Source organism: Salvelinus fontinalis, chromosome 20 (genome assembly GCF_029448725.1).
Source record: "Salvelinus fontinalis isolate EN_2023a chromosome 20, ASM2944872v1, whole genome shotgun sequence".
In the NCBI taxonomy this organism is placed as follows: domain Eukaryota; kingdom Metazoa; phylum Chordata; class Actinopteri; order Salmoniformes; family Salmonidae; genus Salvelinus; species Salvelinus fontinalis.
This window is the reverse complement of record NC_074684.1, coordinates 35,096,316-35,240,494: the sequence shown is the minus strand read 5'-3', so window position 1 is coordinate 35,240,494 and position 144,179 is coordinate 35,096,316. Positions and strand designations below refer to the sequence as shown.

At 45.4% G+C, this 144,179-nt stretch overlaps 4 protein-coding genes across 23 annotated transcripts in view; 1 reads left to right on the top strand and 3 right to left on the bottom strand.

Moving 5' to 3' along the window:
- LOC129817780 (signal-induced proliferation-associated 1-like protein 1) overlaps positions 1-10,526 on the bottom strand; it is a 286,608-nt gene extending 276,082 nt beyond the window's left edge. For all 3 annotated transcript variants that reach the window (XM_055873334.1, XM_055873338.1, XM_055873335.1), the window contains exon 1: positions 10,250-10,526. The gene's annotated coding sequence lies outside the window, so the exon portion shown is untranslated. The remainder of the gene's footprint in view (positions 1-10,249) is intronic.
- Positions 10,527-26,903: 16,377 nt separating this feature from the next.
- LOC129817779 (ras-related protein Rab-15-like) lies at positions 26,904-59,755 on the bottom strand. 13 transcript variants are annotated; one of them, XR_008753770.1, is made up of 8 exons: positions 59,273-59,755; positions 38,468-38,528; positions 37,033-37,093; positions 35,853-35,930; positions 35,549-35,704; positions 29,494-31,311; positions 29,406-29,461; positions 26,904-28,709 (listed from the first exon to the last, which is right to left on the bottom strand). XR_008753770.1 is itself a non-coding variant. In XM_055873332.1 (6 exons), the coding sequence occupies exons 1-6, from the start codon at positions 59,394-59,396 to the stop codon at positions 31,153-31,155; spliced, it is 639 nt and encodes a 212-aa protein (XP_055729307.1). In that variant the 5' UTR covers positions 59,397-59,755; the 3' UTR covers positions 26,904-31,152. The 13 variants fall into 13 exon arrangements, 2 of the variants coding, with proteins under 2 accessions (XP_055729307.1, XP_055729308.1); XR_008753760.1 differs by having other exon boundaries at positions 26,904-28,057; positions 28,122-31,311; XR_008753765.1 differs by having other exon boundaries at positions 26,904-28,437; positions 28,470-31,311.
- Positions 59,756-67,175: 7,420 nt separating this feature from the next.
- Positions 67,176-118,260, top strand: LOC129817778 (protein farnesyltransferase subunit beta-like). 2 transcript variants are annotated; one of them, XM_055873329.1, is made up of 13 exons: positions 67,176-67,410; positions 68,655-68,719; positions 69,620-69,649; positions 73,641-73,713; positions 73,872-73,963; positions 77,791-77,937; positions 82,956-83,039; positions 87,023-87,109; positions 95,406-95,535; positions 98,244-98,376; positions 106,371-106,482; positions 115,565-115,679; positions 116,452-118,260. In XM_055873329.1, the coding sequence occupies exons 1-13, from the start codon at positions 67,312-67,314 to the stop codon at positions 116,587-116,589; spliced, it is 1,305 nt and encodes a 434-aa protein (XP_055729304.1). In that variant the 5' UTR covers positions 67,176-67,311; the 3' UTR covers positions 116,590-118,260. The 2 variants fall into 2 exon arrangements, with proteins under 2 accessions (XP_055729304.1, XP_055729305.1); XM_055873330.1 differs by lacking the exon at positions 69,620-69,649 and having other exon boundaries at positions 67,177-67,410.
- A 2,253-nt stretch (positions 118,261-120,513) lies between these two features.
- Positions 120,514-143,497, bottom strand: LOC129817777 (protein max-like). 5 transcript variants are annotated; one of them, XM_055873324.1, is made up of 6 exons: positions 143,260-143,496; positions 142,766-142,792; positions 130,375-130,494; positions 128,564-128,635; positions 123,826-123,964; positions 120,514-122,017 (listed from the first exon to the last, which is right to left on the bottom strand). In XM_055873324.1, the coding sequence occupies exons 1-6, from the start codon at positions 143,293-143,295 to the stop codon at positions 121,827-121,829; spliced, it is 585 nt and encodes a 194-aa protein (XP_055729299.1). In that variant the 5' UTR covers positions 143,296-143,496; the 3' UTR covers positions 120,514-121,826. The 5 variants fall into 5 exon arrangements, with proteins under 5 accessions (XP_055729299.1, XP_055729300.1, XP_055729301.1 ...); XM_055873325.1 differs by having other exon boundaries at positions 130,387-130,494; XM_055873326.1 differs by lacking the exon at positions 142,766-142,792 and having other exon boundaries at positions 143,260-143,497.
- Positions 143,498-144,179: the final 682 nt, after the last annotated feature.

Genomic DNA, 144,179 nt, shown 5'->3' with positions numbered 1-144,179 from the left:
AAATGTGATATAGTGAAGCATCTGAGTGAGTTGGGTGTGCAATTACGCAGGTACTTTCTCGAAACAGACGACACAAACAACTGGATTTGTTATCCCTTTCATGCTCTGCCTCCAGTCCACTTAACGATATCTGAACAAGAGAGCCTCATCGAAATTGCAACAAGCGGTTCTGTGAATATTGAATTTAATCAGAAGCCACTGCCAGATTTCTGGATTGGGCTGTGCTCAGAGTATCCTGCCTTGGCTAATTGCGCTGTTAAGACACTGATGCCCTTTTCAACCACGTACCTATGTGAAACTCTCAACTCCCACTCCTCTAATATATATATAAATAATCCTCAACTCCCACTCTTCTATATTCTCCTCATCATCTCTTCCCTATGGTGAGTATCACAAGTATTCACCTCCCTTATATAATAAATAAATAAACATTTGCATTACAAAGTGGGGAAACTAAATAACTGAAATATAATTGCTGCTTAAGTATTCACCCTCCTTGTTCAGACAAGCATAAATTAGGTCAGGAGTAAAATTTGGTTGAACAAATGACATAATATGTTACATGGACTAGAGGTGGGAATGTATATTAGAAATGGACATTAGTATTCAATTACATGGGACACTTTTTTGTAAAGATTTTTTTTTTTTTTTTTTTTTAATGTTAGAGGTTCCATGTGTAGCAAGTGAAGTAAGAGATTTATAAAATCAATGCAAAATGGAATTAAAATGACAGAATTAAGTTGGCTAAATGAGAAGGAGTATACTATAATGATCAACCAATAGGAAGGCTGTTGTTTCATTTGAATGGAGTTGTTGTAGACAAGTTGCCTACAGGGAGCATAGCAAAATAGCCTCAATTAGCCTTGCTACTTTAGCTAGCTAGCTGGCTTATTAAGACGGCTAACGTAGCTAGCTAGCTTCTTTACAACGATTTGATGCAGTCAAGACAGGCACTAGCAGATGTTATGATAACCTATGGCAGCAAACAGTTTGTCTAACTAGCGCGAGTTGGTTTGGCTACTTTCGCTCTCCCTCCCTCTCTCGTCCCACACGCACACCGGCCCCTGCTCCTCTCTCGCATCACACACGCACACCGGCCCCTGCTCCTCTCTCGCATCACACACACACACCGGCCCCTGCTCCTCTCTCGCCCCACACACACACCGGCCCCTGCTCCCCTCTCGCCCCACACACACCGGCCCCTGCTCCTCTCTCGCTCTCCCTCCCTCCTTGCACCACACACACTGGCCCCTGCTCCTCTCTCGCTCTCCCTCCCTCCTTGCCCCACACACACACCGGCCCCTGCTCCCCTCTCGCCCCACACACACCGGCCCCTGCTCCTCTCTCGCTCTCCCTCCCTCCTTGCCCCACCACACACACCGGCCCCTGCTCCTCTCTCGCTCTCCCTCCCTCCTTGCCCCACACACACCGGCCCCTGCTTCTCTCTCGCTCTCCCTCCCTCCTTGCCCCACCACACACACCGGCCCCTGCTAATCTCTCGCTCTCCCTCCCTCCTTGCCCCACCACACACACCGGCCCCTGCTCCTCTCTCGCTCTCCCTCCCTCCCTCCTTGCCCCACCACACACACCGGCCCCTGCTCCTCTCTCGCTCTCCCTCCCTCCTTGCCCCACACACACCGGCCCCTGCTTCTCTCTCGCTCTCTCTCCCTCCCTCCCTCCTTGCCCCACACACACCGGCCCCTGCTCCTCTCTCGCTCTCCCTCCCTCCTTGCCCCACCACACACACCGGCCCCTGCTCCTCTCTCGCTCTCCCTCCCTCCCTCCTTGCCCCACCACACACACCGGCCCCTGCTCCTCTCTCGCTCTCCCTCCCTCCTTGCCCCACCACACACACCGGCCCCTGCTCCTCTCTCGCTCTCCCTCCCTCCTTGCCCCACCACACACACCGGCCCCTGCTAATCTCTCGCTCTCCCTCCCTCCTTGCCCCACCACACACACCGGCCCCTGCTCCTCTCTCGCTCTCCCTCCCTCCCTCCTTGCCCCACCACACACACCGGCCCCTGCTCCTCTCTCGCTCTCCCTCCCTCCCTCCTTGCCCCACCACACACACCGGCCCCTGCTCCTCTCTCGCTCTCCCTCCCTCCTTGCCCCACCACACACACCGGCCCCTGCTCCTCTCTCGCTCTCCCTCCCTCCTTGCCCCACCACACACACCGGCCCCTGCTCCTCTCCCGCCCCTCCCCCACCCTTCTGCTGGAACAGAGAAATGCAGTACACAGGTTCGGGTGAGTCTCCATTGACGTATTAAAAAATATTTAAATTGTAAAACAAATATTACTACTCCTTTAAACCACACTTATTTCAACTATCTGAAAAACATGGACTTACTTTGTGTGAATAATAGGGATTGACATGATTTTTGAATGACAAAAATGTCCCACATAGATACAACGTAAGGTCCCTGAGTGAAGTACTGAATTTAAAGCACCGATTCAACTACAAAGACCAGGAAACTTTTTGAAAGTCTCATAAAGAAGGGCAGTGATTGGTAGATGGGTAACAATAACAAATCAGACATTGAATATATCTTTAAGCATGGTCAAGTTAATAACGATGCTGTGGGTGATGTATTAAACCACCCAGACACATCAAAGATACAGTCGTCCTTCTGAACTGAGCTGCAGGACTGGAAGGAAACTGTTCAGGGAGTTCACCATGAGGTCATTGGTGATTTTAAAACAGTTACAGAAAACTGAGGCTGGATCAACAACATTGTAGCTACTCCACAATAACGACCTAAATGACAGAGTGAAAATAATATAAAATATTCCTAAAAATAAATCCTGTTTGCAACAAGGCACTGAAGTTAACCTGCAAGAAAACACAGCAAATAAATACACTTTTTGCCCTGAATGCATAGCCTTATGTTTGGGGCAAATCGAACACATTACTGAGTAACTACCTCCTTATTTTTAAGCATGGTGAATCACTGCATCACTATATGGGTGGTTATGCTTGACATCAGCAAAAGACTGGGGATTGTCAGTGTAAAAAGAAATGGGACGGAGCTAAGCACAGGCAAAATGCTAGAGGAAAATCTGGTCAGTCTGCTTTCCACCAGACACTGGGAGAGGAATTCACCTTCCAGCAGAACAAACGCCTACAACACACCGCCAAATCTACACTGCAGTTGCTTACCAAGAAGACAGCGAATGTTTTAACTATTTCACAATCCAGCTGTGCAAAGCTCTTAGAGACTCGCTGACAAAAAGTTGTTTCTAACATCAAATATAATTGTATTTGTCACGTTTCATAAAACAACAGGTGTAGACCAATAGTGAAAGGCTTACTTACCGGTCCTTTTTCCTTTGTCGGTGATCAGTCCCACCACCGACATGTCATCGCCAAACTGGATGATGGTGTTGGGAGTGGTGCGTGCCAACACAGCCGTGGGTGAACAGAGACTAACCACACATCCCTGAGGGGCCCCTACGTTGAGTGTCAGTGTGACAGAGGTGTTGTTGCCTACCGTCATCACCTGGGGGCAACCCGTCAGGAAGTCCAGCATCCAGTTGCAGAGGGAGGGGTTTAGTCTCAGGGTTCTGAGCTTAGAGGGGACTATGGTGTTGAATGCTGAGCTATAGTGAAAGAACAGCATTCTTACATAGGTATTCCTTTTGTCCATGTGGGTGAGGGCAGTGTGCAGTGCAAGAGAGATTGTGTTTAATGTGTATCTGTTGGGACAGTTGAAGTTGGTCCAGGGTGTCTAGGATGATGAGCCATGACCAGCATGGCTCATCATCCTAAAGCATTCAAAGCATTTCATGGCTATAAATGTGAGTGCATGGGGCAATAGTCATTTAGGCAGGTTACCTTGGTGTTCTTGAGCACAGTGACTAAGGTGGTCTGCTTGAAACAAGTTGGGACTACAGAGCTGGTCAGCGATAGGTAGAAAATGTCAGTAAAGGCGCATGCTCCGAATACGTGTCCTGGTATTCCGTCTGGCCCCGCGGCCTTGCGAATGTTAACCCGTTTAAAAAGTCTTACTCACATCGGCTACAGAGAGCGAGATCACCGTCATCTGGAAGAGCTGGTGCTGTCATGCATGGTTCAGCGTTGCTTGCCTCGAAGCAAGCATAGAAGGCATTTAGCATTGCTGGGCAACTCGCGGCTGGGTTTCCTTTTGTAATCTGTGATAGTTTGCAAGCCCTGCCACATCCGTCGAGCATCAGTGCCAGGTTTTGGTACCATTCCCCAGATCTGTGCCTCGACACAATCCTGTCTCGGAGCTCTATGGACAATTTCTTTGACCTCTGGGCTTGGTTTTTGGTCTAACATGCACTGTCAACTGCGGGACCTTATATAGACAGGTGTATGCGCCTTTCCAAATCATGTCCAAACAATTGAATTTACTACAGGTGGATTCCAATCAAGTTGTAGAAACATCTCAAGGATGATCAATGGAAACAGGATGCATCTGAGCTTAGTTTTGAGTCTCATAGCAAAGGGTCTGAAGCCTTATTTCCAGGTAGCCTAGTGGTTAGAGCATTGGACTAGTAACCAAAAGGCTGCAAGATCGAATCCCTGAGCTGACAAGGTAAAAACAAAATGTGTCGTTCTGCCCCTGAACAAGGCAGTTAACCCACTGTTCCTAGGCCGTCATTGAAAATAAGAATTTGTTCTTAACTGACTTGCCTAGTTAATAAAGGTAAAATTAATAAAAAATGTAAAAAGCGATGTGTTTTTTTATACATTCGCAAAAATTTGTAAAAACCTATTTTATCTTTGTCATTGAGGTATTGTGTGTAGATTGATGAGGGTAAACATTATTTTATACATTTTAAAATAAGGCTATAATGTAACAAAATGTGGAAAAAGTCAAGGGAAGGGGTCTGAATACTTTCTGAAGGCACTGTATGTTAAGTCACTGTGGGGACTTATAAGCATCCAGATTGGGCAGCTCTAGCCTTTAGCTCAGCATGAATGTTGTCTGTAATCCATGGTTTCTGGTTGGGGTATGTACGTATGGTCACTGTGGGGACAAAGTCGTCCATGGTTTCTGGTTGGGGAATGTACGTATGGTCACTGTGGGGACGAAGACGTCCATGGTTTCTGGTTGGGGAATGTACGTATGGTCACTGTGGGGACGAAGTCGTCCCTGGTTTCTGGTTGGGGAATGTACGTATGGTCACTGTGGGGACGAAGTCGTCCATGGTTTCTGGTTGGGGAATGTACGTATGGTCACTGTGGGGACAAAGTCGTCCATGGTTTCTGGTTCGGGTATGTACGTATGGTCACTGTGGAGATGAAGTCGTCCATGGTTTCTGGTTGGGGTATGTACGTATGGTCACTGTGGGGACGAAGTCGTCCATGGTTTCTGGTTGGGGTATGTACGTATGGTCACTGTGGGGACGAAGTCGTCCATGATTTCTGGTTGGGGAATGTACGTATGGTCACTGTGGGGACGAAGTCGTCCATGGTTTCTGGTTGGGGTATGTACGTATGGTCACTGTGGGGATGAAGTCGTCCATGGTTTCTGGTTGGGGTATGTACGTATGGTCACTGTGGGGACGAAGTCGTCCATGGTTTCTGGTTGGGGTATGTACGTATGGTCACTGTGGGGACGAAGTCGTCCATGGTTTCTGGTTGGGGTATGTACGTATGGTCACTGTGGGGACGAAGTCGTCCATGGTTTCTGGTTGGGGTATGTACGTATGGTCACTGTGGGGACGAAGTCGTCCATGGTTTCTGGTTGGGGTATGTACGTATGGTCACTGTGGGGACAAAGTCGTCGATGCACCTCTTAATGAAGTCGGTGACTGATGTGGTAAACTCAATGTGATGAATCCCAGAACATATTCCAGTCTGTACTAGCGAAACAGTCCTGTTGCTTAGCATCCGCTTTATCAGACCACTTCTGTATTGAGTGTGTCACTGGTACTTCCTGTTTGAGTGTTTGCTTGTAAGCAGGAAGCAGAATAATAGAGTTATGGTCTGATTTGCCAAAAATATATTGATTTACTCAGTGGGGAAATGGAAGTAAGCATTTTGTTTGAAGGTGTATACCATGTGTATCCCATACATACCACTAATACTTATCTAAATCAAGGTATAGTAGTGTTTTGTCAATTATTATTTTCTTGAAATAAAATAAAAAAATGACAGTATTTTGTGTAGACTGTGGGCAAAAAAAAATACAATTCAACCCATTTTAATCCCACTTTGTAACACAATGTGAAGAAATCTAATGGGGTACTTATGATACTCCATGCATCTCTCTTCTCATTCCTTGACCCCTTTCCTCACCCCCTTCCCTCTCTTCTCCTCGTGTTATGCTGCCGTGTCATCCACATTTACCCTCTAGCCATAAAATCCCCTGTCCTGACGGAGTACTGAGGTTAAGGAATGGGATTTCTCCTGCAAATGCTTATAGTTTCTGGGTGGGTCGTCTGAGTGGTTACAGAGGAGATCCTCTTTGTACAGGATCATTTAATAGGCCCTCTAATCCAGTTTTCAATCTTTTGAGAGAAAAAAAAAACAGATTATCTTGCTCCTTTTTTGAATCAATGATCTCTGTCAAGTAACCGCAATTGAGGGAAGAGTACATTACTGTAGGAGAGATCCTAATAATCAGAAAATGTGTTAACTGCCCCTGCTCTGTTCTTTGTAAATTGGTTTTGTGGTCTCATTATGTTAAAGTTATAGTTTATTTTTTTTGTGGGGGGGGGGGGGGGGGGGGGGGGGGGGGGGGGGGGGGTCAGCCATGTAGACAATTATGATTATAGGTTATCGATTGTGTTTCTCAGTGGTATGGAATGTGTACTGTATGTGGATGGTGATGTATAAGGCCTTGTTTAAATCTCCCATCCCACAGTGGCAGGTCTGAACCCTACCATAACAAACCCGGACATGCAGTCCGAGCCGGCACTAAGCAGAATGTTGTTGTCGCTGATGCACACCCCAAATATGCACCTTGTGTATTCTAGTATTCTAACTCTCAACAGTAAGTTGAGACCCCAACTGAATTCCTTTAGATGTAAACACACATAGCTTTGAGAAAATGATTCATACCCCTTGACATTTTGTTGTGTTACAGCCTGAATTCACTATGAATTAAATATATATTTTAAATCTCACTCATCGACACACAATACATCATAATGTCAGTGAAAACGTGTTTTGAGACATTTTTGCTAATTTATTGAAAAAAAATGAAATACAGAAATATCTCAGTTACATAAGTATTCACATCCCGAGCCAATACAAGTTAGAATCACCTTTGGCAACGATTACAGCTGTGAGCCTTTGTGGGTAAGTCGCTAAGAGCTTAGCACAGTTGGATGTACAACATTTGTACATTATTATTATTTTTAATTGTTATTCAAGCTATGTTTGTTGATCATTGCTAGACAATCACCTTCAAGTATGGCCATAGATTTTCAAGCAGATTGAAGTAAAACGGAGAAACATTCACTGTCTTCTTGGTTAAGCAACTCCAGCGTATATTTGGCCTGGTGTTTAAGGTTGTAGTCCTGCTGAAAGGTAAATTCATCTCCCAGTGTTTGGTAGAAAGCAGACTGAACCAGGTTATCCTCTAGGATTTGTCCTGTGCTTAGCTCCATTCTATTTATTTAATCCTGAAAAACTCCTGTTGATTACAAGCATACCCATAACATGATCCACCCACCACTATGCTTGAAAATATGGAGAGTGGTACTCAGTAATGTGTTGTATAAAACACTCTGTATTCAGGACAAAAAGTGAATTGCTTTGCCACATTTTTTTGCAGTATTACTTTAGTGCCTTGTTGCAAACAGAACACATTTTGAATATTTTTTATAAATGTACATGCTTCCTTCTTTTCAGTTTGTCATGTAGGTTAGTATTGTGGAGTAACTACAATGCTGTTGATTCTTCCTCAGTTCCATCACAGCCATTAAACTCAGAAACTGCTTTAAAGTCACACTTGGTCTCATGGTGAAATCCCTGAGTGGTTTCCTTCCTCTCCAGCAGATGAGTTAGGAAGGACACCTGTATCTTTGTAGTGACTGGGTGTATTGATTAGGCTTGGCCAGTATACCGTATATATTGCATACTTGGGTATTTGGAAAAAGCCACAGGATGGTTCTTCAATACCGTTTTTTTTAAATGTGGAAAAAGGGGTGTGAATACTTTGAAGGCATTGTATCATTATTCTTTTTGTAATTTTACGTGGGCCGCCAGTTGCCCATCCCTGTAATAGGTTTGCCATTTGGGACAAAGCCCAGATCTCAGGCAGTCTTGGCATTATGAGACTGACGACAGCAGAGAAGATGAGATGTTCACTTGCAAATGTGTTAGGATTTTGACGCAAACAGGCAGCATGACAGACTGCATCTAAAAGCTACCTATCTGCTGCCCGAAATTAATCTGTAATGCTATGTTGTTTTTCAAGCCTCTCTGAAAACCAGACATGTAGAACCAATCACTGCTGAACCAACCACACAACTCAACCACTAGTCTGACAAATGAATACAGATGGGCTCCTGTTGACATATCCATTTAGAGGCCGTTACGACCGTGTGTGTCCATCCCCTGAGGAGAGAGGCTGCACGCCACAGGTGGACGACCCACCAGTAACACACAGGGACGGCAAAGCACTGGCAGGGGGGGGGGGGGGGGGCCTAACAAATTACCGTTTTGGTCCGTTGTGGTGATTACGTCATCCCCCAAACCATCACAACCAGGTGTAAGCATGACACACGCACTTCCAAAAACACCATGTGAGCAAGCAGTGCCTTGTGGAATGTAATTCCTACAAATAACAAGTCTATTTTGTGATTTTGAGCAACAGTATCCACTACTGTAATACAAGTCTCATCTGTCTGTTGCTTATTCACTCCTACATTCCAATGATTTTAGAACAACCTACTCCCCCCCCCCCCCCCCCCCCCCCCCCCCCCCTCAAAGACCAGCCCCTCAAAAATCACCCACACACCCTTCTGCTGCCTTGGCTTGTCTTCTCAACAATGCATGAGAACACCACCCACGCACCCTGCAGACGAGAAACAGTAATGCAAAACTGGTCAACCATCATATCCATCAAAGTTCCTCCTTCAATGAAGAATGTCTTAAAATAAAAATGTTAAAAAAGGGGGGGGGGGGTTTGACACACAGATGTGACAACAAATAAGGAGGTTAAATAAGTGATGTTAAATGGAGAGATCAAGTAGTTTGTGATGTGGATGTTTCCATAGAGAGCCTACTAAATTACTACTAGTATTATTAGTTTTCCAATTATATGGGTTATTTCCCTATACAAATCTTCTTATTCCATACCTACCTACAGTGTGGGCTTTAGGGGTGCCTGGGGGTGATGACCAGTGATGACCAGGTAAGGTGGCCAGGTAAGGCGACCTGGTGAAGCTATGTAACCCGAGAAGGGGCCCTGTGGCAATGTTCCATTACCCAACAATTACCATTAGGCATCAAACAAATGGTTATGATGTTTATCTAATCTCTGGATCCTGTTATTGTCAACGACCATTGTTGTCCACATTTCTGACTGACAACAAAATGACTGGGGCTAAACTTTCCTGCGAGCGTGATATAACTTGGGCTAAAGGGTTCTGAAATGTGCTATATGAATTTTCTGGGAAGATTTTCAAGTCAATTAATATACAAAGACGTCATACCTATTATTTCAATATCACTAACGTTATTATAAGATTGGCATAAAAAAAAATAACCTGCTAGTTATTATGAGCAATCAAATTGTGCAAAACAATATCGAGTTGCCCCCACATCCCATGATTCCCAAACCAAGGGGGCAGCTGGTTCAAGTCAGCCAGCAGCAACGCGTGGTCATTTTGTTGTGAAGGAGAGAGAGATGCCAAGGGAAAACAATTGTCGCGAAAATCTGATTATTCAACTTGAGGCGATGTGCGGAGGTCTGCTTCAGGAGAGACGTCAAAAGTATAGCTGCATCAGTGTGTCTCCGATAGATTTCATGTTATGCATGGCTAGCAAATGAATGAATACAACACAACGTGCATCTTTCGTCGTAACTAAACTTTTCACTCCCAATTTTCAGCTGCTCCTCAATATAACGTTTGTTGTATCTATCTTTAACTCATTTCAATTGAACAGTAATTGTATGTACATTTATATTAGCTAACTGTATAGCCCATACCACAAATATACATCCGTCGGTTTTCTGAAAATAACGGAATATTTTCTCCACCTCGCCACAGCACAGTGTGCATCATGGCATGCTATGCTATTAATCTAACCGAAGCAGAAAACTCACCTTTCCTCTCTCCACCTCCGCCGTTCTCTGAGAGACACAGATTCCAGGAAAACCTCTATCACAATGTTTGGCCACAAAGTGAGCGTCGAGTCTCTAGATTTTCACCACGACAACGTCAAAATAGTATTGTCTTTTCTTATCCGTTGTTCCCCTTACTCCAGTTTCTCCTTCCTTTTGAGATCGTTCAAAACTTCGAAGTTCATACACAAAGTTGCTTGACAGCCTCCGTCGCGCTGCAGCTGCTGGAGAGATGAGGTCACTGCAAGTCAACTCTTTAACGCTGCAGCAACTCTCGCGATAAGCAGGAAGGAAAATAACGCAGATCGGAAAAGGATGGAGAGAAAGACCGTTCCGTTGCTCTGGCAACAGCAGCCAGCTAAACTGCTATGTAACGCAGTAGGCAATGAATCCCACCAATTCATTGTCAACTGGTGTGGCATTTCAGGGGTTTTTTTTCTGTCGTTTTAGCGTTTCTTCTTAGTTCAAATCAAAGACATGTCTGGAACATTCTGGGGCAGAATTACAAACGGCTGATCTGTCATGGTCAACATCACCCCATTGCTTTCACTTTCCACTGGGGTGATACCAACCATCTCATCTCAGCAGTTGCACTGGTAGGCCTAATGTTGCCGCTAGCTTAATTAGCAGGCAAACAGACTTTGATACACAATCTTACCATCAGGTAAAATACTTCCGACATGGTAAATGTTGCATTCTGTTGTACTACTTTCAGCACCAGTATGTCTTCGTCTGTGAATTTGTCTAAAGTTATCAAACGTATCGGTGGCACATTTTGCAAATGATTGGTCCATCTACCCAGGCTTGTTCTTCCACTTACAGATTTACATATTTTGTTGTTATAAATTTGGATTAAAATGTATTGAATTGTCTTTTTCTTCAACAAATACTCTGTAATGACAACGTGGAAAAACAATTTTACAATTAAAGATGAATGAAAAATAAAACACTAATGTATCTTGATTTGGTAAGTGTTCAACCCCTGAGTCAATACATGTTAGAATCACCTTTGGCAGCGATTACAGCTGTGAGTCTTTTGAGTAAGTCTCAAAGAGTGATTACAGCTGTAAGTCTTTTGGGTAAGTCTCAAAGAGTGATTACAGCTGTAAGTCTTTTGGGTAAGTCTCAAAGAGTGATTACAGCTGTAAGTCTTTTGGGTAAGTCTCAAAGAGTGATTACAGCTGTAAGTCTTTTGGGTAAGTCTCAAAGAGTGATTACAGCTGTAAGTCTTTTGGGTAAGTCTCTAAGAGTGATTACAGCTGTAAGTCTTTTGGGTAAGTCTCTAAGAGTGATTACAGCTGTAAGTCTTTTGGGTAAGTCTCAAAGAGTGATTACAGCTGTAAGTATTTTGGGTAAGTCTCAAAGAGTGATTACAGCTGTAAGTCTTTTGGGTAAGTCTCTAAGAGTGATTACAGCTGTAAGTCTTTTGGGTAAGTCTCTAAGAGTGATTACAGCTGTAAGTCTTTTGGGTAAGTCTCTAAGAGTGATTACAGCTGTAAGTCTTTTGGGTAAGTCTCTAAGAGTGATTACAGCTGTAAGTCTTTTGGGTAAGTCTCTAAGAGTGATTACAGCTGTAAGTCTTTTGGGTAAGTCTCTAAGAGTGATTACAGCTGTAATTCTTTTGGGTAAGTCTAAGAGTGATTACAGCTGTAAGTCTTTTGGGTAAGTCTCTAAGAGTGATTACAGCTGTAAGTCTTTTGGGTAAGTCTCTAAGAGTGATTACAGCTGTAAGTCTTTTGGGTAAGTCTCTAAGAGTGATTACAGCTGTAAGTCTTTTGGGTAAGTCTCTAAGAGTGATTACAGCTGTAAGTCTTTTGGGTAAGTCTCTAAGAGTGATTACAGCTGTAAGTCTTTTGAGTAAGTCTCTAAGAGTGATTACAGCTGTAAGTCTTTTGGGTAAGTCTCTAAGAGTGATTACAGCTGTAAGTCTTCTGGGTAAGTCTCTAAGAGTGAATTATCTGTAAGTCTTTTGGGTAAGTCTCTAAGAGTGATTACAGCTGTAAGTCTTCTGGGTAAGTCTCTAAGAGTGATTACAGCTGTAAGTCTTTTGGGTAAGTCTCTAAGAGTGATTACAGCTGTAAGTCTTTTGGGTAAGTCTCTAAGAGTGATTACAGCTGTAAGTCTTTTGGGTAAGTCTCTAAGAGTGATTACAGCTGTAAGTCTTTTGGGTAAGTCTCTAAGAGTGATTACAGCTGTAAGTCTTTTGGGTAAGTCTCTAAGAGTGATTACAGCTGTAATTCTTTTGGGTAAGTCTAAGAGTGATTACAGCTGTAAGTCTTCTGGGTAAGTCTCTAAGAGTGAATTATCTGTAAGTCTTTTGAGTAAGTCTCTAAGAGTGATTACAGCTGTAAGTCTTTTGGGTAAGTCTCTAAGAGTGATTACAGCTGTAAGTCTTTTGGGTAAGTCTCTAAGAGTGATTACAGCTGTAAGTCTTTTGGGTAAGTCTCTAAGAGTGATTACAGCTGTAAGTCTTCTGGGTAAGTCTCTAAGAGTGAATTATCTGTAAGTCTTTTGGGTAAGTCTCTAAGAGTGATTACAGCTGTAAGTCTTCTGGGTAAGTCTCTAAGAGTGATTACAGCTGTGAGTCTTTTGGGTAAGTCTCTAAGAGTGATTACAGCTGTAAGTCTTTTGGGTAAGTCTCTAAGAGTGATTACAGCTGTAAGTCTTTTGGGTAAGTCTCTAAGAGTGATTACAGCTGTAAGTCTTTTGGGTAAGTCTCTAAGAGTGATTACAGCTGTAAGTCTTTTGGGTAAGTCTCTAAGAGTGATTACAGCTGTAAGTCTTTTGGGTAAGTCTCTAAGAGTGATTACAGCTGTAAGTCTTTTGGGTAAGTCTCTAAGAGTGATTACAGCTGTAAGTCTTTTGGGTAAGTCTCTAAGAGTGATTACAGCTGTAAGTCTTCTGGGTAAGTCTCTAAGAGTGAATTATCTGTAAGTCTTTTGGGTAAGTCTCTAAGAGTGATTACAGCTGTGAGTCTTTTGGGTAAGTCTCTAAGAGTGATTACAGCTGTAAGTCTTTTGGGTAAGTCTCTAAGAGTGATTACAGCTGTAAGTCTTTTGGGTAAGTCTCTAAGAGTGATTACAGCTGTAAGTCTTTTGGGTAAGTCTCTAAGAGTGATTACAGCTGTAAGTCTTTTGGGTAAGTCTCTAAGAGTGATTACAGCTGTAAGTCTTTTGGGTAAGTCTCTAAGAGTGATTACAGCTGTAAGTCTTCTGGGTAAGTCTCTAAGAGTGAATTATCTGTAAGTCTTTTGGGTAAGTCTCTAAGAGTGATTACAGCTGTGAGTCTTTTGGGTAAGTCTCTAAGAGTGATTACAGCTGTAAGTCTTTTGGGTAAGTCTCTAAGAGTGATTACAGCTGTAAGTCTTCTGGGTAAGTCTCTAAGAGTGATTACAGCTGTGAGTCTTTTGGGTAAGTCTCTAAGAGTGATTACAGCTGTAAGTCTTTTGGGTAAGTCTCTAAGAGTGATTACAGCTGTAAGTCTTTTGGGTAAGTCTCTAAGAGTGATTACAGCTGTAAGTCTTTTGGGTAAGTCTCTAAGAGTGATTACAGCTGTAAGTCTTTTGGGTAAGTCTCTAAGAGTGATTACAGCTGTAAGTCTTTTGGGTAAGTCTCTAAGAGTTTTGCACACCTGGATGTATTTGTTATTTGTTGAACTTTTCAAGCTCTGCCAAATTGGTTGTTGATCATTACTAAACAGCCATTTTCAAGTCTTGCCATAGATTTTCAAGACGATTTATAGTCAAAACTGTAAGTAGGCCACTCAGGAACATTCAATGTCATCTTGGTTAGCAACTCCAGTGTACAGAACCCCTCTGAACCAGCAGTCAGTGTAGGAAAAAAGCCAATGCTATATTGTAATCTATCTTCCAGTGTCAACAGTGTTGTGATAAGACGTAGGCTAGACCTACAAAACAAAATTAATGTGATGGACTTGTTATGTAAATATGCAATGACATATGCCTTGAATCAATGGCTTGTTTCTACACTGTACACAACTCCGACATGAAACAAGCAAGGCAACATGCAAGGTCAGGCCCAGAACAAAGGACTAGTTTGTGTAAAAATTACTTTGGGCCTAAAGTGTCTATGGTAGATTATGTCACAGCCAAGTCAGGTCTCTCTCTCTTTCTCTTGTTTTTCTATCTCATTCGCTCTCTATCTCTCTCATTCTCTAATTCTCATTCTCTCTCTCACACACACACACTCTATCTCACTCACTCTAGTTGATCATTGCTGACTTCACAGATAAAGCAGAGACTGTATGGGCAGGCCTATCTCTCCTCCACTGAGCTGCGGAACAGTCCAGAATTACATAACAATCTGATAGAAACAAAGGGAGACAGACTATGTTCATTAAAACCACATCATTCCAGTATTATTACCATGAATATTGATAACACCCACTTCAATCTGTCATGGGTTGATTGCGTATGTGGGGTTCTCACAAGGATACTAAAACAAGGACAATTTGGACAAGTGGGGACATTTCACCCACAAGGAAAAAGGCTATTTTAGGCTCAGGGGTTAGGAGTTGGGGTTAGGGTTAGGGTTAGGTAGGGTTAGGTGAAGGGGGTAGGCTCAGGGGTTAGGAGTTGGGGTTAGGGTTAGGTAGGGTTAGGTGAAGGGGGTAGGCTCAGTGTCACGATCGTGTGGCGAATTGACGGACCAAAATGCAGCAGTTGGAAAATAAGCCATCTTCTTTTATTTTAAAAAGATGACAAACAATAAACACGAAACACTTTAACAAAATGACCGTGAAGCTACAAACGTTGTGCACATACATACAGGCTACAAACGTTCTACATAGACAATTACTCACCACCAATGAGAGCCCATGGCTACCCTAAATAAGGCTCCCAATCAGAGACAACCGAAATCAGCTGTCTCTAATTGGGAACTCATTCAGGTAACCATAGACTCTCCTAGACAACTAAACATACATAGACAACGCTAGACATCTACACTCAACACAAACCCATATACTACACCCCATAACCCCTTTACCATATAAACACCCAAAACTAACAAAACATAAACATTCCCCATGTCACACCCTGACCTAACTAAAATAATAAAGAAAACAAAGAATACTAAGGCCAGGGCGTGACACTCAGGGGTTAGGAGTTGGGGTTAGGAGTTAGGGTTAGGCTCAGGGGTTAGGAGTTGGGGTTAAGGTTAGGGTTAGGTGAAGGGTTAGGTGAAGGGTTAGGTAGGGTTAAGGTTAGGGTTAGGTATCGGGTAAACTGCTTGGGATTAAGTTATCTTGGAGCATAAGAATTATGAAACAATAAATATTATGAGACCTTTATGAATTTCTCCCTAGCAGCCGGGTGGCTTACTAATACCTACCCTTACAATGCTATCTATACCATCACCGTGGGGACACACATGGATAGTTCATTACACTGAATCTTGTGATAAATCCATTACACTACAATAATCCATGTTATTTTACTTCCTCAGTGTGGTTGGTTACTGAACGTTTGAGGGGTTTGACCATGTTACAAGATGGACAAACCATGAGAACAAAAATGTTTTTTTTCTTTCTAGCAGTAGAAGTAGTCTATTCTGCACAATCTGTATTTTCAGACATATTATTAGGTTCTAGTCTGGTTTTACAACAGAGTACTGTGAAGACTGTCAGAAAGTATACCGGTGTAATGGGGCTCTGAGTGGAGCCACACGGTTGCCCCCCTTCTAGAGAAGGATCAAACTCATATATGAGTACACTGTTTTTACTTATTTTCTTATTATTTAACCTTTATGATCACTGAGAGGAGTTAGAGAATGACCCTATAGAAAATGACCAAATGATGAGAGGAGTTAGAGAATGACCCTATAGAAAATGACCAAATGATGAGAGGAGTTAGAGAATGACCCTATAGAAAATGACCAAATGATGAGAGGAGTTAGAGAATGACCCTATAGAAAATGACCAAATGATGAGAGGAGTTAGAGAATGACCCTATAGAAAATGACCAAATGATGAGAGGAGTTAGAGAATGACCCTATAGAAAATGACCAAATGATGAGAGGAGTTAGAGAATGACCCTATAGAAAATGACCAAATGATGAGAGGAGTTAGAGAATGACCCTATAGAAAATGACCAAATGATGAGAGGAGTTAGAGAATGACCCTATAGAAAATGACCAAATGATGAGAGGAGTTAGAGAAGGCATCGATGGAGCGTTGATTAGTGGCTCTTCCACGAAGACGTAAGGACAGGGACACAAATCAACTAACAAACACTGGAAAATGCTATTCCTTGTATGTATTTTGTATTTATTGAAAGAACAGTGGGAAAGTGTAGAGGGGGTATTAGCATGTAGAGGGGGCAGTAGCATGTGGAGGGGGTATTAGCACGTAGAGGAGCACAGACAGGAAAGTGTAGAGGGAGTAGTAGCATGTAGAGGGGCACAGACAGTAAAGTGTAGAGGGGGTATTAGCATGTAGAGGGGCACAGACAGGAAAGTGTAGAGGGAGTAGTAGCATGTAGAGGAGCACAGACAGGAAAGTGTAGAGGGGGTATTAGCATGTAGAGGGGCACAGACAGGAAAGTGTAGAGGGGGTATTAGCATGTAGAGGGGCACAGACAGGAAAGTGGCAGCTCGTAACTGTGGCACCAGGAGGCCATGTGGTATATGTGGTCCAGAGTTATGACAAGTATAGTGTTTAAGTCAGGGTATTACAACATGATATAGCAAACAAGCGGAAATTGGTTCACCCACGCAATCCAAACTCAGAGCACATGATTCAATCTGAACGAGGCCCGTGGCCCAGTAGAATAATGTATTACATCTATTGGTTGTTGCAATCACAGGAGGTTGGTGACACCTGAATTGGGGAGGACAGGCTTGTGGTAATGGCTGGCGAGGAATAATTGGAAAGGTATCAAATACATGAAAACACATGGGTTCCATTCCATTCACTGCCTTCCAGCCATTATTGTGAGCCGTCCTCCCCTCAGCAGCCTCCACTGGTTGCAATACCCCAGCACATATTTGAATCGATAACCTTAGGCGTATCATTGGCTGAATTTGCTTGGGCCTCTTGGTGCTAGACCAATAAACACCAGTCATAGAGAAGGCCCAATCAGCTCTATTGAAACATGCCTTAAACTGTTACCCTGGCCTTTGTTATATTGATTTTCTTTATTAGTTTAGTTAGGTCAGGGTGTGACATGGGGGATGTTTGTGTGTTTTGTCTAGTTTAGGGTGTGTGTATTGTTTAGGGGGTTTTGTAGAATGTATGGGGTTGTGTTCAGTGTAGGTGTTTAGGAAAGTCTATGGTTGCCTGATTTGGTTCTCAATCAGAGACAGCTGTTTATTGTTGTCTCTGATTAGGAGCCATATTTAAGGCAGCCATAGGCTTTAGGTGTTTGTGGGTAATTGTCTATGTCTATGTTGCATGTGTGCACTTAGTTTGTTTTAGCTTCACGGTTGTTATTTTGGTCGTTTAGTAAGTGTTTGTTTTTCTTAATTAAAAAAATATGTATTTTTTCCACGCTGCGCCTTGGTCCACTCATTCGTCTTATAACGATCGTGACATACTCCATCAAAGTGCACAATCAAATATTGGAAAGCAAAGGGAGAATGGAGGGTAAATAATCTATTATTTACTAGGTGTATTTTAGGGCTGTAGCTCCACGTAAGGTACTAGTTGTATCACAGATCTATTGCAATACAAATCATAGATGAGGAAAATATTGTTGAGTTGAGTCAGAATGAGTTCATTCTAAGTAACCTTGTTTTATGGGGTTGGAACATTTGTGTGTCTGTTAAAAAAAATATATATATATTTTATACCGCTATAATGCTCTCTCAATTCAATTTAAGGGCTTTACTGGCATTGGAAACATACGTTAAATTTGCCAAAGCAAGTTAAATAGATAATAAACAAAAAAATATATACAGTAAACATTACACTCACAAAAGTTGTAAATTACTACTTTTTTGAAATCCCCAAAGCATGAGAAGACTTTGCCTTTGTTTTGGTTTGTTTGTTTGTCAATTAGGGTGTGCAGGGTGAATACATGGTCTGTTGTATGGTAATTTGGTAAAAAGCCAATTTGACATTTGCTCAGTACATTGTTTTCACTGAGGAAATGTACGAGTCTGCTGTTAATGATAATGCAGAGGATTTTCCCAAGGTTGCTGTTGACTCATATCCCACGGTAGTTATTGGGGTCAAATTTGTCTCCACTTTTGTGGATTGGGGTGATCAGTCCTTGGTTACAAATATTGGGGAAGTTGCCAGAGCTGAGGATGATGTTAAAGAGTTTAAATATTGGCAATTGGAATTTGTGGTCTGTATATTTTATCATTTCATTTAGGATACCATCAACCACACAGGCCTTTTTGGGTTGGAGGGTTTGTATTTTGTCTTGTAGTTCATTCAAGGTAATTGGAGAATCCAGTGGGTTCTGATAGTCTTTAATAGTTGATTCTAGTATTTGTATTTGATGATGTAGATGTTTTTGCTGTTTGTTCTTTGTTATAGAGCCAAAAAGATTGGAGAAGTGGTTTACCCATACATCTCCATTTTGGATAGATAACTCTTCGTGTTGTTGTTGCTTTAGAGTTTTCAAATTTTCTCAGAAGTGGTTAGAGTCTATGGATTCTTCAATTACATTGAGCTGATTTCTGACGTGCTGTTCCTTCTTTTTCCGTAATGCATTTCTGTATTGTTTTCGTGATATACCATGGTAAGGCGTAGTCTCAGGTTTTCTGGGTCTCTATGGTTTTTAGTTGGACAGGTTTCTCAATTTCTTTCTTAGGTTTTTGCATTCTTCAGCAACAATTGTTGTTAATTTTCTTAGGTTTTCTGCTTGAAATTGATTTGATAGGGAATTTGAGAGGTCAAATATACTGTTTAAGTTTTCTACTTCCAAATGTACACTATTACAGTGAAACCTTTTGTCAAGGAAATTGTCTAGAAGGGATTGAATTTGTTGTTGCCTAATTGTTTTTTGGTAGATTTCCACACTATTGTCCTTCCATCTATAGCATTTCTTAATATTATTCCGTTCATTTGGCTTTGATGCCTCATGCTTGAGTATTGCTCTGTTCCAGTAGACTGTGATTTTGCTGTGTTCTGTTAGGGGTGTCAGTGGGCTGACTGTGAACGCTCTAAGAGGCTCTTGGTTGAGGTCAGTGATAAAGTAGTCTACATTACTACTGCCAAGAGATGAGCTATAGGTGTACTGTACCTACCATAGGAGTCCCCTCGAAGCCTACCATTGACTATGTACATACACAGCGTCCGACAGAGCTGTAGGAGTTCTGACCCGTTTTTGTTGGTGGTGTTGTCATAGTTGTGTCTAGGGGGCATATGGGGGAGGGAATGCTGTCACCTCCAGGTAGGTGTTTTTCCCCCTGTGTGCTGAGGGTGTCGGGTTCTTATCCAGTTCTGGCATTTAGGTCACCACAGACTAGTACATGTTCCTGGGCCTGGAAATTGTTGATCTCCCCCTCTATGATGGAGAAGCTGTCATTGTTAAAGTATGGGGATTATATTGGGGGATATATGTAGCACATATGAGGACATTTGTCTCTGAGATAATTCCCTTCTTTATTTCTAGCCAGATGTAAAATGTTCCTGTTTTGATTAATTTAATAGAGTGGGTTAGGTCTGCTCTATATCAAATTAGCATACCCCCTGAGTCTCTTCCCTGTTTCACACCTGGTAGTGTGGTGGATGGGACTACCAGCTCTCTGTAACCTAGAGGGCAACAACCAGTGGGTCCTTCTCCTCTATACCAGGTTTTTTGTAGGATGACAATGTCTGTATTTCTGATTTCTTTGATGAAGTCTGGGTTCCTTCTCTTTAGGCCAAAGGCAAGATGACCTCCAGGTTGAGATAGTAGAAGCTTTGTGTTCCATAGTGTCTGGTGTTGTTTCTGTTGTTGGTTTAGGCCTCGGACCGTCACAGTGAGCAGAGCATGTTGAGCATCTCTCTCTCTCTGTTATTCTCACTCATTTAGTCTCTCAACCACACAAGAAGCAGTTGAGTTAAATAGTGGATCATCGTTTCAGCAGTCTTTCCCATACATTTCATATAAGCAGCTTTTACCCATTAATATTTAGCCACGTTCTTGACACTAATCTAGACTTTGGCTGAATGAAGAATGCGTTTGTTTTAACAATTGGCAGCTTGTCTAGTTTACAGTTCTGCCTCTCTCACTTCCAATTATGCACCCACCTGTGTGTGTGTGTGTGTGTGTGTGTGTGTGTGTGTGTGTGTGTGTGTGTGTGTGTGTGTGTGTGTGTGTGTGTGTGTGTGTGTGTGTGTGTGTGTGTGTGTGTGTGTGTGTGTGTGTGCATTCATGCGTGCCTGTGTTTGTATGCATAGGTATGTATGGAGGGACTGGAGGAACATAAAAAATAAGATATATTTTAACATATATAAGTAGAAGAGAAAGACTGCAGCTTCAAAACTCTGCCCTGTTTATCATTCAGCAGTGAGGGAGATCTGCCCTGTTTATCATTCAGCAGTGAGGGAGATCTGCCCTGTTTATCATTCAGCAGTGAGGGAGATCTGCCCTGTTTATCATTCAGCAGTGAGGGAGATCTGTCCTGTTTATCATTCAGCAGTGAGGGAGATCTGTCCTGTTTATTAATCAGCAGTGAGGGAGATCTGTCCTGTTTATCATTCAGCAGTGAGGGAGATCTGTCCTGTTTATCATTCAGCAGTGAGGGAGATCTGTCCTGTTTATTAATCAGCAGTGAGGGAGATCTGTCCTGTTTATCATTCAGCAGTGAGGGAGATCTGTCCTGTTTATCATTCAGCAGTGAGGGAGATCTGTCCTGTTTATCATTCAGCAGTGAGGGAGATCTGTCCTGTTTATCATTCAGCAGTGAGGGAGATCTGCCCTGTTTATCATTCAGCAGTGAGGGAGATCTGTCCTGTTTATCATTCAGCAGTGAGGGAGATCTGCCCTGTTTATCATTCAGCAGTGAGGGAGATCTGCCCTGTTTATCATTCAGCAGTGAGGGAGATCTGTCCTGTTTATCATTCAGCAGTGAGGGAGATCTGTCCTGTTTATCATTCAGCAGTGTACACCTCTCCTCCTCTCAAGGAGTGGAAGGAGAAGAGTGACTCACACTGGAGTGAACGCACCGCGGAGAAGAGAAGAGGTGGGAGGATGACATCACTACAGTCATAACACTGAAGAGTTGCCTTAAAGCTGCTGATGAACCCAGATACACACACACACACACACACACACACACACACACACACACACACACACACACACACACACACACACACACACACACACACACACACACACACACACACACACACACACACACACACACACACACACACACACACACACACAGACACGCGCACACAGACACACAGACACACACACAGAGAGAAACAGACAGACACACACACACATAAACAGACACACACACACACACACATTCTCCCTCCCCATCTCCACCCACCACCAATGTCAAACTCCTCCTCGACATGCACACTGAGCCCTCCTCTCCTCCCTTCATCCTCCCTCTTCCCATAACAACACTGAACATCGCCCTCCTCTCCTCCCTTCACCCTCCCTCTTCCCATAACAACACTGAACATCGCCCTCCTCTCCTCCCTTCACCCTCCCTCTTCCCATAACAACACTGAACATCGCCCTCCTCTCCTCCCTTCATCCTCCCTCTTCCCATAACAACACGGAACATCGCCCTCCCCTCCTCCCTTCACCCTCCCTCTTCCCATAACAACACTGAACATCGCCCTCCTCTCCTCCCTTCACCCTCCCTCTTCCCATAACAACACTGAACATCGCCCTCCTCTCCTCCCTTCATCCTCCCTCTTCCCATAACAACACGGAACATCGCCCTCCCCTCCTCCCTTCACCCTCCCTCTTCCCATAACAACACTGAACATCGCCCTCCTCTCCTCCCTTCACCCTCCCTCTTCCCATAACAACACTGAACATCGCCCTCCTCTCCTCCCTTCACCCTCCCTCTTCCCATAACAACACTGAACATCGCCCTCCTCTCCTCCCTTCACCCTCCCTCTTCCCATAACAACGCGGAACATCGTTTTCTTGATGTTCTGTTCTGAGGAAATGTTTCAGATGTTTTCTTTTTGGTTTGTCACCAAACTAGAAGAGGGTTAGTGTTAGGGGGAGGAGGAGGGAGAGTGTTGGCCAGGCTACCTAGAGGAGAGGGGAGAGTGGTGGCCAGGCTAACTAGAGTAGAGTTAGTGTTAGGGGGAGGAGGGGGGAGAGTGGTGGCCAGTCTATCTAGATGAGAGGGGAGAGTGGTGGCCAGGCTAACTAGAGCAGGGGGGAGAATGGTGGCCAGGCTAACTAGAGGAGAGGGGAGAGTGGTGGCTAGGCTAACTAGAGGTGATGGGAGAGTGGTGGCCAGGCTAACTAGAGGAGAGGGAGAGTGGTTGCCAGGCTAACTGGAGGAGAGGGGAGAGTGGTGGCCAAGCTAACTAGAGGAGAGGGGAGAGTGGTGGCCAGGCTAACTAGAGAGGGGAGAGTGGTGGCCAGGCTAACTAGAGGAGGGTTAGTGTTAGGGGGAGGAGGAGGGAGAGTGGTGGCCAGGCTAACTAGAGGAGGGTTAGTGTTAGGGGGAGGAGGGGGGAGAGTGGTGGCCAGGCTAACTAGAGGAGGAGGGAGAGTGGTGGCCAGGCTAACTAAAAGAGGGGGGAGAGTGGTGGCCAGGGCAACTAGAGGAGAGGGGAGAGTGGTGGCTAGGCTAACTAGAGGAGGGTTAGTGTTAGGGGGAGGAGGAGGGAGAGTGGTGGCCAGGCTAACTAGAGGAGGAGGGAGAGTGGTGGCCAGGCTAACTAAAAGAGGAGGGAGAGTGGTGGCCAGTCTATCTAGATGAGAGGGGAGAGTGGTGGCCAGGCTAACTAGAGCAGGGGGGAGAATGGTGGCCAGGCTAACTAGAGGAGAGGGGAGAGTGGTGGCTAGGCTAACTAGAGGTGATGGGAGAGGGGTGGCCAGGCTAACTAGAGGAGAGGGAGAGTGGTTGCCAGGCTAACTAGAGGAGAGGGGAGAGTGGTGGCTAGGCTAACTAGAGGAGGGTTAGTGTTAGGGGGAGGAGGAGGGAGAGTGGTGGCCAGGCTAACTAGAGGAGAGGGGAGAGTGGTGGCTAGGCTAACTAGAGGTGATGGGAGAGGGGTGGCCAGGCTAACTAGAGGAGAGGGAGAGTGGTTGCCAGGCTAACTAGAGGAGAGGGGAGAGTGGTGGCTAGGCTAACTAGAGGAGGGTTAGTGTTAGGGGGAGGAGGAGGGAGAGTGGTGGCCAGGCTAACTAGAGGAGGAGGGAGAGTGGTGGCCAGGCTAACTAGAGGAGAGGGGAGAGTGGTGGCTAGGCTAACTAGAGGTGACGGGGAGAGTGGTTGCCAGGCTAACTAGAGGAGAGGGAGAGTGGTTGCCAGGCCAACTGGAGGAGGAGAGTGGTTGCCAGGCTAACTGGAGGAGGAGGAGAGTGGTGGCCAATGGGTGGCCAGGACACGGTCACACTCTAACAAGATTTTGGGATGGGGGCTAAGGTGTAGAAATGGAGGGGCGGAGGGGATTTCAAACTGTGGTCCTGTGCTGTGACAACTACAGTGGGTGTGTGTGTGTGTGTGCGTGTCTGAGTGCGTGTGTGTCTGAGTGCGTGTGTGTCTGAGTGCGTGTGTGTCTGAGTGCGTGTGTGTCTGAGTGCGTGTGTCTGAGTGCGTGTCTGAGTGCGTGTCTGAGTGCGTGTGTGTGCGTGTGTGTGCGTGTGTCTGAGTGTGTGTCTGAGTGTGTGTTTGTGTGTGCTGTCTTCCCTAAAGACACAGCTTGGTCCCAGCTCCTGGCCCTGGGATGCCATGATAGCACAGAGGGACTACGGGAGTGTGATTAATCTGTAGCCCTCCACCCTATACACACACTTTCACAAACACACTCTCTCACACACACACTCTCTCACACACACACTCTCTCCTACTGTTTCTAATGCGATTGAATGGAGCCTGATGAAAGGTAGTAGGATTAGTTCTGGAAGCATCTGTGAGATGGTGTAGGTTAAGATGCAGACAGTGTTTCTTTCATAACATCCGGCATGTGTCCCAAATGGCAACATATTCCCTATATTCTGCACTACTTTTGACCAGGGGCCAACAGGGAATGGGTTGCCATTTGGGACACAGCCCCAATCCCATGTATCTTCCTCTAATCTCTATAAATAACCACTAGAGCCTCTGGACCTCCAGGCCACCTCCACTGCATGTTTTCATAGTTCCCCTCTAATCAGGGACTGATTTAGACCTGGGACATTAGGTGAGTGATTCCCCTCTAATCAGGGACTGGTTTAGACCTGGGTCACCAGGTGGGTGATTCCCCTCTAATCAGGGACTGATTTAGACCTGGGACACCAGGTGGGTGATTCCCTCTCTAATCAGGGACTGATTTAGACCTGGGACACCAGGTGGGGGATTCCCCTCTAATCAGGGACTGATTTAGACCTGGGACATTAGGTGGGGGATTCCCCTCTAATCAGGGACTGGTTTAGACCTGGGACATTAGGTGAGTGATTCCCCTCTAATCAGGGACTGGTTTAGACCTGGGACATTAGGTGAGTGATTCCCCTCTAATCAGGGACTGATTTAGACCTGGGACATTAGGTGGGGGATTCCCCTCTAATCAGGGACTGGTTTAGACCTGGGACATCAGGTGGGTGCAATTAAGGATCAGGTAGAACAGAGAACCAGCAGGCTACAGACCTGGTAGGGTCAGAGTTGAATACCCCTGCACTAGAGGATGAGAATCCCCTCTCTCTCAAGCATTTATGTTTCCCTCTGTCTTCACACTAAGCAGAATTGGACCTACTTGAGACATGGTAGATACTCTCCTCATGGCACCAACTGTGTGTGTGTGTGTGTGTGTGTGTGTCTGTATGAAAGGAGGAGTGGTGTGTGTTTCAGAGAAAGAGAGCGAGAGACAGAGACAGAGGCAGAGGATGAGATGAGATGAGATAGAGAGAGAGAGAGAGAAAGTGAAGGATGGGGAGAGGGATATTTCAGGTCGGGGAGGGTCTTCTCTCTCACAGCACTGCTATAGCAGCCCCCCCCCCCCCCCCCCCCCCCCCCCCTCATTCTCTCACCCAGAGGCGGCAGCTCGAGGTTCTGTGTGATGGGCTCTGAACACTGCTTTCTCTGACATGCCACGAATTAGACTAGACTAGCTGACTAGTTCCCACCAAGTTATAGAGAGTACGGAGACAGAGACAGAGACAGAGACAGAGACAGACACAGAGAGAGAGAGAGAGAGAGAGAGAGACAGAGAGAGAGAGAGAGAGAGAGAGAGAGCGCGAGCATCCCAATAATATCTCCTTTCTTCTAAAGTGTGCACTCATTCACTACTTCCCACAAATCTAAAAGCATTGCGTTGCTGGATACATGGACTAGTTTTCACCATATTTCTCAGACCATTTACTTCCTTTCAAATCAGTGAGCGGATTGACCTAGTGGCACACGTTGGAGAGAAGAGACGATGGAGACATAACCAGAGAGAACGGGAGTCACACAGATACAGAGATATATCCAGAGCTGCCATTTCAGTCAGGCAGACGTCACAGCAATACCTCTGACACATCATCATCATGCAGATTCACATTTTAGTTGACGCTCTAATCCAGAGTGATTTACAGTAGAGTGCATTCATTTTCCCATATTTGCCGCCCGTGGGAAAACTAACCCACAACCCTGGAGTTGTAAGCTCCATGCTCTACCAACTGAGCCACACGGGACACCATAGGGTGCCACTCGCCCTCGCTGTCACCTCTGGCTAAGCAATCGTTGCTGGCTTGTGTTAGCCGTGATCCTGAGTATTGCCAGGATTAATGAACACAGATTTGGAGTTGAAGGATAAGATCCTCCGAGAACTACAACATTTATACCCATACAGTTATTTCAACAATCAAGTTCTTCCAAGTGTCACGTTCTGTCCGTAGTTCTTTTGTATTTTCTTTGTTTTTAGTATGGTCAGGGCGTGAGTTGGGTGGGTTATCTATGTTTTGTGTTTCTATGTTGGGGTTTGTCGTTTGGCCTGATATGGTTCTCAATCAGAGGCAGGTGTTTGTCATTGTCTCTGATTGGGAACCATATTTAGGTAGCCTGTTTTTGTATTGTGGTTTGTGGGTGATTGTTCCTGTTTGTGTGTTCCTGTGTTCTGTGTTCACATTTTCGGGACTGTAGCGTCTTCGGTTGTTTTTGTCAGTTTATTGTTTTGTTCGTTCTTGAAAGTATTCGATTAAATATGAATACACACCACGCTGCATCTTGGTCCTCTTCTTCTCCTCGAGACGACGAACGTTACACCAAGTTCTTTTACGTGGGGAATATGGATGCAAAAAGATCATGTGAGGTAAAAACATGAGTTATCCGACTATTCCACCTACTGGTAAAAAAACAACAACAACATAATACATTATATTCCAGACTACTTTCTGAGACACAGGAGCTGATGTGCTACTGGTCTTTCCATTTACACCCAGGTCTAAATTAGTCCCTGAAACAGGCATATATATATTTTTAAAGGCATTCATGAAAGCCTGCGGACACTATTGCCTGGAATTCAATCCAGTTCATGCTTTATTCATTCCTATTGCTCCATGACACAGGGGTGGCCAATCGTACCCTTTTTTATTTATTTAATCAAGTTACCACAACAGCATGATGAGTCATACATCTGCCAGTATTTATTCAATAAACATCTGAAAGTATTACAACGTTGCTCGTTATATATTTCCACAAAATGCAATTCAAGTAGTCATTATCAAACAGCACAGATATACATTTCATCATCTCATATCATAGTCCTGTATTTCACCCTTAGAGATCATAGTCCTGTATTTCACCATTATCTAGAGATCCTAGTCCTGTATTTCACCCTTGTCTAGAGACCCTAGTCCTGTATTTCACCCTTATCTAGAGATCATAGTCCTGTATTTCACCCTTGTCTAGAGATCATAGTCCTGTATTTCACCCTTAAAGATCATAGTCCTGTATTTCACCCTTAAAGATCATAGTCCTGTATTTCACCCTTGGAGATCATAGTCCTGTATTTCACCTGTATCTAGAGATCATAGTCCTGTATTTCACCCTTAAAGATCATAGTCCTGTATTTCACCCTTAGAGATCATAGTCCTGTATTTCACCCTTAGAGATCATAGTCCTGTATTTCACCCTTATCTAGAGATCATAGTCCTGTATTTCACCCTCAGAGATCATAGTCCTGTATTTCACCCTTATCTAGAGATCATAGTCCTGTATTTCACCCTTATAGATCATAGTCCTGTATTTCACCCTTAGAGATCCTAGTCCTGTATTTCACCTGTATCTAGAGATCCTAGTCCTGTATTTCACCCTTATCTGGAGATCATAGTCCTGTATTTCACCCTTATCTAGAGATCATAGTCCTGTATTTCACCCTTATCTAGAGATCATAGTCCTGTATTTCACCCTTGTCTAGAGATCATAGTCCTGTATTTCACCTGTATCTAGAGATCATCGTCCTGTATTTTACCTGTATCTAGAGATCATAGTCCTGTATTTCACCCTTAGAGATCCTAGTCCTGTATTTCACCCTTATCTCGAGATCATAGTCCTGTATTTCACCCTTATCTAGAGATCATAGTCCTGTATTTCACCCTTATCTAGAGATCCTAGTCCTGTATTTCACCCTTATCTAGAGATCATAGTCCTGTATTTCACCCTTATCTAGAGATCATAGTCCTGTATTTCACCCTTATCTAGAGATCCTAGTCCTGTATTTTACCTGTATCTAGAGATCATAGTCCTGTATTTTACCTGTATCTAGAGATCCTAGTCCTGTATTTCACCCTTATCTAGAGATCCTAGTCCTGTATTTCACCCTTGTCTAGAGATCATAGTCCTGTATTTCACCCTTGTCTAGAGATCATAGTCCTGTATTTCACCCTTGTCTAGAGATCATAGTCCTGTATTTCACCCTTGTCTAGAGATCCTAGTCCTGTATTTCACCCTTATCTAGAGATCCTAGTCCTGTATTTCACCCTTATCTAGAGATCATAGTCCTGTATTTCACCTGTATCTAGAGATCATCGTCCTGTATTTTACCTGTATCTAGAGATCATAGTCCTGTATTTCACCCTTAGAGATCCTAGTCCTGTATTTCACCTGTATCTAGAGATCCTAGTCCTGTATTTCACCCTTAGAGATCATAGTCCTGTATTTCACCCTTAGAGATCATAGTCCTGTATTTCACCCTTATAGATCATAGTCCTGTATTTCACCCTTAGAGATCCTAGTCCTGTATTTCACCTGTATCTAGAGATCCTAGTCCTGTATTTCACCCTTATCTGGAGATCATAGTCCTGTATTTCACCCTTATCTAGAGATCATAGTCCTGTATTTCACCCTTGTCTAGAGATCATAGTCCTGTATTTCACCTGTATCTAGAGATCATCGTCCTGTATTTTACCTGTATCTAGAGATCATAGTCCTGTATTTCACCCTTAGAGATCCTAGTCCTGTATTTCACCCTTATCTCGAGATCATAGTCCTGTATTTCACCCTTATCTAGAGATCATAGTCCTGTATTTCACCCTTATCTAGAGATCCTAGTCCTGTATTTCACCCTTATCTAGAGATCATAGTCCTGTATTTCACCCTTATCTAGAGATCATAGTCCTGTATTTCACCCTTATCTAGAGATCCTAGTCCTGTATTTTACCTGTATCTAGAGATCATAGTCCTGTATTTTACCTGTATCTAGAGATCCTAGTCCTGTATTTCACCCTTATCTAGAGATCCTAGTCCTGTATTTCACCCTTGTCTAGAGATCATAGTCCTGTATTTCACCCTTGTCTAGAGATCATAGTCCTGTATTTTACCCTTGTCTAGAGATCATAGTCCTGTATTTCACCCTTGTCTAGAGATCCTAGTCCTGTATTTCACCCTTATCTAGAGATCCTAGTCCTGTATTTCACCCTTATCTAGAGATCATAGTCCTGTATTTCACCTGTATCTAGAGATCATCGTCCTGTATTTTACCTGTATCTAGAGATCATAGTCCTGTATTTCACCCTTAGAGATCCTAGTCCTGTATTTCACCTGTATCTAGAGATCCTAGTCCTGTATTTCACCCTTAGAGATCATAGTCCTGTATTTCACCCTTAGAGATCATAGTCCTGTATTTCACCTGTATCTAGAGATCTTAGTCCTGTATCTCACCCTTAGAGATCCTAGTCCTGTATTTCACCCTTAGAGATCATAGTCCTGTATTTCACCTGTATCTAGAGATCATAGTCCTGTATTTCACCTGTATCTAGAGATCATAGTCCTGTATATCATTCAAAACGACATACCATATTATCACTTGCACACAAACAGTAGTGTTTGACAGTAGCAGTAGTAACATTGAGTCAGTAGCTGCAGACAGTAGAGGTTAGTCCTATGATCAGTTCGTATAGCCACTCTGGTCAAAAGCTAAAATAGGGTTATAGGGGTATCATGATCAGTTAAATAATTAACTTCATTGAAGTTGCAAGACAGAAGAAGATGAGGATGGAAGTTGGACACATGCAAATCTCTTGCTGGTCTTTTGCTAGTCTGGATAATACGTTTTCTAAGTTTCTATTCAATGGGCTACTCCGGAAACAGCAGCTATCTAGTGGATAATATGGCGTAAAACTGAAGCAAACAAAACATGTCATCATAGATAGAATCACAGATGGAATATTTCTAGACCATCAAAATTAAAAGTCAACACTTTTTACAGGCCTGTAATGCTCATAGGTTTAAACTAACATTAAACTAATGTACATTATCATGGAAAGTTGTCTTGAGAAACACAATTGCAAAAGCTAAAAACTAAACGGAAACATTGTCTGCACAACAAACGACACCCTATCCCCTATTAGTGCAGTAGGTCTGAGCAGAGCCAAGCAGTGTACTATAAAGGGAATAAGGTGTGATTTGAGACTCACTACAAGTAGAACAGTGTAATGTGTCGTAACCCCTTCATCAACAACTCTGCACTATCTGCTTCATATAGCAACGCAACATGTATCAGTAGCACCCTCTGGTGCCCAAACCTATGAACTACAATGAAAAATACCATGAAAAAAACACTATGATTAATATATACACTAGATGACTAATTAAGGGGCGACGTTTTGAAGCCACCGCGCCTCCATCTTGGTACTCCCCCACCAGTGTAAAAATAAAAATACTTAGGAAGATATAGAAATGCATTTATAAATGTCTAAATTTGTTTTTGCCATGTTTATTCTATTATTACAGACAACTTAAAGCATACTTTTAAATTATATTGTTAGCTAAATATACAAAAAAATATATAGATACTTTTCTCTTTTTTTTTTTAAAGTACTGATATTACTGTCACTGTCCCCACTATAACAAATAAATACTTAAATACATGTAATTTTGTCCTTGAAGCATTTCAATGAAATACTGTAGAATTTCATTCATTCCTAGAGGACAAGCTTTTCTGAGGAGTGCCAATATGGCCGACCGGTGACTTCAGAACATCTCATTGGCCAATACATAGCATTAGCAATCCAGGGTTTACATACATCATTGGTAAAAACCCATCAAACACCAGTACAGCACCTAGAATGGTAGAAAGGCAATCAGCTACGAGAAGTGTCACCCCCCCCACCCTATTCCCTACATAGGGCACCACTTTTGTCACTCTATTCCCTACAAAGTGCACTACTTTCAAGCAGAGCTCGCATAAGGAATAGGGTGTGATTCAAGACGCAGCCAGACCCAGTCCTTACATAAGGAGAAGTGGCACCCTATTCCCTATATAGTTCCCTACTTTTCTCACCCTATTCTCTACATAGTGTACTACTTTTGACCAGGCCCTTAACACCAGCAGCCCTTCTGTGAGGCGGCGGCCCCGTCTGTGATGCCCTCCTCCTCCTCCAGGGCGGCAAGGTTGAGCTCGTTTGTGACCGACGACCTCAGGAGGTCCAGGTCCTTCTTATTGGCCGACAGGACCTGCTCAGCCAATCGCGTGAAGGACTGGGTGAAAGACAGGAAAGTGTTTTGCAAGGCCGATCATTAATTGAACTGTTAGTGCAAATATATATATATATTACTGTATATATCACCATATATATGTCACTGTATATAATCACTGTATACAGAGCATTCAGAAAGTTTTCGGACCCCTTGACTTATTCTAAAATGGATAAAATCGTTTTTCCCCCCCTCATCAATCTACAAAAAATACCACATAATGACAGCACAATACCCCATAATGACAGCACAATACCCCATAATGAGATCACAATACCCCATAATGACATCACAATACCCCATAATGACAGCACAATACCCCATAATGACATCACAATACCCCATAATGACAAAGATAAAACAGGTTTTTAGATGATAATTTTTTACTTAAGTATTCAGACCCTTTTCTCAGTACTTTGTTGAAGCATCTTTGGCAGCGATTAAAGCCTCGAGTCATCTTGGGTATGACGCTACAAGCTTGGCACACCTGTATTTGGGTTGGCGCCCCCCCTTGGTTTGTGCTGTGGTGGAGATCTTTGTGGGCTATACTCGGCCTTGTCTCAGGATTGTAAGTTGGTGGTTGAAGATATCCCTCTAGTGGTGCGGGGGCTGTGCTTTGGCAAAGTGGGTGGGGTTATATCCTTCCTGTTTGGCCCTGTCCGGGGGTATCATCGGATGGGGCCACAGTGTCTCCTGACCCCTCCTGTCTCAGCCTCCAGTATTTATGCTGCAGAAGTTTGTGTCGAGGGGCTAGGGCTAGTTGGTTATATCTGGAGAACTTCTCCTGTCTTATCCAGTGTCCTGTGTGAATTTAAGTATGCTCTCTCTAATTCTCTCCTCTCTTTCTTTCTCTCTCTCGGAGGACCTGAGCCCTAGGACCATACGTCAGGACTACTGGGCATGATGACTCCTTGCTGTCCCCAGTCCACCTGGCCTTGCTGCTGTTCCAGTTTCAACTGTTCTGCCTGCAGTTATGGAACCCCTACCTGTCCCAGACCTGCTGTTTTCAACTCTTAATTATCGGCTATGAAAAGCCAACTGACATTTATTGTCATTTATGAACATTTTGAACATCTTGGCCATGTTCTGTTATAATCTCCACCCGGCACAGCCAGAAGAGGACTGGCCACCCCTCATAGCCTGGTTCCTCTCTAGGTTTCTTCCTAGGTTTTGGCCTTTCTAGGGAGTTTTTCCTAGCCACCGTGCTTCTACACCTGCATTGCTTGCTGTTTGGGGTTTTAGGCTGGGTTTCTGTACAGCACTTCGAGATATTAGCTGATGTACGAAGGGCTATATAAAATAAACTTGATTGATTGATATTTGGAGAGTTTCTCCCATTCTTCTCTGCAGATGCTCTCAAGCTCTGTCAGATTGGATGGGGAGCGTCACTGCACAGCTATGTTCAGGTCTCTCCAGAGATGTACGATCGGGTTCAAGTCCGGGCTCTGGCTGGGTCACTCAAGGACATTCAGAGACTTGTCCTGAAGTCACTCCTGCGTTGTCTTGGTTGTGTACTTAGGGTCGTTGTCTTGTTGGAAGGTGAACCTTCGCCCCAGTCTGAGGTACTGAATGCTCTGAAGCAGATTTTCATCAAGGATCTCTCTGTACTTTGCTCCGTTCATCTTTCCCTCGATCCTGACTAGTCTCCCAGTCTCTCCCGCTGAAAAACATCCCCACAGCATGATGCTGCCACCACCATGCTTCACCGTAGGGATGGTGCCAGATTTCCTCCAGGCGTGACACTTGGCATTCAGGACAAAGAGTTCAATCTTGTTTCTCATGGTCTGAAAGTCCTTTAGGTGCCTTTTGGCAAACTCCAAGCAGGCTGTTATGTTCCGTTTACTGAGGAGTGGCTTCAGTCTGGCAACTACCATAAAGACCTGATTGGTGGAGTGCTGCAAAGATGGTTGTCCTTCTGGAAGTTTCTCCCATCTCCACATAGGAACTCTGCAGCTCTTTCAGAGTGACCATCAGGTTCTTGGTCACCTCTCTGACCAAGACTCTTCTCCCCCATTGTTCAGTTTGGCCGGGCGGCCAGCTCTTGGAAGAGTCTTGGTGGTTCCAAACTTCTTCCATTTAAGAATGATGGAGGCCATTGTGTTATTGGGGTGCCTTCAATGATGCAGAAATGTTTTGGTACCCTTCCCCGGATATGTGCCTCGACACAATCCTGTCTCGGAGCTCTACGGACAATTCCTTCGACCTCATGGCTTGGTTTTTGCTCTGACATGCACTGTCAACTGTGGGACCTTATATAGACATGTGTGTACCTTTCCAAATCATGTCCAATCAATTGAATTTACCACAGGTGGACTCCAATCAAGTTGTAGAAACATCTCAAGGATGATCAATGGAAACAGGATGCACCTGAGCTCAATTTTGAGTCTCATAGCAAAGGGTCTGAATACTTATGTAAATAAGGTATTCATGTTTTTTAAGTTTTAATACATTTGCAAAAATGTATGAAAACCTGTTTTCACCTTGTCATTATGGGGTATGGGGTGTAGAAAAAAAGTAATTGAATTCATTTTAGAATAAGGCTGTAACGTAACAAAATGTGGAAAAAGTCAAGAGGTCTGAATACTTTCCGAATGCACTGTATATGTCACTGTATATGTCACTGTATATGGCACTGTATTAGTCACTGTATATGCCACTGTATATGGCACTGTATTAGTCACTGTATATGTCACTGTATATGTCACTGTATGTCACTGTATATGGCACTGTATATGTCACTGTATATGTCACTGTATATGGCACTGTATTAGTCACTGTATATGTCACTGTATGTGTCACTGTATGTGTCACTGTATATGTTACTGTATATGTCACTGTATATGTCACTGTATGTCACTGTATATGTCACTGTATATGTCACTGTATGTGTCACTGTATATGTTACTGTATATGTCACTGTATATGTCACTGTATATGTCACTGTATATGTTACTGTATGTGTCACTGTATATGTCACTGTATATGTCACTGTATGTCACTGTATATGTCACTGTATATGTCACTGTATATGTCACTGTATGTGTCACTGTATGTGTCACTGTATATGTTACTGTATATGTCACTGTATGTGTCACTGTATATGTTACTGTATGTGTCACTGTATATGTCACTGTATATGTCACTGTATATGTCACTGTATGTCACTGTATATGTCACTGTATGTGTCACTGTATGTCACTGTATATGTCACTGTATGTGTCACTGTATATGTCACTGTATGTGTCACTGTATATGGCACTGTATATGTCACTGTATATGTCACTGTATGTGTCACTGTATGTCACTGTATGTCACTGTGTGTCACTGTATATGTCACTGTATATGTCACTGTATATGTCACTGTATGTGTCACTGTATGTGTCACTGTATATGTCACTGTATGTGTCACTGTATATGTCACTGTATATGTCACTGTATGTGTCACTGTATGTGTCACTGTATATGTCACTGTATGTCACTGTATTCATTAGTTGCATGTTTCCTCACAATATTGTTTTTGAATGTTCGTTTTGGACTGATGTCCGACTGAGCTTTCTACTCACTGCATCTTTAATGAGCGCTGATGAACATTCCATCACAAGTGCATTACAGTGGCTTGGAAATACAATGACATTCAAAAGGAGACTAATAAAAGGTAGGAAAAGCTTTTGTCATCATTTTGATGTCGCCAGATTGACTTTAGATGCAGTATAACGTTAGCTAGCTAGCTAAGATTGAGGGGAGGTCACCGGATTTTAAATAGCTAATGTTAGCATTGCTAGCTATTTTTGATTAACTTTGCTAGCTAATGATAACATTGGCATCTGTCTAAAGTAAATTTGACGACATGATAATGCTGACAAGTTGTTTCCTACTAAATGTTTGACTACTTTAGCAATTTCATTGTATTTCCAGGCACTATAGTGTAATTTAGACTAAACAGTAGTTAAACTCAGTCATTTTGGATGGAAGTTATCACCACTTTAGGGCGCCCCTATTGTGCCGCCGGTACAACCTATACAGGTACAAATATATCACTTGGACTCTGGGAGATACAGAATAAGACGAAGTGACTAAGGATGAAATGTTGTTCCATTATATCGTCATCGGTAGTTCACATACCGGTAGTCTGGCTGTGGTGTTTGCCTTTGGTCCTGTGACAGACAGGCAGACAGGCAGACAGACAGACAGGCAGACAGCCAGCCGTACATTGTTTCCACAGGAGCTGTCAGCCACTCACCTCTGTTATGTTATGGTTGGTGAAGGCACTTGTCTCAAAAAAGTCCATCCCATAATCATTGGCCAGCTTGTTGCCCTGTTCTGTAGCTACCTGCCTCTTCTCCTCCTCGTCTGACTTGTTCCCTATGAGGATCTTCTGGATGTTATCAGGAGCATACTGAGGGAGGGAGGGAGGGAGGGAGGGAGGGAGGGAGGGAGGGAGGGAGGGAGGGAGAGTCATTCAGTCTGATTTGACAAAAGCACCCTGTGCCGCAATAAAAAAAAGAGCTGGCCTGACCTCTAACCCTTGTTCCCCTTGATCTCACCTCGTCCACATCGCTGGCCCACTTCATGATGTGCTGGAAGGATCGCTCACTTGTGATGTCGTAAACCAGGAAGATTCCCTGAAGAGAGGCGAAGACAGGAGAGGGTTGGAGATAAGGGGAGGGAAGAGGAGAGGGTAGCAGATGAGGGAAGAGGAGAGGGTAGCAGATGAGGGGAGGGAAGAGGGTAGGAGATAAGGGGAGAGGAGAGGGTAGGAGATGAGGGGAGGGAAGAGGAGAGGGTAGCAGATGAGGGAAGAGGAGAGGGTAGGAGATGAGGGGAGAGGAGAGGGTAGGAGATGAGGGGAGGGAAGAGGGTAGGAGATAAGGGGAGAGGAGAGGGTAGGAGATGAGGGGAGGGAAGAGGAGAGGGTAGCAGATGAGGGAAGAGGAGAGGGTAGGAGATGAGGGGAGAGGAGAGGGTAGGAGATGAGGGGAGGGAAGAGGGTAGGGTAGCAGATGAGGGAAGAGGAGAGGGTAGGAGATGAGGGGAGAGGAGAGGGTAGGAGATGAGGGGAGGGAAGAGGAGAGGGTAGCAGATGAGGGAAGAGGAGAGGGTAGGAGATGAGGGGAGAGGAGAGGGTAGGAGATGAGGGGAGAGGAGAGAGTAGGAGATGAGGGGAGAGGAGAGGTTAGGAGATGAGGGGAGGGAAGAGGAAAGAAGAGGGTAGGAGATGAGGGGAGGGAAGAGGAAAGAAGAGGGTAGGAGATGAGGGGAGGGAAGAGGAGAGGGTAGGAGATGAGGGGAGAGAAGAGGATAGGGTAGGGTAGGAGATGAGGGGAGGGAAGAGGAGAGGGTAGGAGATGAGGGGAGGGAAGAGGAGAGGGTAGGAGATGGGGGGAGGGAAGAGGAGAGGGTAGGAGATGAGGGGAGAATTAAAATCATGTCAGCTAATTCAGTTATGGTTGTCACAGCAACACCACGTTGTTTAGAATCCACGGGTGATAAGGTGGTGAGTGGACAGGAGGAAACTAGCACCAAGAAAATGTGCTACAGTACATATGACGTACAACTGCAGCTTTAGCTACAAGTGCAATGCATGTTTAGAAGGGAGAGCACCCTCGTTTCCAGGCTAATGACCAGATGGATTAGACTAAGGAAAGAGTGGAGCTAAAGTAAAAGTATCTCACCTGATCTGACCTTTGACCTACAATATCTTGAGGGAGAGTAGCGTTATCTTACCTGTGCTCGTCTGTAGTACTGCTTAGTGATGGTCTGATATCTCTCCTGTCCTGCTGTGTCCCTGGAAGAAATCAAATGTCAAACACTCTCTCTTAGAAAATGACAAAACAGGTAGAGAATAATGATCATATCAGGCAATATTTCAATCCAAGGTGGATCTTTGTGAGTTCAAACTTTTTTTTTTTTTTTTTTTTAAATCTTGAGATAAGAGTCCTTGCAGGGCAGGGGAACTGGTTTAGTGTCCAGTCTGAGTAAACAACAGTTTGGGTAAGACTGAACATCCCTGACAGAATAGCATGGGGCTAGACTGAACATCCCTGACAGAATAGCATGGGGCTAGACTGAACATCCCTGACAGAATAGTATGGGGTAAGACTGAACATCCCTGACAGAATAGTATGGGGTAAGACTGAACATCCCTGACAGAATAGCATGGGGTAAGACTGAACATCCCTGACAGAATAGCATGGGGCTAGACTGAACATCCCTGACAGAATAGTATGGGGTAAGACTGAACATCCCTAACAGAATAGCATGGGGTAAGACTGAACACCCCTGACAGAATAGCATGGGACTAGACTGAACATCCCTGACAGAATAGCATGGGGCTAGACTGAACATCCCAGACAGAATAGCATGGGGTAAGACTGAACATCCCTGACAGAATAGCATGGGGCTAGACTGTCAGGGATGTTCAGAGTAGCATGGGGTTAGACTGAACATCCCTGACAGAATAGCATGGGGTAAGACTGAACATCCCTGACAGAATAGCATGGGGCTAGACTGAACATCCCTGACAGAATAGTATGGGGTAAGACTGAACATCCCTGACAGAATAGCATGGGGTAAGACTGAACATCCCTGACAGAATAGCATGGGACTAGACTGAACATCCCTGACAGAATAGCATGGGACTAGACTGAACATCCCTGACAGAATAGTATGGGGTAAGACTGAACATCCCTGACAGAATAGTATGGGGTAAGACTGAACATCCCTGACAGAATAGCATGGGGTAAGACTGAACATCCCTGACAGAATAGCATGGGGTAAGACTGAACATCCCTGACAGAATAGCATGGGGCTAGACTGAACATCCCTGACAGAATAGCACGGGACTAGACTGAACATCCCTGACAGAATAGCATGGGGTAAGACTGAACATCCCTGACAGAATAGCATGGGGCTAGACTGAACATCCCTGACAGAATAGCATGGGGTAAGACTGAACATCCCTGACAGAATAGCATGGGGTAAGACTGAACATCCCTGACAGAATAGCATGGGGCTAGACTGTCAGGGATGTTCAGAGTAGCATGGGGTTAGACTGAACATCCCTGACATGGGACTAGGACATCCACTATATTCAAAGGGGTGATTCCCATGTTTGACCTACTTTAGTAGAATGCTCTGGCTGCATGCATTCACTACTTACCATATCTGTATCCTCACTTTGATGCCATCTATCTCCAGTGTCTTCATTTTAAAATCGACTCCTGCAAAAGAAAAGAGTCAATATTGTGAATATGGAAACCTCTTGATTAATTCATTCTATTTAATGTGTGGAGAGGTACGGTGATGCAAGACGAGGCCAGCAAGGCGAAGACAGCCCTGCTGTTTATTCTCCTCAAGGTGCCTTTTATCTCAGATTCGTACAGCTTTTTAACAGCAAAGATACTGAGAGCCATTTCATCCCATATCTATCAGGCCTTTTTCAGTTACGACTGAATGCTCCTTTAAAAGATGTAGAGCTAATGGTGATGGATCAGTGAGCTGAACTTAGTTTAGACCTGGATCGATCACAGGGGTGGAAAGATACTGGAGGGGAGGAGGGAGAAGAGGTTTTTTAACCTGTGTAGATGGGCACTCTTGTGAACCACCAGAGAAGGAAGAAGGAGGGAGGGAGGGAGGGAGGGAGGGAGGGAGGGAGGACGGACAGACAGACGGATAGCTAATAAGCGAGAGAGAAACTGAGAGAAAAACAGAGAGAACGAGAGAGGTGGGTTATGCTCCAATGATCTATGGCCAGACAGCGGCATGGAGAGGCCCAGCGAGACTTACGTGTCAGGCCAGACAGCGGCATGGAGAGGCCCAGCCAGACTGACGTGTCAGGCCAGACAGCAGCATGGAGAGGCCCAGCCAGACTTACGTGTCAGGCCAGACAGCGGCATGGAGAGGCCCAGCGAGACTGACGTGTCAGGCCAGACAGCGGCATGGAGAGGCCCAGCCAGACTGACGTGTCAGGCCAGACAGCGGCATGGAGAGGCCCAGCCAGACTGACGTGTCAGGCCAGACAGCAGCATGGAGAGGCCCAGCCAGACTGACGTGTCAGGCCAGACAGCGGCATGGGAGAGGCCCAGCGGGACTGACGTGTCAGGCCAGACAGCGGCATGGGAGAGGCCCAGCGAGACTAACGTGTCAGGCCAGACAGCGGCATGGGAGAGGCCCAGCGAGACTTACGTGTCAGGCCAGACAGCGGCATGGAGAGGCCCAGCGAGACTGCCGTGTCAGACCAATCAGAGCACTGAGTTACTGTATATAAGAGCCATTGTAGGCCGTCATTGTAAATAAGAATTTGTACTTAACTGAGGTTAAATAAATGAAATACATAAATAAAATACTATGGAGGTAAACAGACTGTCGGGTATACTGTATATTATACTATACAGTACTATACCTGTTTTTGTAGTTTCTAAACAGACTACTAGATGAATACTATGGAGGTAAACATACATGGCATTTAAACAACACAACAACACAACAATCCCACTGAAACCAATAACCAGCTCTAACCGATGAATCCAACCCCCTCTGCAGCTAAAAGACTCAAACCATTACTCAGTATGTTGGGCTCCACTCTACTCCACTGTAGGGTAAACTGTGGCAAATCAATACTCAGTGCCTCAGATTCTCAGACTTAAACACTGAGAGAGACGCGCGTCATCCATGTTTTTCTTCAGTTATATTCCTCTACTGAGCCTGAGCAGGCCCTCCCATGAGAATGAGCAGCGTAGATTACACAAATAATGCTTTTGAACTGTAGTGTGTTCTCTTGGTGAGGGCCTTGGCACTTCAACCCATCTGTAGAGCCTGTAGACACACTGTCAGACTTAACCAGTGACATGCCCTTTAACCCATCTGTAGAGCCTGTAGACACACTGTCAGACTTAACCAGTGACATGCCCTTTAACCCATCTGTAGAGCCTGTAGACACACTGTCAGACCCTCATACTTAACCAGTGACATGCCCTTTAACCCATCTGTAGAGCCTGTAGACACACTGTCAGACTTAACCAGTGACATGCCCTTTAACCCATCTGTAGAGCCTGTAGACACACTGTCAGACCCTCATACTTAACCAGTGACATGCCCTTTAACCCATCTGTAGAGCCTGTAGACACACTGTCAGACCCTCATACTTAACCAGTGACATGCCCTTTAACCCATCTGTAGAGCCTGTAGACACACTCTCAGACTTAACCAGTGACATGCCCTTTAACCCATCTGTAGAGCCTGTAGACACACTGTCAGACCCTCATACTTAACCAGTGACATGCCCTTTAACCCATCTGTAGAGCCTGTAGACACACTCTCAGACTTAACCAGTGACATGCCCTTTAACCCATCTGTAGAGCCTGTAGACACACTGTCAGACCCTCATACTTAACCAGTGACATGCCCTTTAACCCATCTGTAGAGCCTGTAGACACACTGTCAGACTTAACCAGTGACATGCCCTTTAACCCATCTGTAGAGCCTGTAGACACACTGTCAGACTTAACCAGTGACATGCCCTTTAACCCATCTGTAGAGCCTGTAGACACACTGTCAGACCCTCAGACTTAACCAGTGACATGCCCTTTAACCCATCTGTAGAGCCTGTAGACACACTGTCAGACTTAACCAGTGACATACCCTTTAACCCATCTGTAGAGCCTGTAGACACACTGTCAGACTTAACCAGTGACATGCCCTTTAACCCATCTGTAGAGCCTGTAGACACACTGTCAGACCCTCATACTTAACCAGTGACATGCCCTTTAACCCATCTGTAGAGCCTGTAGACACACTGTCAGACTTAACCAGTGACATGCCCTTTAACCCATCTGTAGAGCCTGTAGACACACTGTCAGACCCTCAGACTTAACCAGTGACATGCCCTTTAACCCATCTGTAGAGCCTGTAGACACACTGTCAGACCCTCATACTTAACCAGTGACATGCCCTTTAACCCATCTGTAGAGCCTGTAGACACACTGTCAGACTTAACCAGTGACATACCCTTTAACCCATCTGTAGAGCCTGTAGACACACTGTCAGACTTAACCAGTGACATGCCCTTTAACCCATCTGTAGAGCCTGTAGACACACTGTCAGACCCTCAGACTTAACCAGTGACATGCCCTTTAACCCATCTGTAGACCCGGTGGCTGATATACTACAGTATTTACCTTGTGTGTTGACTGGGCCCTCTGACTGGGCCCTCTGACTGGGCCCTCTGACTGGGCCCTCTGACTGGGCCCTCTGACTGGGCCCTCTGACTGGGCCCTCTGACTAGGCCCTCTGACTGGGCCCTCTGATCCTCTGATAGATGTGACATACTGGTTTTATACTTCTGTGTGTTCATTTGAAACAAGCCTTATTTCGGCACGCATATCTCATCTAAAATACTATCGACGACGAGAGGCACTCTCAGAGGCCTACTTTTCAAACTGCCATTCAAACTGCCGCTTAATACAATCTCAGACACTCATCTCATCTAAAACACCATAGACATGCTCTCACAGTCCTGGGCCAAGACTGGAGTTCACTCCACTTCAGTGAGAGACGGAGCGACTGAGAGGCCTTTGAAAACAGTGAAGCGGCCTGCTGTCTGACTAGGACTGTGCGACTACGAGAGAGTAAAGGCGTAGACACACTAGGTTTGGTTTGCTCCTAGCAGATCTCGGCTTGGCAAAACTAACATCTGTGCCTCACATACTCCCTTAAAAGACCTTCGGTTGAACAACGAAATTCGGGCTACCGAACTTCGACCATCCTCAAAAAAAGAAAATTGTTTAAATGCTTGCCCTAACACTGCCGAACACCAAAACGAACAAAAACGTACCAAAATGTTGTCATAATATATGCGCAAACTGTTTCGACTGGGAAGCATATGGGAAGCTTAAGGAGGGAGGGAGTATGCAGACAGTGGCACAGTGAAAGGCCATCCACATCACAGTCACTGGCCTGCTTTGCCTGGGGCTGGGAAGCGTCTCTTCTCCTCCCTCTTTCTATTCTTATCGATCCACCCCTTGAATCTCTCTTCTCCTCCCTCTTTCTATTCTTATCGATCCACCCCTTGAATCTCTCTTCTCCTCCCTCTTTCTATTCTTATCGATCCACCCCTTGAATCTCTCTTCTCCTCCCTCTTTCTATTCTTATCGATCCACCCCTTGAATCTCTCCCTCTTTCCTACCCTCTTTCTATTCTTATCAATCCACCCCTTGAATCTCTCTTCTCCTCCCTCTTTCTAATCTTATCGATCCGCCCCTTGAATCTCTCTCTCTTTCCTACCCTCTTTCTATTCTTATCAATCCACCCCTTGAATCTCTCTTCTCCTCCCTCTTTCTATTCTTATCGATCCACCCCTTGAATCTCTCTCTCTTTCCTACCCTCTTTCTATTCTTATCAATCCACCCCTTGAATCTCTCTCTCTTTCCTACCCTCTTTCTATTCTTATCAATCCACCCCTTGAATCTCTCTCTCTTTCCTACCCTCTTTCTATTCTTATCGATCCACCCCTTGAATCTCTCCCTCTCTCCTACCCTCTCGCTATGTTTCTCGTTCTCCCCCTCTTTTCTATGCTTTTAGCTTCTGTCCTGGAGTCATCCATGCGTTCAGTGATTTGGGAGTGAGTGAAGTCCAGCTTCAAAGTAAATGTAGCTTCTACGGACGTCATCTAAATGAATGGGAAGTCTTGGCCCAGCTATCTTTTTATTTTGTATAATTTTGGGGAGGGGGGGGGGGGTAGATCAGATATAATATTGCAGATAGAGTGTAGCTTCCATCAATGTAATTGTCTGCATCATTTCCAATCCCCCATATATTTTTGGGTAAATATATACGTTTTGAATCCGGCATTGTTTTGCGTATCAGTTCATAAACCATGTGCCATGGAATCGTTTCCTTACATTTTCTCCCTTCGACTTGCATCTTTCATTTTTACAATAATGCTGCAATCCTTGGTTGTAATTTTGGATAGATCAGACATTTCCATATATTTTTGTTAGCTGCATGTGTGACATAACTCCACCAGTCCTATTTATGATATAATTTACAAAGATTTGTAAAAAAAAAAAAAAATTGTTACATTTAAAAAAAAAAATATATATATATATTTGAGTTTAACCATAATATTGGTTGTATTATTTGTTCTGTCTTTTCTGGTGGATTCAACTGAAATTGCAACCAACTTTCTATGGCTTGTTTTAAAAATAGCAATATTTTTGAGATTAGTTCATTTACAAATAATGGAAAGTGTGAGGTTGTAATCTGAATAAAGGGAAAAAGGCCATTATTGAACATGGGGTGAGACATTCTTTCTAATCTGCATGAGGAGCAGTTCGGATTTATAACTTTTGTATGACTGATGCCTTTAGTGAGAGGTCTAATGGTTTAATATTTAATCATTTCTGCCCTCCGAATTCATATTCATTATATAAATAGGTCTGTTTAATTTAGTCTTGCTTGCCGTTCCAAATAAAATGGAATTGGCCCACCTATTTTACCAAAGTACAGACCTCAAGGAAATGAAGGAATACCTCAAAGCAATGTAATTCTCAAACACACGGTATAAAAAAAGCTTCTTACAATCATATACACTCACAGAGTAGGCATATGTGAGAGTGGCCTTAAGGTACTGTAGCTTGGTCCCAGATATGTTGTCTTTCTTTATTTCTCAGAGAGAGAGAGAGAGAGTGAGTCCGTTCGGGAGTGCAGCGATTTAGGAGAAAAAGGAGAGAGGCAGAGAGAGAGAGAGACAGAGAGAGACAGAGAGGCAAAGTTCGAGAGTCACGCGTCCTCCGAAACACGACCCAGCCAAGCCGCGCTGCTTCTTGATACACTGCTCGCTTAACCCCGGAAGCCAGCCGACACCAATGTGTCAAAGGAAACACCATCCAACTGGCGACCGGAGTCAGCTTGCAGGCGCCCGGCCCGCCACAAGGAGTTGCTTGATCACGATGGGACAAGGAAATTCCGTCCGGCAAACCCTCCCCTAACCCGGACAACGCAGGGTCAATTGTGCCGAGTCATGGCTCTCCCAGCCTGGGATCGAACCCGGGGCTGGAGTGACACTGCGACGCAGAACCATCAGACCTATTAAGTGTTAACAGCAGCCTATATTTACCCAGTAGCTTATAGTTGTATCAAAGTATATGTACACCTAAGTTCATTGTTTCGCAACAGTTTAATTCAACACACTGACAACAGTGATGCTACTTAGCGTAGCTATTAGCTAACCGTTTTTCTATGAATGGATAAGTATCTGTGCCCACTACCGTGTCCAGGGCATCTCCCTACTGTAGCTATCCCATAATGAGCAGCACTTAACCCTTACAGTGAGGGGGCTGATGGTGGGTGACAGGCCAGGGACATAGTAGCTGTGGTTCAGTGCTGTAAGGAGGAGAGCAGCTTACTGAGCCAGGGGTAGACACACGCACACAGACCTCCCACCATCCCCCACAGACCTCCCACTATACCCCACAGACCTCCCACTATCCCCCACAGACCTCCCACTATTCCCCACATACCTCCCACCATCCCCCACAGACCTCCCACTATCCCCCACAGACCTCCCACTATCCCCCACAGACTTCCCACAAGCCCCCACAGACCTCCCACTATCCCCCACAGACCTCCCACTATTCCCCACAGACCTCCTATCCCCAACAGACCTCCCACTATCCCCCACAGACCTCCCACTATCCCTCACAGACCTCCCACAAGCCCCCACAGACCTCCCACTATCCCCCACAGACCTCCCACTATCCCCCACAGACCTCCCACTATCCCCCACAGACCTCCCACTATCCCCCACTAGCCCCCACAGACCTCCCACTATCCCCCACAGACCTCCCACTATCCCCCGCAGACCTCCCACTATCCCCCGCAGACCTCCCACTATCCCCCACAGACCTCCCACTATCCCCAACAGACCTCCCACAGACCTCTCACTATCCCCCACAGACCTCTCACTATCCCCCACAGACCTCCCACTATTCCCCACAGACCTTCCACTATCCCCCACAGACCTCGCACTATTCCCCACAGACCTCCCACTATCCCTCACAGACCTCCCACTATCCCCCACAGACCTTCCACTATCCCCCACAGACCTCTCACTATCCCCCACTATCCCCCACAGACCTCTCACTATCCCCCACAGACCTCTCACTATCCCCCACAGACCTCCCACTATCCCCAACAGACCTCCCACAGACCTCTCACTATCCCCCACAGACCTCTCACTATCCCCCACAGACCTCTCACTATCCCCCACAGACCTCCCACTATTCCCCACAGACCTTCCACTATCCCCCACAGACCTCCCACTATTCCCCACAGACCTCGCACTATTCCCCACAGACCTCCCACTATCCCTCACAGACCTCCCACAGACCTCCCACTATCCCCCACAGACCTTCCACTATCCCCCACAGACCTCTCACTATCCCCCACAGACCTCCCACTATCCCCCACAGACCTCTCACTATCCCCCACAGACCTCTCACTATCCCCCACAGACCTCCCACTATCCCCAACAGACCTCCCACAGACCTCTCACTATCCCCCACAGACCTCTCACTATCCCCCACAGACCTCCCACTATCCCCCACAGACCTCCCACTATCCCCCACAGACCTCCCACTATCCCCCGCAGACCTCCCACTATCCCCCGCAGACCTCCCACTATCCCCCACAGACCTCCCACTATCCCCAACAGACCTCCCACAGACCTCTCACTATCCCCCACAGACCTCTCACTATCCCCCACAGACCTCCCACTATTCCCCACAGACCTTCCACTATCCCCCACAGACCTCGCACTATTCCCCACAGACCTCCCACTATCCCTCACAGACCTCCCACTATCCCCCACAGACCTTCCACTATCCCCCACAGACCTCTCACTATCCCCCACTATCCCCCACAGACCTCTCACTATCCCCCACAGACCTCTCACTATCCCCCACAGACCTCCCACTATCCCCAACAGACCTCCCACAGACCTCTCACTATCCCCCACAGACCTCTCACTATCCCCCACAGACCTCTCACTATCCCCCACAGACCTCCCACTATTCCCCACAGACCTTCCACTATCCCCCACAGACCTCCCACTATTCCCCACAGACCTCGCACTATTCCCCACAGACCTCCCACTATCCCTCACAGACCTCCCACAGACCTCCCACTATCCCCCACAGACCTTCCACTATCCCCCACAGACCTCTCACTATCCCCCACAGACCTCCCACTATCCCCCACAGACCTCTCACTATCCCCCACAGACCTCTCACTATCCCCCACAGACCTCCCACTATCCCCAACAGACCTCCCACAGACCTCTCACTATCCCCCACAGACCTCTCACTATCCCCCACAGACCTCCCACTATCCCCCACAGACCTCCCACTATCCCCCACAGACCTCCCACTATCCCCCGCAGACCTCCCACTATCCCCCGCAGACCTCCCACTATCCCCCACAGACCTCCCACTATCCCCCACAGACCTCCCACTATCCCCCACAGACCTCCCACTATCCCCCACAGACCTCTCACTATCCCCCACAGACCTCTCACTATCCCCCACAGACCTCCCACTATCCCCCGCAGACCTCCCACTATCCCCAACAGACCTCCCACAGACCTCTCACTATCCCCCACAGACCTCTCACTATCCCCCACAGACCTCCCACTATCCCCCACAGACCTCCCACTATCCCCCGCAGACCTCCCACTATCCCCCGCAGACCTCCCACTATCCCCCACAGACCTCCCACTATCCCCCACAGACCTCCCACTATCCCCCACAGACCTCCCACTATCCCCCACAGACCTCCCACTATCCCCCACAGACCTCCCACTATCCCCCACAGACCTCTCACTATCCCCCACAGACCTCCCACTATCCCCCACAGACCTCCCACTATCCCCCAAAGACCTCCCACTATCCCCCGCAGACCTCCCACTATCCCCCGCAGACCTCCCACTATCCCCCGCAGACCTCCCACTATCCCCCACAGACCTCCCACTATCCCCAACAGACCTCCCACAGACCTCTCACTATCCCCCACAGACCTCCCACTATCCCTCACAGACCTCCCACTATCCCTCACAGCTCTCCCATAGACCTTCCACTATCCCTCACAGACCTCCCACTATCCCTCACAGATCTCCCATAGACCTTCCACTATCCAATATAAAACTCTGAGGCCTCGCCAACCTATCTGTTGTGGATGGAGCCATACTGTTTGTCAGGATGTGGAAACCCAGGGAAGAATGTTATTGACCCATCAATAAGTCAAGCATTGACCTATTAATCACTGTCTTTAACCTTTACTGTGTGTGTGTGTGTGTGTGTGTGTGTGTGTGTGTGTGTGTGTGTGTGTGTGTGTGTGTGTGTGTGTGTGTGTGTGTGTGTGTGTGTGTGTGTGTGTGTGTGTGTGTGAGACATGTCCCTAACTGACTGCAGGCATTATTATTACTGTAGACTGCCAGCTATAGAGCCCTGTCTGTGTGTTTCTGAGGTGATACTATGTTGAAGACAGCTTGATGAAGACAGCTTGTTGAAGACAGCTTGTTGAAGACAGCTTGTTGAAGACAGCTTGATGAAGACAGCTTGATGAAGACAGCTTGTTGAAGACAGCTTGTTGAAGACAGCTTGTTGAAGACAGCTTGATGAAGACAGCTTGATGAAGACAGCTTGATGAAGACAGCTTGATGAAGACAGCTTGTTGAAGACAGCTTGATGAAGACAGCTTGTTGAAGACAGCTTGTTGAAGACAGCTTGATGAAGACAGCTTGATGAAGACAGCTTGATGTCAAAAAGCATCACTACTAGAATAAGGCTGTCAAACAAAGGGTCCAATCTGGCCCAAAGGTGGTTTGAGTAAACAAAATATATATGCACACACACACTTTTTAAATATTTTATTTGAATACACCAATCAAATGTACATTTAAAAAAGGATTCAAACAATTCCAAATGTCCCTGAACACTCAAGGGTAAAGGAAGCTCCTCCTTCTGCCCATGACATCTGAAACAGAGCAGTACCTCTTTCTCTAAACAGCTATTCCTCCTCCACCAAACTTTACAGTTGGCACTATGCATTGGGGCAGGTAGAGTTGTCCTGGCATCCGCTAAATTAGTCCGTCGGACTGCCAGATGGTGAAGCCATCCAGAGAACGTGTTTCCATTGCTCCAGAGTCCAATGGAGGCGAGCTTTACACCACTCCAACCAACGCTTGGCATTGCGCATGGTGATTTTAGACTTGTGTGTGGCTCCTCGGCCATGGAAACCCCTTTCATGAAGCTCCCGACGAACAGTTCTTGTGCTGACGTTGCTTCCAGTGGCAGTTCGGAACTCTGTAGTGGGTGTTGCAATCGAGGACAGACGGTTTTGTGTGTCCTATCCTTCGCAGCTGAGCCGTTGTTGCTCCCAGACGTTTCCACTTCACAGTAACAGCACTTACAGTTGACCGGAGCAGCTCTAGCAGGGTGGAAATTTGATGAACTGACATGTTGGAAAGGTGACATCCTATGACGGGTGCCACGATGAGTCACTGAGCTCTTCAGTAAAGCCATTCTACTGCCAATGTTTGTCTATGGAGATTGCATAGCTCTGTGCTCGATTTTATATACCTGTCAGAAACGGGTGTAGCTGAAATAGCTGAATCCACTCATTTGAAGGGGTGTTCACATACTTTTGTATATATAGTGTACACTTATACAGTCGTGGCCAAAAGTTTTGAGAATGACACATATTAATTTCCACAAAGTCTGCCTCCTCAGATTGTATGATGGCAATTTGCATATACTCCAGAATGTTATGAAGAGTGATCAGATGAATTGCAATTAATTGCAAAGTCCCTCTTTGCCATGCAAATGAACTGAATCCCCAAAAAACATTTCCACTGCATTTCAGCCATGCCACAAAAGGACCAGCTGACTTCATGTCAGTTATTCTCTCGTTAACACAGGTGTGAGTGTTGACGAGGACAGGGCTGGGGATCACACTGTCATGCTGACTGAGTTCGAATAACAGACTGGAAGCTTCAAAAGGAGGGTGGTACTTGGAATCATTGTTCTTCCTCTGTCAACCATGGTTACCTGCAAGGAAACACGTGCCGTTATCATTGCTTTGCACAAAAAGGGCTTCACAGGCAAGGATATTGCTGCCAGTAAGATTGCACCTAAATCAATCATTTATCGGATCATCAAGAACTTCAAGGAGAGCGGTTCAATTGTTGTGAAGAAGGCTTCAGGGTGCCCAAGAAAGTCCAGCAAGCGCCAGGACAGTCTCCTATAGTTGATTCAGCTACGGGATCGAGGCACCACCAGTACAGAGCTTGCTCAGGAATAGCAGCAGGCAGGTGTGAGTGCATCTGCACGCACAGTGAGTCAAATACTTTTGGAGAATGGCCTAGTGTCAAGAAGGACAGCAAAGAAGCCACTTCTCTCCAGGAAAAACATCAGGGTCAGACTGATATTCTGCAAAAGGCACAGGGATTGGACTGCTGAGGACTGGGGTAAAGTCATTTTCTCTGATGAATCCCTTTCCGATTGTTTGGGTCATCCGGAAAAAAACTTATCCGGAGAAGACAAGGTGAGCGCTACAATCAGTCCTGTGTCATGCCAACAGTAAAGCATCCTGAGACCATTCATGTGTGGGGTTGCTTCTCAGCCAAGGGAGGGGGCTAACTCACAATTTTGCTTAAGAACACAGCCATGAATAAAGAATGGTACCAACACATCCTCCGAGAGCAACTTCTCCCAACCATCCAGGAACAGTTTGGTGACAAACAATGCCTTTTCCAGCATGATGGAGCACCTTGCAATAAGGCAAAAGTGATAACTAAGTGTCTCGGGGAACAAAACATGGATATTTTGGGTCCATGGCCAGGAAACTCCCCATACCTTAACCCCATTAAGAACTTGTGGTCAATCCTCAAGAGGCGGGTGGACACACAAAAACCCACAAATTCGGACAAACTCCAAGCATTGATTATGCAAGAATGGGCTGCCATCAGTCAGGATGTGGCCCAGAAGTTAATTGACAGCATGCCAGGGCGGATTGCAGATGTCTTGAAAAAGAAGGGTCAACACTGCAAATATTGACTCTTTGCATCAACTTCATGTAATTGTCAATAAAAGCCTTTGACTCTTATGAAATGCTTCTAATTATACTTCAGTATTCCATAGTAACATCTGACAAAAATATCTAAAGACACTGAAGCAGCAAACTTTGTGGAAATTAATATTTGTGTCATTCTCAAAACTTTTGGCCACGACTGTACAGCTGATTCTCAAGATCTTGCACACTAATGAGATGCTATTGAGCCCACACTACTACACTGTCTGAGCCAAGGACTACATGCTTTCTGGTAAGTTTTGATTACAATACTGGGTGGGGGGAAAATATTTTATATGACATACATGATTTTTTGTTAACTAGTAATTAGTAGCCTAGAGCAAAGTGTGTTTAAATCATTTCTAACTTGTTAACAATTTCTGCTAGTTAGTTTTTGCTACCATGTGGGTATTAGCTTGCTTTAGACTGCTAACTGAGGAGTGCTAATTTACCTGTTTCCATACATGTTTAATTTAAAAACATGTATTTTACAAAGGAGTTGTTTAATCTAACTGCTTAACTGTACATGGAATTGTATTTATTAAAAAAATATTTAAAAAATATTATTTTTTAAAATGCCACAGGCACTTACTGGTGTGTGGAGACATTTCACTGCAGCTAATGTAGAAGGAAAAGCTGTGTAAATTTGCAAATACTGTGCCAAATCATATGTGAAGAATGCAACAAAGATGCAGACTAATCTGGCCAAGTGCATAAAGTTCCCTCAGCGCTCACAACAAGCAACCTCTGACAAAAGTCCCTCTACTTCTATTCATGGTGAAAATGATGAATCAGACACCTTATCGATAGCAACAGCTCATAGTCCTCCTGAAATCAGAAGTTTTTTGAGTCAATGAAGGAACGTAGTCAGAGAAATGATGATGAATGTCTTGCTTGAGCTGTGTTTGCAACTGGTTCGACTCTGATGCTCACAGGCAACGTGTATTGGAAGACATTTCTGAATGTTATTTGGCCAGCATACACCCCTGCAACAAGACGTGCATTATCTACTCATTTGCTGGATGCAGAGTTCAACAGAGTTCAAATGAAGGTCAAGCAAATCATAGAGAAAGCAGACTGTATTGCAATCATCTCTAATGGGTGGTCAAATGTTTGTGGGCAAGGAATAATTAACTACATCATCTCCACCCCTCAACCAGTATTGTACAAGAGCACAGACACAAAGGACAACAGACGCACTGGTCTCTACATTGCAGATGAGCTGATGACAGTCATCAAGAACCTTGGACCACAGAAGGTATTTGCAATGGTGACAGACAATGCTGCGAACATGAAGGCTGCTTGGTCTAAAGTGGAGGAGTCCTACCCACACATTGGATTTGCTGTTCATGCATTGAATCTGCTCCTCAATGACATCATGGCACAGAAAACAATGGATACACTACAAGAGAGCCAAGGAAATGGTTAGGTATGTGAAGGGTCATCAAGTTATAGCAGCAATCTACCTCACCAAGCAAAGAGAGAAGAATAAGAGCACCACATTGAAGCTGCCCAGCAACACCCGTTGGGGTGGTGTTGTCATCATGTTTGACAGTCTCCTGGCGGGAAGGAGTCTCTCCAAGAAATATCACAGTCTACCGATATGGACAGCCCCATCAAGGGGATCCTCCTGGATGATGTATTTTGGGAGAGAGTGGTAAGCAGCCAGAAACCTATAGCTGTAGCCATTGCACGGATTGAGGGAGACATTGCCATCCTGTCTGATGTTCAGACTCTGCTTGCAGATGTAAGAGAAGAAATCGGTACTGCCCTGCCCACTTCACTGTTGCTCCAAGCAGAGGAAACCGCAGTTCTGAAATACATCAAAAAGCGTGAAGACTTCTGCCTGAAGCCCAAACACGCCGCAGTGTACATGTTGGACCCCAAGTATGCTGGCAAGAGCATCCTGTCTGGTGCAGAGATCAACAAGGCCTATGGTGTCATCACTACCGTGTCTAGCCACCTTGGCCTGGATGAGGGCACAGTTCTTGGCAGTCTGGCGAAGTAGACTTCCAAGCAAGGGCTTTGGGATGGAGAGGCAATATGGCAGTCATGCCAACATATCTCATCAGCCACCTGGTGTAAGGGACTTGTGGATCTGATGCGCTTTCACCTGTTGCCTCCATCATTCTCCAAATCCCACCAACATCAGCCGCCTCAGAGCGCAACTGGTCCTTGTTTAGTTTCTTTAGTTTACTTTAGTTTCTAGACTATCATTTTACCCGTGGTGGGCCGTCAGGGCCTGCAAGGCCTTCTCTGCTGGCCTAAACATCATCAGAATATAATTTTTTTTTATATATATTTTCCCACAAATATGTATTAAATTATTCCCCAGAGTAAGAGTTATACTCTTCATTTCATAGCTTTCCTCTTGGTTGCACTGCTTCCAGCCCCAGGTTGAGATTTGGAGGGCTGGTCTTTATGTTAGATCTTTTATCCAATCATATTCAGCCATCATGTGTTGCCAGGGGTCTAAAATCTGCCCTCAGGTCTTCAGAATCAACAGTGCGGGCGCTTGTAGCTTATAGTGAATGGAAATGAAAATTTAGAGTCAACCAATCAGCTTTAGAGTTGGCTATTGTACGCCTTCTGGCTGGCTCCAGTGTTACACAGGAGCCAGCTAGCAGGCGTAGTGCATGCACGTCTTTTGATTGGATTACCAATATTGAGAGGCAGGTCCTATGGAGATCTAGGAAACTGATATTGATAAACGAATTAATTCGCGTACTACTAAGCTGTTTTTTCAACCCACAATGGCGGAAGGAGGAGAAGATATCGATTTGGTCGAGGATATAATTATAACGCCATTCTCAAGACAAACTTTTCAAGAAAAGTTAGACATTGTAAGGAGAGGTCGCCCGACGCCACAAAGCCTGTCACAGGCGGGAAAGTGCTTCGTTCGCTCGCCAGTTTCAACTACAAGCACTGTCAATGGCTCACAGGCTCCTTGGCTCCGAGAAGCACTGCAAACTGTACTGCTGGGAATGCCTATTATTTGCAAATGATCGATTTGGTGTTTGGAGCCACACTGGCTTTGCAAACTTGAGTTGTCTAACCAAGGCAGCAACGAGACACCAAAGTACGGCTGGGCACTGACAAGCAATGGTGCTTTTGAAAACTTTTGGGGACACCGGAGTGGATCGACAGCTCAAAGAACAAACGCGCAGGGCAACGGAGCTGCACAATGAAAAGGTGAAGGGAAATATTGAAAAGACTCATTGATTGTGTCATGTTTTTGGGTAAACACTGTTTACACAAAAATGTCAATTTGTCAATTTCAAGGTGACGCAACGCCTGGTTATACTGCGTTTCTGTCTAAATGTATAGTGTCTAGAGCCATGGCATCATAATGAGGTGGATTAATTCGGGTGGGACTGTGTAGTACCTCACTGAAGGCCCAGGCCCCAGGCCCACGGCACGCCACTGCATTTTACAGATGTATGTTGAACACGTTTTTGGGAGATGCAATGGATCATTGGGGATGATTCAATATTCCCTTTCTTTTGCTGTTCAGTGAAATCATCCCATGTGAAGAGTCAACTAATTTACTTAAAGTTCAATTCGTAACTAAATATTTGTTTTATTTCTATTGGAAGGATTTAATCATTTGCAATTATGTCTACTTATGGTAAGATAAAAGGTTTATGTTTCTGTCTCCATATGATATGGTAAATATATCCAGTGCAAAAAACATCTACATTTAAATGCTATTAATATTAATTTGCATATATTCCCGTTAATTCCCACAGAAAGTTTGCACCTCTGAATATTCCCCAAAATGTGCAACCCTAAGTGGCCCTATCATTTGTTTTTCAACAGGACAATGACCCAAAACACACCTCCAGGCTGTGTAAGGGCTATTTGACCAAGAAGAAGAGTGATGCATCAGATGACCTGGCCTCCACAATCACCTGACCTCAACCCAATTAGGATGGTTTGAGATGAGTTGGACCGCAGAGTGAAGGAAAAACAGCCAACAAGTGCTCAGCATATGTGGGAACTCCTTCAAGACTGTTGTAAAAGCATTCCAGGTGACAACCTCATGAAGCTGGTTGAGAGAATGCCAAGAGTGTGCAAACCTGTCATCAAGGCAAAGGGGGGCTACTTTGAAGAATCTCAAATATAAAATATATTTTGATTTGTTTAACACTTTTTAGAATAATAGTGAAGACATCAAAACTATGAAACAACACATATGGAATCATGTAGTAACCAAAAAAGTTACTACATATAAAAATATATTTAAAAATATATGTGTATAATATAAATATATAATATATTTTATATATACACACAGTGCATTCGGAAAGTATTCAGACCCCTTCCCCTTTTTCCACATTTTGTTACGTTACAACCTTATTCTAAAATGGATTACATTCTCATCAATCTACAATAATATCCCATAATGACAAAGCAAAAACAGGTTTTTAGAATTTTTTAAAAATGTATTAAAAATAAAAAACAAATACCGTATTTATATACTGTAAGTATTCAGACCCTTTACTCAGTACTTTGCTGAAGCACCTTTGGAAGCGATTACAGCCTCGATTCGTCTTGGGTATGACGCTACAAGCTTGGCACATCTGTATTTAGGGAGTTTCTCCCATTCTTCTCTGCAAATCCTCTCAAGCTCTGTCAGGTTGGATGGGGAGTGTCGCTGCACAGCTATTTTCAGGTCTCTCCAGAGATGTTCGTTTGGTTTCAAGTCTCTGTACTTTGCTCCGTTTATCTTTCCATCGATCGTGACTAGTCAGAAGACGAGTGGGAAAACATTCCACAGGCCACAATCAACAGCCTGATCAACTTTATGCGAAGGAGATGTGTCGCTCTGCATGAGGCAAATGGTGGTCACACCAGATACTGACTGGTTACTCCACACCCCTACTTTTTTTTTTAAAGGTATCTGTGACCAACAAATGTATATCTGTTTTGCCAGTCATGTAAAATCCATAGATTAGGGCCTAAATAATTTATTTAAATTGACTGATTTCCTTATATGGAGGTTAAAGTGCAGACTGTCAGCTTTAATTTGAGGGTTTAGAAATAACAGCACATTTTCTCCCCATTTTAGGGTACCAAAAGTCATGGGACTAATTCACTTATATGTGTATTGAAAGAAGTCAGAAGTTTTGTATTTGGTCCCATATTCATAGCACGCAATGACTTCATCATTCGACACCATTCTGTATACTTCTGGCCCCTCTTTGGACACTGTGTAAACTAACCTCCAGACGAGCTTCAATGCCATACAATTCGCCTTCCGTGGCCTCCAACTGCTCTTAAATGCAAGTAAAGCTAAATGCATGCTATTCAATCGATCACTGCCCGCACCTGCCTGCCCGTCCAGCATCACTACTCTGGACGGCTCTGACTTAGAATATGTGGACAACTACAAATACCTAGGTGTCTGGTTAGACTGTAAACTCTCCTTCCAGACTCACATTAAGCATATCCAATCCAAAATTAAATCTAGCATCGGCTTCCTATTTCACAACAAAGCATCCTTCACTTATGCTGCCAAACATACCCTCGTAAAACTGACTATCCTACCGATCCTCGACTTCGGGCGATGTCATCTATAAAATAGCCTCCAACACTCTACTCAATAAACTGGATGCAGTCTATCACAGTGCCATCCGTTTTGTCACCAAAGCCCCATACACTACCCACCACTGCGACCTGTACGCTCTCGTTGGTTGGCCCTCGCATCATACTCGTCGCCAAACCCACTGGCTACAGGTCATCTACAAGTCTCTGCTAGGTAAAGCCCCGCCTTTTCTCAGCTCACTGTTCACCATAGCAGCACCCACTCGTAGCACGCGCTCCAGCAGTATCAAATATGATATTTGACATCTGTAACTTTCTCAATCATCATTATTCTAGAAATTGGAACTATTCTAGAATGGTTGATACTGTATGATGTACTCAAATTCAAGGACGATTTATCAACACATGAAAAGCTGGCAAGGGCAAACGCATTGAATTCCACTAATCCGTATTGTGTCCCTGTTTTGCAGTCAGATGTCCTTGTCTAGTAGACGCACATGCCTGTACAGTATTTCACACCCACTACTAGTTAAAGTCTCCTCTTCCCAATCAATGCGTTGAGGTGAGAGACCAGGGATGCCAGGCTATAGATGCACCCTTAATCCAACCAATGACTTCCTCTAATACTGCCTTCCTCTGCAGAGGGAGATGTGTAGATGCCTCCCAGGTGGCACCCTATTTAATACATTGTCAAAAGTAGTGCACTACATTCGGAATAGGGTGCCATTTGGGACACAATCAGTGATTTCTCTGCGATGGGAGGTGGAGTTCAATGGGCAGTCACTAACCACGTTTCCATCCATAGTGTTTATGGAGTAAAGTCATTCCTTATAATAAATAAATCCCGGCAGCTGTGATGGAAACAGGAAGTTTTGGTACAATTTTATAAATGCCGACAGATCATTTGTTTGTTTGACATGGTGGGATCTTTGTGTGTCTGTAAAATGAATTATGCGAGAAACGGCAGTGGAAACGCCTTTATGCGGAAATAGTGATATAATAACCATCATATCGTAGTAAACTTAGAGTCTTGCGATGACATGGTGTGCGGTCCTCCCACTACGACTCGAGAAAGCATGCAGTTTATTAGGCTACAGATTTTTTTTAATTATGATGAACTTCACAGGGTGGTGAAAGTGCATTGTGATGAGCTTGATGCTCCTTTCCAATAAATGTTGAGGGTCTTATTCTGGTGACATGATGATCGATGCTTGAGATTGGTAAAGGGGGAAGAAGGCTGCCCTGAGAGAGAGATTGGTAAAGGGGGGAAGAAGGCTGTCCTGAGAGAGAGATTGGTAAAAGGGGGAAGAAGGCTGTCCTGAGAGAGAGATTGGTAAAAGGGGGAAGAAGGCTGTCCTGAGAGAGAGATTGGTAAAGGGGGGAGAAGGCTGTCCTGAGAGAGAGATTGGTAAAGGGGGGAAGAAGGCTGTCCTGAGAGAGAGATTGGTAAAAGGGGGAAGAAGGCTGTCCTGAGAGAGAGATTGAGAGGTCTTATTCTGGTGACATGATGATCGATGCTTGAGATTGGTAAAGGGGGAAGAAGGCTGCCCTGAGAGAGAGATTGGTAAAGGGGGGAAGAAGGCTGTCCTGAGAGAGAGATTGGTAAAGGGGGGAAGAAGGCTGTCCTGAGAGAGAGATTGGTAAAAGGGGGAAGAAGGCTGTCCTGAGAGAGAGATTGGTAAAAGGGGGAAAGAAGGCTGTCCTGAGAGAGAGATTGGTAAAGGGGGAAGAAGGCTGTCCTGAGAGAGAGATTGGTAAAGGGGGAAGAAGGCTGCCCTGAGAGAGAGATTGGTAAAGGGGGGAAGAAGGCTGTCCTGAGAGAGAGATTGGTAAAAGGGGGAAGAAGGCTGTCCTGAGAGAGAGATTGGTAAAGGGGGAAGAAGGCTGTCCTGAGAGAGAGATTGGTAAAGGGGGAAGAAGGCTGTCCTGAGAGAGAGATTGGTAAAGGGGGGAGAAGGCTGTCCTGAGAGAGAGATTGGTAAAGGGGGGAAGAAGGCTGGCCTGAGAGAGAGAGAGATTGGTAAAGGGGGGAAGAAGGCTGGCCTGAGAGAGGGAGATTGGTAAAAGTGGGAAGAAGGCTGTCCTGAGAGAGAGATTGGTAAAGGGGGAAGAAGGCTGTCCTGAGAGAGAGATTGGTAAAGGGGGAAGAAGGCTGTCCTGAGAAAGATTGGTTTTGGGCTCCTGAGTGGCGCAGTGGTTTAAGACACTGCATCTGAATGCAAGAGGTGTCACTGCAGTACCCGGTTCAAATCAATAGAGCAGTGCACAATTGGCCCAGTGTTGTCTGGGGGTAGGCCGTCATTGTAAATAAGAATTTGTTCTTAACTGACTTGACTTGTTAAATAAAGGGGGGAAGAAAGCTGTCCTTGTAGTGTATTTCACTGGCCTCAATAGGAAAGCAATAGATTAAGTGCTGTTGATGTACTGAATTCTAACTAGTGAAATTCAGTATGACAGTCCATATTAACTCTAGGGGCTGAGCCTGGTTGGTTGGGTCCATAGGCTACTGCTTTATTGTTTTCTCTATACAAGGTGGAAGAGGGGAAATTACACGATTTTCTGCTGTAAAGACTTGTATGTGTGGTAATATTAAGTTGAGCTACTGTAATATAGAATGTTATGGCAGCAACATTAAAGGGTATATGCAGGATTATAACCACATAAAAAAGTTTCATTCCACTTTTGTTAATGTTGCAATTTTTCCAGTAGAGGAAGCACTATACCCAAAAAAGAGTTTGTGACAAATGTGTTCCAATTCTTTCTGACAGTTGCTAACATTTGACGTTAACATGTAGTCATGCATTTTGTTATTTTCCAAATGGAATATTGTGTTTCTAGTTTGCAGACAGCAACTATAGTAGTGTTCCATTTATCACAGGATCCAGGTAGCAACTGTGGCTCTTTTAATTACGCTACTGGACATCGTATGAACAGTTTTATCTTTTGCCAAGTGGATGCCCCCACAAGTGGTTATTTTAATTTGTCCTGCACTTGGATTAATTCAGCTATTTGTTATTTTAATCAGAGTTTAGAGCTGAATAACAATGCAAATATATAGTGCCTTGAAATAATTTAATTTAATTTTAATACAATAGGCTATTTGTAAATGAATAATAGCAAATTACTAACAACATTCTGAACAAAGGAAGTGTAGGCCGTACATAATAATATAATTTCAATAGGTTATAGCACCAGTATCATATTCGATTATACTATTTAGCCTAGAGATAATCAGATCGTATTAGGTGTATTTTGATTTACTCAAATAATGCATGCATCAAAGAAGCGGTCTTACCGATTGTGGAGATGTGAGACGGGTGAAATTCGTTGTCCGTGAATCTGCATAATAAACATGTTTTCCCAACCCCCGAATCACCGAGCAGCAGGAGTCGGAAGAGCACATCATACTGCTTAGCCATAGCTTCTTTGAAATAAGAACAGCAAGCCAGCTAACTCGGCAACGAATTACCAAACCCAACCCAGCTACAACCCAGCCCATATCTGCCCCAAACCCAACACACCTACACCCCAGCCCATGTCTGCCCAAAATGTAAAGTAGTCTTTTGATTTTCTTTCGAGAAACGGGGGAGCAAGCTCGAACCTCTCTTTTCTTTCTATCAAACCAGGAGCGGTCTCTTTTGGTAACAAAGAGTAGCTATATGAGAACGGACCAGATTCCTTCCATCCAGCCCTCTCCTCCTTTCTGATGGGCGCGGTGACGGGGATGCGCTCGGCAGCTTCCTATTTTCTCTCGATATCACCGTCAACGCACGAGTATGGGGTCAAATCCGGTTCAAAAGTCTAACGGGCACTAGATGGCGCGCGCGAGCAATATGAAACATTGCGTGAGCAAACACTGAAGCTGTGTTCGACTAACCATACTAACATACTGTATACTACATACTTAACGAGTATATACTACATATTATTCGTTTATTTTAGTATACTGTCAAGAAACAGTATCCTTTCAGTTGAGCTTACTAGCTCTTCACCTGTCTACCGGAAGTTGATGCTGTTGCTATGCAACCTCTTGCTAGCTAGTTAGCATAATAAATGACTAGTTAGGCATTTTCCGAATTCGGGTGTGGAGTGCCAGAGTGCACTTGTAAATTCAGAGCATTGTCAGATTGTCCTTTTGTAAATTCAGAGCGTTTCGTGCACACTGGACGCTCGGGCCGGAGGAGTAGGGTTGATTTGAGTATTCTGACCTTACAATGGCAGTCAAGTGTAACAGTATAAACTTTACGTCGTCCCCTCGCCCCGACCCGGGCGCGAACCAGGGACCTTCTGCACACCTCAGCAACTGACACCCACGAAGCGTCGTTACCCATCGCTCCACAAAAGCCGCGGCCCTTGCAGAGCAAGGGGCAACACTACTTAAGTCTCAGAGCAAGTGACGTAACTGATTGAAATGCTACTAGCGCGTACCCGCTAACTAGCTAGCCATTTCACATCCGTTACACTCACCCCCCTTTCAACCTCCTCCTTTTCCGCAGCAACCAGTGATCCGGGTCACGGCACCAATGTAACAGTATAACTTTAAACCGTCCCCTCGCCCCGACACGGGCGCGAACCAGGGACCCTCTGCACACATCAACAACAGTCGCCCACGAAGCATCGTTACCCATCGTTCCACAAAAGCCACGGCCCTTGCAGAGCAAGGGGCAACACTACTTAAGTCTCAGAGCAAGTGACGTAACTGATTGAAATGCTACTAGCGAGTACCCGCTAACTAGCTAGCCATTTCACATCCGTTACATAAGCACCCAAGCTAACGTTGGCTAACTTGCTAGCTACTTCCAGACACAAATGAGACCACTCTCACCATTTTACTCACCCTAGCAGAGCTGTTTAGGCAGTTTTCATGTTATCCAGAGCCTTGGTGTCAATTTAATAACGCTTTTTTGCCGAACGGGTGTTGAGCGCTCATAAATGAATTATTCTGCGCTCTGGTACACTCAGGTGAAATTGCTGTGAAATCGGAGTAGATAGCCAGAGAGTCCAAATGTCCATTGAGAACGTACAACGACTATACCATTTAGCTAAGCTAAGAATGACAGGAATAACTGAGCCACACGGTGGTCCCGTGTGGCTCAGTTGGTAGAGCATGGCGCTTTCAACTGCAAGGGTTGTGGGTTCAATTCCCACGGGGGGACCAGGGTTCAATTCCCACGGGGGGACCAGGATGAATATGTATGAACTTTACAATTTGTAAGTCGCTCTGGATAAGAGCGTCTGCTAAATGACTTAAATGTAAATGAATAATCAAGTCAATTAACGTTGGGTAGTTAGTTAGATAGCCTATAGTTAATATACTGGCAAGTTTGATGTATAAGTAGCCAACTAACATTAGGTAGCTAGCTAACAAAATACCAGTACTGTCACAACTTCCCCCGAAGTTGGTCCCTCTCCTTGTTTGGGCGTTCGGTGGTCACTTCACTTCGCTTTCTAGCCACCGCCTTTCCATTTGTTCTGTCTTATCACACCTGACTTCACTCACCAATCACTTGTTTATTATTTAACCCTCTGTTCCCCATGTTGTATTTGTGAGTGATTGTTATTTGTTACATGGATGATTGTCAGGCGTTGCACTTTTTTTTAGACCGTGTTTTTGGCACTTGTATGTATTATGTGCTGTCATTTGGTAACCGGTATTAAAGTGCGCCTGTTCATTATACTCCGCTCTCCTGCACTTGACTTCGCCTCACATATACACGCATAAGGACATTTCTAAGTGACCCTAAACTTTTGAACGGTAGTGTACATATGAGATGAGTAAAGCAGTATGTAAACATTATTAAAGTGACCAGTGATTCCAAGTCTATGTATATAGGGCAGCAGCCTCTAAGGTGCAGGGTTGCGTAACCGGGTAGTAGCTGGGTAGTGATGGCTATTTAACAGTCTGATGGCCTTTTTCAGTCTCTTGGTCCCAGCTTTGATGCACCTGTACTGATTTTGCCTTCTGGATGGTAGCGGGGTGAACAGGCCGTGGCTCGGGTGGTTGATGATATTTTTGGCCTTCCTGTAGTATCGGCTGCTGTAGGTGTCCTGGAGGGCAGGCAGTGTGCCCCCAGTGATGAGTTGGGCAGACCTCACCACCTGAATTGAGCATCTGTAAAAGTTTGTAAGGGTCTTAGGGACCAAGGCAAATTTCTTCAACCTCCTGAGGTTGAAGAGATGCTGTTGAGCCTTCTTCACCACACTGTCTGTGTGGGTGGACCTTTTCAGATTGTCGGTGATGTGTACGCCGAGGAATGTGAAGCTTTTCACCTTCTCCACTGCGGTCCTATCGATGTGGATAGGGGTGTGCTCTCTCTGCTGTTTCCTGAAGTACACAATCATTTCCTTCATTTTGTTGACGTTGAGGGAGAAGTTATGTGCCTGGCACCTCTCCGCCAAGGCCCTCACCTCCTCCCTGTAGGCTATTTCATCATCGTTGGTAATCAGGCCTACAACTGTTGTGTCTTCTGCAAACTTGATGATTGAGTTGGAGGCATGCGTGGCCACGCAGTCATGTGTGAACAGGGAGTACAGGAGGGGGCTGAGCACGCACCTTTGTGGGGCCCCTGTGTTGAGGATCAGCGAAGTGGATGTGTTTCCTACCTTCACCACATGGGGGCGTCCCGTCAGGAAGTCCAGGACCCAGTTGCACAGGGCGGGGTTCAGACCCAGGGCCCCGAGCCTATTGATGAGCTTGGAGGGTAATATGGTGCTGAAGGCTGAGCTATAGTCAATGAACAGCATTCTTACATAGGTATTCCTCTTGTCCAGATGGGGTAGGGCAGTGTGCAGTGCAATGGCGATTGCATCGTCTGTGGATCTATTGGGGCGGTACAAAAATTGAAGTGGGTCTAGGGTATCAGGTAAGGTAGAGGTGATATGATACTTAACTAGCCTCTCAAATCACTTTATGATGACAGAAGTGAGCGCTATGGGGCGATAGTCATTTAGTTCAGTTACTTTTGCTTTCCTGGGTATAGGAACAATGATGGACATCTTGAAGCAAGTGGGGGCAGCAGACTGGGATAGGGAGAGAGTGAATACGTCCGTAAACACTCCAGCCAGCTGGTCTGCGCATGCTCTGAGGACACGGCTAGGGATGACGTCTGGGCCGGCAGCCTTGCGAGGATTAACACGTTTAAATGTCTTACTCACAGATAAGGAAAGCCCACAGGCCTTGGGAGCGGGCCGCGTCGGTGGCACTATGTTATCCTCAAAGCGGGCGAAGAAGGTGTTTAGCTTGTCCGGGAGCAAGACGTCAGAGTCCGTGAAGTGGCTGGTTTTCCCTTCGTAATCCGTGATTGTCTGTAGACCCTGCCACATACGTCTCGTGTCTAAGCCGTTGAGTTGCGAATGCACTTTGTCTCTGTACTGACGTTTTTCCTGTTAGATTGCCTTATGAAGGGACTAACTACACTGTTTGTATTCTGCCATATTCCCAGTCACCTTGCCATGGTTAAATGCGGTGGTTCGCACTTTCAGTTTTGTCTGAATGCTGCCATCTATCCACGGTTCAACATCTGCTATACACTTCCTGATGAACTCAGTCACCGTGTTAGTGTATACGTCAATGTTATTCTCAGAGACCAGCTGAAACATATCTCAGTCCGCGTGATCAAAACAATCTTGAAGCATGGATTCTGATTGGTCAAAGCAGCATTGAATAGACCTTAGCACGGGTATTTCCTGTTTGAGTTTCTGCCTATAGGAAAGGCCAGAAACTCAAACAGGAAATAGGGAGGGCGGCGGAGGGCCTCCTAGGCATCCCGGAAGTTGGAGTAGCAGTGGTCGAGTGTTTTAGCAGCTCAAGTCCTACAATAAATGTGTTGATAGAACTCCGGAGCGTTTTCCTCAAATGTGCTATATAAAATTATAGTAATTGATTTTGGAGAGCAAACTGGAAAACTGTTTTGAGAGGGAGAAAAGACATCCGTGTGGGGACGTAGTGTATTTGAGTGCAGTAATTTCTTCGTCTTGACATGTAGTAAGTATTGTATTTCTTCAGGCGAACAACAAAATCTCTGCTCTCAAATTAATTTACTGCATGCGGAAATTCGAGCATCGCAAGCTCTCAAGTTAATTTTGGTTCACCACGCTGGCCTGCGCTGGTGGCACCCGTCCTCTGCTCGCTCAACCACTGTTCCTCTCTTGACTCAAGTGTTTGTTGTGCAATGATGTTTCATCTTGCTCGCGTGTGCCATCTCGCGCCCGTTCGACTTTTGAATCGGAATTGATGCCATGCAGGAGATGGGTGGAGATAAAGCAAACAAGATGATGGGTGGGGATAAAGTGCGCGAGTAACAAGACAGTACCCTAAGTGAAGAAACTCATTAGGCCTATTTTTTCTTGCCAGTAAACGACATAAACCACATCAACCACAACCACGTAATTGTGTAAAGTAGCCTACATAAAGTGAGCTAAATAAAATATAGGCTATAGCCAGGCCTCTCTATCCCTTTTATTCCTAATAAAATAAAATAAAATTGTAATAGTCACATGGGCTGAATACAACAGGTGTAGACCTTACAGTGAAATGCTTACTGATGAGCCCCTAACCAACAATGCAGTTAAAAAATAAATATATATGTGTTTAAATATGAATAATAAGAAGAAATAAAAGTAACAAGTAATTAAAGAGCAGCAGTAAAATAAATATAGCGAGACTATATACAAGGGGGTACCGGTAAAGTCAATGTGCGGTGGCACCGGTTAGTCGAGGTAATTGAGGTAATATGTACATGTAGGTAGAGTTATTAAAGTGATTATGCATCGATGATAACAACAGCAAGTAGCAGCGGTGTAAAAGGGGGGGCAATGTAAATTTGATTAGATGTTCAGGAGTCTTACGGCTTGGGGGTAGAAGCTGTTTAGAAGCCTATTGGACCTAGACTTGGCGCTCTGGTAAACGCTTGCCGTGCGGTAGCAGAGAGAACAGTCTATAACGAGGGTGGCTGGAGTCTTTGACAATTTTTAGGGCCTTCCTCTGACACCGCCTGGTATAGAGGTCCTGGATGGCAGGAAGCTTTGCCCCAGTGATGTACTGGGTCGTCCGCACTACCCTCTGTAGTGCCTTGCGATTGGAGGCCGAGCAGTTGCCGTACCAGGCGGTGATGGAAACAGTCAGGATGCTCTCGATGGTGCAGCTGTAGAAACTTTTGATGATCTGAGGACCAATGCCAAATGTTTTCAGTCTCCTGACGGGGAATAGGTTTTGTCGTGCCATCTTCACGACTGTCTTGGTGTGCTTGGACCATGTTAGTTTGTTGGTGATGTAGACACCAAGGATCTTGAAGCTCTCAACCTGCTCCACTACAGCCACGTCGATGAGAATGGGAGCGTTCTCGGTCCTCTTTTTCCTGTCGTCCACATTCATCTCCTTTATCTTGATCACGTTGAGGGAGAGGTTGTTGTCCTGGCACCACATGGCTAGGTCTCTGACCTCCTCCCTATAGGCTGTCTCTTCGTTGTCGGTGATCAGGCCTACCACTGTTGTGTGGCAAATATCGGCAAACTTAATGATGGTGTTGGAGTCGTGCCTGGCTGTGCAGTCATGAGTGAACAGGGAGCACAGGAGGGGACTGAGCACGTACTCTTGAGGGGCCCCTGTGTTGAGGATCAGCGTGGCAGATGTGTTGTTACTTACCCTTACCACCTATTGGCGGCCTGTCAGGAAGTCCAGGATCCAGTTGCAGAGGGAGGTGTTTGGTCCCAAGGTCCTTAGCTTATTGATGAGCTTTGAGGGCACTATGGTGTTGAACGCTGAGCTGTAGTCAATGAACAGAATTCTCACATAAATGTTCCTTTTGTCCAGGTGGGAAAAAGCAGTGTGGAGTGCAATAGAGATTGCATCATCTGTGGATCTATTAGGGCGGTATGCAAATTGGAGTGGGTCTAGGGTTTCTGGGATAATGGTGTTGATGTCAGCCATGACCAGCATTTCAAAGCACTTCATGGCTACAGACGTGAGTGCTACGGGTCGGTAGTCATTTGGTTACTTTAGTGTTTTTGGGAACGGTGACTGTGGTGGTCTGCTTAAAACATGTTGGTATTACAGACTTGGACAGGGAGAGGTTGAAAATGTCAGTGAAGACCCTTGCCAGTTGGTCATCGCATGCTCGCAGTACACGTCCTGGTAATCTGTCTGGCCCTGCGGTCTTGTGAATGTTGACCTGTTTAAAGGTCTTACTCACATCGGCTGTGGAGAGCGTGATCACACAGTCTTCCGGAACAGGTGGTGCTCTCATACATGTTTCAGTGTTATTTGCCTCGAAGCAGGCATAGAAGTAGTTTAGCTTGTCTGGTAGGCTCGTGTCACTGGGCAGCTCTTGGCTGTGCTTCCCTTTGTAGTCTGTAATGGTTTAAAAGCCCTTCCACATCTGACGAGCGTCAGAGCCGGTGTAGTATGATTCGATCTTAGTCCTGTATTGACGCTGTGCTTGTTTGATGGTTCGTTGGAGGGCATTGCAGGATTTCTTATAAGCTTCCGGGTTAGAGTCCGCAGCTTTAGCCTTTAGCTCAGTGCAGAAGTTGCCTGTAATCCATGGCTTCTGGTCGGGTTATGTACGTACGATCACTGTGGGGACAATGAAACCAATGACTGATGTGGTGTACTCCTCAATGCCATCGGAGGGATCCCGGAACATTTTCCAGTCTGTGCTAGCAAAACAGGCCTGCAGTTTAGCATCTGCTTCATCTGACCACTTTTTTATTGATCGAGTCACTGGTGCTTCCTGCTTTAATTTTTGCTTGTAAGCAGGAATCGGGAGGATAGAATTATGGTCAGATTTGCCAAATGGAGAGCTTTGTCTGCGTCTCTGTGTGTGGAGTAAAGGTGGCCCAGAGTTTTTTTCCCCTCCGGTTGCACATTTAACATGCTCGTCGAAATTTGGTAAGAACGATTTAAGTTTCCCTGCATTAAAGTCCCCGGCAACTAGGAGCGCCGCCTCTGGGTGAGCGTTTTCCTGTTTGCTCATTTCGTGCGGTCTTAGTGCCAGCCTATAATTTCGTATAATACATGTTGTTTTATGATGTGTCAACTAGTAATCAAGTGACAGTTTTATTACACTTCCAATTAAGTCAGGGTTGGATCGAGTTTAAAAAAAAATATGCATGCATTTTAGGATTCACTACAATGCAGTATTATGACAACAAACGAAGATTTCAATTGTTCCATCCGACTTGCTGTATGCCTTAGGAAACCCCGCCTATTTTACAGGAAGTAACTGCTAAACTGGCCGTGCTCAATGACTGTGCTACATCTGTTGATAATCAGAGAAAAGTAGCTAGATAGGGGAAATAACGGTACACTTTTCAACAAACTCACATAAAACAATAATGGAAAGTGTACCCGCGCCGTTACGGTGCTTCGGCGAATGTCACGCCGCGGAGAAATACACCGATGACGGAGTGGAGACGGTGACTTCGGTAGAACAGGTGAATTAAGCCAGTTGACGGCCGGATTAGCCCCGTTAGCTGCTATGGCTAACAAACGTTGCTGTCTAGCTACACTAGAGGCAAGAAGTGATGATTTGCGTAATCATAAACAAGTGTTTTTCACGTGTTTTTTAATCACTTGCATTTTGTTACTATGTTGATACATGCCAAGCTAAAATGTTTATTGTATTCTACTGCCATTTACTTTATGTTCGTATTGTTAGTTTTTTACTATTTCCTATTGTTGGATTGTTGAGAATGAACATGCAAGTACCCATTTCGTTGTACGATGTATACCATGAGTATCTCGTACATACGGCTAATAAAGCTAGCTAGCATTAGCCGCAGCTGTAATGTAATTGGCTCCATGGCTGGCTAGCTAGCTAAGATTGTTAATAGAACAGGATTAGTCGATACAAGGGGAGGATTGGCAATGCAGACATCTTCTTAAATGTTATGAATACCTTTTCATTATGTCAAAATATACATTCGTATCATTTCTAAGGAGTGTTTATCAAAATATGCAAATGTTTTGTTCTAGTCCAGCACTGACACGTGGGATTCAAGTATTCAAGGGCTTGATGATTAGTTAAAGCTGTAAACAGTAGTACAAAACAGTAACAGAGCACCTCGCCACCCCCGGTTCGTTAAAAAGCTGAGGGATTGGGCTGGATAAATGTAGTCACTCTCAAATGTATACACAGAGCTATGGATGCAAGGATTGGCCATCCATGATATAAAAATGATAGTTTTAACCATGTTTTGAGACCATATAGTGTTTTATATTTTCTTTGTTTACAAACGTTAGAGTAAAACAATCTTGTGGGTTTTGATGGGAGTATGACAGTTGAACTAACTCATGAGGCATTTAGAAGTTTATATTCTTCAAGAATCAATGGGTACATATCATTCATTTATATTATAAGTCAAAAAATGTATGTAGCAAAGACTGATAATCATTTTTAAGTCAGTTCCTGTCAGTGCTTGTTTAGAACACAACTGAGCACCCTCTGGGGGAAGTGAGAGAAACTGCTCCAATGTTGTCATTCTGGATAATGACAATGCTCTGTATGGTCAAGAAATGACAGCCAGTTATAGTGTTTTGCTGCCATCCATAATGTTTAAAAAAATAAATAATAATAAGTAACTCGTGTGCATGCAGTCAGTTTCATTCTCATGCCTGATTTTAAAGCTCTCATTTTCTTTTTGATTTATGTCTCACTCAAACTTCTTATTTTATCCAGAGAAAAGTCGAATGCAGTATTCAAGAAGTAATCAGTGTTTACAAGCAGATACACAGCTTACCGCAGTAAGTAAATGTTCTACTTTGTTTTCTGCTTTTCAGCATGATCAGTCTTTGTTTTGTATGTGAGAATCTGTCATTGCTTTGAATCCTACTAGGCTATGCCCTTTACCTGAAACGTGACCACATATTACAAGACCAAGTTGTAGGCCTTTTTTTGTGTGAACATTTTGGAATGTAACGAAATACTGGGAGTAAGACGAATTCATACAAGTCAAAGTTATCTACAGGGTTAACGTTTCACTCTTCTGAACAAACTCTAGCCAGTAGATCCGACCTGCTTGCTTACAGCTGAACTAGGGTTGGACAGACTTCCTGTGTAGATTAAGACACAGCGGAGCCGGCGGGAGATATGACTCGGGAAAACATACGTCAATCCAGGAATGAGAAATGCGTTGTACTCCGAATTGTCTTAATTTACACAGGAAGTCTGATCTGCTAAACAAACCCAAGCTCTGGAGCAGGGCGTGGTTCAGCTGACTTCACTGTCTGACTGACGTCACTGTCTGACTGACTTCACTGTCTGACTGACGTGAGTGTCTGACTGACGTGAGTGTCTGACTGACGTGACTGTCTGACTGACGTGACTGTCTGACTGATGCCCTGGACCATAGCTAAACACACCCTAGATCACGTGTCAAACTCATTCCACGGAGGGTTGAGTATCTGACTGTCTGACTGACGTGAGTGTCTGACTGATGCCCTGGACCATAGCTAAACACACCCTAGATCACGTGTCAAACTCATTCCACGGAGGGTTGAGTATCTAACTGTCTGACTGATGCCCTGGACCATAGCTAAACACACCCTAGATCACGTGTCAAACTCATTCCACGGAGGGTTGAGTATCTGCGGGTTTTCATTGCTTCCTTGTACTTGTTTCTGTCCTTTTCTCTCCATTCAAAGCACCACCGCTGTTTTCACCACCATGACCGAGTGAGTATGTCAACATATAGTTAGTAGACGCTTTTATCCCAAGCGACTTACAGTAATGCGTTTCCCTATGGGTGGTTCCAGCGAGACTCTAACCTACGACACAGGAACACGTAATACATCAGTGTTTCCGCTGCATTCATTTAGCTGCGCCACGGCACCCCAAAAAAATAGGGTACGTGAAGACGTGTTTCTGTTCACTTTGAAGATGCTAGAACAGTCCACATTTTACTCTTCCCCTGCAAACAAAATAAGTCATGACCAATCTGACCAATCTGACAGCCCCATAGTGAATATTTGATCTATTTATCTAGTTGGCTTGTTGTGGTGTGTTCTATGTGAGAGAGCTCTCGAGGCCCATTCAAGTTACAAGTGCCATATGTAGTGAAACATGCATTCTGACAAACAGTCAATGCACAACAATTCTTGCAATAACAGTTTTAATGGTCTTTGTTAAAAAGAGGGGGTTCCCAGCTTACCATTCCTACTTTATTTATTTTTATCAACTCATAAATATATGCAAACATAGGGCTAAATGTAACACGGGTCAAATCAAATCTTAGTTGTGAAATGCATCGAATTACAACAGGTGTAGACTTCACCGTAAAATGCTAAGTTACGAGCCTTTTCCCAAACAATGCAGAGTTAAAAAGTACAAATGTTTGTAATAAAAATTGGCTAAATATATATATATTTTTTAAAGGAGTAACACAATAAAATAACAAGGCTATATACAAGGATTACCGGTACCGAGTCAATGTGCAGGTGTACGAGATAGTTGAGGTAATATGTACATGTAGGTAGAGGTTAAGTGACTAGGCAATGAGGATAGATAATAAACGGGTCAATGTAAATATTCCGGGTAGCTATTTGATTATCTGTTCAGCAGTCGTTGTAGGGCAACTTGGGGTAAGATGCCACCCTAACTCAAATTTTGAGGGAGTGACTTAAAAAAAATAGTGATGAGACAGATGACATGTTTAGTTAAACAAGTTGTGCAATAGCATAAATACAGATAGGCCTGTGTTTCAGCCTGTTTATGTATAGCCACTATGCTGCGTCCGTTGGGCAACAGGTGATAATACTTATTGCTAATAGCATACCTGGTAAAATGCAAAAATAATTGTAGCAAATAATTTACCAATATGTTAATTTGGCACATTTCTGAAAGTGGAAATTATATTTTAGATGTCAGCATAATTATATTTTCATTCATTTTGGAGTAGAATGTCCTTTTAAAGTCATTAGAACTGATCTTCTCAGTCTTTCTACATAAAAATTATCTGGGTAGGGGGTGGACACCCCCTTTAGGTGGACACCCCCTTTCGCCTGCAAAGTTATTATCCATCCTAGTCCAGTCTTGCATTCAAGTTTGAAAAGCCATTATGCTCTCTTTCAAAGGCCGCTGATCATTTCCATGTAAAAGGACCAATGAGCACCAACACGAGAAGTTCATAGGCGCATGTCAAATGAAAGCTAAGAGTCTCTATATTTTTGGGGAAATGAAGGCATATAAAATATATTTTTCAACAATTTTTTCCATTGTGAAAATGAGGCATAAGTAATGGCTTTGATTTCTGGTCAAACACTTACCCCCCAAAAAGTCCTAACAGGGTGGTGAAAGTGGACGGTGATGACCTTCACAGGGTGGTGAAAGTGGACGGTGATGAGCTTGATGCTCCTTTCCAATAATTATTAAGGGTCTTATTCTGGTGACATGATGATCGAAGCTTGGCTGTTGTTTTGACAAATAAAAACACTCACTTTTCTGTCCATAATAATGTCTTCATGTAGGCTTTACCCACACTGTATCTGAGAGCTGTTGGATAGAGTGCAAGTGTCAAGACATTCCCTATATAACGCAACATTTCTTGTGACAAAACCATCAGTAAAGTTAAATGCAATGGAAACCCATTTAACTTGTATCTGTTTTTATTCAGTACATGGCAATATAACCACAAGTTATTTTTATGTACACTATACCATCACACAGTCTTTTAATCTGCAACAAGTACATTTGATGGTAACCTCTCTGATGGGGAAAATGCGCATATTGTTTTTATGGAGATTTTTGAATAGTCGCATAAATCTGTTGCCAATTCAATGGAAACCTAGGTAGTGTGATGAATAATACCCATATATGCAAATGATATTGCATGTTTCTGTGTACATCACCATGGATACCATGAAGAGAATAACATTCATATCTGTAATTATTCATTTCTGTGTAGTACTGATCAGGGACCCATGATGTACACTGAACAATAATATAAACACAACACGTAAAGTGTTGATCTTATGTTTTATGCAGCCATCTTGAAATCTTAATTCGGAGCAGATATTTAAGTTTTAGAAAAACCTGGTTGCATAAAAACCCTAGGGATGATTTTACTGTAATTTCGGGACCAAACTTTGTATCTGCGCAGTTCTTCCAGTAAATGTGTTTTTGTCAATTGTTAAAAGTAGTCTTTTGTGCATGGAGTTGTATGGTTAAACTTTGAAGTCAATGTCCATTACTGTGGAATTGCCCTGCTATGAAACAACTGTAATGCTTGAATACTTCAGTAGTGGTCAATGTCCATTAGTGTGGAATTGCCCTGCTATGGAACTGTAATGCTTTAATACTTCAGTAGTCGTCAATGTCCATTACTGTGGAATTGCCGTGCTATGGAACTGTAATGCTTGAGTACTTCGGTAGTCGTCAATGTCCATTACTGTGGAATTGCCCTGCTATGGAACTGTAATGCTTGAGTACTTCAGTAGTCGTCAATGTCCATTACTGTGGAATTGCCCTGCTATGGAACTGTAATGCTTGAATACTTCAGTAGTGTGTGTGAGATTACTGTCGTGTCGTGATTTTATAATTGTACAGTGACCCTGTGATAATGATATGCCAGCTGATCTGTGACTAATCCTCAGTACTGAATGGTACTCTCTCTAATCCTCTCTTTGTCCCCCCCCCCTACTGGGAGAGGAGGAGGAGGAGGAGGAGTGTCAGGGGTGTGATGTCATACACACACACAAACACTCTTTCTCACAAACACACACCACAGTCTAAAGCAGGGGAATAGATGTGACAGTGTCACTGTTGGCGCCTGCAGATCAACAGGACTGAGCTGAGCGTTAGTAATTGGGAGAGAGCTTCTTTTATTTTGAAGTCGGTTGAAAAATCACTCTTAAGACGTATTGTAGTTTTAAAATGCAAACTGTATTCATAATGTGTGCTTGATGTTGGAGGGGAAAGTATTTTTTTTGTTTTGTTTTTAGGTACCTCAACTTATTTAGCTTGCTCTGTGTGTAGGCTGTGTTATGTTTGTATGTGTCCTATATTATTTTGTGTGCTACTTCGGTTTATGTATCCTAACTATGTTAAGCTAGCATTAGCAACCATAATGTAGCCTGGTCCCAGATCTGTTTATGTATCCTAACTATGTTAAGCTAGCATTAGCAACCATAATGTAGCCTGGTCCCAGATCTGTTTATGTATCCTAACTATGTTAAGCTAGCATTAGCAACCATAATGTAGCCTGGTTCCAGATCTGTTTATGTATCCTAACTATGTTAAGCTAGCATTAGCAACCATAATGTAGCCTGGGCCCAGATCTGTTTATACTCTAGCCTACTCCATTGCTCATTGTCATGGCAATGAGTGACAGGGAGTTGGCATGATAGCACAGACACACTGGTCCTCTGGCTAAACCATGTTGTGGGTAGGCTACATGGATAGATTTATTTCTCCTGTTGTTTTCTCCACTCCAGAGTCTTTATGCATCTTCACTATTGTATCGACAAGCATTACAACATGCACACGTATAGGTTTACACTCTTGTGTTTCTCCTCAGGCCCACTGGGCTAGCGTTACTGGGCTAGCGTTACTGGGCTAGCGTTACTGGGCTAGCGTTACTGGGCTAGCGTTACTGGGCTAGCGTTACTGGGCTAGCGTTACTGGGCTAGCGTTACTGGGCTATTGATCTTCAGTGTGTTGTCTCCTCAGGCCCACTCTATTGAGGGACCAGCACTACCAGTACCTGAAGAAAGGATTACGTCATCTCTCCGACGCTTACGAGGTAGGCCTATGTACTGCGTGATTTTAGTATTTTCCCACAAAGCACAGAGTGAATTATAGAAGCTAACCCCTCCATTAATCCTCACTGGCCTGTGTAGCTGATGCCTAGTTTAGTCCCAGTACTCTAAAATGTCTGCCTGTATTCTCTATCCTTACTAGTGTCTGGACGCCAGCAGGCCTTGGCTGTGCTACTGGATTCTACACAGTCTGGAGCTGCTGGAGGAACCTGTCCCCACCGCCATCGCCTCAGAGTAAGTACAGCAACTGTATCCATACACTAGAGGTAGGTTACCCTAGTCCTGGACTCACTTCATGTTTTTGATGTTTGACTACCCATACTAACATTCTGTATACTACATACTTAATGAGTATATATATATATACTATTAGTTTGTTTTGGTATACTGTAAACGAACGGTATCCTTTCAGTGTACTAGCGCTTCGCCTGTCTACCCGGAAGTAGATGCTGTTGCTGTGCAACGTCTTGCTAGCTTGTTAGCATAACAAATGACTAGCTACACATCTTACGACTTCATTAACAATGTCCGTTGAGAATACACAATGACTATACCAATTAGCTAAGAATGACGTAAATAATCATGTCAATAAACATTGGTTAGTTAGCATATAGGTAATATACTGCTAAGTTCCATGTATTAGCAGCCAACTAACGTTAGGTAGATAGCGAACCTACCAGAACGTACAAGCAACTGCTGTACATGACATGTGGTTCATAATGCTAGCGTAGCTAACAAACTGTCAGCCAACGTAACTTATTTGAAAAGTCATTACTTTATTACATTGCTTAACATTTTCTTAACATTTTGTCATAATTAGTTAAAGCAGTGAATTTGTATCCGCTCTCGGCGGACTTCGGCTGCATATTTTTCTTCAAATCTGAAAACGATGTGAAGCCACGCCCATTTCCTGAAGAATTGCATTATGGGCCGCAAAAAAACATAGAAATAGTGTCCACTGCTTGTATACTTTGTATCTTGGTCAATGTAGTACGACGTCCGGGAACTTTTTGGCATACAAACTATATCCACACTATAACCAATAAGCATACTACATACTCAATTTATGTCACAAATAGTATGGTTAGTGCTGTTAGTATGAGTATTCAAACACAGCCCAGCTGTGAATTTAGACAATCACTGAACTGATCAATTAGCTCCGCGGGTCAGGTGTGGTGCCTAATTGGAACAAAATCCTGCATTACCTGCGGCGCCTCAGGAACAAGGTCGCCCACCCACTACGTAACACTAACATGACGTACGTACCCACGCTACCCTAACGAAATGCAAGTGGACAAACGATAACTGGTTAGAGCTGCTGCCCAACCGTAATACCAACCTACTGGTCATCACTGTCGGGTGCGTGTAAGCCTGCTCTGTACCCTGATGCTGGCCAAACACCCTCTCAACTTACAGCCCTTAGAAAGCATTTTATTCTCTTCTCGCCAACCCTCTGGCGCCCGCCTCCTGTCTTTTCAGAGTCGGTACGGTGATTCCAGCCAAGACAACCCACTAGCCTCTGTCTCAGCATTGTAATGCCAAGCCAACCCACCGGCTGGCACTGCCCTTAGAATGAATACTGTGGATGTGTTGGGACCCAGGTAGCCTAGCGGTTAGAGTGTATAATACCCGAGAGGTGAAAACTCTGTCCTTGAGCAAGGCACTTGACCCTAATGTGCTCCAGTGATGCTGTACTACTGTGGCTGACCTTGTAAAACAACACATCACACTGCACCTATCATACTACTATGGTTGACCCTGTAAAACAACACCTATCATACTACTATGGCTGACCCTGTAAAACAACACATCACACTGCACCTATCATACTACTATGGTTGACCCTGTAAAACAACACATCACACTGCACCTATCATACTACTATGGTTGACCCTGTAAAACAACACCTATCATACTACTATGACTGACCCTGTAAAACAACACCTATCATACTACTATGGCTGACCTTGTAAAACAACATCTATCATACTACTATGGTTGACCCTGTAAAACAACACATCACACTGCACCTATCATACTACTATGGTTGACCCTGTAAAACAACACCTATCATACTACTATGACTGACCCTGTAAAACAACACCTATCATACTACTATGGCTGACCTTGTAAAACAACACATCACACTGCACCTATCATACTACTATGGTTGACCCTGTAAAACAACACCTATCATACTACTATGGCTGACCCTGTAAAACAACACATCACACTGCACCTATCATACTACTATGGTTGACCCTGTAAAACAACACATCACACTGCACCTATCATACTACTATGGTTGACCCTGTAAAACAACACATCACACTGCACCTATCATACTACTATGGTTGACCCTGTAAAACAACACATCACACTGCACCTATCATACTACTATGGTTGACCCTGTAAAACAACACATCACACTGCACCTATCATACTACTATGGTTGACACTGTAAAACAACATCTATCATACTACTATGGTTGACCCTGTAAAACAACACATCACACTGCACCTATCATACTACTATGGTTGACCCTGTAAAACAACACATCACACTGCACCTATCATACTACTATGGTTGACCCTGTAAAACAACACATCACACTGCACCTATCATACTACTATGGTTGACCCTGTAAAACAACACCTATCATACTACTATGACTGACCCTGTAAAACAACACCTATCATACTACTATGGCTGACCCTGTAAAACAACACATTACTGCACCTATCATACTACTATGGCTGACCCTGTAAAACAACACATCACACTGCACCTATCATACTACTATGGTTGACACTGTAAAACAACACCTATCATACTACTATGGTTGACCCTGTAAAACAACACATTACTGCACCTATCATACTACTATGGCTGACCCTGTAAAACAACACCTATCATACTACTATGGCTGACCTTGTAAAACAACATCTATCATACTACTATGGTTGACCCTGTAAAACTACACATTTTTGCCCTGTACCTAGGGACTCGCCAGCCCACTGGTGCCCGTCTCAGTACTGTAATACCGAGCCAACCCTCTGGTGCCCGTCTCAGTACTGTAATACCGAGCCAACCCTCTGGTGCCCGTCTCAGTCCTGTAATACCGAGCCAACCCTCTGGTGCCCGTCTCAGTCCTGTAATACCGAGCCAACCCTCTGCCCTGTGCCATCACGAGGCTGTGCACTCAGCTGAGCTGCAGCCTGAGTTGGGGAGGTTAGAGAGGGCAGACTGGCAGGAAAGTGTGGATTGGATACTCCCCCCCCCCCCCCCCCTTTGCCACGTGTGCTACTGTGGCTAGAGGGGGTAGCTTCAATCTTCTCTCTGTTGTGGTCGTTGATGTGCTTTATGGTTAAGTGTCTGGGAGAAATAGTCCTACTCTAGTGGATACAGTAACTGGTGAATACATTACATATAGGCCTAGTACGTGGTCATCACCCGGCTGTCTCAGTCCGTACCCGGCAGTCTCAGTCCGTACCCGGCAGTCTCAGTCCGTACCCGGCAGTCTCAGTCCGTACCCGGCTTAAGATTGGTGAAAGAAAGCAAGTTTGAGAGATCAGTTTTGCCTTTTCAGTTTACAATATAAACAGTAGTTTAGGATTTTGTGTGTTACCCCTAACGATGTGATCTGCTTTGCAGTATGTGTGTAACTCACATTGCCCTCTCTGCCCCTCCAGTGTGTGTAACTCACATTGCCCTCTCTGCCCCTCCAGTGTGTGTAACTCACATTGCCCTCTCTGCCCCTCCAGTGTGTGTAACTCACATTGCCCTCTCTGCCCCTCCAGTGTGTGTGTAACTCACATTGCCCTCTCTGCCCCTCCAGTGTGTGTAACTCACATTGCCCTCTCTGCCCCTCCAGTGTGTGTAACTCACATTGCCCTCTCTGCCCCTCCAGTGTGTGTAACTCACATTGCCCTCTCTGCCCCTCCAGTGTGTGTGTAACTCACATTGCCCTCTCTGCCCCTCCAGTGTGTGTGTAACTCACATTGCCCTCTCTGCCCCTCCAGTGTGTGTGTAACTCACATTGCCCTCTCTGCCCCTCCAGTGTGTGTAAGTTCCTGGCGCGGTGTCAGAGTCCTACTGGGGGTTTTGCTGGAGGTCCATGTCAAGCTGCCCACCTGGCTCCGACCTACGCTGCTGTCAACGCGCTCTGTATCATCGGCACCCAGGAAGCATACAACATTATCGACAGGTACAGTCACCTCTATTACCACAACATTATCGACAGGTACAGTCACCTCTGTTACTACAACATTATCGACAGGTACAGTTACCACAACATTATCGACAGGTACAGTCACCTCTGTTACTACAACATTATCGACAGGTACAGTCACCTCTGTTACTACAACATTATCGACAGGTACAGTTACTACAACATTATCGACAGGTACAGTCACCTCTGTTACTACAACATTATCGACAGGTACAGTTACCACAACATTATCGACAGGTACAGTCACCTCTGATACTACAACATTATCGACAGGTACAGTTACCACAACATTATCGACAGGTACAGTTACCACAACATTATCGACAGGTACAGTTACCACAACATTATCGACAGGTACAGTTACCACAACATTATCGACAGGTACAGTTACCACAACATTATCGACAGGTACAGTTACCTCTGTTACCACAACATTATCGACAGGTACAGTTACTACAACATTATCGACAGGTACAGTCACCTCTGTTACTACAACATTATCGACAGGTACAGTCACCTCTGTTACCACAACATTATCGACAGGTACAGTCACCTCTGTTACCACAACATTATCGACAGGTACAGTTACCACAACATTATCGACAGGTACAGTCACCTCTGATACTACAACATTATCGACAGGTACAGTTACCACAACATTATCGACAGGTACAGTCACCTCTGTTACTACAACATTATCGACAGGTACAGTTACCACAACATTATCGACAGGTACAGTCACCTCTGTTACTACAACATTATCGACAGGTACAGTTACCACAACATTATCGACAGGTACAGTCACCTCTGTTACTACAACATTATCGACAGGTACAGTCACCTCTGTTACCACAACATTATCGACAGGTACAGTTACTACAACATTATCGACAGGTACAGTCACCTCTGATACTACAACATTATCGACAGGTACAGTTACCACAACATTATCGACAGGTACAGTCACCTCTGTTACTACAACATTATCGACAGGTACAGTTACCACAACATTATCGACAGGTACAGTCACCTCTGTTACTACAACATTATCGACAGGTACAGTTACCACAACATTATCGACAGGTACAGTCACCTCTGTTACTACAACATTATCGACAGGTACAGTTACCACAACATTATCGACAGGTACAGTCACCTCTGTTACTACAACATTATCGACAGGTACAGTCACCTCTGTTACTACAACATTATCGACAGGTACAGTTACCACAACATTATCGACAGGTACAGTCACCTCTGATACTACAACATTATCGACAGGTACAGTTACCACAACATTATCGACAGGTACAGTCACCTCTGTTACTACAACATTATCGACAGGTACAGTTACCTCTGTTACCACAACATTATCGACAGGTACAGTTACTACAACATTATCGACAGGTACAGTCACCTCTGTTACTACAACATTATCGACAGGTACAGTCACCTCTGTTACTACAACATTATCGACAGGTACAGTCACCTCTGTTACTACAACATTATCGACAGGTACAGTCACCTCAGTTACTACAACATTATCGACAGGTACAGTTACCTCTGTTACCACAACATTATCGACAGGTACAGTTACTACAACATTATCGACAGGTACAGTCACCTCTGTTACTACAACATTATCGACAGGTACAGTCACCTCTGTTACTACAACATTATCGACAGGTACAGTCACCTCTGTTACTACAACATTATCGACAGGTACAGTCACCTCAGTTACTACAACATCAAAAGAGAGAAATCACATAACAAACAATTCTCGGGTGCTTCCCGAGTGGCCAGTGGTTGAAGGGAGTCGAAGGCAGTGCTAGAGGCGTCACTACACACCTTTTACTTCAAACAATTTGTCTCTAGTGTCTGCCAACGTTGGGACTACTGAGCGTGACACAGGTGTTGCCGTAGCAGCAGGTGTAATGTTTTATAGTAACTCCTCTTCCCTCCTACTCCCTCCTCTTCCCTCCTCTTCCCTCCTCTTCCCTCCTCTTCCCTCCTCTTCCCTCCTCTTCCCTCCTCTTCCCTCCTCTTCCCTCCTCTTCCCTCCTACTGCCTCCTCTTCCCTCCTCTTCCCTCCTCTTCCCTCCTCTTCCCTCCTACTCCCTCCTCTTCCCTCCTACTCCCTCCTCTTCCCTCCTACTCCCTCCTCTTCCCTCCTACTCCCTCCTACTCCCTCCTCTTCCCTCCTACTCCCTCCTCTTCCCTCCTACTCCCTCCTACTCCCTCCTCTTCCCTCCTACTCCCTCCTCTTCCCTCCTACTCCCTCCTCTTCCCTCCTACTCCCTCCTCTTCCCTCCTACTCCCTCCTCTTCCCTCCTCTTCCCTCCTCTTCCCTCCTCTTCCCTCCTCTTCCCTCCTCTTCCCTCCTCTTCCCTCCTCTTCCCTCCTCTTCCCTCCTACTCCCTCCTCTTCCCTCCTACTCCCTCCTCTTCCCTCCTACTCCCTCCTCTTCCCTCCTACTCCCTCCTACTCCCTCCTCTTCCCTCCTCTTCCCTCCTCTTCCCTCCTACTCCCTCCTCTTCCCTCCTCTTCCCTCCTCTTCCCTCCTCTTCCCTCCTCTTCCCTCCTCTTCCCTCCTCTTCCCTCCTCTTCCCTCCTCTTCCCTCCTCTTCCCTCCTCTTCCCTCCTACTCCCTCCTCTTCCCTCCTCTTCCCTCCTCTTCCCTCCTCTTCCCTCCTCTTCCCTCCTCTTCCCTCCTCTTCCCTCCTCTTCCCTCCTCTTCCCTCCTCTTCCCTCCTCTTCCCTCCTCTTCCCTCCTCTTCCCTCCTCTTCCCTCCTCTTCCCTCCTCTTCCCTCCTCTTCCCTCCTCTTCCCTCCTACTCCCTCCTCTTCCCTCCTCTTCCCTCCTCTTCCCTCCTACTCCCTCCTCTTCCCTCCTACTCCCTCCTCTTCCCTCCTACTCCCTCCTACTCCCTCCTCTTCCCTCCTCTTCCCTCCTCTTCCCTCCTACTCCCTCCTCTTCCCTCCTCTTCCCTCCTCTTCCCTCCTCTTCCCTCCTCTTCCCTCCTCTTCCCTCCTACTCCCTCCTCTTCCCTCCTCTTCCCTCCTCTTCCCTCCTCTTCCCTCCTCTTCCCTCCTCTTCCCTCCTACTCCCTCCTCTTCCCTCCTCTTCCCTCCTCTTCCCTCCTCTTCCCTCCTCTTCCCTCCTCTTCCCTCCTCTTCCCTCCTACTCCCTCCTCTTCCCTCCTCTTCCCTCCTCTTCCCTCCTCTTCCCTCCTCTTCCCTCCTCTTCCCTCCTCTTCCCTCCTCTTCCCTCCTACTCCCTCCTCTTCCCTCCTCTTCCCTCCTACTCCCTCCTCTTCCCTCCTCTTCCCTCCTCTTCCCTCCTCTTCCCTCCTCTTCCCTCCTACTCCCTCCTCTTCCCTCCTACTCCCTCCTCTTCCCTCCTCTTCCCTCCTCTTCCCTCCTACTCCCTCCTCTTCCCTCCTACTCCCTCCTCTTCCCTCCTCTTCCCTCCTCTTCCCTCCTCTTCCCTCCTCTTCCCTCCTCTTCCCTCCTCTTCCCTCCTACTCCCTCCTCTTCCCTCCTACTCCCTCCTCTTCCCTCCTACTCCCTCCTCTTCCCTCCTCTTCCCTCCTCTTCCCTCCTCTTCCCTCCTACTCCCTCCTCTTCCCTCCTCTTCCCTCCTCTTCCCTCCTACTCCCTCCTCTTCCCTCCTCTTCCCTCCTCTTCCCTCCTCTTCCCTCCTCTTCCCTCCTACTCCCTCCTCTTCCCTCCTCTTCCCTCCTCTTCCCTCCTCTTCCCTCCTCTTCCCTCCTACTCCCTCCTCTTCCCTCCTACTCCCTCCTACTCCCTCCTCTTCCCTCCTCTTCCCTCCTACTCCCTCCTCTTCCCTCCTCTTCCCTCCTCTTCCCTCCTACTCCCTCCTCTTCCCTCCTCTTCCCTCCTCTTCCCTCCTACTCCCTCCTACTCCCTCCTCTTCCCTCCTACTCCCTCCTCTTCCCTCCTCTTCCCTCCTCTTCCCTCCTCTTCCCTCCTACTCCCTCCTACTCCCTCCTCTTCCCTCCTACTCCCTCCTCTTCCCTCCTCTTCCCTCCTCTTCCCTCCTCTTCCCTCCTCTTCCCTCCTCTTCCCTCCTCTTCCCTCCTCTTCCCTCCTACTCCCTCCTCTTCCCTCCTCTTCCCTCCTCTTCCCTCCTCTTCCCTCCTACTCCCTCCTACTCCCTCCTCTTCCCTCCTACTCCCTCCTCTTCCCTCCTCTTCCCTCCTCTTCCCTCCTACTCCCTCCTCTTCCCTCCTCTTCCCTCCTCTTCCCTCCTACTCCCTCCTCTTCCCTCCTCTTCCCTCCTCTTCCCTCCTACTCCCTCCTACTCCCTCCTCTTCCCTCCTACTCCCTCCTCTTCCCTCCTCTTCCCTCCTCTTCCCTCCTCTTCCCTCCTCTTCCCTCCTACTCCCTCCTCTTCCCTCCTCTTCCCTCCTCTTCCCTCCTACTCCCTCCTCTTCCCTCCTCTTCCCTCCTCTTCCCTCCTACTCCTTCCTCTTCCCTCCTCTTCCCTCCTCTTCCCTCCTACTCCCTCCTCTTCCCTCCTACTCCCTCCTCTTCCCTCCTACTCCCTCCTCTTCCCTCCTACTCCCTCCTACTCCCTCCTCTTCCCTCCTCTTCCCTCCTCTTCCCTCCTCTTCCCTCCTCTTCCCTCCTCTTCCCTCCTCTTCCCTCCTCTTCCCTCCTACTCCCTCCTCTTCCCTCCTACTCCCTCCTCTTCCCTCCTCTTCCCTCCTACTCCCTCCTCTTCCCTCCTCTTCCCTCCTCTTCCCTCCTCTTCCCTCCTCTTCCCTCCTCTTCCCTCCTACTCTTCCCTCCTACTCCCTCCTCTTCCCTCCTACTCTTCCCTCCTACTCTTCCCTCCTACTCCTTCCTCTTCCCTCCTACTCCCTCCTCTTCCCTCCTACTCCCTCCTCTTCCCTCCTACTCCCTCCTCTTCCCTCCTACTCCCTCCTCTTCCCTCCTACTCCCTCCTCTTTCCTCCTCTTCCCTCTCAGGGAGAAGCTGCTCTCCTTCCTGTTCTCTGTGAAGCAGCCAGATGGGTCCTTTGTGATGCACATAGGAGGAGAGGTGGACGTCAGGTGAGAGATGAGTAGCCTTCCATCGCCATGGTTTCACTTTTAGTGGAGCAGACATCACTGATATGTGATAACAATGTTTCTCTCGCTCTCTCTTTCAAATCAAATTTTATCAGTCACATGTGCCGAATACAACAGTGAAATGCTTATTTTCTCGCTCTGTCTCTTGCTCTCTCTCTCTCGCTCTGTGTCTCTCTCTCGCTCTGTGTCTCTCTCTCGCTCTGTGTCTCTCTCTCGCTCTGTGTCTCTCTCTCGCTCTGTGTCTCTCTCTCGCTCTGTGTCTCTCTCTCGCTCTGTGTCTCTCTCTCGCTCTGTGTCTCTCTCTCGCTCTGTGTCTCTCTCTCGCTCTGTGTCTCTCTCTCGCTCTGTGTCTCTCTCTCGCTCTGTGTCTCTCTCTCGCTCTGTGTCTCTCTCTCGCTCTGTGTCTCTCTCTCGCTCTGTGTCTCTCTCTCGCTCTGTGTCTCTCTCTCGCTCTGTGTCTCTCTCTCGCTCTGTGTCTCTCTCTCGCTCTGTGTCTCTCTCTCGCTCTGTGTCTCTCTCTCGCTCTGTGTCTCTCTCTCGCTCTGTGTCTCTCTCTCGCTCTGTGTCTCTCTCTCGCTCTGTGTCTCTCTCTCGCTCTGTGTCTCTCTCTCGCTCTGTGTCTCTCTCTCGCTCTGTGTCTCTCTCTCGCTCTGTGTCTCTCTCTCGCTCTGTGTCTCTCTCTCTCGCTCTGTGTCTCTCTCTCTCGCTCTGTGTCTCTCTCTCTCGCTCTGTGTCTCGCCCTCTGTCTCGCTCTCTCGCCCTCTGTCTCGCTCTCTCGCTCTGTGTCTCGCTCTCTCGCTCTGTGTCTCTCTCTCTCGCTCTGTGTCTCTCTCTCTCGCTCTGTGTCTCTCTCTCTCGCTCTGTGTCTCTCTCTCTCGCTCTGTGTCTCTCTCTCTCGCTCTGTGTCTCTCTCTCTCGCTCTGTGTCTCTCTCTCTCGCTCTGTGTCTCTCGCTCTGTGTCTCTCTCTCTCTCGCTCTGTGTCTCTCTCTCTCTCGCTCTGTCTCTCTCGCTCTGTGTCTCTCTCTCTCTCGCTCTCTCTCTCTCGCGCTCTCAAAATTCAATTTGCTTTATTGGCATGATGTAACAATGTACATATTGCCAAAGCTTACTTTGGGGATTTGCAATATTAACAATTTAATCAACAATATTGTCAACAGTAACAACTAAGTTTCAAAATAACCATACATTAAACAATAAGCATGAAGTACATGTACAGGTTGATTGGTCTGTCAGACACTGTCCCTCATCTTATGGCAGGCAGCAATGTAGTGCGCTGCCAACCCACAGCTCTCGGCGTCCTCCCCCAACAGGACGGGTAGCCTATTCTCATCAGAGGGTTTCAAATTTGTGGAAATTAAACTCTCTAATTGTTTTATATTTTTTACATTTTGTCAGGAAATGCAGCTCTGTCTCGGTTCTTCTGTTGTGTGGTGGTTGGACAGCCTTTCCTCTCTGTCTTTCTCCCTCGGTTTCTCTTTCTTGATCTGTCTCTGTGTTTTAGGAGTACAGTCGTGGCCAAAACTTTTTTAGAATGACACAAATATTAATTTTCACAAAGTCTGCTGCCTCAGTTTGTATGATGGCAATTTGCATATACTCCAGAATGGTATGAAGAGTGATCAGATGAATTGCAATTAAATGCAAGGTCTCTCTTTGCCATGCAAATGAACTGAATCCCCCCCCCAAAAAATTCCGCTGCATTTCAGTTCTGCCACAAAAAGACCAGCTGACATCATGTCAGTGATTCTCTCGTTAACACAGGTGTGAGTGTTGACGAGGACAAGGCTGGAGATCACTCTGTCATGCTGATTGAGTTCGAATAACCGACTGGAACCTTCAAAAGGAGGGTGGTACTTGGAATCATTGTTCTTCCTCTGTCAACCATGGTTACCTGCAAGGAAACATGTGCCGTCATCATTGCTTTGCACAAAAAGGGCTTCACAGGCAAGGATATTGCTGCCAGTAAGATTGCACCTAAATCAACCATTTATCGGATAATCAAGAACTTCAGGGAGAGCGGTTCAATTGTTGTGAAGAAGGCTTCAGGGCGCCCAAGAAAGTCCAGCAAGCACCAGGACCGTCTCCTAAAGTTGATTCAGCTGCGGGATCGGGGCACCACCAGTACAGAGCTTGCTCAGGAATGGCAGCAGGCAGGTGTGAGTGCATCTGCACGCACAGTGAGGTGAAGACTTTTGGAGGATGGCCTGGTGTCAAGAAGGGCAGCAAAGAAGCCACTTCTCTCCAGGAAAAACATCAGGGACAGACTGATATTCTGCAAAAGGTACAGGGATTGGACTGCTGAGGACTGGGGTAAAGTCATTTTCTCTGAATCCCTTTCCGATTGTTTGGGGCATCCGGAAAAAAGCTTGTCCGGAGAAGACAAGGTGAGCGCTACCATCAGTCCTGTGTCATGCTAACAGTAAAGCATCCTGAGACCATTCATGTGTGGGGTTGCTTCTCAGCCAAGGGAGTGGGCTCACTCACAATTTTGCCTAAGAACACAGCCATGAATAAAGAATGGTACCAACACATCCTCCGAGAGCAACTTCTCCCAACCATCCAGGAACAGTTTGGTGACGAACAATGCCTTTTCCAGAATGATGGAGCACCTTGCCATAAGGCAAAAGTGATAACTAAGTGGCTCAGGGAACAAAACATGGATATTTTGAGTCCATGGCCAGGAAACTCCCCAGACCTTAATCCCATTGAGATAGTTAATTAATTAATAATTAATCCCATCCGTCAATCCTCAAGAGGTGGGTGGACACACAAAAACCCACAAATTCGGACAAACTCCAAGCATTGATTATGCAAGAATGGGCTGCCATCAGTCAGGATGTGGCCCAGAAGTTAATTGACAGCATGCCAGGGCGGATTGCAGAGGTCTTGAAAAAGAAGGGTCAACACTGCAAATATTACCTCTTTGCATCAACTTCATGTAATTGTCAATAAAAGCCTTTGACATTTATGAAATGCTTGTAATTATACTTCAGTATTCCATAGTAACATCTGACAAAAATATCTAAAGACACTGAAGCAGCAAACTTTGGAAATTAATATTTGTGTCATTCTCAAAACTTTTGGCCACGACAGTACGTACTGTGTATTAAGCCCTACCTCTGTGTGTTGTAGGAGTACGTACTGTGTGTTAAACCCTACCTCTCTCTGTGTTGTAGGAGTACGTACTGTGTATTAAGCCCTACCTCTCTGTGTGTGTTGTAGGAGTACGTACTGTGTATTAAACCCTACCTCTCTCTGTCTCTCTCTCTCTCTGTGTTGTAGGAGTACGTACTGTGTGTTAAACCCTACCCCTCTCTCTGTGTGTTGTAGGAGTACGTACTGTGTATTAAGCCCTACCTCTCTCTGTGTGTTGTAGGAGTACGTACTGTGTATTAAGCCCTACCTCTGTGTGTTGTAGGAGTACGTACTGTGTATTAAGCCCTACCTCTCTCTCTGTGTGTTGTAGGAGTACGTACTGTGTATTAAGCCCTACCTCTCTCTGTGTGTGTTGTAGGAGTACGTACTGTGTATTAAGCCCTACCTCTCTCTCTGTGTGTTGTAGGAGTACGTACTGTGTATTAAACCCTACCTCTCTCTCTGTGTGTTGTAGGAGTACGTACTGTGTATTAAGCCCTACCTCTGTGTGTTGTAGGAGTACGTACTGTGTATTAAGCCCTACCTCTGTGTGTTGTAGGAGTACGTACTGTGTATTAAGCCCTACCTCTCTCTCTGTGTGTTGTAGGAGTACGTACTGTGTATTAAACCCTACCTCTCTCTCTGTGTGTTGTAGGAGTACGTACTGTGTATTAAGCCCTACCTCTGTGTGTTGTAGGAGTACGTACTGTGTATTAAGCCCTACCACTGTGTGTGTTGTAGGAGTACGTACTGTGTATTAAGCCCTACCACTGTGTGTGTTGTAGGAGTACGTACTGTGTATTAAGCCCTACCACTGTGTGTGTTGTAGGAGTACGTACTGTGCTGCGTCAGTGGCGTCTCTCACCAACATCATGACACCCACACTGTTCCAGGACACGCCCACATGGATTGTCAGGTACTGTAGTACAGAGCTCAGACAGACATGAAATAAGTGGTCTGTCTGGCTGGTGTTTCTTTTATATAATAAACATTTCAGTTATATCATAAGAATAGTACAGTCGTAATGTGAGTTAAATGGACTATAATAATTACAAGGGTTTGGTCCCCTATACTTCAGAAAAATAACTTCGTAGTGATTATGTGTTTACTCAGTTCTATAGAAAGACAGTGAATACCTACCATGTTGTCTCCTTCCTGTCTACTCACTGTCAGCTACCAAGATGTCCTCCTCATGCCTACTCACTGTCAGCTACCATGATGTCTCCTTCCTGTCCTCCTCATACCTACTCACTGTCAGCTACCATGTTGTCTCCTTCCTGTCCTCCTCATGCCTACTCACTGTCAGCTACCATGATGTCTCCTTCCTGTCCTCCTCATGCCTACTCACTGTCAGCTACCATGTCTCCTTCCTGTCCTCCTCATGCCTACTCACTGTCAGCTACCATGTCTCCTTCCTGTCCTCCTCATGTCTACTCACTGTCAGCTACCATGTCTCCTTCCTGTCCTCCTCATGCCTACTCACTGTCAGCTACCATGTCTCCTTCCTGTCCTCCTCATGCCTACTCACTGTCAGCTACCATGATGTCTCCTTCATGTCCTCATGCCTACTCACTGTCAGCTACCATGATGTCTCCATCCTGTCCTCCTCATGCCTACTCACTGTCAGCTACCATGATGTCTCCTTCCTGTCCTCCTCATGCCTACTCACTGTCAGCTGCCATGATGTCTCCTTCCTGTCCTCCTCATGCCTACTCACTGTCAGCTACCATGTTGTCTCCTTCCTGTCCTCCTCATGCCTACTCACTGTCAGCTACCATGTTGTCTCCTTCCTGTCCTCCTCATGCCTACTCACTGTCAGCTACCATGATGTCTCCTTCCTGTCCTCCTCATGCCTACTCACTGTCAGCTACCATGATGTCTCCTTCCTGTCCTCCTCATGCCTACTCACTGTCAGCTACCATGTTGTCTCCTTCCTGTCCTCCTCATGCCTACTCACTGTCAGCTACCATGTTGTCTCCTTCCTGTCCTCCTCATGCCTACTCACTGTCAGCTACCATGATGTCTCCTTCCTGTCCTCCTCATGCCTACTCACTGTCAGCTACCATGATGTCTCCTTCCTGTCCTCCTCATGCCTACTCACTGTCAGCTACCATGATGTCTCCTTCCTGTCCTCCTCATGCCTACTCACTGTCAGCTACCATGATGTCTCCTTCCTGTCCTCCTCATGCCTTCTCACTGTCAGCTACCATGATGTCTCCTTCCTGTCCTCCTCATGCCTACTCACTGTCAGCTACCATGATGTCTCCTTCCTGTCCTCCTCATGCCTACTCACTGTCAGCTACCATGATGTCTCCTTCCTGTCCTCCTCATGCCTACTCACTGTCAGCTACCATGTCTCCTTCCTGTCCTCCTCATGCCTACTCACTGTCAGCTACCATGTCTCCTTCCTGTCCTCCTCATGCCTACTCACTGTCAGCTACCATGATGTCTCCTTCCTGTCCTCCTCATGCCTACTCACTGTCAGCTACCATGATGTCTCCTTCCTGTCCTCCTCATGCCTACTCACTGTCAGCTACCATGATGTCTCCTTCCTGTCCTCCTCATGCCTACTCACTGTCAGCTACCATGTCTCCTTCCTGTCCTCCTCATGCCTACTCACTGTCAGCTACCATGATGTCTCCTTCCTGTCCTCCTCATACCTACTCACTGTCAGCTACCATGTTGTCTCCTTCCTGTCCTCCTCATGCCTACTCACTGTCAGCTACCATGTCTCCTTCCTGTCCTCCTCATGCCTACTCACTGTCAGCTACCATGTCTCCTTCCTGTCCTCCTCATGTCTACTCACTGTCAGCTACCATGTCTCCTTCCTGTCCTCCTCATGCCTACTCACTGTCAGCTACCATGTCTCCTTCCTGTCCTCCTCATGCCTACTCACTGTCAGCTACCATGTTGTCTCCTTCCTGTCCTCCTCATGCCTACTCACTGTCAGCTACCATGTTGTCTCCTTCCTGTCCTCCTCATGCCTACTCACTGTCAGCTACCATGTTGTCTCCTTCCTGTCCTCCTCATGCCTACTCACTGTCAGCTACCACGTCTCCTTCCTGTCCTCATGCCTACTCACTGTCAGCTACCACGTCTCCTTCATGTCCTCATGCCTACTCACTGTCAGCTACCATGTTGTCTCCTTCCTGTCCTCATGCCTACTCACTGTCAGCTACCATGATGTCTCCTTCCTGTCCTCATGCCTACTCACTGTCAGCTACCACGTCTCCTTCCTGTCCTCCTCATGCCTACTCACTGTCAGCTACCATGTCTCCTTCCTGTCCTCCTCATGCCTACTCACTGTCAGCTGCCATGATGTCTCCTTCCTGTCCTCCTCATGCCTACTCGCTGTCAGCTACCACGTCTCCTTCCTGTCCTCCTCATGCCTACTCACTGTCAGCTACCATGATGTCTCCTTCCTGTCCTCCTCATGCCTACTCACTGTCAGCTACCATGTCTCCTTCCTGTCCTCCTCATGCCTACTCACTGTCAGCTACCATGTCTCCATCCTGTCCTCCTCATGCCTACTCACTGTCAGCTACCATGTCTCCATCCTGTCCTCCTCATGCCTACTCACTGTCAGCTACCATGTCTCCTTCCTGTCCTCCTCATGCCTACTCACTGTCAGCTACCATGATGTCTCCTTCCTGTCCTCCTCATGCCTACTCACTGTCAGCTACCATGTCTCCATCCTGTCCTCCTCATGCCTACTCACTGTCAGCTACCATGTCTCCTTCCTGTCCTCCTCATGCCTACTCACTGTCAGCTACCATGATGTCTCCTTCCTGTCCTCCTCATGCCTACTCACTGTCAGCTACCATGTTGTCTCCTTCCTGTCCTCCTCATGCCTACTCACTGTCAGCTACCATGATGTCTCCTTCCTGTCCTCCTCATGTCTACTCACTGTCAGCTACCATGATGTCTCCTTCCTGTCCTCCTCATGCCTACTCACTGTCAGCTACCATGTCTCCTTCCTGTCCTCCTCATGTCTACTCACTGTCAGCTACCATGATGTCTCCTTCCTGTCCTCCTCATGCCTACTCACTGTCAGCTACCATGTCTCCTTCCTGTCCTCATACCTACTCACTGTCAGCTACCACGTCTCCTTCCTGTCCTCCTCATGCCTACTCACTGTCAGCTACCATGTTGTCTCCTTCCTGTCCTCCTCATGCCTACTCACTGTCAGCTACCATGATGTCTCCTTCCTGTCCTCCTCATGTCTACTCACTGTCAGCTACCATGATGTCTCCTTCCTGTCCTCCTCATGCCTACTCACTGTCAGCTACCATGTCTCCTTCCTGTCCTCCTCATGTCTACTCACTGTCAGCTACCATGATGTCTCCTTCCTGTCCTCCTCATGCCTACTCACTGTCAGCTACCACGTCTCCTTCCTGTCCTCATACCTACTCACTGTCAGCTACCACGTCTCCTTCCTGTCCTCCTCATGCCTACTCACTGTCAGCTACCATGTTGTCTCCTTCCTGTCCTCCTCATGCCTACTCACTGTCAGCTACCATGATGTCTCCTTCCTGTCCTCCTCATGCCTACTCACTGTCAGCTACCATGTCTCCTTCCTGTCCTCCTCATGCCTACTCACTGTCAGCTACCATGATGTCTCCTTCCTGTCCTCCTCATGCCTACTCACTGTCAGCTACCATGTTGTCTCCTTCCTGTCCTCCTCATGCCTACTCACTGTCAGCTACCATGTTGTCTCCTTCCTGTCCTCCTCATGCCTACTCACTGTCAGCTACCATGATGTCTCCTTCCTGTCCTCCTCATGCCTACTCACTGTCAGCTACCATGTCTCCTTCCTGTCCTCCTCATGCCTACTCACTGTCAGCTACCATGTCTCCTTCCTGTCCTCCTCATGTCTACTCACTGTCAGCTACCATGTCTCCTTCCTGTCCTCCTCATGCCTACTCACTGTCAGCTACCATGATGTCTCCATCATGTCCTCCTCATGCCTACTCACTGTCAGCTACCATGATGTCTCCTTCCTGTCCTCCTCATGCCTACTCACTGTCAGCTACCATGTTGTCTCCTTCCTGTCCTCCTCATGCCTACTCACTGTCAGCTACCATGTTGTCTCCTTCCTGTCCTCATACCTACTCACTGTCAGCTACCACGTCTCCTTCCTGTCCTCCTCATGCCTACTCACTGTCAGCTACCATGATGTCTCCTTCCTGTCCTCCTCATGCCTACTCACTGTCAGCTACCATGTTGTCTCCTTCCTGTCCTCATGCCTACTCACTGTCAGCTACCATGATGTCTCCTTCCTGTCCTCCTCATGCCTACTCACTGTCAGCTACCATGATGTCTCCTTCCTGTCCTCCTCATGCCTACTCACTGTCAGCTACCATGTTGTCTCCTTCCTGTCCTCATGCCTACTCACTGTCAGCTACCATGTCTCCTTCCTGTCCTCCTCATGCCTACTCACTGTCAGCTACCATGTCTCCTTCCTGTCCTCCTCATACCTACTCACTGTCAGCTACCATGTCTCCTTCCTGTCCTCCTCATGCCTACTCACTGTCAGCTACCATGATGTCTCCTTCCTGTCCTCCTCATGCCTACTCACTGTCAGCTACCATGTTGTCTCCTTCCTGTCCTCCTCATGCCTACTCACTGTCAGCTACCATGATGTCTCCTTCCTGTCCTCCTCATGCCTACTCACTGTCAGCTACCATGTCTCCATCCTGTCCTCCTCATGTCTACTCACTGTCAGCTACCATGTTGTCTCCTTCATGCCCTCATGCCTACTCACTGTCAGCTACCATGATGTCTCCTTCCTGTCCTCCTCATGCCTACTCACTGTCAGCTACCATGTTGTCTCCTTCCTGTCCTCCTCATACCTACTCACTGTCAGCTACCATGATGTCTCCTTCCTGTCCTCCTCATGCCTACTCACTGTCAGCTACCATGTTGTCTCCTTCCTGTCCTCCTCATGCCTACTCACTGTCAGCTACCATGATGTCTCCTTCCTGTCCTCCTCATGCCTACTCACTGTCAGCTACCATGATGTCTCCTTCCTGTCCTCCTCATGCCTACTCACTGTCAGCTACCATGATGTCTCCTTCCTGTCCTCCTCATGCCTACTCACTGTCAGCTACCATGATATCTCCTTCCTGTCCTCCTCATGCCTACTCACTGTCAGCTACCATGTTGTCTCCTTCATGTCCTCATGCCTACTCACTGTCAGCTACCATGATGTCTCCTTCCTGTCCTCCTCATGCCTACTCACTGTCAGCTACCATGATGTCTCCTTCCTGTCCTCCTCATGTCTACTCACTGTCAGCTACCATGATGTCTCCTTCCTGTCCTCCTCATGCCTACTCACTGTCAGCTACCATGTCTCCTTCATGTCCTCATGCCTACTCACTGTCAGCTACCATGTCTCCTTCCTGTCCTCCTCATGTCTACTCACTGTCAGCTACCATGTTGTCTCCTTCCTGTCCTCCTCATGCCTACTCACTGTCAGCTACCATGTTGTCTCCTTCCTGTCCTCCTCATGCCTACTCACTGTCAGCTACCATGTCTCCTTCCTGTCCTCCTCATGTCTACTCACTGTCAGCTACCATGTTGTCTCCTTCCTGTCCTCCTCATGCCTACTCACTGTCAGCTACCATGATGTCTCCTTCCTGTCCTCATGCCTACTCACTGTCAGCTACCATGATGTCTCCTTCCTGTCCTCCTCATGCCTACTCACTGTCAGCTACCATGATGTCTCCTTCCTGTCCTCCTCATGTCTACTCACTGTCAGCTACCATGATGTCTCCTTCCTGTCCTCCTCATACCTACTCACTGTCAGCTACCATGATGTCTCCTTCCTGTCCTCCTCATGCCTACTCACTGTCAGCTACCATGTCTCCTTCCTGTCCTCCTCATGTCTACTCACTGTCAGCTACCATGATGTCTCCTTCCTGTCCTCCTCATGCCTACTCACTGTCAGCTACCATGATGTCTCCTTCCTGTCCTCCTCATGCCTACTCACTGTCAGCTACCATGATGTCTCCTTCCTGTCCTCCTCATGCCTACTCACTGTCAGCTACCATGATGTCTCCTTCCTGTCCTCCTCATGCCTACTCACTGTCAGCTACCATGATGTCTCCTTCCTGTCCTCCTCATGCCTACTCACTGTCAGCTACCATGATGTCTCCTTCCTGTCCTCCTCATGCCTACTCACTGTCAGCTACCATGATGTCTCCTTCCTGTCCTCCTCATGCCTACTCACTGTCAGCTACCATGATGTCTCCTTCCTGTCCTCCTCATGCCTACTCACTGTCAGCTACCATGATGTCTCCTTCCTGTCCTCCTCATGCCTACTCACTGTCAGCTACCATGATGTCTCCTTCCTGTCCTCCTCATGCCTACTCACTGTCAGCTACCATGATGTCTCCTTCCTGTCCTCCTCATGCCTACTCACTGTCAGCTACCATGATGTCTCCTTCCTGTCCTCCTCATGCCTACTCACTGTCAGCTACCATGATGTCTCCTTCCTGTCCTCCTCATGCCTACTCACTGTCAGCTACCATGATGTCTCCTTCCTGTCCTCCTCATGCCTACTCACTGTCAGCTACCATGATGTCTCCTTCCTGTCCTCCTCATGCCTACTCACTGTCAGCTACCATGATGTCTCCTTCCTGTCCTCCTCATGCCTACTCACTGTCAGCTACCATGATGTCTCCTTCCTGTCCTCCTCATGCCTACTCACTGTCAGCTACCATGATGTCTCCTTCCTGTCCTCCTCATGCCTACTCACTGTCAGCTACCATGATGTCTCCTTCCTGTCCTCCTCATGTCTACTCACTGTCAGCTACCATGTTGTCTCCTTCCTGTCCTCCTCATGCCTACTCACTGTCAGCTACCATGTCTCCTTCCTGTCCTCCTCATGTCTACTCACTGTCAGCTACCATGTTGTCTCCTTCCTGTCCTCCTCATGCCTACTCACTGTCAGCTACCATGATGTCTCCTTCCTGTCCTCATGCCTACTCACTGTCAGCTACCATGATGTCTCCTTCCTGTCCTCCTCATGCCTACTCACTGTCAGCTACCATGATGTCTCCTTCCTGTCCTCCTCATGTCTACTCACTGTCAGCTACCATGATGTCTCCTTCCTGTCCTCCTCATACCTACTCACTGTCAGCTACCATGATGTCTCCTTCCTGTCCTCCTCATGCCTACTCACTGTCAGCTACCATGATGTCTCCTTCCTGTCCTCCTCATGTCTACTCACTGTCAGCTACCATGATGTCTCCTTCCTGTCCTCCTCATGCCTACTCACTGTCAGCTACCATGATGTCTCCTTCCTGTCCTCCTCATGCCTACTCACTGTCAGCTACCATGATGTCTCCTTCCTGTCCTCATGCCTACTCACTGTCAGCTACCATGATGTCTCCTTCCTGTCCTCCTCATGCCTACTCACTGTCAGCTACCATGATGTCTCCTTCCTGTCCTCCTCATGCCTACTCACTGTCAGCTACCATGATGTCTCCTTCCTGTCCTCCTCATGCCTACTCAGTCAGCTACCATGATGTCTCCTTCCTGTCCTCCTCATGCCTACTCACTGTCAGCTACCATGATGTCTCCTTCCTGTCCTCCTCATGCCTACTCACTGTCAGCTACCATGATGTCTCCTTCCTGTCCTCCTCATGCCTACTCACTGTCAGCTACCATGATGTCTCCTTCCTGTCCTCATGCCTACTCACTGTCAGCTACCATGATGTCTCCTTCCTGTCCTCATGCCTACTCACTGTCAGCTACCATGATGTCTCCTTCCTGTCCTCCTCATGCCTACTCACTGTCAGCTACCATGATGTCTCCTTCCTGTCCTCCTCATGCCTACTCACTGTCAGCTACCATGATGTCTCCTTCCTGTCCTCCTCATGCCTACTCACTGTCAGCTACCATGTTGTCTCCTTCCTGTCCTCCTCATGCCTACTCACTGTCAGCTACCATGATGTCTCCTTCCTGTCCTCCTCATGCCTACTCACTGTCAGCTACCATGATGTCTCCTTCCTGTCCTCATGCCTACTCACTGTCAGCTACCATGATGTCTCCATGTCCTCATGCCTACTCACTGTCAGCTACCATGATGTCTCCTTCCTGTCCTCCTCATGCCTACTCACTGTCAGCTACCATGATGTCTCCTTCCTGTCCTCCTCATGCCTACTCACTGTCAGCTACCATGATGTCTCCTTCCTGTCTCCCTCCAGCTGTCAGAACTGGGAGGGGGGTCTAGGGGGCGTCCCTGGGCTGGAGGCTCATGGCGGGTACACCTTCTGTGGGACGGCTGCCATGGTCATCCTGGGGAAGGAGCACATGTTGGATCTCAAGTCTCTGCTGGTGAGTCACCGTCATCACAGTTACACGTCTCGTTTCCTTCGGTTCCGATTTGTGTTATGGACTATAACACTTTATAAAGATAGTTATACGTCATTTTGAACAGGGATTCTTTGAGCCAAGCACTGCGTTCAGTTCTATCCAGACCTCAAGTCTCCAACACTCCTCTCTTCTGAACTGAGTCAACCGTTTAGCTACAGCACTGTGTTCAGTTCTATCCACTACGCCAGTCACACGTCCAATGTCACTGTGTCCTCTCTGCAGTGGTATCCCATGTCACTACTTCCCCTGAGAACTGATTTTCTTGATCAGCATTTGACTGAAGTGATAGTGTATATAGAGGATGCGCAGAGGCCGTTTGGTCAAAGGTAGTACACTATATAGGGAAGAGGGTGCCATTTTGGACTCCGCCAGGTCTGTAAAGAGACACCATGGGCTGACGTGTAGATCAATCCCCCAAAACTACCAGAACAGTAGGAACCCTCAAGCACCGCTCTCTCCGCCGGTCCGCACCGCTCTCTCCGCCAAGTCCGCACCGCTCTCTCCGCCAAGTCCGCACCGCTCTCTCCGCCAAGTCCGCACCGCTCTCTCCGCCAAGTCCGCACCGCTCTCTCCGCCAAGTCCGCACCGCTCTCTCCGCCAAGTCCGCACCTCTCTCTCCGCCGGTCCGCACCTCTCTCTCCGCCAAGTCCGCACCTCTCTCTCCGCCAAGTCCGCACCTCTCTCTCCGCCAAGTCCGCACCTCTCTCTCCGCCAAGTCCGCACCTCTCTCTCCGCCGGTCCGCACCTCTCTCTCCGCCGGTCCGCACCGCTCTCTCCGCCGGTCCGCACCTCTCTCTCCGCCGGTCCGCACCGCTCTCTCCGCCAAGTCCGCACCTCTCTCTCCGCCGGTCCGCACCTCTCTCTCCGCCAAGTCCGCACTTCTCTCTCCGCCAAGTCCGCACCTCTCTCTCCGCCAAGTCCGCACCTCTCTCTCCGCCGGTCCGCACCTCTCTCTCCGCCGGTCCGCACCGCTCTCTCCGCCGGTCCGCACCTCTCTCTCCGCCGGTCCGCACCGCTCTCTCCGCCGGTCCGCACCGCTCTCTCCGCCGGTCCGCACCGCTCTCTCCGCCGGGCCGCACCGCTCTCTCCGCCGGTCCGCACCGCTCTCTCCGCCGGTCCGCACCGCTCTCTCCGCCGGTCCGCACCGCTCTCTCCGCCGGTCCGCACCGCTCTCTCCGCCGGTCCGCACCGCTCTCTCCGCCGGTCCGCACCGCTCTCTCCGCCGGTCCGCACCGCTCTCTCCGCCGGTCCGCACCGCTCTCTCCGCCGGTCCGCACCGCTCTCTCCGCCGGTCCGCACCGCTCTCTCCGCCGGTCCGCACCGCTCTCTCCGCCGGTCCGCACCGCTCTCTCCGCCGGTCCGCACCGCTCTCTCCGCCGGTCCGCACCGCTCTCTCCGCCGGTCCGCACCGCTCTCTCCGCCGGTCCGCACCGCTCTCTCCGCCGGTCCGCACCGCTCTCTCCGCCGGTCCGCACCGCTCTCTCCGCCGGTCCGCACCGCTCTCTCCGCCGGTCCGCACCGCTCTCTCCGCCGGTCCGCACCTCTAAGCACAGCTCTCAGAACAGGTCCTATTCACTAGACTCTAAACAGAAGAGAACTGACAAACTGGGAGGGAATTTGTTCTGTAAGAACAATGTTTATGTTTTCATATTTTTAACCAAACCTGTAATTGCAGTTGGAGAGTGAAACCCGTCAAGCTTTCTTCCCCAGCTTCAGAAACAGAGACACGACTGAGGACTCCAGCTGGTACTTAAACCAATTCCATAATGATGCGGTCCAGTCCTCGTGCTTTGGAAAGATTCCCAATTAGCCGTTGCTATAGCAACCGCGTCCACATTTTCTCCGTTTTGCAAATATCAATTCATGTTAGACCCTCTCTGATAGGAACCTCGTGGGATTTCATCATCTGGCTAGTTTCAAAGAGCAGAAAGGCTGGATGAACTCCAACCGCTCTCACTGTGTACGCTGCACGGCATTTACACTATGGCTGGCTGGATAGAAAATGGCTGCCTTGCTGGGACTGTAGGTAAAATGGCGTCAGTTTCTCTCATTGTGATAAGGCTCTTTAGTGATGATAATAACGCCGCCCTTACTCTCTCTCCTAACTCTTACTGCCTCTCTCTCTCCTGCTGTACACTCTCCTTCTCCTCCTCCTCTCTCTCTCCTTCTCCTTCTCTCTCTCCTTCTCCTCCTCTCTCTCTTTCCTTCTCCTCTCTCTCCTAACTCTTACTGCCTCTCTCCTGCTGTACACTCTCCTCCTCTCTCTCCTTCTCCTCCTCTCTCTCTTTCCTTCTCTCTCTCCTTCTCTCTCTCCTAACTCTTACTGCCTCTCTCTCCTGCTGTACCTCTCCTTCTCCTCCTCTCTCCTTCTCCTCCTCTCTCTCTTTCCTTCTCCTCTCTCTCCTCTCTCTCTCCTTACTCTTACTGCCTCTATCCTGCTGTACACTCTCCTTCTCCTCTCTCTCTCTCCTCTCTCTCCTCCCTCTCTCTCCCCCTCTCTCTCCTCCTCTCTCTCCTCTCTCTCTCTCCTCTCTCTCTCTCTCCTCTCTCTCTCTCCTCCTCTCTCTCCTCCTCTCTCTCTCCTCCTCTCTCTCTCCTCCTCTCTTCTCCTCCTCTCTTCTCCTCTCTCTCTCTCCTCTTCTCCTTCTCCTCTCTCTTCTCTCCCCTAGCGGTGGGTGGCCAGCAGACAGATGAGGTTCGAGGGAGGGTTCCAGGGTCGCTGTAACAAACTGGTGGACGGCTGTTACTCCTTCTGGCAGGCTGGGCTGCTGCCACTGCTACACAGAGCCCTCTTCAAAGAAGGTATAGTAACCGCATTTTAGAGTTTAGCAAGCTACAGTATGAACCCACTTATAAGTCGCTCTGGATAAGAGTGTCTGGCTAAATGACTAAAACGTAGATGTAGTTAAGCCTGGGTGATATGACCTTCATATCTAAATGTTTTTCTAACTTATAGGCGATTCACAATATATATCTAGATTTATTTATTTTTTCTAAATAAGCTTTGTGGTACAATTTAAAGGTAAAATACACTGCATTTTAAACAGTAAGCAATAATGGAATGAATCCAGGACTTGTGACGTCTTCCACAACCATAAAGACCCACTAATAATTTAATTATTTTATCAAAATTATTTTAACCTGCTTTTTATTTTTTTATTTTTTGCAATAATCACTGATCTGGAAATCAAGTCTGTCCATGAAAGTGCACTTTTTTTGTTACAAATGTAACTAGAACCATGCGTGTAATGCACGTTCACTAATAATAACTACCTTCTTCTAGTAGGCATTAGGCTGTAGAAAATGAACCCCCGGTCTCATCAACAATCTCTCAAGCCCACATGCTAGTGAATAGCCGGCTCATATTTCATATTTCAACTTGAATCTATTTGCTAACAACAAGGTTGAATTATCAACACACCCTGCTGTCTGTCTCCAACTGTGTTGACCAACATGTTAGCCTGTCCACTTTGTTCAGATGTCGGCCTAACGATTTGCCAAATCCTTATTTGTGTTTTATTCTTATTGCACATATATAAAACAGACTAGACAGCTGGTGTAACGGACTAGGCAGCTGGTGTAACGGACTAGGCAGCTGGTGTAACGGACTAGGCAGCTGGTGTAACGGACTAGGCAGCTGGTGTAACGGACTAGGCAGCTGGTGTAACGGACTAGGCAGCTGGTGTAACGGACTAGGCAGCTGGTGTAACGGACTAGGCAGCTGGTGTAACGGACTAGGCAGCTGGTGTAACGGACTAGGCAGCTGGTGTAACGGACTAGGCAGCTGGTGTAACGGACTAGGCAGCTGGTGTAACGGACTAGGCAGCTGGTGTAACGGACTAGGCAGCTGGTGTAACGGACTAGGCAGCTGGTGTAACGGACTAGGCAGCTGGTGTAACGGACTAGGCAGCTGGTGTAACGGACTTTGGCTAAAATGCTGCTAGCGGTATGTGACACCCCAAAGCCACCCGCCACACACTGAGCATTCATTTTCCACAATCAATGTTCATTGATACTCTGGTTTTAGTAGTGTCTGTTCTGTACGCAACTTGAGGAGTTGAGACATAATGGGTGTTGGTAGAAAAGGTCACTTCTCCCCCATTACAGTAAAATAATGTCTCTGTGTTTTGGTGTCCAGATTCTGTCGGACCAAACCTCAAATCCAAATAACGAGTTGAAGCCGCTTGTTAGAGAGGAAGATGTGATCTCCGTGCTTCTACACCTGCATTGCTTGCTGTTTGGGGTTTTAGGCTGGGTTTCTGTACAGCACTTCGAGATATTATCGGATGTACGAAGGGCTATATAAAATAAACTTGATTTGATTTGATTTTTGATCTCTCAACTTTGTTGGCGTGAGAGGGAGGGGGCTCGGCGTGAGAGGCGGAGGGAGGGGGCTCGGCGTGAGAGGCGGAGGCTCGTGGGGGGGGGGGGGGGGGGCTTGGTGTGTGTAAACCAAAGAGGAAGAGGCAAAATGAGAAGTTTCACACTCGCTAATATCTGTCCAAAATAAGGCCCATGGGTTTATTATGGACCTGAGCTTGTTTCCTGACTTTAGGACGACGACTCCCATTGTCAGGGCGTAGACGTGCATCTGGTCATTATACTGTATACAGATCTCTGGTGTGAAGGTGCACAGAGGAGCGAAAGAGATGAGACCAAAAATACAACCGGAGAACAAGCGGACATAAACACTCATAAAAACTAAAAATGACAATACCTCGATTCTTGCTATACAGGCATTTGGGAATATCGTGCAAAAATGTACATTTTAATTGATTGAATGAATTTGATACATCGCCCAGCCCCCAACTGTATTGTCACAAAGACAGTGACTTCAGAAAGAATTCAAACCCTGAGACTCTTTTTTTTACATTTTGATTTGTTACAGCCTGAATTTAAAATGGATTAAATTGCTATTTTTGGTCACTGGCCTACACACAATACCCCATAATGTTTGTTTTGTAGGCAGTTTATTCAATACGAGAGCAAGGTAATGTTGATAAGGTCTTCATTGGGTAGCATGTACCCCCTGTACATGGCCTCGTTGTTGTATTTTCTTATTGAATATCTGAAACGTACGATATACTTGCAGGGAAGCCGCTCAACAACCACACCAGTCCTCCAACAGCCTCGTTATTGTATTTTTATTGTTGCTCTTTAATTATATATTTACTTTTAACCTAATTTAGTAAATATCTTCTAAACTCTTGCACTGCATTATTGGTTAAGGGCTTGTCAGTAAGCATTTCACGGTAAGGTCTACCTACACCTGTTGTATTCGGCGCATGTGACAAATACGATTTTAGATTTTTGCATACAGCTCCATTCAGTGCATAGTAATGCCTAACTTGGCTCACTAGTACTATATAGTATCACACGAAGATACACGTAACAGCAACACCATCTATTGGCTTGACGACATCTCGTAGCATCAACAACAAATGGAGAGAACTCCTCCTCGACTCATAAACAGGAGAACTGGGATTAAACCGGTAAACACATTACAATGGTAATAAAACCTATGACTGTGTTCTTATCCCAGCACCTTCAATAGGAATCAACGTTAAAGTCCATAAGGAAACTACTCTAGTCTGCTTCATTTTGTTTTTCATATTTTTTATTTATTTTTTTACAAAAAAATATATATAAGAGATTACCTTTTTTTTTTTTTTTTTTTTTTTTTTTGATTCAATAACAGTTTCTGGAGTTTCTCACAGGCAGTCGGATATTTTCTATGGTTCTGGTTTCTCAGAGCTAGATCTTCAGGAAGTGAAGCTGCTTCCATAACAGCAGCCTGTTGTTCACCACCAGCTGGGGTCCCGGGTTCGTTCCAATGGTCCCCGGTCATCCTCGGGCCTCTATGACTGAGTGGCCAGAGTGGATTTTGAGCAGAAAGTCAGTGGTTAACATGTCAGGGATGAAGACCTTGTTTCCTTTTGAATATCAGTCCATTTTCTGTGGTAAGATCCTCTTTGTACGTCCAGAGATCTTTCAGTGTTACTGAACCTGTTTGGTTCCAGGCCAGCCATTTTGTTGATTTTGCGTGCAGAGTCTAAAACAATGGGTCCTGGGAACAGTGTAGTTTAACTCTATTGTTTTTAGTGGAGAATGTTGACATCACTGGTGTGATCCATCCTGTTCCTGGTCAGTTGTGGCCAGGCCCACAGCGTAGACCGTGGCTGGTGTTTGCATTTTGTCTGTTCCCTAGGGTTTGAGCTGTTCTGGACAGGAAGACCTCTACATGTAGTTCTTTGCCGTTGTTGTATTGCACGTGGGTATCTTTTGTAGCCTTAGCAACATTTTCTGTAGTCGCTTGGGTGTTGTGAGTAGGGATTTTGTTTGAAGATCAAATCAAGTTTATTTTATATAGCCCTTCGTACATCAGCTAATATCTCGAAGTGCTGTACATAAACCCAGCCTAAAACCCCAAACAGCCAGCAATGCAGGTGTAGAAGCAAGATGGGCTCAAAGCGGTTTGTGGTCGCTGTGTATTGTGATGAACTCTCTGCTGTGCAGATACTGGTCAAACTTGTCACATTCAAAAAAAATTATGGCGAGACATTCTTTCTCAATCTGTGCATATCTTTGTTCTGAGTCCAATGTTCCGGAGGTAAGGGCAACAGGTTGCCTTGTCTGTGGAGGGGCTGCACCCAAACCTGTCTCACTGGCATCACACTGCGCTGTGACTTCCTCATTCAGCTTGTAGTATTTGAGCACTGGGTGTTTGTGACTGTTTGATAGCATGACGCAGAAGTCGAGACTGTGGTAGCCATGTCCGTTCGATGTCCTTGTCAGTCAGTCTTCCCGAGCGGCTCACACACATCAGATGGACGGGGAATTCATTTTGGAAGATAGTTCACAAACCCTGTAGTGACTTGACGTCGAGTGGTGTAGCGAACGATAGTTCACAAACCCTGTAGTGACTTGACGTCGTGTGGTGTACCGAACGATAGTTCACAAACCCTGTAGTGACTTGACGTCGAGTGGTGTACCAAATGCTAGTTCACAAACCCTGTAGTGACTTGACGTCGAGTGGTGTACCAAATGCTAGTTCACAAACCCTGTAGTGACTTGACGTTGAGTGGTGTACCAAATGCTAGTTCACAAACCCTGTAGTGACTTGACGTCGAGTGGTGTACCAAATGCTAGTTCACAAACCCTGTAGTGACTTGACGTCGAGTGGTGTACCGAACGGCTGTTATTTTCTCTGGGTCAGGTGAGAAGGTGACCCGTGTAATGTCACACTATGCAGCTTTAACCAGATTTTATTTTATGCAGCTTCAGGTTGACATCTTGCTCTCTGCAGGAGAGCTGTGAGGTTTCAGTCATGATCTGCCATCAACCTCTTCGTGTGTGTGTGTGTGTGTGTGTGTGTGTGTCTCACCACATCCATAGAGTAGAATGTCATCCGCGATCACATTCACTTCTTTTAGTCCCTGTGTTGCTTCCCCACTGTCTGCGCTGGTAATCTACAGCTGCTGGCTTGATTCCAAATGGCATTCTCAGACATCTATACCTGCCTACAGGTGTCCAGGAAGTTGTTACAGAGCTGCTCACTTCGTCAAGGTTGGCTTGCCAATATCCATCTTTGTCATTGAGTACTGAGAATACCCTTGGTGTTGGATATCTCTGGTAGAATCTCTTCTAATGTTCGGCGTCTGGAAGTGTGATCTCAGTTAAGGTTTTGGTGAGTGCGCTATAGGGTCCGTGCATATTTGGGGTTTGTCAATGACAACCATGTTGTTAATCCACCGTGTTGGCTCTGTGACTTTCATGATGATGTCTGCGTTGTCCACTGAATGTATGGCCTTTGTGGTCCTTTTTTCTTTCGGTGGAATAGGTGTCTGTCTTGGTAGCTGCTGCACAGGTCCGGCTGCATTGTCTGCTGCTAGGTGTACCTCTCCAGGAAGGCAGGCAAGACCATCTAACACGGCCTTGTACTTGGACATTATCTCCTCAGTGGATGTGTTGCTTGGGGTGTTGATGTGATGTAACACTTGGCTGTGGTTCCCATGTAGTAGGCTGAGTCTTTCACACGTGTCAGCTGACAAGAGAGGAAGCTGGCATGGTTCCCATGTAGTAGGCTGAGTCTTTCACACGTGTCAGCTGACAAGAGAGGAAGCTGGCATGGTTCCCATGTAGTAGGCTGAGTCTTTCACACGTGTCAGCTGACAAGAGAGGAAGCTGGCATGGTTCCCATGTAGTAGGCTGAGTCTTTCACACGTGTCAGCTGACAAGAGAGGAAGCTGGCATGGTTCCCATGTAGTAGGCTGAGTCTTTCACACGTGTCAGCTGACAAGAGAGGAAGCTGGCATGGTTCCCATGTAGTAGGCTGAGTCTTTCACACGTGTCAGCTGACAGGAGAGGAAGCTGGCATGGTTCCCATGTAGTAGGCTGAGTCTTTCACACGTGTCAGCTGACAGGAGAGGAAGCTGGCATGGTTCCCATGTAGTAGGCTGTCTTTCACGTGTCAGCTGACAGGAGAGGAAGCTGGGATGTCTCCATGACCTGAAATTTGATATGAAACATTTGTCCACCGTGATCTGCTTTGAGATTGGATTTATCAGTGTGCCGTCATAAAGCTTTACTGTAGCTTTGCTGGGTAGCAGAACTGGAATGCCGTCTTCCGTGACTCGCTGTAGTTCTCCATAGTTTGACATTCACTGTTGATTCTGTGTCCTAGTGGACGTTTAATTGTATGACTGGGGTCGTATGTCAATGGGTCTTCACTGAGTGGAGCTAGTTTAAGGTTAATGAACCATTTGTTTGCCTTTTCTTCCACAGAGTTAACCTGTGAGATGAACCACATCTGTTTGGTCATCTGACTCATTGTGTTGAGGTATGTGTTTGTTTACAAACTCAGGCGAAATGGTTTGGTTTGTCACATGCTTTACAGGTGACACAGTATGCTGGGCATTTGGCTTTGGCAAGTACTGAACCACAGTAATGACAGGGTAAGTCGTTTGGCAGTCTATTTTTGTTAGTGTCTCCTGTCAACTCTGTGTGTTTACGGCCATAGTTTTGGCCTTTTGACTGTGTCTTACGGTAGGTATAATGTCTCTGGTTCACCTCAACCAATGTTTCCTGATTTAAAAAATATAAATATATTTGTGCTGGTTCACTTGAACGACACACGTTTATTGCTTTGTTCAGGTTCTCTGAGCGAGTTCACGCAGCTTTGTCTTTTAGTGCTTGTGACGGACTAGTCCCTCTCGTAGTTCACGTGTCTGCTAGCTTGCTCGGATGTTTCACATTGACTGTGTTGACGAGCATTAAACGCGTACCTTTTCGTAGAGCACGTACTTGGATGGCTGAGTGTTTCTGTAGCGCCTCTGTCATTTTTACCGGGTCAGTTCTCTCTGCTTCAGGCATATGCAGATTCCGCTGTAAGATATGACATTCCTTCCCCATCACGGTTAGCAGAGTTATTATACAGACTTTTGCTTCCTTTTCGTCCAGACCTGTAGCATTCTCGTTGTTTAGAGCACAGTGGGGAAACTACGTCCAAGTTGTATGTATCGCCCTTTATGACCACCGGCTCTGATATGGGAATTACCAGGTTAGCCATTGTTGTCGGTTTTTATTTATTTGTATTATTTTTTTGTAGCTAGTTGGCACTTCCCTTCCTCCTGTGCATTTCTCCGTGTGTCGTTTTTGATTCGTCAAGGATAATTTATTTTTGGTTTAGACTTATGCCATGTTTTGTATGCTGATTATTCAGTACAAGACCAGGGTAATGTTGATTTAGAAGGTCTTCACTATCAGTGTAGCATATGTACATCTCCATTCAGTGCATAGTAATGCCTAACTTGGCTCACTAGTACCATATAGTATCACAGTAAGATACACATAACAGCAACACCATCTATTGCCTTGACGACATCTCGTAGTAATGTCAAATAAGTTTTTTTTTAATGTTTACCAGTTTAATTAGAAATTAGTATTAATTAGTATCCTACCCCTTTTTGTTATGGCCGGCTTAAATAAGTTCAGAGAGGCAAGTAGACCGGCGGACCAACCGACAGACAGAGAGGCAGGTAGACCGGCGGACCAACCGACAGACAGAGAGGCAGGTAGACCGGCGGACCAACCGACAGACAGACAGAGAGGCAGGTAGACCGGCGGACCAACCGACAGACAGACAGAGAGGCAGGTAGACCGGCGGACCAACCGACAGACAGACAGAGAGGCAGGTAGACCGGCGGACCAACCGACAGACAGACAGAGGCAGGTAGACCGGCGGACCAACCGACAGACAGACAGAGAGGCAGGTAGACCGGCGGACCAACCGACAGACAGAGAGGCAGGTAGACCGGCGGACCAACCGACAGACAGGCAGAGAGGCAGGTAGACCGGCGGACCAACCGACAGACAGACAGAGAGGCAGGTAGACCGGCGGACCAACTGACAGACAGAGAGGCAGGTAGACCGGCGGACCAACTGACAGACAGAGAGGCAGGTAGACCGGCGGACCAACCGACAGACAGACAGAGAGGCAGGTAGACCGGCGGACCAACCGACAGACAGGCAGAGAGGCAGGTAGACCGGCGGACCAACCGACAGACAGACAGAGAGGCAGGTAGACCGGCGGACCAACCGACAGACAGACAGAGAGGCAGGTAGACCGGCGGACCGACAGACAGACAGACAGAGAGGCAGGTAGACCGACTGACTGGCCTAATTTGGCACATTTTCTACTACCCCCGTCTGAAAAGTACTAGCCTCAGGCTACCTTCATCTCATATAATTAATAGAATTGGTTTTGGAGTTTTTGTTCATTTTTTGTTGACCAACAGGGGACTCTACATTGAGCCTGCAGAAGTGGATGTTTGAGCAGCAGGCGTTGCAGGAGTACATCCTCCTCTGCTGTCAGAACCCTGCTGGCGGGCTGCTGGACAAGCCTGGCAAGTATGTACCCTACACACACACTACACACACACTACATATACATACAGTGCCTTGCAAAGATATTCATTCCCCTTGGCGTTTTTCCTATTTTGTTGCATTACAACCTGTAATATTTTTTTTGAAAACTCTGTTTATTAAGTTTTACACACACAGACAAGACACAGCAATATAAATAATATACTCAACTAGAAAAAATACAAATAATACATTTTAAAGAATTTAAAAGAATTAAAAAAAAAAAAATAGCTTTAAAGATACCATACTTTAGACACGTTAAACACACCAGGCAGAAGGCTACAAAGGTTAAAGGGCAATCTATAGTATAGGGACAGAGCAAACACCTCACCATTGTTCCTGTAAACCACAGGTGTCAAACTCATTCCACGGAGGGCCGAGTGTCTGCGGGTTTTCGTTCCTCCCTTGTACTTGATTGATGAATTAACATCACTAATTAGTTAGGAACTCCCCACACCTGGTTGTCTAGGGCTTTATTGAAAGGAAAAACCAAAAACCTGCAGACACAAGGCCCTCCGTGGAATGAGTTTGACACCCCTGCTGTAAACAGTCAAGGGATGGGGTGGAGAAATGCTCAACCTGTAATTTAAATTTATTTTTATTTGGATTTCATGTAATGGACATGCATACAGTGGTCCAAATTGGTGAAGTGGAAAAAATAACTTGTTAAAAAAATTAAACTGAAAAGTGGTGCGTGCATATGTATTCACCCCCTTTGCTATGAAGCCCCTAAATAAGATCTGGTGCATCCAATTACCTTCAGAAGTCACATAGTTAGATTGCACACAGGTGGACTTTATTTAAGTGTCACATGATCTGTCAAATAATCTCAGTGTATATATACACCTGTTCTGAAAGGCCCCAGAGTCTGCAACACCACTAGGCAAGGGGCACCACCAAGCAAGCAGCACCATGAAGACCAATGAGCTCTCCATACAGATCAGGGATTGGTTATAAAAAAACATTTAGGAACTTTGAACATCCCACGGAGCACCATTTAAATCCGTTATAAAAAAAATGGGAAGAATAAGGCACCCCAACAAACCTGCCAAGAGAGGGCCGCCCACCAAAACTCACGGACCAGGCAAGGAGGGCATTAATCAGAGAGGCAACAAAGAGACCAAAGATAACCCTGAAGGAGCTGCAAAGCTCCACAGTGGAGATTGGAGTATCTGTCCATAGGATCACTTTAAGCCGTACACTACACAACGCTGGGCTTTACGGAAGAGTTGTCAGAAAAAAGCCATTGATTAAAGAAACAAATAAGCAAACGCGTTTGGTGTTTGCCAAAAGGCATGTGGGAGACTCCCCAAACATATGGAAGAAGGTACTCTGGTCAGATGAGACTAAAATTGAGCTTTTTGGCCATCAAGGAAAGCGCTATGTTTGGCTCAAACCCAATACCTCTCATCACCCCGAGAACACCATCTCCACAGTGAAGCATGGTGGTAGGAAAACCTGTTTGTCTTCCAGAGATTTGAGACTGGGACGGAGGTTCACCTTCCAGCAGGACAATGAACATAAGCATACTGCTAAAGTAGCACTCTAGTGGTTTAAGGGGAAACATTTAAATGGCTTAGTCAAAGCCCAGACCTCAATCCAATTGAGAATCTGTGGTATGACTTAAAGATTGCTGTACACCAGCGGAACCTATCCAACTTGAAGGAGCTGGAGCAGTTTTGCCTTGAGTAATGGGCAAACATCCCAGTGGCTAGATGTGCCAAGCTTATAGAGACATACCCCAAGATACTTGCAGCTGCAATTGCTGCAAAAGGTGGCTCTACAAAGTATTGACTTTGGGGGGGGGATAGTTATGCACGCTCAAGATTCGTTTTTTAAATATTTTGCATCTTCAAAGTGGTAGGCATGTTGTGTAAATCAAATGATACAAACTAGAGGTCAACCGATTTTAATAATTTTTCAACGCCAATACCAATTTATTGGAGGACCAAAAAAAGCCACAACTGATTAATCGGCCGATTAAAAAAAAATTAATAATAATAATAATAATAATAATAATGTGAAAATATATAAATATATATAAAATATAATAGATAAATAAAGATTTAGTTTTTTTTTTTTTTTTTTATACAGTGGGGAGAACAAGTATTTGACACACTGCCGATTTTGCAGGTTTTCCTACTTACAAAGCATGTAGAGGTCTGTACTTTTTATCATAGGTACACTTCAACTGTGAGAGACGGAATCTAAAACAAAAATCCAGAAAATCACATTGTATGATTTTTAAGTAATTCATTTGCATTTTATTGCATGACATAAGTATTTGATCACCTACCAACTAGTAAGAATTCCGGCTCTCACAGACCTGTTAGTTTTTCTTTAAGAAGCCCTCCTGTTCTCCACTCATTACCTGTATTAACTGCACCTGTTTGAACTCGTTACCTGTATAAAAGACACCTGTCCACACACACTCAATCAAACAAACTCCAACCTCTCCACAATGGCCAAGACCAGAGAGCTGTGTAAGGCCATCAGGGATAAAATTGTAGACCTGCACAAGGCTGGGATGGGCTACAGGACAATAGGCAAGCAGCTTGGTGAGAAGGCAACAACTGTTGGCGCAATTATTCGAAAAAGGCAGAAGTTCAAGATGGCGGTCAATCACCCTCGGACTGGGGCTCCATGCAAGATCTCACCTCGTGGGGTATCAATGATCATGAGGAAGGTGAGGGATCAGCCCAGAACTACACGGCAGGACCTGGTCAATGACCTGAAGAGAGCTGGGACCACAGTCTCAAAGAAAACCATTAGTAACACACTACGCCGTCATGGATTAAAATCCTGCAGCGCACGCAAGGTCCCCCTGCTCAAGCCAGCGCATGTCCAGGCCCGTCTGAAGTTTGTCAATGACCATCTGGATGATCCAGAGGAGGAATGGGAGAAGGTCCATGTGGTCTGATGAGACAAAAATAGAGCTTTTTGGTCTAAACTCCACTCGCCGTGTTTGGAGGAAGAAGAAGGATGAGTACAACCCCAAGAACACCATCCCAACCGTGAAGCATGGAGGTGGAAACATCATTCTTTGGGGATGCTTTTCTGCAAAGGGGACAGGACGACTGCACCGTATTGAGGGGAGGATGGATGGGGCCATGTATCGCGAGACCTTGGCCAACAACCTCCTTCCCTCAGTAAGAGCATTGAAGATGGGTCGTGGCTGGTTCTTCCAGCATGACAACGACCCGAAACACACAGCCAGGGCAACTAAGGAGTGGCTCCGTAAGAAGCATCTCAAGGTCCTGGAGTGGCCTAGCCAGTCTCCAGACCTGAACCCAATAGAAAATCTTTGGAGGGAGCTGAAAGTCCGTATTGCCCAGCAACAGCCCCGAAACCTGCTTTTCTGATGTATCAAATACTTATGTCATGCAATAAAATGCTAATTAATTACTTAAAAATCATACAATGTGATTTTCTGGATTTTTGTTTTAGATTCCGTCTCTCACAGTTGAAGTGTACCTATGATAAAAAGTACAGACCTCTACATGCTTTGTAAGTAGGAAAACCTGCAAAATCGCCAGCAAAATCGCCAACCCGCCAAATACTTGTTCTCCCCACTGTACCTTTGACTATTGGATGTTCTTATAGGCACTATAGTATTGCCAGCCTAATCTCGGGAGTTGATAGGCTTGAAGTCATAAACAGCGCTGTGCTTCAAGCATTGTGAAGAGCTGCTGGCAAACGCAGGAAAGTGCTGTTTGATTGAATGCTTACGAGCCTGTTGCTGCCTACCACCGCTCAGTCAGACTGCTCTATCAAATCATAGACTTAATTATAATATAATAAACACACAGAAATACGTGCCTTAGTTTCCGGATTTGGCCATATTAATGACCTATCCTTTCGAAAACAAAACATTTATCCTATCAGTGATATATGGAACCGTTCCGTATTTTATCGAACGGGTTGAATCCCTAAGTCTAAATATTGCTGTTACATTGCACAACCTTCAATGTTATGTCATAATTATGTAAAATTCTGGCAAATTAATTACTGTCTTTGTTAGTAAGAAATGGTCTTACGCAATTCCCAACAAGCCAGGCGACCCAAACTGCTGCATATACCCTGACTCTGCTTGCACAGAACGCAAGAGAAGTGACACAATTTCCCTAGTTAAAATAAATTCATGTTAGCAGGCAATATTAACTAAATATGCAGGTTTAAAAAATATATACTTGTTTTTTGATTTTAAGAAAGGTGTTGATGTTTATGGTCAGGTACATTGGTGCAACGACAGTGCTTTTTTCACGAATGCGCTTGTTAAATCACCCGTTTGGCGAAGTAGGCTGTGATTCAATGATAAATTAACAGGCACCGCATCGATTATATGCAACGCAGGACAAGCTAGATAAACTAGTCATATCATCAACCATGTGTAGTTAACTAGTGATTGTTAAGATTGCTTGTTTTTTTATAAGATAAGTTTAATGCTAGCTAACAACTTATCCTGGCTCCTTGCTGCACTTGCGTAACAGGTGGTCAGCCTACCACGCGTTCTCCTAGGGGAGTTCAATGTAATCGGCCATAATCGGCGTCCAAAACTGCCGATTACCGATTTGTTATAAAAACTTGAAATCGGCCCCAGTTAATCGGCCGACCTCTAATACAAACCCCCCAAATATACATGTTAATTCCAAGTTGTAAGGCAACAAAATAGGTCAAATGCCAAGTGGGGTGAATACACTGTATACACACACTTCATACATACAAGTACCTGCCAAAATAAAGGAAACACTTGAGTAAATAAGTAATACAAAGTACACTGAGTGAACACCTTCCTAAAATTTAGTTACCCCCCCCCCATTTGGTCTAAGAACCGCCTCAATATGTTGGTGTCGAAAGCGTTCCACAGGAATGCTGGGCCATGTTGACTCCAACGCTTCCCACAGTTGTCAAGTTGACTGGATGTCCTTTGGGTGGTAGACCATTTTTCATACACACCTACTACCATACCCCGTTCAAAGGCACTTAAATCTTTTGTCTTGCCAATTCACCCTCTGAATGGCACACACACATACACAATCCATGTCTCAATTGTCTCAAGGCTTAAAAATCATTCTTTACCCCGTCTCATCCCCTTCATCTACACTGATTGAAGTGGATTTAACAGGTGACATCAATAAAATATCATAGCTTTCACCTGGATTCACCTGGTCAGTCTGTCATGGAAAGAGCAGGTATTCTTAATGTTTTGTATACTCTGTGGAGGCACCTGCTTTCAATATACACAGGTCTGTTAAGAAATCAATGTCCCGTCATGTATAGAAATTCCCCGTTCCCATTGGTTTAGCTACCATGACTTAGGGATGGGGGTGTGAAATAATAATTTCACTATTCAAATAGTATCATACATTTTTGTCAGATATCCGTATAGTGGAAATATATGTATTTGTTATTGATTTATTTTTCCGTGTGTTTTTAACCTGAGCACTGCTGCGCGAGTTATCGATGCTGACCCTCTATTAATGTGTTGCTGCAGCTGCGGAGGTTATATGGGGTGATGTGTGTGACGAGCTGACATTGGGAGAGAGAGACGCCAAGGCAACACCTACCACAGCCAAGACTAGCGTTCGCTTGTAGCAGTCACCCATGGTTTGTTGTTAGGAATTATCTTACATGATCCCCCCCCCCCCCCCCCCCCCCCAAAAAAAACATGTAAGATCTTTCCTAACAACAAATAATGGGTGACCAAAGAATTGAAAGTGGTGCTTAACATGAAGAAACAAGTGTTTGCCTCTGATAATCCACTCTAAAGAAAAGCGCTAGAGAGAGCGATGGGGGAAAAAGGTAAGATTCCGGAACAAGGATAAGTTGCTAACGGATGATGTCACAGGGAGACACTTTCGGTCTGCCTTGGATGGACATTAAGAATATGGCAAATATGGCCCCCTTCAAAGCGAGGCAACGTATCGATCCCTGCCTGGACAACAAGAGGGTGTGCCTCTACAGCCAAATGAGTTCTTCACCCCGCTCCCCTGGCCTGTCTGGAGGAGGATGTCATGGCAACCGAGCACGCGCTTGTCATCAACGAGGTAGTCGTACGAGTGTTTTTGGTGCACGATAGAGTCCGTGGCCTGATAACATAAGTGGTTGTGTCTTGAAACACTGTTCCTCTCAGCTGAGCGGTGTATTCTCTCGCTTCCATTGGCCCCTGGATACATTGTTTCCATAGAGATGGAATTTCCAATCTATTGTATCTGTCCCAAAAAACCTCTCATCCATCTGCATCAAATGATTACCGACCTGTCTCTCTTAAATCCCTTGAAAAGATCAGCAACACTTCCAGACACCTTCTTGACCCCCTCCATTTTGCATACGGGTCAGAGAGAGTGACATGATGCCATCCTCGCTCTTACATCTGGTGTACATGTATTTGGAGGCCATTAAAACCCATGTGCGAATCATGTTCACAGATTTCTCCTCGGCATTTATAACACAATCAATCCGTTGGTCCTCGCGGATAGACCGAGAGGAGATTTGGGATTTGATGCTATGCTTATCACACGGATCACCAACTTCCTAGCTGATAGGTCCCAGCAGGTACGAGTTGGCAACACAGACTCTGAGGTGGGCACTTCTTCAGTAGGAACCCCACAGGGCAGTGTTCTATCACCAGTACTATACATACTGTATACAGACAGCTGCCGGAGACGGTTCCCAGGGCGACGCCTGATCAAATATACTGCTTTGGTTAGTCTTCTCGAAAGGGATGAGACAGAGCGTGGACCAGCTCTCAATGATTTGACTGTCATTCCATCTAAATTTAAATAAATCGAAAACAAAGGACACGGGGATTGACTTTGGAAGGAACACTACCATGCACACATTACCACTGGTAAAAGATGAGCCCATTGAAATAGTGGAGGAGTACAAACACCTTGGGCTAGTCATTGACAACAAGCTGTCCTGGGATCAGTGTACTGACACTAGTGTACTGACACTATTTTTAAGAAAGGCCAACAGACTGTATTTCCTAAGGAAACTGCACTTTAAAAAAAATGTTGATCTAACCATCATGGTTGTCTTTTTCTAAGTTATTTATTGAGATCATTCTGTCCTACTGCTTGGACCTGCTGCTTTGGGAATTTCAAGGTTGCACTGAAAATAAGGTTAAACAAGATAGTCAGGACTTGTAGAAAAATCATGGGGCAAGTACTGTCATCTCTCTACCTGTGCAGAGCCCTCTGTCTCTCTACCTGTGCAGAGCCCTCTGTCTCTCTACCTGTGCAGAGCCCTCTGTCTCTCTACCTGGGCAGAGCCCTCTGTCTCTCTACCTGGGCAGAGCCCTCCGTCTCTCTACCTGGGCAGAGCCCTCCGTCTCTCTACCTGGGCAGAGCCCTCCGTCTCTCTACCTGGGCAGAGCCCTCCGTCTCTCTACCTGGGCAGAGCCCTCCGTCTCTCTACCTGGGCAGAGCCCTCCGTCTCTCTACCTGGGCAGAGCCCTCCGTCTCTCTACCTGGGCAGAGCCCTCCGTCTCTCTACCTGGGCAGAGCCCTCCGTCTCTCTACCTGGGCAGAGCCCTCCGTCTCTCTACCTGGGCAGAGCCCTCCGTCTCTCTACCTGGGCAGAGCCCTCCGTCTCTCTACCTGGGCAGAGCCCTCCGTCTCTCTACCTGGGCAGAGCCCTCCGTCTCGCTACCTGGGCAGAGCCCTCCGTCTCGCTACCTGGGCAGAGCCCTCCGTCTCGCTACCTGGGCAGAGCCCTCCGTCTCGCTACCTGGGCAGAGCCCTCCGTCTCTCTACCTGGGCAGAGCCCTCCGTCTCTCTACCTGGGCAGAGCCCTCCGTAAGGTGAATACAATAGCGGTTGCCTCCTCCCATTCACTCCACCCTGAATTCCAGCTCCTTCCCTCTGGCCACAGGTACAGACTCCCTAAGGTTTAAAAAAAATAGGACCAAGTACTCCTTTTATTCCGAATGCAGTTCTGAAACTTAACAATATGTTGACTAATTGCACATAGCTACTGCACTTACCCTGCCTATTTGCTTGTAAATATCCTTTGCTATTTATTTTGAGATGTGATATGTTTTATGACTGCTGCAAGATGAATTGCCTCTCTGAGGAAATTAAAGTCTTCAGAATCTGAATGTTATTTATCATCCCATATAACAGTGCATGTCTTGACTGGAGTAGCCTAGAGAAGCTAGCTAGCTAAGCTAAACAGTTATAACTAGCTAGGTTAATTCAGAGCTAGCTAAGCTAACCAGCTAGGTTAATTCAGAGCTAGGTTAATTCAGAGCTAGCTAACTAGCTAGGTTAATTCAGAGCTAACTAGCTAGGTTAATTCAGAGCTAGCTAACTAGCTAGGTTCATTTAGAGCTAGGTTAATTTAGAGCTAGCTAACTAGCTAGGTTCATTTAGAGCTAGCCAACTAGCTAGGCTAATTGAGGCCCCATGCTGCGGTTTCTCCCCAACCCCATTCAGATAAAACAGCCCACCTGTTGATTGCTCCTTGTAGCTTATTTATTCCATGTTGCATCAGTGAACTCTCACTCCACTTGCTACACATTGAGCTTCTTTGCCGCTTTGATGGGCCGAGATAAACAACAAGCTACACACGTGAAGGCTACCTGTGTTTTTATGGGACGAACCGTGCACGTCATAACTACATTGAAAAGTTTGTTTTATTAAATGTAGTATTTTAAATGTCAGTGTATATCCTTTTTATGTAATAATGTTGCATGGATATTTCAATTTTATTTGGAAAAATGCTTTTTCAGTGTTAAAAACCACTAAAAATAAAAAATAAAAAAATGTATGCCTGTTCAGATGTTCAAATAACCGTGCACATCCCTACCATGGCTAGAAGAAATCTGTTACTCTGAAAGAGATCTCAAAGAAGCATAGGGGGTAGAATCTGTGGCACGGTGCATTGAAGCGGTTCTGGAGGCTCGTGGTGTCCTGACTCTTGATGTTGGCGTTTCCTTTATTTTGGCAGTTACCTGTATGTATTACGTACAGAGAGACACTTTTTTTGTGTGACACCAATTGATTGCAGAAACAAAACCTGTGAAAAGCTCCTTTCACACATTCCTCTTCCTTTCCTCCTCAAGATCCAGAGACTTCTACCACACCTGTTACTGTCTGAGTGGTCTGTCCGTAGCGCAGCACTTTGGCAACATGGATCTGCACCACGAGATGATCGTCGGCCGGGAGGAGAACAGACTGGTGAGCCTCTAGGAGTTTTTGCAGAATGTTTAAAACAGCTTTTTTTTTAAGTATCATACTCCCCTTTCTGATTGGAGACACTTATTTTTTATTTTTTATTTTTTTAAATAAATTTATCCCATTTTCTCCCCAATTTTCGTGGTATCCAATCGCTAGTAATTACTATCTTGTCTCATCGCTACAACTCCCGTACGGGCTCGGGAGAGACGAAGGTCGAAAGCCATGCGTCCTCCGAAGCACAACCCAACCAAGCCGCACTGCTTCTTAACACAGCGCGCCTCCAACCCGGAAGCCAGCCGCACCAATGTGTCGGAGGAAACACCGTGTACCTGGCCCCCTTGGTTAGCGCGCACTGCGCCCGGCCCGCCACAGGAGTCGCTGGAGCGCGATGAGACAAGGATATCCCTACCGGCCAAACCCTCCCTAACCCGGACGACGCTATGCCAATTGTGCGTCGCCCCACAGACCTCCCGGTCGCGGCCGGCTGCGACAGAGCCTGGGCGCGAACCCAGAGACTCTGGTGGCGCAGTTAGCACTGCGATGCAGTGCCCTAGACCACTGCGCCACCCGGGAGGCCTGGAGACACTTTCTTGTTAAATTCGCACTAACATCATACAGTATAACCCAGAAGTGGACCGTTTTCTGTTCCCATAGACGTCCTTAGGAGCCCTATCATGTGGAAGCTCCGTTGTTTACATGTTAGCTGGTGACCCACTCTTTGATGGAATTCACATCTTACAGGCTTTAAAAATAAGTGTTTTCTTCTCTTCAGGCCCCCAGCCACCCCGTCTACAACATCTGTCCAGAGAAGGTAGCCCAGGCCATCCAACACTTCCACCAGCTGCCTGTCCCCGTGCCTGCACAGAAAGAGGGGTCCTCGGCCTGCAACGCTACCGCTGACCACTCCTAGTGCTCACAGTGTAGGCACGCCTATGAGCGTATTTGAGGGGGTCAATTTGAGCATGAAGGCGTGACTCAGAATCGCTAATCTTGATCACATGAATAGTTATTTGTGATGCAAGGTTTGTCTATATCGGTGATTCTTGTGCAGTACGACTGCAATGATTAACTCTGGGATATGGTAGTAGTGGCACATAACCCCTGATACAGGATCAGATATTTTTGTCATCCCCCTTATGATTCAGGGTAAATCTGTTCCTAGATCTGTGGTTAGGAGCAACTTATAGTGCCTTCAGAATGTATTCACACCACTTGACTTTTTCCAAATTTTTGTTGTTACAAAGTGGGATTAAATTGTCCTTTTTGGTCAATGATCTACACAGAATTCTACCTTTAAAAAATATATATAAATATACCCCTCACATTATTCTTTAAAAAAAGTAATGGTTGTTAATCATTGCTAGAAAGCCATTTTCAAGTCTTGTCATAGAATTTCAAGTAGATATAAGTTAACTGTAACAAGACCACTCAAATATTATTCAATATTCAATGTCGTCTTGGTTAAGCAAATCTAGTGTAGATTTGGCCTTGTGTTTTAGGTTATTCTGCTGAAAGGGGAATTCATCTCCCAGTGTCTGTTGGTAACCAGAATGAACCAGGTTTTCCTCTAGGATTTTGCCTGTGCTTGGCCTCATTCTGTTTATTTTTTTTATCCTGAAAAACTCCCCAGTCCTTAACAATGACAAGCATACCCATAACATGATGCAGCCACTACTATTCTTGAAAATATGGAACGTGGTATTGGATTTGCCCCAAACATAACGCTTTGTATTCAGGACAAAACATTAATTTATTAGCAATTTTTTTTGCAGTATTACTTTAGTACCTTGTTGCAAACAGGATGCATGGAGGCTTCCTTCTTTTCAATTAGGTTAGTATTGTGAAGTAAGTACAATGTTGAGCCATCCTCACCATTGGCCTCATGGTGAAATACCAGAGCAGTTTCCTTCCTCTCCGGCAACTGAGTTAGGAAGGACGCCTGTATCTTTGTAGTGACTGGGTGTATTGATACACCATCTAAAGTGTAATACATAACTTCACCATGCTATTTATTTTTACCCATCTACCAATAGGGGCTCTTCTTTGCAAGGAATTGAAAAAACTTCCCTGGTCTTTGTGGTTGAATCTGTGCTTCAAATTCACTACTCGATTGAGGGGCCTTACATGTATGTGTGGGGTACAGAGATGGGGTAGTCATTCAAAAATCCTGTTAACCACTATTATTGAACACAGTGAGTCCATGTGACTTGTTAAGCACTTTTACTCAAGTTAGCCATAACAAAAGGGGTGAATAGTTATTGACTCAAGACATTTCAGCATTTTTTAAAATTCATTTTGAAAACGTTCTGCAAACAAAATTCCACTTAGTCATTGATACCCATAATGTCAATCTAAATGTAATTAATTTTAAATTCTGTCTGTAACAAAATGTGGAAAAGTTTAAAGGGGTGTGAACGTTCTGAAGGGACTGTATATGTGGAGCAGTGTGCTGGCTGAGAAGTGGACTACAAGTATCCATCTAGCAAACTGGTTGATTGCTGGTCCCCAACTGACAAAGGGATTGGGAGAAGAGGAGAAAATTAGGGCTGTCCAAATAAAGGCCTGAGTATAAATTGTTGAATCTTGGATGGTTGTGAGTCATTTACTTTATACAGAAATGAATATATACTGTGACTGTTGTGGTCATCTGACCAAGGTGAATTAACCAAATAAATGTTCATACCACCAGTGCAGAATGTTTGTGGATGACTGACCTAAGCTTCTCTGTGTAAAGCGGTTTAAGCCAAGTCAATAGTTACTAGCTTCAGTCAGAGCCATTGAGAGTTCTGCATTAACATGACACTACAACATTCTATAACAGCCATGTTAGAACCCCATTAACATGACACTACAACATTCTATAGCAGCCATGTTAGAACCCCATTAACATGACACTACAACATTCTATAGCAGCCATGTTAGAACCCCATTAACATGACACTACAACATTCTATAACAGCCATGTTAGAACCCCATTAACATGACACTACAACATTCTATAGCAGCCGTGTTAGAACCCCATTAACATGAAACTACAACATTCTATAGCAGCCATGTTAGAACCCCATTAACATGACACTACAACATTCTATAGCAGCCATGTTATAACCCCATTAACATGACACTACAACATTCCATAGCAGCCATGTTAGAACCCCATTAACATGACACTACAACATTCTATAGCAGCCATGTTATAACCCCATTAACATGACACTACAACATTCTATAGCAGCCATGTTAGAACCCCATTAACATGCCACTACAACATTCTATAACAGCCATGTTAGAACCCCATTAACATGACACTACAACATTCTATAGCAGCCATGTTAGAACCCCATTAACATGACACTACAACATTCTATAGCAGCCATGTTAGAACCCCATTAACATGACACTACAACATTCTATATCAGCCATGTTAGAACCCCATTAACATGACACTACAACATTCTATAACAGCCATGTTAGAACCCCATTAACATGACACTACAACATTCTATAACAGCCATGTTAAAACCCCATTAACATGACACTACAACATTCTATAACAGCCATGTTAGAACCCCATTAACACTGAATGGGGGAATATTTTAACAATGCTATGTAACTGAATGTCTGGAATTAGAACAATATAAAAGTTGTCTAAACTCTAAATGTATGGCTCTGTCCTCCACCCATTTCATTTCTGAAAAGTCAGAAGGGTAAGCAGTTCTTTGAATTCTTCCACCCTGTTTTCCTGTTTGTCATCAAACAGCTCACAGAACGGAACTGCCCTCTATCAAAACATGTAATTGAAATACAGGTATGTACTGATTGTGTCCCAAATGGCATCATGTGCACTACTTTTGACCAGATTCCTATGGCCCATAGTCAAAAGGAGTATATTATGTAGGGTATAGGGTGTCACACCCTATGTATACCTGCGAGGGCAAACCAGTTGTATGACATGACAGGAGTATTTATGCCTCCCGTCAGTCATTTTGACACCAGACACGTACCTGGGGTGTGTTCAGTTAGCTTTGTTTGCTACATTTCATGGCACTTTTCTCCAAAATGGTGCACACTGTTCTTCAACAAGCTTTGAGGTACATTTGCTCCTATTTGGTAGGTGTGGCCATTTGAAATCGCAAAACTCAGGCAGTACACACACACCATAAGGTCATCACCCTCTGGGCCAACAGAGTTTAACAGTTCCGTTTCCATTGAATTCATTGCACACCGTTTTGTCGTACTGAACGCAGCCCTGGATACCTGCTGCCGTTACAAACCAGAAAAACATGAAGTCATCTAGGTAGATGGGTGGACTGTCAGCACTCAGCAAACACAGGAACACACAATTCTGTCATTCATCTCATAACACTGTAGGTTAGGTTGACGTTATAGAGGGTTTAAGCCATGTTCAAATACTGGACCCTGGAACAGCTTCTACCCACAAGACTGCTGAAGTGTTAACCAAATAGCTACCTGGACTAATCTGCATTGACCCTTTCTGCACTAATTATGTGGACTCCTCAGTAACCACAGCATACGTGTTGATCTAACCTGATGCCAAGTCACTTCATCCCTACGTATATGTACATATCTACCTCAATTACCCGTTACCCCTGCACATCAACTCAGTACTGATGCCAAGTTATTGTTATTTCCCCCCTCTGCATTGTCGGGAAGGGCCCATAAGCATTTCACTGTTAACACCTGTTATTTAAAACACAGGTGACAAAATCTAATCCCTAAAAATGTGTAGGTATCCCTTCTCTTCAGATTATAAACGTTTGGATAACATTGTCCACTTAACAGGAAAAACCTGCAACAAAATACAGAATCCCACTTTTTAAAGGATAAAATAGTTTTATTTATATAGTCTCATAGTAAAGGTAGGCCTCAACAAGACGGTTGTTGGCAGTATGTACAACATACTTGTAATTTCCATGGAATGGAATCAGACAAAGATTATTTAGTTTACACTAATCATACCCTAAAATGGGGGAGATAATTGAAAAGATATACATACACACAATTCCTAGACACGCAAAATGCATTATTTTTTTATTTATTTTTTACTTGGGGAGTCGCCGACATTAAGAGTTCACTGTGTAATTCACAACACGTTGACAGGGACGTCATTTTCTCCTCAAATTGAAAAAAAGAAATGGGAACTACATTTTGACATTCATATCTATTTCATACCTTGAAGGACAACTACAAGTGACAAATTTGTGAGAATACAAAATGCATAACATTTTTTGAGAACTTGAAAACATACAATCAATAACATTTTTATTTATTTAAAACATGGAGATTAACTGACTCAGCCACCTAAACTCATTCACTAGTTCAAGATAAAAGATGGAAGGAATCTGGTCCTTTTTTCCAAAACATCAATGATTTTCTACAAAGGGGGTTATATTTGTTTTAATTTAACCAACGTGTGTCAAAATGGAAAACTAATTATATGGGACTGAGGTGGGTTTTTGTTTCACTTTTACATCAATATTTAGCTTCAAAGTGTGTCCAAATGATTTTTGTGGGAAAAAAGTTGGTTTAAAAAAAGGGTTTAAAAAGGTAAGCTTCTCCGACAGACAGGACGACTCTTCTTGACGTGTGTAAATTCTAAAACAGGTTCTTATCAAGACAAAAAAAACAACAAAAAAGTATTTCAGCAGTGCTTGGAGGAGTACGCCTCTTCTCTCCGTAGTTTTCCACTGGGAGGAGAGAGTACGTAGTAGAGGGTACAAAATCATTGAGTCCTCCACAGAGCAAAAATTCCTAATTTTGGGTTTTGGATAGTTGACGTTGCTGAGAGAGATACCGATGCTGAGAAGTCAAAGAGAGAGGAAAGGGGAGAGAGAGCGAGAAAGGGAAAATGTTTTTTTCCCCCTTGCACGTTACGTTCTAAATCAGTGTTCTTCCTCTCAGCTGTCTTCCCTCCCTCTCCAGCGGATGGCGTGATGAAGGGACTTCAGGATAGACATATGAGGGAAGGATTGGAGTCTTCACTATCCAGTGAGAGCACATCCAGAGAAAGAAAGGAGGGAGGCCAATGTATTGGGAATTACAGGAGCAGTACTGACTACTGGACCAGTACCCGTGCCTGCAGTACCCTTCCACACCAGGTGTGGCACTGTGGGCTAGTGCAGCGTCCTAGCTGGCCTCCACTCGGAGCTTCTTCCTGGGGGCGGGGGGTTCCTCTGGCTCGGACTCGGAGCTGGAGTCAGAACCTCCGTCGAAGGCGGACACAGCGCTGCCTTTAGGGTTGGTGTACAGGCTGCTGTCTGAAGAGCTGTAGCTGGCCTGCAGCTGCGTCGAACCCTTCACCTTCTCCAGGGCACGCACTACAGGGGAGAGACAATGGGGAGGAGGACAGAAAGGAAGGAGATAGACAGAGGATGGAGGAGATAGAGCAAGGGAGAGAGGGGGAATAAAGGAAAGGGTTGAGAAGATGAAGAGGCAAATGTAGAAGGTCAATGTCAAAATTTGACCCATAAGCAGACAAACACACACGCTACAGAAACATGGTCCGTAGGTACGGTAGATTCTCCATCATACTACAGGTAGAGATGGTCCGTAGGTACGGTAGATTCTCCATCATACTACAGGTAGAGATGGTCCGTAGGTACGGTAGATTCTCCATCATACTACAGGTAGAGATGGTCCGTAGGTACAGTAGATTCTCCATCATACTACAGGTAGAGATGGTCCGTAGGTTCTCAATCATACTACAGGTAGAGATGGTCCGTAGGTTCTCCATCATACTACAGGTAGAGATGGTCCGTAGGTTCTCAATCATACTACAGGTAGAGATGGTCCGTAGATTCTCCATCATACTACAGGTAGAGATGGTCCGTAGATTCTCCATCATACTACAGGTAGAGATGGTCCGTAGGTACAGTAGATTCTCCATCATACTACAGGTAGAGATGGTCCGTAGGTACAGTAGATTCTCCATCATACTACAGGTAGAGATGGTCCGTAGGTACGGTTGATTCTCCATCATACTACAGGTAGAGATGGTCCGTAGGTACGGTAGATTCTCCATCATACTACAGGTAGAGATGGTCCGTAGGTACGGTAGATTCTCCATCATACTACAGGTAGAGATGGTCCGTAGGTACAGTAGATTCTCCATCATACTACAGGTAGAGATGGTCCGTAGGTTCTCAATCATACTACAGGTAGAGATGGTCCGTAGGTTCTCCATCATACTACAGGTAGAGATGGTCCGTAGGTTCTCAATCATACTACAGGTAGAGATGGTCCGTAGATTCTCCATCATACTACAGGTAGAGATGGTCCGTAGATTCTCCATCATACTACAGGTAGAGATGGTCCGTAGGTACAGTAGATTCTCCATCATACTACAGGTAGAGATGGTCCGTAGGTACAGTAGATTCTCCATCATACTACAGGTAGAGATGGTCCGTAGGTACGGTTGATTCTCCATCATACTACAGGTAGAGATGGTCCGTAGATTCTCCATCATACTACAGGTAGAGATGGTCCGTAGATTCTCCATCATACTACAGGTAGAGATGGTCCGTAGATTCTCCATCATACTACAGGTAGAGATGGTCCGTAGGTACAGTAGATTCTCCATCATACTACAGGTAGAGATGGTCCGTAGGTACGGTAGATTCTCCATCATACTACAGGTAGAGATGGTCCGTAGGTACAGTAGATTCTCCATCATACTACAGGTAGAGATGGTCCGTAGGTACAGTAGATTCTCCATCATACTACAGGTAGAGATGGTCCGTAGGTACAGTAGATTCTCCATCATACTACAGGTAGAGATGGTCCGTAGGTACAGTAGATTCTCCATCATACTACAGGTAGAGATGGTCCGTAGGTACGGTAGATTCTCCATCATACTACAGGTAGAGATGGTCCGTAGGTACGGTTGATTCTCCATCATACTACAGGTAGAGATGGTCCGTAGGTACGGTTGATTCTCCATCATACTACAGGTAGAGATGGTCCGTAGGTACAGTAGATTCTCCATCATACTACAGGTAGAGATGGTCCGTAGGTACAGTAGATTCCCCATCATACTACAGGTAGAGATGGTCCGTAGGTACAGTAGATTCTCCATCATACTACAGGTAGAGATGGTCCGTAGGTACAGTAGATTCTCCATTCTCACCTTGCTGCTCCAGCAGAGCGTTCTGCCTCTTCAGATCATCGATGTCCTGCTGGTGGGTGTGGTTTTTCCTCCTCATGTACTGGATATAGTCCGTGGCTTTGTCTAGGATCTGAGCTCGGGACGCCTGTTTGATAGATTGCTGTTGGCAACAAATATGACACAAGGAAAGATGTCAGTGTCCGTAACAACCTCCCTACACTGACCCCTCTAGCACAGTTACCGTAACAACCTCCCTACACTGACCCCTCTAGCACAGTTACCGTAACAACCTCCCTACACTGACCCCTCTAGCACAGTTACCGTAACAACCTCCCTACACTGACCCCTCTAGCACAGTTACCGTAACAACCTCCCTACACTGACCCCTCTAGCACAGTTACCGTAACAACCTCCCTACACTGACCCCTCTAGCACAGTTACCGTAACAACCTCCCTACACTGACCCCTCTAGCACAGTTACCGTAACAACCTCCCTACACTGACCCCTCTAGCACAGTTACCGTAACAACCTCCCTACACTGACCCCTCTAGCACAGTTACCGTAACAACCTCCCTACACTGACCCCTCTAGCACAGTTACCGTAACAACCTCCCTACACTGACCCCTCTAGCACAGTGTCCGTAACAACCTCCCTACACTGACCCCTCTAGCACAGTGTCCGTAACAACCTCCCTACACTGACCCCTCTAGCACAGTTACCGTAACAACCTCCCTACACTGACCCCTCTAGCACAGTTACCGTAACAACCTCCCTACACTGACCCCTATAGCACGGTTACCGTAAAAACCTCCCTACACTGACCCCTATAGCACGGTTACCGTAAAAACCTCCCTACACTGACCCCTATAGCACGGTTACCGTAACAACCTCCCTACACTGACCCCTATAGCACAGTTACCGTAACAACCTCCCTACACTGACCCCTATAGCACAGTTACCGTAACAACCTCCCTACACTGACCCCTATAGCACGGTTACCGTAATAACTCACTATACTGACCCCTATAGCACGGTTACCGTAACAACCTCCCTACACTGACCCCTATAGCACGGTTACCGTAATAACTCACTATACTGACCCCTATAGCACGGTTACCGTAACAACCTCCCTACACTGACCCCTATAGCACGGTTACCGTAATAACTCACTATACTGACCCCTATAGCACGGTTACCGTAACAACCTCCCTACACTGACCCCTATAGCACGGTTACTGAAACAACCTCCCTACACTGACCCCTATAGCACGGTTACCGTAATAACTCACTATACTGACCCCTATAGCACGGTTACCGTAACAACCTCCCTACACTGACCCCTATAGCACGGTTACCGTAATAACTCACTATACTGACCCCTATAGCACGGTTACCGTATAACTCCCTACACTGACCCCTATAGCACAGTTACCGTAATAACTCACTATACTGACTGACCCATCGACCCCTACTGTAATACTGCTGTAAATCTAGCTTAAAACAGACTGAAAAGTGCCCTCAGACAGACCCTCAGACCCTATATGTAATTATTTGGCTGCTTTCACAATGGTGGTGCAATGTTCCCTCTCTAACCAGGCCATCATCCCAGACACCCTGGACTCACTCCAACTCGAATACCGCCCCAACAGATCCACAGATGAAGCAATCTTTATTTCAATCCACATTGTCCTCATCCATCTAGACAAAATGAATACCTACGTGAGAATGCTGTTCATTGACAACAGCTCAGCATTCAACACCATAGTGCCATCCAAGCTCATCCCTAAGCTAAGGACCCTGGGATTAAAAACATCCCTCTGCAACTTGATCCTGGACTTCCTGATGAGCCGCCTCCAGGTGGTAAGGGTAGGCAACAGCACAACCACCAGGCTGACGCTCAACACGGGGGCAACTCAGAGGTGCATGCTTAGTCCCCTCCTGTACACCCGGTTCACCCACAACTAAGTGGCCATGCACGACTCAAACGCCATCATTAAGTTTGCAGACGACAATAGTGGTAGGCCGGATGACCGACGACGAGAGCCTACAGGGAGGAGGTCAGAGACCCGGCAGCGTGGTGCCGGGACAATAACCTCTTCAACGTCAGCAAGACAAAGGAACTGAAAGTGAACTACAGGAAACTGATCCACGGGGCTGTAGTGGAGCAGGTCGGGAGCTTCAAGTTACTCGGTGTGCACATCACTAAGAACCTATCATGGACTCATCAGATACACCGCTGTTACGGTTTATCCTGTGGCCTAGTCACTTACACCCTACTTATATGGACATAGACTAGAAGACCAAAAGTATGTGGACACCTACTTGTCTCGTTCCAAAATCACGGGCTATTATATGGAGTTGGTCCCCCCTTTGCTGCTTTAACAGCCTCCTCTCTTCTGGGAAGGATTTCCACTAGATGTTGAAACATTGCTGCAGAGACCTGCTTCCATTCAGCCACAACAGCATTAGTGAGGTCGGGCACTGATGTTGGGTGATTAGGCCTGGCTCACAGTCAACGTTCCAATTCATCCCAAAGGTGTTCAATGGATGCGAGGTCAGGGCTCTGTGCAGGCCAGTCAAGTTCGTCCACACCGATCTCGACAAACCATTTCTGTATGGATCTCACTTTCTGCACGGGGACACTGTCATGCTGAAACAGTAAAGGGCCTTCCCCAAACTTGGAAGCACAGAATCGTCTAAACTGTCATTGTATGCTGTAGCGTTAAGATTTCCCTTCACTGGAACTAAGGGGCCTAGCCCGAACCATGAAAAACAGCCCCAGACCATTATTCCTCCTCCACCAAACTTTACAGTTGACACTATGCATTGGGGTAGGTAACATTCTCCTGGCATCTGCCAAACCCAGATTCGTCCGTCGGACTGCCAGACGGTGAAGTGTGATTCATCACTCCAGTTCCACTGCTCCAGAGTCCTATGGCGGCAAGCATTACACCATTCCAGCCGACACTTGGCATTGCGCATGGTGATCTTAGGCTTGTGTGCGGCTGCTCTGCCATTTCCGAACTCGGTAGTGAATGTTGCAACCGATGAGACAATTTTTCGACTCGCTATGCAGTCCCACTCTGTGACCTTGGGTGGCCTACCACTTCGTGGCTGAGCCGTTGTTGCTCCTATAAGTTTCCACTTCATAATAACAGCACTTAGTTGACCGGGGAAGTTCTAGCAGGGCAGATATTTGATTAACTGAAATAGCCAAATACAGTAATTTGAAGGAGTGTCCACATACTTTGATGTATATATAGTGTTTCTACCTCAATTACCTCATACCCATGCACATCGACTCAGTACGAATAACAATGAGACAATAAAAATGACTAATTGTGTAATATATGAACCAAAACAAAGTGCCAGTGAAATGTCTTGCTTTTTCTTCAGTCTCTGCATCAAAAATGAAAAATCAGTCCAGGCTGAAAGGATTGGCACTCAAAATATGCGCCCTTGAGGCACTACTTGCATCTGTAAACAGGAAGCGACCCAATTTTGTACGATCACGACAATGTAATTTGGCTGAGTCTACCTCATACATTGACTAACTCCAACAGCCATCTGCAAAAGCTAGCAGTTCCATCACTTCTATTCTCCTTTCTGTCCGAAAGCAATCTTGGTTACCAAGCGACCATAGTGTTAAGATACCACCACCACCCCCCCCCACAAACGCTGGTGTGTCTAGTTGGTTGGTTTGTTTGAAAAGAAAAACAGCCCTCAATGTCAGAGATGTCAAAACAGGAAAAAGCTAAAAGTTTGCACACAACTTCCTGACGCCTGTGTCCCAGTGTTTCTGGTTAGAACACATGTCTGGATTGCACGCTCTTCTACTCCTCCCTCCCATTCTCCCTCCCTCCCTCCCTCCCTCCCATTCTCCCTCCCATTCTCCCTCCCATTCTCCCTCCCATTCTCCCTCCCTCCCATCCTCCCTCCCATTCTCCCTCCCATTCTCCCTCCCATTCTCCCTCCCATTCTCCCTCCCATTCTCCCTCCCTCCCATCCTCCCTCCCATTCTCCCTCCCATTCTCCCTCCCATTCTCCCTCCCATTCTCCCTCCCATTCTCCCTCCCATTCTCCCTCCCTCCCTCCCTCCCTCCCATTCTCCCTCCCATTCTCCCTCCCATTCTCCCTCCCATTCTCCCTCCCATTCTCCCTCCCATTCTCCCTCCCTCCCATTCTCCCTCCCTCCCATTCTCCCTCCCTCCCATTCTCCCTCCCATTCTCCCTCCCTCCCTCCCATTCTCCCTCCCTCCCTCCCATTCTCCCTCCCTCCCATTCTCCCTCCCTCCCTCCCATTCTCCCTCCCTCCCTCCCATTCTCCCTCCCTCCCTCCCATTCTCCCTCCCTCCCTCCCATTCTCCCTCCCTCCCTCCCATTCTCCCTCCCTCCCTCCCATTCTCCCTCCCTCCCTCCCATTCTCCCTCCCTCTTCCATGTCTTAACTACCCATGTATTGAATACATTGAAGTAGCTACATTATCCGTGGCATTACCTTTGAAATATGAAGTACAGCAACATTACATCATACATATTATATCAACACATTGCAACATTCACTTTGTTTATCCATATCGCATTCAAGAATACCCCTATCCCCCTCCCATCTCATTCACTCAGAATGTCAATAACAGGACACACCCAGAGCCATGTATTTAGAGTGTAAGGCTTCTGCATTATGAAGAATTAACATGACACTACAACATTCTATAGCAGCCATGTAAGCACCCCATCAACATTACATGGCAGTCTTACGTCAGATAGCGCGACGATTCCGCCTGCACTGGTCCCTGTTGAGGGACGAGCGTCGCGTAGGAGTGACGCCACCTGATGTAAGACAATGCATTACATGAGGAATAGAATGTCCAGAATGAAAATTGATGCATTAACATGACACTACAACATTCTATAGCAGCCATGTTAGAACCCCATTAACATGACACTACAACATTCTATAACAGTCATGTTAGAACCCCATTAACATGACACTACAACATTCTATAACAGTCATGTTAGAACCCCATTAACATGACACTACAACATTCTATAGCAGCCATGTTAGAACCCCATTAACATGACACTACAACATTCTATAGCAGCCATGTTAGAACCCCATTAACATGACACTACAACATTCTATAACATCCATGTTAGAACCCCATTAACATGACACTACAACATTCTATAGCATCCATGTTATAACACCATTAACATGACACTACAACATTCTATAACAGTCATGTTAGAACCCCATTAACATGACACTACAACATTCTATAGCAGCCATGTTATAACACCATTAACATGACACTACAACATTCTATAACAGCCATGTTAGAACCCCATTAACATGACACTACAACATTCTATAGCAGCCATGTTAGAACCCCATTAACATGACACTACAACATTCTATAGCAGCCATGTTAGAACCCCATTAACATGACACTACAACATTCTATAACAGTCATGTTATAACCCTATTAACATGACAACATTCTATAGCAGCCGTGTTAGAACCCCATTAACATGACACTACAACATTCTATAACAGTCATGTTAGAACCCCATTAACATGACACTACAACATTCTATAGCAGCCATGTTAGAACCCCATTAACATGACACTACAACATTCTATAACAGTCGTGTTAGAACCCCATTAACATGACACTACAACATTCTATAGCAGCCATGTTAGAACCCCATTAACATGACACTACAACATTCTATAACAGCCATGTTAGAACCCCATTATCATGACACTACAACATTCTATAACAGCCATGTTATAACCCTATTAACATGACAACATTCTGTAGCAGCCATGTTAGAACCCCATTAACATGACACTACAACATTCTATAGCAGTCATGTTAGAACCCCATTAACATGACACTACAACATTCTATAGCAGCCATGTTAGAACCCCATTAACATGACAACATTCTATAGCAGCCATGTTAGAACCCCATTAACATGACACGACAACATTCTATAGCAGCCATGTTAGAACCCCATTAACATGACAACATTCTATAGCAGCCATGTTAGAACCCCATTAACATGACACTACAACATTCTATAGCAGCCATGTTAGAGCCCCATTAACATGACACTACAACATTCTATAGCAGCCATGTTAGAACCCCATTAACATGACACTACAACATTCTATAACAGCCATGTTAGAACCCCATTAACATGACACTACAACATTCTATAGCAGCCATGTTAGAACCCCATTAACATGACACGACAACATTCTATAGCAGCCATGTTAGAACCCCATTAACATGACACTACAACATTCTATAGCTGCCATGTTAGAACCCCATTAACATGACACTACAACATTCTATAACAGCCATGTTAGAACCCCATTAACACTGAGTGCAGAATATTTAAACAATGATAAGTAACTGAACATCTAGAATTTAGAACAATATTCTAAAAAATAAATAATAAAAAGTGTCCCAACTTGAAATACATGGCTCTGGATGCACACAGCATAACACTCCCCTCCCCAAAAGGATCCCCTCTCCCTAAGATATTTGGGTTTTTACCTCTCTACCAACCTTTTCCCCTTGCAAGGCGGGCACGGAATCTCGCAGGCTGTGAAAGCTGTCTTTGATGTGATCCCTACGCTTGCGCTCCAGTGCATTGTGGTGTGCCCGTTTGTCAGCCTGCAATGAGAGAGTCACAGGGGGGGCTTTAGCAGGGGAGGGGGAGGTGTCCAGGGAGGTTTGGACTGACAGGGGGACAGGAAAACACACACACACCAAGCTTCTCCGACCAACTGTCCTGAGTACTCCCCACTACCACCAGCTCAGCGTTCTGTGTTTGAGAGACCAGGTTGAGGACCTGGCCCGTCCAGCCAGCCAAGACTGGACAGGCATGGTGAGTTGTTGAGGCAGCAAAGGAAATGTTCATGGAGGAAACTGACTGACCTTAGAGATCATCCTATAACAATTCATATGGATCTAGAATATGCATTTATGATTCTATTCTACGTTTTTCTTTATTTCTACAACTGGTAAATTAACACTGGCACCACCACAACTCCCCTACAGCGATTAGAACTGACCCCAGGGCAGCTACAACTGGTAAATTAACACTGGCACCACCACGACTCCCCTACAGCGATTAGAACTGATCCCAGTGCAGCTACAACTGGTAAATTAACACTGGCACCACCACAACTCCCCTACAGCGATTAGAACTGATCCCAGTGCAGCTACAACTGGTAAATTAACACTGGCACCACCACAACTCCCCTACAGCGATTAGAACTGATCCCAGTGCAGCTACAACTGGTAAATTAACACTGGCACCACCACGACTCCCCTACAGCGATTAGAACTGACCCCGGGGCAGCTACAACTGGTAAATTAACACTGGCACCACCACGACTCCCCTACAGCGATTAGAACTGATCCCGGGGCAGCTACAACTGGTAAATTAACACTGGCACCACCACGACTCCCCTACAGCGATTAGAACTGACCCCGGGGCAGCTACAACTGGTAAATTAACACTGGCACCACCACGACTCCCCTACAGCGATTAGAACTGATCCCAGTGCAGCTACAACTGGTAAATTAACACTGGCATCACCACGACTCCCCTACAGCGATTAGAACTGATCCCAGTGCAGCTACAACTGGTAAATTAACACTGGCACCACCACGACTCCCCTACAGCGATTAGAACTGATCCCGGTGCAGCTACAACTGGTAAATTAACACTGGCACCACCACGACTCCCCTACAGCGATTAGAACTGATCCCGGTGCAGCTACAACTGGTAAATTAACACTGGCACCACCACGACTCCCCTACAGCGATTAGAACTGATCCCAGTGCAGCTACAACTGGTAAATTAACACTGGCACCACCACAACTCCCCTACAGCGATTAGAACTGATCCCAGTGCAGCTACAACTGGTAAATTAACACTGGCACCACCACGACTCCCCTACAGCGATTAGAACTGATCCCAGTGCAGCTACAACTGGTAAATTAACACTGGCACCACCACGACTCCCCTACAGCGATTAGAACTGATCCCGGTGCAGCTACAACTGTGCGAAGTAAACATGCAGAACACACTAGGCCAGGGCGAGTGGTGGGTACCTCCTTACTTCATTTCCAGGGCGAGTGGTGGGTGTGGTGACCTAGATAAAGGCCAGGGGAGGAGGCAGAAAGACACTAACCCTATTCAGATGAGGTGAGAGTAACCCTAACCCTATTCAGATGAGGTGAGAGTAACACTAACCCTATTCAGATGAGGTGAGGTGGGTAAAATGGTGACGTCGTGTTTCAGTATCACAGTTCCTAATTTGCCTACACCTGACAAACTGTTAGAAGTTCTGTTCTGGGGTAGCAATGTTTAGTAATACCCAGAGGCTTTGTATTTGGCACTGTATCTTGAAGTATTGTATTTATTTATTTATTTATTCTTATTTAACTAGGCATTTGGATTGATTCATTTACAGATTTAGGTGTGTTCTTACGCCGTGAAATGAGTCTTCAGAATCTATTTTGTCGTTACGTATCGTTACGGCCTACCAGTGTTTTGAGCTCATGTTATATACTCAGAGTAGACAAAACATTAGGAACACTTGCTCTTTCCATGACCTAGACTGAGCAGGTGAAAGCTAAGATCGCTTATTCATGTCACTTCAAAAATTAGTGTAGATGAAGGGGAGGAGACTGGATAAAGAAGGATTTTTAAGCCTTGGGACATGGATTGTGTATGTGTGCCATTCAGATTCCTAAAGATTGGAAAGCGGCCACGGTCATCCCACTCTTCAAAAGGGGGGAGACACTCTAGACCCAAACTGTTACAGACCTATATCCATCCTGCCCTGCCTTTCTAAAGTCTTTGGAAGCCAAGTGAACAAAAAGATTACCGACCATTTCGAATCTCACCGTACCTTCTCCGCTATGCAATCTGGTTTCCGAGCTGGTCACGGGTGCACCTCAGCCACGCTCAAGGTCCTAAACGATATCATAACTGCCATCGATAAGAGACATTACTGTGCAGCCATCTTCATCGACCTGGCCAAGGCTTTCGACTCTTGTCTAATGCATGCTTGTCTAATATGGTGAGGAAGTAACTTTTAAAGAATGACCAGGCATCCTCAACTGACGGGATGAGGTCAATATCCTTCCAGGGTACCCGGGCCAGGTCGATTAGAAAGTGAGTTAATGCCATACAACACTCCTTCCGTGGCCTCCAACTGCTCTTAAATGCTAGTAAAACTAAATGCATGCTATTCAACCAATCGCTGCCTGCACTCGCCCGCCCGACTAGCATCACTACTCTGGACAGTTCTGACTTAGAATATGTGGACAACTACAGTCTAGCCAGACACCTTGGTATTTGTAAACTCTCCTTCCAGACTCACATTAACATCTCCAATCCAAATCTAGAATCGGCTTCCTATTTCACAACAAAGTCTCCTTCACTCATGCTGCCAAACAAACCCATTGTAAAACTGACTATCCTACCGATCCTCGACTTCGGCGATGTCATTTACAAAATAGCCTCAAACTCTACTCAGCAAATTGCAGTCTATCACAGTGCCATCCGTTTGTCACCAAATCACCTTATACTACCCACCACTGCGACCTGTATGCTCTCGTTGGCTGGTCCGCGCTACATATTTGTCGCAAAACCCACTGGATCCAGGCCATCGACAAGTCTTTGCTAGGTAAAGCTCCGCCTTATCTCAGCTCACTGGTCACCATAGCAACACCCACCCGTAGCACACGCTCCAGCAGGTATATTTCACTGGGCATCCCCAAAGCCAACACCTACTTTGGCCGCCTTTCCTTCCAGTTCTCTGCTGCCAATGACTGGAACTAATTGCCAAAATCACTGAACTTGGAGACTTATATCTCCCTCACTAACTTTAAGCATCAGCTGTCAGAGTAGCTTACTGATCGCTGCAGCTGTACACAGCCCATCTGTAACTAGCCCATCCAACTACCTACCTCAGCCCCATATTTGTTTTTGTGCTCTTTTGCACACCAGTATTTCTACTTGCACATATCACTCGTGTAAGCTTATTTATTGCCGTACCTCCTTACTTCATTTGCACACACTGTATACAGATTTTTCTATTGTGTTATTGACTGTACGTTTGTTTATTCCATGTGTAACTGTGTTGTTTGCGTCGCACTGCTTGCTTTATCTTGGCCAGGTCACAGTTGTAAATGAGAACTTGTTCTCAACTGGCCTACCTGGTTAAAAAAAAAAAATTTTTTTTTTAAAGAGGCTGAATGGGCTTAGACAAAAGATGTATGTGTCTTTGAACGGGGTATGGTAGTACGTGCCAGGGTTCCGGTCTGTGTCAAGAACTCCAACGCAGCTGGGGTTTTCACGCTCAACAGTTTCCCGTGTGTATCAAGAATGGTCCACCACCCAAAGGACATCCAGCCAACTTGACAACTGTGGGATGTATTGGAGTCAACATGGGCCAGCATCCCTGTGGAATGATTTTGACACCTTATAGAGTCCATGCCCCGACGAATTGAGACTGTTTTGATGGCGGGGGGCCTAATGTTTAGTATACTTTGTATCCCTCATTATCTCAAGTGTTTCCTTTATTCTGACAGGTCCCTGACAGGTATGTAATGTGTGTATGTAGAGAGTGCGTTCGACACCTTGTAAAGTCCATGCCCCGACAAATTGAGGCTGTTCTGAGGGCAGGGGGGTATACTCGGTGTATAGTCTGTTGTTCTGAACACAAACCTACTAATTATCCCTGAGATCTGCAGTCTAGTGCCTACGCAAACAGTCTTCATCTCTCTATAGCCTAGACACAGAACAGACACTGTGTGAGGATCATCTACCTAAAACAACTAGTGTTGTTGTACGTCTCTCTGTAGGCCTAGAGAGACCTACAACAACACAGACACTCCTCCCTCTCTCAGACACGCCATACTGCTGCCAGGGCCTCAGGTGAATCTACCTAAACAGTCTGTCTCCCAAATGGCACACTGTTCCCTATGTAGTACACTACTTTTGACCAGGGCCAATAGGGCTCTGGTCAAAAGTAGTGCACTATCTAGGGAATAGGGTTCCATTTGGAAGACAATCATTTCATGTCTTTTTACACAGAACAATATAAAAACATCCCTCAGCCACTAAATGGACCGAGTGAGGCGTGTTAAACCCCTCCCAGTCAGGCGTGTTAAACCCCTCCCAGTCAGGCGTGTTAAAACGTCCTCAAGCCGTGTCTAGACTTGAGTTCATTAAGCTTTAGTATTCTGATCATTGAGTTCTACAACTACATTTAAAATGTGTCTACCGGGTCCAGTGTGTCTACCGGGTCCAGTGTGTCTACCGGGTCCAGTGTGTCTACCGGGTCCAGTGTGTCTACCGGGTCCAGTGTGTCTACCGGGTCCAACGCTATATTCAAATGCCAGTATGCATTCTACAAAACTGTGGACAGGCAAAATATGATAAAACAACTGATGGCAGTAGCTAACTAATGTAGCGAACTAGCCAGCTAACCTCTGTAGCTAGCCAACAAGCTAGCTAGCCAACAAGTTAGCAAGTAACGCTAAAGGCACTGCAAACAGGTTAACATAACTCTAGTCCCCCCAAAAATCTAAATAAATATTAGCTAGCATTTGAGGCCAGCAAACACATTCCTCACACGCTAAGAAAGTATTTCCTCCAATGTTATAATAAAAAAAAGGCCTCTCGGTCCCTAAACGTACATTTTCTGGAGACTTGTGGGGGGGCTGATGTTGTCACCCACTGTATGCACTTTCGGTAGCCTGATTGCGTCCAGACTGAGGAGAAATCCGTACACAATGTTTCCCTGACTACCTTCTGAGGTGGTCAGACAGATCTGAACACAATCAGACCACGAAGTGACTTTTGTGCATCTAGACCCGTCTTTTCAATGCCATCTTCGTATTCTGATAGCAGAAGCCGCATGTAAGTGTCAAGTGTATACACGACCAGAGCCAGGCCTGTCAAACCCTCTCCGCCTGGCCTGTCAAACCCTCTCCGCCTGGCCTGTCAAACCCTCTCCGCCTGGCCTGTCAAACCCTCTCCGCCTGTCAAACCCTCTCCGCCTGTCAAACCCTCTCCGCCTGTCAAACCCTCTCCGCCTGTCAAACCCTCTCCGCCTGTCAAACCCTCTCCGCCTGTCAAACCCTCTCCGCCTGTCAAACCCTCTCCGCCTGTCAAACCCTCTCCGCCTGTCAAACCCTCTCCGCCTGTCAAACCCTCTCCGCCTGTCAAACCCTCTCCGCCTGTCAAACCCTCTCCGCCTGTCAAACCCTCTCCGCCTGTCAAACCCTCTCCGCCTGTCAAACCCTCTCCGCCTGTCAAACCCTCTCCGCCTGGCCTGTCAAACCCTCTCAGTATCTGTATCTATCACAAATAACTTTATTAGAGCAGCAAACTGACTTTTTTCCCCTTCTATATAGTGGGCCCTTTGATCGTTGCCTGTTCAAAGTTTAATGTGCGTAAAAGAACCCCTCTCCTTCCACTGTAAACCCTCACAGCGTTTTAGCCTTCAGCTCAGATCATAGATTTACAAAAATGGCCACCGACCCATCTCACATGACTAGGGATAGGCTCAGAGTAGAGCAGCCAATCACCTGCAGCGGCACTAGCAGTAGTTTAACTTGTTTCAGGCCAGGCAACAGTAGGTCCCACAAAGGTTCCAGACTGACTCATTTATAATTCTAGGCATCATAACGAAACTAAAGGTACTAGCCAAATGTCAGATGCAAATGGCACCATGAAGGTTACTAGAAAGGGTGTTGGTTTGGATTCAACTTGCCTGGAGTCTAGAGGGTTAGGCCAGGACAGTGACTGTGTGAGAGTAACATGAGCATAGGAAGCCCCATGAAAATCACCACCAACTCTCTCCATGACAAGTACTTAGAGGAATGCATAAAGAGTCTGGGACAAACCCTAGGTCCGGGAATACAGCAGCTGTCCACTGCCCAATAGTTTGGCCTCGGGTCTGGATCATGTAGTTTTACGTGTGGGTTTTCAATGGTTTTCCATGGTAGACTACAACAGAGCAGGTAAATGTTGAACTGGAATGACAAAATGCACTGAGAAGTTACTGGCCCGTATTGGCCAGTGACTGACGAGATCCACTGGCCCAGCACATGTTTACAGGCCCCGGGCCGTCATTAATGTCAGACCCTGTAAATGCATTGGGGCCTATAGAGAGCAACTGTAAAGTAGTTCAGGCTCCAAAATGGCTGCCATAATAGCTGAACCCTGTAAGATGATCCAGTGGTATCAGAAAACAGTGTAATGCACACTAGGCATTAGTTAACATTTCAATGTTATCTAGGACGACCTAATGACAACATTTTGCTTGATGTTGATGCATATCCGTTGAGTTAGTCACTTCCAAATAAAGAGACGAAAAGAGCAAAGCATCTGGTTCATCAAATATCGTCACATCATCTGATCATAAAACTCATAGGGGTCACTTTTACCCCTACCTACATGTAGATACTACCTCAATTACCTGGTACCCCTGGACATTGAGTCGGTACCGGTACTCCTTGTATATAGCCTCGTTATTGTGTTACTATTACCTATTATTTATTTCTATATAGCAAATGTATTACTTTTTAAACTCTGCATTGTTGGGTCTGCATTGTTAGGAAAGGGCGCGTAATAGGGCTGGGCGGTATACCGGTTTGGGTTTTTACTTTAGCTTCTATACCGGTATTTGAATGTTTGGTTTGTTAAATGTGATAATTTTTATAGTTTACTTCGCTTCTTGAGTAATGTCTCTCTGCTCTTTCTCTCGGTGCCACTTTCCACACAGACCTAGCCACGCCCCCTGTCACTCAAGGAGCGCATTTGATGTTCCTCAACCACGAGACACTTGCGTTTGTGTTTCTTACATCAGCAAACCGCTAGTTTGTCTTTTCTTAGCAAGTTGCCCTGAATCTTGTGAGACGCTAATTGTTAGCCGCTAGTGCTAATAGCTAGCTAGCTAATAAATTTACTGAGTAAGAGCAAACGTAGCTAGCTAATACAGCCTGATAATACCAGGGATTGCGAAGATCCTAAATCAGCATGTTTGTGCAACAGTATCGTCTAAATCAACGAGGAATATGCAAAGCAAGAATATGTTAGCTACATGAAGTAGCCAAGAGAAAACATGCAATGTAGCCAAAGCTTATTGGGTCCCCTAGGAAACACTTTAGTTCCTACCATGTCACAATAACTCCTCCCTGGCATTTTAATTAGTTGTCATCGCAAACACTGTATTCAAAGTGCCCACTATTATATTCTAACTATAGAATTAGAATAGTCATTCTATTTCCTTGATTCAAACAGTTTTTCTCTAATTCGTAAGTCAAATCGCATTTGCAACATTTGGTTAAAAACAGTGGTGGGCCGTCACGGCCTGCAAGGCCTTCTCTGCTGGCCTAAACATCAGAATATATATATATTTTTTTTAAATATATTTTCCCACAAATATGTATTAAATTATTCCCCAGAGTAAGAGTTATACTCTTCATTTCATAGCTTTCCTCTTGGTTGCACTGCTTTCAGCCCCAGGTTGAGATTTGGAGGGCTGGTCTTTATGTTAGATCTTTTATCCAATCATATTCAGCCATCATGTGTTGCCAGGGATCTAAAATCTGCCCTCAGGCCTTCAGAATCAACAGTGCTGGCGCTTTTCGCTTATAGTGAATGGAAATTAAAATTTAGTGTCAACCAATGAGCTTTAGAGTTGGCTATTGTACGCCTGCTGGCTGGCTCCAGTGTTACACAGGAGCCAGCTAGCAGGCGTAGTGCGTGCACGTCTTTTGATTGGATTACCAATATTGAGAGGCAGGTCCTATGGAGGTCTAGGAAACTGAAATTGATAAACGAATTAATTCGCGTACTACTAAGCTGTTTTTTCAACCCACAATGGCGGAAGGAGGAGAAGATATCGATTTGGTCGAGGATATAATTATAACGCCATTCTCAAGACGAACTTTGTTTTAAGAAAAGTTAGACATTGTAAGGAGAGGTCGCCCGACGCCACAAAGCCTGTCACAGGCGGGAAAGGGCTTCGTTCGCTCGCCACTTTCAAAGTTTCAACTTCGAGCGCTGTCAATGGCCCCTTGGCTCCGAGAAGCACTGCAAACTGTACTGCTGGGAATGCCTATTATTTGCAAGTGATCGATTTGGTGTTTGGAGCCACACTGGCTTTGCAAACTTGAGTTGTCTAACCAAGGCAGCAACGAGACACCAAAGTACGGCTGGGCACTAACAAGCAATGGTGCTTTTGAAAACTTTTGGGGACACCGGAGTGGATCTACAGCTCAAAGAACAAACGCGCAGGGCAACGGAGCTGCACAATGAAAAGGTGAAGGGAAATATTGAAAAGACTCATTGATTGTGTCATGTTTTTGGGTAAACACTGTTTACACAAAAATGTCAATTTTAAAAATGTCAATTTCAAGGTGACGCAACGCCTGGTTATACTGCGTTTCTGTCTAAATGTATAGTGTCTAGAGCCATGGCATCATAATGAGGTGGATTAATTCGGGTGGGACTGTGTAATACCTCACTGAAGGCCCAGGCCCCAGGCCCACGGCATGCCACTGGTTAAAAATACGTCCTAGATTATTTGCCCATATCGTGCAGCACTGTGTGGCAGTGTGGAAATTCTCTACTGAGCAGTGGTGTAAAGTACTTATCTAAAAATACTTTCAGGTACTACTTAAGTCATTTTTTTTGGTATCTGTACTTTACTACTTTTATTTGACTACTTTTACTTCACTACATTCCTAAACAAAATACGGTACTTTTTACTCCATACATTTTCCTTGACACCTAAAAGTACAGGGTGCCTCTGGCTATCCATAAATTAAAAAAGTAAATGGTGCCATGTGGTTTGCTTAACATACGGAATTTGAAATGATTTATACTTTTGATACTTAAGTATATTTAAAACCAAATACTTTTACTCAAGTAGTATTTTACCGGGCATCTTTACTTTTACTCAAGTGTGACAATTGGGTACTTTTATCACCACTGCAATTGAGTGCAGGAAATGCAGAAATGAAAAGTGCTGAAATTTGTTTTGGAGTTGAATTGAACAGTATAAAACAATCAGAATGGAGAAAGACTAATTGAAATCACTTAGAATGTATGTTGCCACCCTGCGATCACTCCCTACTCATAAAGCACCCTGGGATCACTACTCCCTACTCATAAAGCACCCTGGGATCACTCCCTACTCAAAAAGCACATTTTGAAATTGTATTATTAAAAACAAAAGTCAATTATCATAATTTTTTTTTAAATACCGTGATAATATTTTGGCCATATCACCCAGCCCTAGCGCGCAAGTAAGCATTTCACGGTAACGTCTACGCCTGTTGTATTCAGCGCATGTGATGCTTCTCAATGGCTCGGTTTCAGCTGATGCTAGTTAGCTTAGCTAGACCTATCACTTCCATTCTATTCTTACCTCAGAACATAAACATTACAGTGTCTGCAGAAAGTATTTACACCCCTTGACTTTTTTCCACATCTTGTAGTGTTACAAACTGAAATTAAAAATGAATACGTTTAGATTTTTTTTGTCACTGGCCTACACACAATCACCTATAATTTTCAGTGGAATTGTTTAGAAACACTTTTACAAATTTAAAGCTGAAATGTCTTGAGTCAATAAGTATTCAAACCTTTTGTAATGAAAAGCCTAAATAAATTCAGTGACATAAGTTGCATGGACTTCCTGTTTTCAACAAGGCACTAAAGTAATACTGCAAAAAATATGGCAACGCAATTAACTTTTTGTCCTGAATGCAAAGTGTTATGTTTGGGGCAAATCCAATACATTATCGAGTACCACTTCATATTTACAACCATAGTGGTGGTCGCATCATGTCATGGGTATGCGTGTAACCTGCTTGAAAATCTATGGCAAGACTTGGAAATGGTTGTCTAGCAATGATCAGCAACCAACTTGACAGAGCTAGAAGAATTTTAAAAAGAATAATGAGCAAATATTGTACAATCCAGGTGTGGAAATCTCTTAGAGACTTAACCAGAAAGACCCACAGCTGTAATCACTGCCACAGGTTATTCTAAATTGTATTGTGTGAATATTTACGTATTTCATTTTCAATTAAAAAAAAAACATGTCTTCACCTCATCATTATGGGGTATTGTGTGTAAAAAAAAAAAATTTTTTAAAGAGCAATGTTGAATTCAGGCTGTAACACGCAATGTGGAATAAGTCAAGAGGTATGAATACTTCCTGAGAGCGCTGTACATAACCTCCAGGTGCTGACTAAGTACAGGAATAAGCTGCATCGCCATTGGGCTCTGGTCAAAAGTATATATATGGAATAGGGTGCCATTGGGGACGCAGAAAGAGCAGACTACAGTAGTAGAGTAACTGCCTCCCGAGCTAACCCAGTGACATCCTGCATTGTAGCTTCAAAACTATGTTGTCGGTCTTGTGCTGCTCTCAACATCCCTCAGGACAGACTCATGGTACCAATACACCCCCCCCCCCCCCCTTACACTAGTATACCCTGTTATGAGATCCAGTCCGTCCGTCCCACTTCCTAAACATCTTCCTCGGGGAATAGGTGGGCCCCAATGAAGGAGAGGGGGGTCAACATAGAACGATTGTTTTATGGTTGCTTGAAAGTGATGTGCTAAACACATCAGCCCAATTGTTCTGATAGTCCAATCCTCAAAACAGTCCAATCCTCAAAACGGTCCCAATTTTAAGGATAAGCCAAGCTACATAATTGATTTGAATATCACATAGTAATTTGAAAATATTTGGAGATAAACCTAGCCAAATATGACAAAAGCCCTGTCTAAACTATAAGTATTATTTTGAGAACATTCTGCAGCTAAATATTGGTTAAGTCCATCAGAATCAGTTTGATAAAGACTGCCTGGCTGACAAGAGAAAAACATTACGTACTGTTATGCAAAAGTATGTCGTGCAGCGAGCCTGTGTTTATTTCGCCGGTATGCGACGTGGCTACGTCATGTCTTTAGCCTGCCAGCAGCCCAGTCAGTGGCCCGTCGAGTAAAGATGGCACTAATCACTAGCTAGCTGAAACAGACAGGAAAACATCTAGCAGTGTCTCCCTGCTCTCTCCCTTCCTGACAAGACGACGGCGTCATTTACTAAACAGTTACTGAGCTGAAGCCGAGGCGCGTAGTTAGCTAATGAATTTCCATTTGAAAAGTATCGCATTTTATATTTAATTGCAATAGTCACGTCATGATTAAGACACATGACCTAGAAGTGCATTTAGAAAAGGCGCATCTGGTCGAGAACGGTATTCCTAGGAAGAAGAAAAAAAATAATTTAGCTGGCTAGGTTTGACTTCTTTACGCCGACTGTGGCTCAGGCTGTCTGCTGCGTTTTGCAGGAGGCTTTATTCTAAATATAGCATATAGATTTCGTGTGTCTCTAAATTCCTACTACCGCGTATGGGATGGGGGGATAATGCATGGATAATGCCCTTCAATGCATAGATTAGATGATCTGTGCAAATACAAACCTTGATGGATATATTGCATACATTATTTAAAGGGTAAATCATAGTTGTGACACGACAGTGTTAGCGCCTATCGAAACCCCCAGCGTTCAGCTAACTCCGTGTATTCTGTCTGTTAGCTACATCCTTGTGTGCTGTGTCCTATTATTGAAGAGTGTGTGGCTAACTTTGCATGCTAGTAAACAACTACTAAGCTTGATATATTGTCGCTCACTAACTGCAGGAAACCCCTTCTGTTCAGCCACCCGCACCCATCCCCGCCATCACTTGCTAAGTTTGTGTAAGGCAATAATATATCATATACATTAACTACCAGGACGAACATTATTTTTAGCCAGATATTATCATGGCATAATTTCAATACATTTGATAGAATTTCAATAATTTTGACATTTAACACTTCATTACCCACCACATTGTGATATCTCGATGAGTCTTCCTGTAAAAAGAAACAGAACAGAAAAGTACGATTGTAGCCACAATTACATGTAGCTTGAGTTAGCCAGCCAACTTAGTTAGCAGTACATTGTAACCCCATTATTCCAGCAAACCCAATGCAAAGAATATATATATATATATATATATATATATATATATATATATATATATATATATATATATATATATATATATATATATATATATATATATAATGTTAGCAAGTGAACGTCATACATTTCTGAGCCAGAACTGCTAGCTACTAGGTGACCTATCTAGCTATTGTAGTTAACCTTTTAAAGGCTGTTGATCTTCTTGTGGATAACGTTAGTTCACAACCAGTTACTAGCGAACTAACGTTATCTAGCAGTCACGGGTTTGAAAATACGAGGCGTTTTAATTGATTACTAGCTACCAAACTAACTACATACAGTAGCTTGCAAAGTAGCGAAATAAACATTTACTCACGTCGCTATCGACTTCGATATCATCGTTATCACTCATTCTTAGGTGAAATTGTGGATTTTAAATGAAAGGGTAGCCTAGTTCACAACATGAAGCAAACGCCTAAGGATAAAGCAAATGCACAAACAGACTAACTAACGTTACTCTCCCTGCAGTCAATAACGAAAGAAACGAGCTTCAACGAACTATATTTATACGTGACTTGTCTACACCAACAGCAACCGTTCCGCGACACGCCTGCGACGCTGGACGGGTGTGTAGGATTTGTAGTTTCTTGTACGATAATAACAAACGACTCTCAAATATCAGTGGATTGTCTATTAACTACATTTCCCATAGGTAAAAAGTATGCCGCGCGTCAGAATAACGTCAACATAATTATATTTACCTCGCGGTGTACGCTGGGATGTGTAGTATAGATAATAGCTGCGTCAGTGGGGCCGTGATTTTAGACACGTGGATTGTAACAATAGTAATATCAGCCTATCTCATAATGTCAACGCTGAATACTATCTACTTTCTTTCTTTGTGACAAATGTTATAGAAATGTTTAATAGGTATGAAAATTAGTATTACCACAAATACCCCTCTTTCCTCTACAGCCGTGCATTGCATTGCATTTATTAAAGACTGCTGATTGAATGAGTTTCAAAAATCACGTTTTGAATGTTTCCTTATTTGAAATGAATGTATTTTTCATTAAGATCAACTACACTCATTTTATTAAGGTCAACTAAAGGTGCTTAGTAGAACCATACAGCGTTCTTTGGTTTGTCCCTATAGGGGAACTCTTTTTGGTGCTGGGTAGAACCCTTTTTCAGAGGGTTCTATCTAGAACCCTCCATGCAGGGTTCTTCAAAGAACCCCCTTGATATGGTTCTACCTAAAAAACCTCTACGTAGGGTTCTTCCTAGCACCGTCTA

Excerpts from the sequence above, each read along its gene's own strand:
- LOC129817779 (XM_055873332.1), bottom strand. The coding sequence starts at position 59,396 with ATGGCTAAGCAGTATGATGTGCTCTTCCGACTCCTGCTGCTCGGTGAT. Across the intron at positions 35,931-37,032 it reads AGTACTACAGACGAGCACAG|GGAATCTTCCTGGTTTACGA; the intron begins GTAAGATAACGC and ends GCCTCTCTTCAG. Across the intron at positions 35,705-35,852 it reads GGGCCAGCGATGTGGACGAG|TATGCTCCTGATAACATCCA; the intron begins GTGAGATCAAGG and ends TCCCTCCCTCAG.
- LOC129817778 (XM_055873329.1), top strand. The coding sequence starts at position 67,312 with ATGGAAAGTGTACCCGCGCCGTTACGGTGCTTCGGCGAATGTCACGCC. Across the intron at positions 68,720-69,619 it reads CAGATACACAGCTTACCGCA|CACCACCGCTGTTTTCACCA; the intron begins GTAAGTAAATGT and ends CTCCATTCAAAG. Across the intron at positions 73,964-77,790 it reads CCCACCGCCATCGCCTCAGA|TGTGTGTAAGTTCCTGGCGC; the intron begins GTAAGTACAGCA and ends CTGCCCCTCCAG.
- LOC129817777 (XM_055873324.1), bottom strand. The coding sequence starts at position 143,295 with ATGAGTGATAACGATGATATCGAAGTCGATAGCGAC. Across the intron at positions 130,495-142,765 it reads CATCGAGATATCACAATGTG|GCTGACAAACGGGCACACCA; the intron begins GTGGGTAATGAA and ends CTCTCATTGCAG. Across the intron at positions 128,636-130,374 it reads GGGAAAAGGTTGGTAGAGAG|GTGGCGTCACTCCTACGCGA; the intron begins GTAAAAACCCAA and ends GTCTTACATCAG.